This window comes from Dendrobates tinctorius, unplaced genomic scaffold (assembly GCF_039654945.1).
Source record: "Dendrobates tinctorius isolate UK_male_01 unplaced genomic scaffold, ASM3965494v1 ptg000342l, whole genome shotgun sequence".
Lineage (NCBI taxonomy): Eukaryota > Metazoa > Chordata > Amphibia > Anura > Dendrobatidae > Dendrobates > Dendrobates tinctorius.
This window is the reverse complement of record NW_027362008.1, coordinates 1,409,498-1,553,676: the sequence shown is the minus strand read 5'-3', so window position 1 is coordinate 1,553,676 and position 144,179 is coordinate 1,409,498. Positions and strand designations below refer to the sequence as shown.

Sequence of the window (144,179 nt, the reverse complement as noted above, 5' to 3'; positions counted from 1 at the left end):
TAGTATCTTTTACAGTTTCTGACAAACCCTTCTGAAAGAGGGCTGCCAAGGCACCATCATTCCAGGTAGTAAGGACCGCCCACTTTCGGAATTTTTGACAGTACAACTCTGCCAAATCCCGACCCTGGCTTAATGCCAACAGGGTCTTTTCAGCCTGATCAATAGCATTAGGTTCGTCATACAACAACCCCAAGGCTTGAAAAAATGCGTTATCATTATTCAGAATAGGATCATCAGGTTTCAAAGAAAACGCCCAATCCTGGGGATCGCCGCGCAGCAAAGAGATGACAATTTTAACCTGCTGCGCGGAGTTCCCCGACGAGTTAGGCTTCAAGGCAAAAATTAATTTACAATTATTCTTGAAATTCAAAAATTTAGACCGATCCCCCAAAAATACATCGGGAGAAGGAATCTTTGGTTCAGCAACATGTGAATGAGCAAGATAGGCGGAAATTCCCCGCACTTCAGCAGCGAGCTGCTCCACACGATCAGACAATTGCTTCATCTCCATTGAGAGAAAAATTCTCCCTACGGCCTCAGAGATATAGAGGAAAAAATATGCACACAAAAAAAAAAAAAATCTGACATTTTTTTTTTTTATTACAATTCTCTCCTGCTATTGAGTACCCTAGGATCTGCTGTATGGCTGGTGATTCTGTTATGATGAGTCACCGAAGGAGGAAAAAACAAAATACCAGCTAAGTCCAGAAAAACCAGAGAGGTTGGCAGCTATCGGATTGCAGACCTCTGAACCTATCCACAACAACTAGCAGTAGCTGTGGGGGGTTCCTACGGTGCCCTAGACCCCTCGATCACAGCCGGAGAACTATATAGCCTAAAGACAGAAAGGGGAAAAATTAACTGCCCCAGAGCAGACCCCAAAGCAATAGGCAGCCCCCAACATATAATGATGGTGAAGCAAGATGAAAACACTAACACAGATAGAAAGATAGGTTGAGCAAATGATGGGGCCCAAGCTAACTACATAGGACAGGATAGGAAAGCTGCTGTCTGCCATCCGCAAAAACCCTATCAAAATGAGCCAACCGACTGATAGGAAAAACAGGCCCTGAAGTCGCTAGGCTTCAAAAAGAATATATCAGCACTCAGGTATATTCTGAAGACAGAGCAAAATATCAACAGATCAGAGACAAAAATGGAATTCAGCTCACCCCCGGCCGGGGTTGGCAGAACTCCCAAGAAACAAGGCAAAACTGAAGAGTACAAAGTAGAGCAGAAAAACTTAGCTTTGAGATGCAGGAATCAGACTGGTCTCCAAGAATTAAATACAAATACCCCAAACACTAGGAAATGTAATAAAGGGCTCAACTCACTGAACAATACAAAATCAATGAAATCTCATGCAAGAGCTATTAAGCACAACAGGAGATCAAAATAGAGTTTTTCCAAGCTCAAATATAATTTATTGAAATAATGATAAACAGAGCATACATGCTAGTATAGGTTGTAGCAGACATAAACACAAAGTGATTGTACAGCACCTTAAAGAAATTATTGAAAAATATAGATATTTTTGTGCAACATAAGCAGTTATTTCACAAATATAGAACACAATAAACAGCAACCACCCTATTGAAGTAATATATATTCCCAGAAAAAAGGGTGTTACATACAATCAATACCCAGGGTAGGATACCATCTATAAAGTGCATGAATGCTCTGTGCTAATAAACCCAAAGGGCGTTAAATGTAAACTAAATGAAATGAAAACTGCCTATGCACAATACAAAACTGAATATAAGGGCTGCGTTATAGGGTAACACTTACATGTAATGTGAATGCTGCTGTCAAACCTGCCGCCCCTACGCGCGTTACGCCGCAGCTTCCTCAGAATCCAGCAGGAAAATCACCAGCCAGGAAGAAGGGCGTCGGCAGCCTTATATCCAGTCCTCAATTCCAGCCACCCAGTCATCATCTAGCTGCCCAGGTGTTTGGTAATCAGTCTCACTACCTTCCTTCACTAGAGGAGGGAGTTCATCAGACCTCAATGATGAAGGGAAAAATGAACTCACAACAGGACACATACGGCAGCAGAGGCTCAGCATTGGGGTATCAGTTGCAGTAATAGGGACACATGCGGCAGCAGAGGCTCAGTATTGGGGTATCAGGTGCAGTAATAGAGACACATACGGCAGCAGCGGCTCAGCATTGGGGTGACAGGTGCAGTAATAGGTACACATACAGCAGCAAAGGCTCAGTATTGGCGTATCAGGTGCAGTAATAGGGACACATACCACATACGGCAGCTGCGGCTCAGTATTGGGGTATCAGGTGCAGTAATATGGACACATACGGCAGCAGCGGCTCAGCATTGGGGTATCAGGTGCAGTAATAGGAACACATACGGCAGCAGCAGAGGCTCAGTATTGGAGTATCAGGTGCAGAAATAGGGGCACATATGGCAGCAGCGGCTGTGTATTGGTGTATCAGGTGCAGTAATAGCGGCACATATGGCAGCATCGGCTCAGGATTGGGGTATCAGGTGCAGTAATAGGGGCACATAAGGCAGCAGCGGCTCAGCATTGGGGTATCAGGTGCAGTAATAGGGACACATACGGCAGCACGGGCTTAGTATTTGTCACGCCGTGCTCACCTGGGGGCGGGACCTCGGTCCCGACGTCATCTCTTCCGGAGCCGCGGTCACACCGGGGGTCCCGTCGGGTGCGCACGCGCAGCTCTCGTCCCCGGGTCTCCTCCTACATGTCACGTTTGCGCTTGCGCACTCCTGTCAGTGCTGTATAGGGCTCGGTCCTCTCTATGGTAATGGAGGACCTGACCCGGAACCTGTAGTGGTCATGTGCTTTCTGGCTAGGTCCTGACCCGGAACCAGTAGTAGTCATGTGCTATATCAGACGACCTCCCCCTAGGGGAGGTGCCTGATTATTGTTGTGCTTCCTGGCTTGGTCTGCCGTGTCCCTGCCAGGCTGTGCGCTGTATTCAGGTCCCCTGCCTTGCACTCTGTTGTGCCTCTTGGCACACGCTCTGAATCTGCACTCTGCTTTGTACTTGGTTGTGCCTCCTGGCACACGTACCAATCCTGCGCTCTGTCTTATGCTCAGTTGTGCTCTCTGGCACACACCCTGCTCCTGTACTCTGTTACACCTCCTGGCACACCTGCTGCCTGACTCAGTGCTCTGACGTGCTCCTTGCACGCATCCTGCTTCACTCACACCCGGACAAACAAAGTCTCTGTATACCACGTGTTCCCGTGTCCACGCTTTACACGTTCCTGCAGACACACTCATCCACTCGTGTCTCCTGTGAGCCGGCCGCCTGGTGCCAGCAGTCGTGGTGCCTCACCCCCTGGGGCTTGCCCCTGACACTCCCTGTATAGGGGGTGGTCTTCACTAGGTCAGCTCGCCCTGGGAGGGTTGGTGTCACGACCCGGAGGGTCCACTCCAGGAGTCGTCACAGTATAATCAGGCCATGGACCCCGCTGGTACCACCACCTCCATCCAAAAGGAAATGGTGTTCCTACGGGAGAGTCGGACCAGGATTATGGCCTTTTTGAAATCCATGGAGTCCCGTTTGTCGGCCATACAATCCGTTTCTGCCCAGTCCTCGGCCCCACACCCGATGCCGCACCTCGGCAAGCCACCTCGATATAGCGGGGACCCTAAGTTTTGTCGAGGATTTCTGAACCAATGCCGGTTACATTTTGAGCTTTTGCCGCAGCACTATCCCACTGAGCGCGCCCAAATTGCCTTTATTGTTTCACACTTAGAGGGAGAGGCGTTAGCATGGGTGAACCCCCTCTGGGAGCGCAACGACCCACTCGTCTCTCAGCTTTCCACCTTCCGCAAGGTGTTCGACGAGCCGGGTCGGCTGGCCTCTATCACCGAGTCCCTCTTTAACCTCCATCAGGGTACGCTACCGGTGGGACAGTATGCCATCCGTTTTCGTACCTTGGCCTCCGAACTCGGTTGGAACAACGAGGCTCTCGTAGGGATCTTTTGGCGTGGCCTGTCCGGTCGGATCAAAGACGTACTGGCAGGTCGGGATACCCCCACCTCTTTAGAGGATCTGATCTCTCTGGCGACACGCATTGACCTGCGGTTTCAGGAACGTGCCCGTGAATTAGCCAGAGAGAGGAGCTCCTCTCACCTCCTCCGTTCCTGCTCCAAGAAGCCGGGAAACTTCTCCGCCTAGGGTTGATAGGAAAGGCCTCCCTAGGTGTACGTGATTCCTCTCCTCCCCTGCTCGTGTCCGTATTATTGAATCTCGGTGCCAAGCGTTATTCTGAGGAGGCTTTTCTGGATTCTGGCACGGAGGGGAATTTTATCACACTCGAGGCGGTTAAAAAATACAGGATTCCTGTCAGATCCCTGGAGACTCCTCGGTCGATTGTTTCGGTCAATGGTACGTCCGTGCAGGAAACCGTTACCCAGGCCACCGAAGAGATCGAGCTGCAGATCGGAGCCCTGCACCTGGAGAAGATCTCCTTCCTCGTCTTGTCTACCATGTCTTACACACTTCTTCTAGGCCTCCCTTGGCTACGGACTCATGAGCCAACCCTGGACCGGCGGTCGGGCGAGATACTCCGGTGGGGACCGTTCTGTCAGGAGAAGTGCCTGTTGCCCGTCCGTCCGATGAACTCTGCCGGTCCATCCCCAGCACCTACAGGTCTGCCGTCGGCTTACTGGTCCTTTGCAGATGTCTTCGACAAGGAGGCCGAGACTCTGCCCCTCCATCGGCCATATGACTGTCCGATTGACCTCATTCCTGGTTCTATGCCACCCAGGGGTAGGATATACCCGCTATCCCCTGCTGAGACCCAAGCTATGTCTGACTATATCCAGGAGAACCTTGCGAGAGGTTTTATCCGTAAGTCCTCCTCGCCCGCGGGAGCGAGATTTTTCTTTGTAAAACAGAGGGACGGCTCCCTCCGTCCTTGCATAGACTACCGAGGCCTGAACGATATCACGGTCAAGAACAAGTACCCATTGCCATTGATCCCGGAGCTCTTTGACCGACTTAGAGGAGCTCGAATTTTCACCAAACTGGATCTTCGTGGGGCCTACAACTTGATCCGCATTCGTTCCGGGGATGAGTGGAAGACCGCCTTTAACACCAGAGACGGTCACTACGAGTACTTGGTCATGCCCTTCGGCCTCTGCAATGCCCCAGTGGTGTTCCAGGAGTTCGTAAACGACGTCTTCTGGGATATGCTGTACTCCTGCGTGGTAGTCTATCTGGATGACATCCTCGTTTTTTCTCCAGACCTCTCCGCCCACAGAAAGAACGTGCGTCAAATCCTCCAGCGCTTGAGGGAGAACCGCCTTTATGCCAAGCTCGAGAAATGTGCCTTCGAGCAAACGTCCCTGCCATTCTTGGGGTACATTATCTCAGAATCAGGTCTATGCATGGATCCGGCAAAGGTGTCCGCTGTCCTCGATTGGCCACAATCCCATGGGGTGAAGGCAATCCAACGCTTCCTTGGTTTTGCGAACTACTACCGACAGTTCGTTCCTCATTTCTCCTCGTTGGTTCGCCCCATCTCGTCCCTTATCTGCAAGGGAGCTAACCCAAAGGCTTGGCCCTCTGAGGCTGAAGAGGCCTTCCAGTCATTGAAACAAGCCTTCGCCGCTGCTCCGGCGCTTCACCGACCTGAGGTTAGTAGACCTTTCACTCTCGAGGTGGATGCATCCTCTGCTGGGGCTGGCACAGTCCTTCTGTAGAAATCGTCTTCTGGACGTTTTGTCACCTGTGGCTTCTTTTCTAAAGTATTTTCCTCCACTGAGCAGAACTACTCCATTGGCGACAAAGAGCTATTGGCCATTAAGTTGGCCTTGGAGGAGTGGAGGTACTTACTGGAAGGTGCCATACATCCATTCAAGATCTTCACGGACCATAAGAACCTGGCATACATCCAGTCCGCACAGAGGCTCAATCCTCGGCAAGCCAGGTGGTCCCTATTCTTCGCCCGCTTTGACTTTGAGCTACATTTTCGGCCTGGCAATAAGAACGTTAGAGCGGATGCGTTGTCAAGATCATTCCTGTCGTCTGATGCAGAGGAAGAACCCTCTCATATCATTGATATAGCCAAAGTAATTACTGTTGCTCCTGTCAAGTTAACCACGTTACCTCCGGGAAGAACCTTTGTGGCTGAGAATAACCGAAAACGAGTGCTAAATTGGGGACATTCGTCCAAGATTGCCGGCCACATTGGTGTCAAAAAGACTTTGGACTTAATCTCTCGCCATTATTGGTGGCCTTCACTCTCCCAGGATGTTAAAGGCTTTGTAGCATCTTGCCCGTCCTGTGCCCAGAACAAGATACCCAGACAACCACCCTCCGGTCTTCTGTTCCCGCTTCCCGCTTCCTGTTCTGTCGGCTCCATGGCAGCACATAGCCATGGATTTCAATACTGATCTGCCTTGTTCTTCCGGTTGTACTGTGGTCTTGGTGGTTGTAGACCGATTTTCAAAGATGGCCCACTTCATTCCTCTTCCCGGACTACCCTCTGCTGCTGACTTGGCGAAGATCTTCATTTCCCATATCTTCAGGATTCACGGCTTCCCCCAGCACATCGTGTCAGACAGAGGGGTCCAATTCGCCTCCCGATTCTGGAGAGCTCTATGCGGACTCATGAAAGTGTCATTGGATTTCTCTTCCGCCTATCACCCCCAAACCAATGGGCAGGTGGAACGTACCAACCAGATCCTTACATCCTACCTCCGGCATTTTTCTAATGCTCATCAGAATGACTGGGTCGGTCTACTTCCTTGGGCTGAGTTCGCCTACAATAATCACTCCAGTGAATCGTCTACCAAGTCTCCTTTCATCGTCTTTGGACAGCATCCCAATGTGCCTCTACCGGTACTTCCTGTCTCGGGGGTACCTGCTGCCGATTCTCTGTCTGTGGAGTTCTCCAGGGTATGGCAGGAGACCAAAACCGCTCTCGAGAAAGCACGGGACAGAATGAAATTAGACGCTGACAAGAGGCGCCTGGACGTTCCTCCATTTCTCCCTGGTGACAAGGTGTGGATCTCCACCAAATACGTCCACCTTAAGGTACCATCTTACAAACTGGGTCCCCGTTACCTTGGTCCTTTTGAGGTCCTCAGGCGGATTAATGATGTTGCTTACAAATTGAAGCTGCCTCCTTCACTCCGTATTCCCAATTCCTTCCATGTGTCTCTCCTAAAACCTGTGGTTCTTAACCGATTTCATCCTTCTCCAGGCCACACACCCCAGCCTGTTGGCTTGGGGGATGAGTTTGAGGTGAATGACATTTTGGCCATGAAGAAGGTAAAAGGGAGAACCATGTTCTTGATCGATTGGAAGGGTTTTGGCCCCGAGGAGAGGTCATGGGAACCCAGGGAGAATATCCACGTACCCCAGATTTTGTCTAAGTTCCTCTCCAGTTTTAGAAAGAGGGGGTGTAAAGGGGGGAGGGTACTGTCACGCCGTGCTCACCTGGGGGCGGGCTCTTCCGGAGCCGCGGTCACTCCGGGGGTCCCGTCGGGTGCGCACGCGCAGCTCTCGTCCCCGGGTCTCCTCCTACATGTCACGTTTGCGCTTGCGCACTCCTGTCAGTGCTGTATAGGGCTCGGTCCTCTCTATGGTAATGGAGGACCTGACCCGGAACCTGTAGTGGTCATGTGCTTTCTGGCTAGGTCCTGACCCGGAACCAGTAGTAGTCATGTGCTATATCAGACGACCTCCCCCAAGAGGAGGTGCCTGATTATTGTTGTGTTTCCTGGCTTGGTCTGCCGTGTCCCTGCCTGGCTGTGCGCTGTATTCAGGTCCCCTGCCTTGCACTCTGTTGTGCCTCTTGGCACACGCTCTGAATCTGCACTCTGCTTTGTACTTGGTTGTGCCTCCTGGCACAAGCTCTGACCCTGTGCTCTGTCTCTTACTCGGTTGTGCCTCCTGGCACATGCACTGACCCTGTACTCTGTCTCATACTCGTTGTGTCTCCTGGCACACGCTCTTATCCTGTACTCTGTCTCATCCTCAGTTGTGCCTCCTGGCACACAATCTGATTCCGTGCTCTGTCTTATACTCAGTTGTGCCTCCTGGCACACACTCTGATTCCATGCTCTGTCTTATACTCAGTTGTACATCCTGGCACATGCTCTGATCCTGTACTCAGTCTCTTACTCTGTTGTGCCTCCTGGCACACGTACCAATCCTGCGCTCTGTCTTATGCTCAGTTGTGCTCTCTGGCACACACCCTGCTCCTGTACTCTGTTACACCTCCTGGCACACCTGCTGCCTGACTCAGTGCTCTGATGTGCTCCTTGCACGCATCCTGCTTCACTCACACCCGGACGAACGAAGTCTCTGTATACCACGTGTTCCCGTGTCCACGCTTTACACGTTCCTGCAGACACACTCACCCACTCGTGTCTCCTGTGAGCCGGCCGCCTGGTGCCAGCAGTCATGGTGCCTCACCCCCTGGGGCTTGCCCCTGACACTCCCTGTATAGGGGGTGGTCTTCACTAGGTCAGCTCGCCCTGGGAGGGTTGGTGTCACGACCCAGAGGGTCCACTCCAGGAGTCGTCACAGTATTGGGGTATCAGGTGCAGTAATAGGGACACATATGGCAGCAGCGGCTCAGTATTGGGGTATCAGGTGCAGTAATAGGGGCACATACAGCAGCAGCGGCTCAGTATTGGGGTATCAGGTGCAGTAATAGGGGAACATACGGCAGCAGAGGCTCAGTATTGGGGTATCAGGTGCAGTAATAGGGACACATACGGAAGCAGCGGCTCAGTATTGGGGTATCAGGTGCAGTAATAGGGACACATACGGCAGCAGCGGCTCAGTATTGGGGTATCAGGTGCAGTAATAGGGGCACATACGGCAGCAGCGGCTCAGTATTGGGGTATCAGGTGCAGTAATAGGGTCACATATGGCAGAGGAGGCTCAGTATTGGGGTATCAGGTGCAGTAATAGGGACACATACGGCAGCAGCGGCTCAGCATTGGGGTGTCAGGTGCGTTAATAGGGACACATACAGCAGCAAAGGCTCAGTATTGGGGTATCGAGTGCAGTAATAGGGACACATAAGGCAGCAGAGGCTCAGTATTGGGGTATCAGGTGTAGTAATAGGGACACATACGGCAGCAGCGGCTCAGTATTGGGTATCAGGTGTAGTAATAGGGACACATACGGCTGCAGCGGCTCAGTATTGGTGTATCAGGTGCAGTAAAATGGACACATACGGCAGAGGCTCAGTATTGGGGTATCAGGTGCAGTAATATGGACACATTCGGCAGAGGCTCAGTATTGGGGTATCAGGTGCAGTAATATGGACACAATCGGGAGCAGTGGCTCAGTGTTGGGGTATCAAGTGCAGTAATAGGGGCACATATGGCAGCAGCGGCTCAGAATTGGGGTATCAGTAGGATGAGGGGTTTGTGCAGGTTGGGGATAGATGGCGATGGGGCTTGAATATGAGAAGTGAAACGTGTTGTTGTTGTATTCTCTGTAGCTGAGTCCTGGCTGTAGAATTGTCATTATCGGTCTGGGCCGGATGGAAAAGACGTGAAAAGTGAACGATTCCATCAGAAAGATCGTCAGCGGTAAGACACTATCTGTAACTGTGCAGTAATCACTTGTATGTTCTGCAGGACTGGTATCTACCACTGACCATATTGGCGGTAATATCAATATTGGTCTTTATATAGAGATTATTTTCAGTAACATGGCAGTCATCTGCTGAGGTTCTCCTACATCCACTGTTAGGGGGCGTCACTTAGTTTTAATCAAGGTTACCTGGTTAGGGGTCCACTCAGAAGTTTCACCCCCCCTGAACCAAAACCCTAGCTACGCCTCTGCTTCTACGGACTGGAGACACATAGAACCCTGTTACAAAGAAAAAGCCCAGGATTGAGGATCTCCTTACTACAGTGAAATCACAATTCCCACTCGTTGCTCCTCATCCCCTGAGGAGTAAGGACGAGGCTTAAAATACAATTTTCATGCATCTTTAAATACAAAAAAACCTGTCCGGGAGGGCAATTTTGGGTTGACGCTGGACCGGCCTATCCGCAGAGTACCCCACACAGAGTACCCCACAGGAGGAGCCTGCAGCTTGTTCAGTTGCTGCTGAACCTCAGAATGAAGGTCAGTCACCTCCAGTACCAACGTCTGCAGCTGCTCTGCCAGCACAGAGAAGGGATCTATGAACCCGGAAAAAGGAAAAAAAAAAAAACACTCTGAAAAAACACACACACAAAAAAGTTTTTTTCTTTTAAAAAGTGTATGCCTGGGTTAATGTCATGCTGGGTGAAAGATAAGTAAGTGCACAACAACGGGAAGAAGGAAGGGAAATGAGCCCACATCCTAGGGAAAAGGGGAGTGGAACCCCCTAGGCAGATCTAAATTCACCCTGTGTCCTAAATGTCCCTATATAGGTTCTGCACCTATAGCTGAGCAGGAACCTAATCCCTGCTTGACCATAGCGATAAGCCCTACATAGGGAGGGGATGGGGTAACCACTAATCAGTCCCCACTAAAACTAAAGACAGAGAGGGAAGACGGATGGGGGAAAACACTTAGCTTGAGAAGACAACTGAGATGTCATGCCAGCAATACTCCAAGGGTCCTCAAGGAAGACACTAACCGCCTGCTAGAACTTCCAACAAGACTGACGCAAGTATGAGTAAACCCCCGCACCATGTTGCAGCAATTGAATGTATTTAAACCTTCTGCCCAGGCGTGTGATTAGCAGCAGAAGGTGGCGGTAACTGTTGGGTCCTAGAGGGAGAAGGATATCGCTCCATAACAGATGCAAAAATCAAGAAGGTGCTTGAGCTAATCGCAGGTCAGGTGTGACAACCAGATCCAGGATGACTGATACACCCGTGATAGGTACACGTGTAGACATTTGGTTGTTTAAAAATTTAACTATTATCACATTTACGCTAAAACTTGGTTGGGGTGAAATTTCATTGGTTTGAAAAAAAAAAACTGGGCTGGTATAGGTGTAGAAATTTGGTTGCTAAAAAATTGACTAGTACCATAAAGTTTTATTTTCTTTTTCTTTTTTTTAAACAACAAAGATATTTTGTCCCACAGTTTGCTTTTAGAACAATCTTTTCATTAAAAGATGTTTGATTTCTTGCAAACTGTGTAATATTGAACCCATACGTGTGGGAGTAATGTGCCTTAAATCGGCTGTGTGTACTGTGCAACCCTGCCTGTGGGCCAGTGTCAGTTGAGGGGTTAATTTGCCTGACTGCTGCCTTTCTTGGATTTGGTACTCGTTTATCAGGTGGCATCTCCAGAATAGAAACCCGATTCTCCGTTAACCAGGTGTACTCGGCACCCCACCTGTGGGTGGTCTGGGATTGGATGGCTGAGAGTGCCTCCAGTTTCTACACTTTGTGTTCCACCGGGTCCCCTCATAATCATGGCCACAGTTGGAACAAACAAGAAACAGATTACAATTCCATTATCACTAGCTGAAATATTCAGGCGTGGTTGTGTGCTTTGAACATTAATTGTTTCAAGGGAAACACTTTGGGCTCCCAGGACCCTAAGGCTAGAGTATTGGGAAGCATCCCAAGGCAAAGGGGCTAGGACTGGCAGTACCAAGCGATGGACCACTAGCTGTATCCAGAATCAAATGACAAGCTTTTTATCTGAGGCTGTTTGTACGCTACTGGAGGTGAAATTCTGGAACTGTGGAGTAAATGTGTCAACACCATGCTATGTGGGAGAAATTTTTAATTTGACTGCCAGTAGCAAGCCTCGCCATGGACAGCCAGCTCGATCCAAGATCAAACTACCAGCTTTACACCAGCGACATTTATATATATATACTACTGGAGCAGACATTTTTGAGCTGTGGGGCTCCAGAAGGTCAAAAGCCGTGCTGTGGGGTAAAAGGTCATGCAAAGGACGACTCAACTACAGCTAAAGACAATCACGTGGCCGACCAAATCTGCTGCTTACCAATCAAGAGACATACCTGTTGGGAAGGGAGCTGCACAAGAGGCCTTCGCCGTGGACCCACCTGTGACCTGCGACCTTCTCCAGAAGCTACAACAGGCTGGCATCTGACAACTGAGACAGCTGTAAAGCTCAAGGGAAAACTCAACTGGAGCCATGCCTTACACTGCAGGAAGACAGCTGACCCAAGAAAGCCACCGAATGATGTGAATGAAAACCCTGTGCCTTATCCTTTTTGCTTTGAAGAATGTGGAGACAGTTACCACTTTCTAGCTTAATATCTCAGACATTGTAGCCAGTTATAAATTTGACCTGTGTAACATGGTCTCCTGGCCTAGGGTGGAGTTGACGCTTATAGACGCGCCCAAAAGTATATGAGTCACCACCGCCAATACTGACTATGAGTCTGATTGTGAGTCCTGGAATATGGTGGGGTGGAACAAAGGGGAAGACTGGGCCTACAACCCTTCCGTAGCCTGAGAAAAGACAGACAGTAAGCCCCCTTACTAGACTGACTGCTGTTACAACCAGAATATGTGACCAAACACTGTACAGTAGGGTCCTGTCTTACTTGTACTTGACGATAGAGAACCCCTCTGTTACGGACATAGGACTATATGTGATGGACATAAATATCCCGGGGGACAATGACCTATTACTACTTATCTTAAAGATATCAGCAAACGACCTATTCTAAATGAGACTGAGACCCCGCAACCTAGTACTTCCAAAGACTCATTCCTGGTACCATTCCTCATAAACCCTTAAAATGAAAAGACCAATGGAGTTAACATGCATCCTGAAAATGACACGTATTTCCAGATTTTAAAATGTACCATTAACCTAAAGAACTTAGGTTCCTCCTACTGTAGTCCCACCACCACCACTAACTTGGTACGAGGCCATGCCCTCCTAAATCAGATGGTAGCTAGGACTGACTTGTGGTGGATGTGTGGAAATGGTGACTTATCCAGGACTGCCAGTGGGATGGGATGGTGCATGTGTTATTGTTAAATTCCTGATACCACTCCAGATTGTGATTCCAAATACAGACAAGATCCACGAATATGCAACGGAAAACCAGAGACACCAGTATTCCTACCCATTTCAACCCTTATATGTACATTGACGCTATTGGAGTCCCAAGAGGAGTACCAGATGAGTTCAAAGCCAGAGATCGAATAGCAACGGGATTAGAATCGCTAATCCCCAACAATATGGCAAATAAAAATATGGACTAGATAAATGATATCTACTATGACCAACTGGCAAAACTAACAGGTCAAGGAAATTCTTATCCTCTCTTGCTGACAACTTTATCTTCCAAAAGGTAAGGGAGAAAACAAGGGGAACTGCTACCTTGGATCTAATCCTTATAAACAGGGAGGAAATGGTTGAGGAGGTAAAAGTGGCTGGGACCCTAGGAGGTAGCGACCATGCTATTTTAGAATTTTGGATAACTAGAGGAGGAAGACCTGTGAAGACTCAGACGTCAAGGTTAGATTTCAGAAAGGCAGATTTTAAGGGATTCAGAAAGAGAATAGGAGGGATCCAATGGCTGGATATTCTTAAAGACAAAAATGTCCAGGAAGGATGGGAAATCTTGAAAAATGAAATTCTCAAAGCCCAATTGTTAACAATTCCGAAAAGAGGGAAGAATAGGAAGCATTTAAGGAAACCAGGATGGATGAACACAGAACTTAAGCACATGCTAAAAAGGAAGAAAAAAATGTTTATAAAATGGAAAGAGGGAGGCATATCTAAAGAAGAATATAATGCTGTCTACAGAACCTGCAGGGCACAAATCAGATTATCTAAAGCTGACAATGAATTGAGGCTTGCAAGAGATGTCAAAAGCAATAATAAAGGATTTTGGGGATATGTCAAAAGTAAAAGAAAAGTCAAAGATGCTATAGGATTTTTACAGGATGAAAACGATGAAATGGTAAGACAGGATGTTGAGAAGGCCAAACTTTTAAATTCCTTTTTTGCATCTGTTTTCTCTCAGAAAGGAAATGTAACATCAACTGTTCTTCACTGTCCTATTAAGGGAATAGAAGAATCCAGGATATCTATAAACAGAAAGATAGTGAGGAAACACTTAGCTAACCTAAATGAATTCAAGTCTCCAGGTCCAGATGAATTACACCCCAGAGTACTGAAGGAGATAGCAGAAGAAATTTTTGAACCCCTCTCCATAATCTTTGAAAATTCTTGGAGAACAGGAGAGATCCCAGAAGACTGGAGAAGAGCAAATGTTGTTTCTATCTTCAAAAAGGGGAAGAAGGTGGACCCAGGCAACTATAGGCCGGTGAGTCTATACCAGGAAAGATCTTTGAACAAATTAAACAACATGTATGTCAGTACCTGGATAAGAATGAACTGATTAAACAGAGTCAGCATGGGTTTGTAACTAATAATTCATTAATAATTAATTTCCTTCTGTGACGGAATCACTGATTGGGTGGATCAAGGAAATGCTGTAGATATAGTATATCTTGACTTCAGCAAAGCATTTGACAAAGTCTCTCATACAATCCTTATTGAAAAAATGACTAAGTATGGAATGGACAAGGAAACTGTTAGGTGGATTCATAACTGGCTTAGTGATCGGACCCAAAGAGTGGTCGTAAATGGCTGCACATCCAGTTGGAAGAATGTCTCAAGTGGGGTACCACAGGGCTCTGTCCTGGGCCCTGTATTGTTCAACATCTTTATCAACGATTTAGATGAAGGAATTGAGGGTAAACTGATTAAATTTGCTGATGACACAAAGCTAGGAGGGATAGCTAATACTAGAGAAGAGAGAGGATTCAAAAAGATATAAATAAACTGGAGAAGTGGGCAGCAACTAACAGAATGGTTTTTAACAGGGAAAAATGCAAAGTATTACATCTGGGCAATAAAAATGAGAAAAGCATATACAGAATGGGAGGAATAGGGCTAAGCAACAGCACATGTGAAAAAGACTTGGGTATACTAATAGATCATAGACTGAATATGAGTCAACAGTGTGATGCAGCAGCAAAAAAGGCAAATGCAATTCTAGGATGTATTAACAGAAGCATACAGTCTAGATCACGTGAAGTCATTATTTCCCTCTACTCCTCTTTGGTCAGACCTCATCTGGAATATTGTGTCCAGTTTTGGGCACCACATTTCAAAAAAGACATCAACAAACTGGAGCAAGTTCAGAAAAGAGCGACCAGAATGGTGACCGGTCTGCAAACCCTGTCTTATGAGGAAAGGTTGCAGGATTTGGGAATGTTTAGTTTGCAAAAGAGAAGACTGAGAGGAGACTTAATAGCTGTCTACAAATATCTAAAGGGCTGTCACATTGTAGAAGGATCAACTTTATTCTCATTTGCACAAGGAAAGACTAGAAGCAATGGGATGAAACTGAATGGGAGGAGACAGATTAGATATTAGAAAAAACTTTTTGACAGTTAGAGTGATCAATAAGTGGAACAGGCTGCCACGAGAAGTGGTGAGTTCTCCTTCAATGGAAGTCTTCAAACAGAGGCTGGACAGACATCTGTCTGGGATGATTTGGCGAATCCTGCTTTGAGCAGGACGCTGGACCAGATGGCCCAGGAGGTCCCTTCCAACTCTACCATTCTATGATTCTATGATGGATGCCATCTCTAACCAGCACATGAATGTGGCATACATACAGTTTCCTTATTTGTTGTGGCTTGTATGTGTGTCCATCCGTTGGTCTGACAGGCAGACCAATCCGGAAAATCCGGTGAAGCAGTGTAGGAAGACCGGCTTCTTCTATTAGGGGAGGAGAATGTATCTAGAGGGGTCTGTACACGGGCACTTTGGCTGGAACAGCCACCCAAAGCCACAAGAGCAGGGTGTTGTGAGAGCCAGATTTAGACTTTATCTATCTTGACTTCATTTTACTTTCTTTATGCATGTATTTCTCTCCCTCCAAGATGGAGTCCATGATCAGATAAGGGGTCTCTGGAATGTCTTTGTGTAAAAGTGAAAGAAACAAAACTTAAGAGGCTACTAGACCCCTACATCACAAATTGGGTGTCAATAGTGTTAACTTTGCCAATTAGAAGTATAGTTAGAGATAAGATGAGACAATTATATTGTTACAATGCATGAATACTGATAAGCTATAAAACCATTAGCAAGGTATAGAATAAAGAGAGATCTGCTTTGATTCATAATGTATTAGGCTGTGTGCACATGCTGCGGATTTTGCTGCGGTGTACAGTACCATGATTCCCTATGGGAATCAAAAACCGCAATGCAGACGGTGCGGAATTTTCCGCGCGGATTATCTGCGGTTTTCAATCCGCAGAAAGAATTGACATGTCAATTCTTTCTGCGGATTCTCCTGCGGTTTGCCATCTCCTCCATTGAGGAGATGAAAAACCGCAGGGCAAAACCGCAGAGCAATCCACAGGTAAAACCGCAGGTCTTTTGACCTACGGATTTTACAAAATCCGCGCGGATGAATCCGCACCTAATCCGCAGCGTGTGCACACAGCCTTAGAGGGGCTCTTCCATGCATGTATTTGAAATTTACAATTTAATTTGGAACAGGCACAACATCTCAGAACGTCCCACATTATGTGGCGACGACAGTGGAATAGGTGTTTGGTGACTATAACTGTGTTTGTTATTTTTAAATAAAAATGGAAAACTGTGTTTTGTTTTATTTCTAATAAAGGACTTTATTCTGGTTGTGTGCTTATTTACAATAAAACTATAGGATTAGTAATGGATAGGTGTCTTACAGATGCCTCTCCATTACTAATCCATGGGCTTGAAGTAACCTGTCAAATACAAAGGTGACATCAACTCCACTTGCCACCGCTACAGGGCAAGTGGGAAGAGTTGGGCATAGCGCCAGAATTGGCGCATCTAATAGATGTGCCTTTTCGGGGCAGCTGCAGGCTGCTATTTTTAGGCTGGGGGGGCTAATTTCCATGGCCCCTTACCAGCCTGAGAATACCAGCCCCCAGCTGTCTGCTTTAGCAAGGCTGGTTGTCAAAATTATTTATCTAAATAATTTTAAAAAAAGCAGCGTGGGGACCCCTCCATTCTTGATAGCCAGCCTTGTCAAAGCTGACAGCTGAGGGTTGCAGCCCCTAGCTGTGAGTTTTGCCTGGCTGGTTATCAAAAATACAGGAGGACCCACGCGGGGTTTTTTAAAAAAAATTATTTTACAGCGTAGGAGCGGCTGATGAATACTCCCATCCGCTGCTCCTGCTCTCACTGTTATTAGCGGCTGCAGGTGTCGGATGATGTGAGCGGTAATCCCATCAGCTGACACCAGTGACTGGAGGTTAACTTTAAACCTCCGATCACAGCTGAGCTCTCACGCTGTCATTTGACAGCATGGGAACCGTGGCTCTCTGACTGGCGGGGATGATTTCACCACCAATCAGGAGCAGTGTTTGCCACGCTGTCATGGACATGACAGCGTGACAAACACCTGGTGTTCGGGCAGCCGAACCCGAACAGTAACACAGACTTCCTGGTGAAGTCCGTGTTTGGTGTCCGTGCCCAAACAGTAAGTGTTCAGTACGGATGCCGAAATTTACTGTTCGGGTCCGCCCATCTCTAGTCACGTGTTTACCGCCACAGAGAGGAGCCAGAAGACCGCAGTGTCTGATTTTTCCTACTCCTGCACTGATTAGAACCACTTCACCTTCATATTAAACGGTGTAAATTTCTTTTAGCAGTGCAGGGGTTAATCTGCTGAGTTGAGAGCTCCTGGAAGCTTTCCTGAATTAAGCCCCTCAGCTGTTCACTGTTAGCCACTCTAATCTCATATATAATCTGGGCCCTGGCTAGCACTCATTGTCAGAGTAGCTTATGCTGCATGGCTGGAGGTTGGTGGTGGGTATTATTGGAGAAGGTGTTTGGTGGATTTATCTGTGACTGTTGCTAGGTTTTAAGTGTGTGATAATTCCCTTTCTTCTCCCACTTTGTTTTTGCCCATTCTCCACTCCCCTAGGCATTTCTCTGTTATATGTGTGAGTATATTTGGTATTTTTCATTACTCCTGTTCGTACTACCTTGTTAGTCTTTTTTGGTGTACTCTTGTACACTACTACTCCCCTCTTCCCTGGGTAGGGGAAGGGTACAGAGGGCAAAATAGAGTAAGCACCCAAGAGCAACCATAGACTAACATAGGACAACTTGTCTCTAATATAGAATTGGTGAAAGAATTCTACCTGAATTTTTAAATAAGTTTGTACAGGCTGTACATTTTGTTTTTTTAACAATCTGATTGCTGCAGAGTAACTAAAGGTGTAGAATCTAATAGACTCCTGAACTTTTGCTCTTTAACCGTTATACAATAATCAGATTTTCACTGTACTTGTGACCCTGGTTGTGGTCACGGGGATAGTCTCAGATTAGCAGTAAGTGCAGGAAGAAGAACTGTACATAGATCAATAGAACAGAGGATCGGTCAGATGAGGAAGAACCAAATTCACAGCTGGGCTGAAGTCTGAATCCAGAGAAGAGATCAATAACTGAGTGACAAAGCTAAGGATGAGAAAAAGGCGGGCACAGATGTGAAGTTCGAGATGTTTGTACCTGACACTGTGTATATTTGGGGAATGCTACTCGGGTGCATCGGGAGGCAAAACCGGAATCAATTTCATTTGAAATGTCCATGCTGGTTTATTCGTGCTTCATAAACCAGCAATAAGCAAAGGAAGAAATAAACAGCCTTCAGTACAGGCAAAACAAATAAACAGTTTTTTGACAGTCTCTTGAGAGCCAGTCCTGGTCACACAAGCTGGATAGCATCCAATATACCGGCTCAGTATGGATATAACACAAAGGAGGGCCTTCTTCCTCCACACACAGAACATGTGTCAAACAACGGACTCCATCTTAACATGCTAACCACACCCAGAGGTATGTGGGCAGCTCAGATTGCCCATAAACTTAACCCAGATGCATCAAACAATCTTTATAGTGCTATGTGTACTAGAGAAATACTCCAGGATTACATCACAGATGACAACTATCTCTGTGATACATACCTCCCATCAACTATGTGTAGCTGCCTTACAAACCTCCACTTTGCCTAAAGCTGTGGGGCTTAGCACCTTATACTACTGGACATGGGATTCTCAAGAGGGCATCGGCATTACCATGTAGTTTCACGGCTCTATGTCCACATGGAAGGTGAAATCCTGTAGGGCTAGAAATCAGAGGGTGACGCTAGCATTGTTCCCCTTTTTCTCCCTAATCCACCTGAGTGTGGCATGATTTAATAAATACTAATTTAAATTTTCGCCCTAACAGATAGTACTGTAATGTGTCAACCACTCACTTTATGGCCAAGCATTCCTTTTCTACGATGGAATAATTATTTTGACATGCGTATAGCTTCCTATTCAGGTAGAGAAAGGGGTGCTCCTACTCGTGTATCTCCTGAAGAACGACTGCTCCTAAACCAATATCTGAGGTGTCTGGAGTACAAACTCCATCTTGAAGTCGAGGGCAACCAGGTCAGGTTGCTTACTAAGAGCTACTTTCAGTTGTTGAAAGGCTGTCGCCACCTCCGTAGTACATTTGGACTTAGCTGATTTTGTGCCCTTAAGTAAGCCAGTCATGGCTGTGGCCATCATGGCAAAGTTTGGGACAAATCTCCTGTAGTATCTCACGATACCTAGAAAGACTCTAACTTGCTTATTTCAGAGTGGTCTCAGGCAGTTTTGGATTGCAATTTAATCTGTAAAGCGCTGCGGAATATGTTGGCGCTATATAAATAAAGATTATTATTATTATCCATTTTACCAATTTGGGCTTTGATCTCGCCTCTACCTACTACATATCCCAGGTATTTGGCTGCTTCTTTACCCATAGCACCTTTTTGGATTTTTAGAAAACCATGCCTTCCTAAGAGCATCAAACACCATATGGACCTTTTGCAGATGACTTCCTCAATCCGGGCTGAATATTACATCGCCGAGGAATGCAGCGGCATAATTCTTATGATGTGCAATGATCCAGTCCTTGCCCTCTGGAAGATGGCCTGGGATCTCTACTGTCCAAAATGACATTCGGACGTATTGTAAGCATATGTCGGGAGTAGGAAAAGCTGTCTTCTCTTTGGCTTCCTGTGACATGGGGATTTGCCAATATCCCTTTGTTAAATCCAAGGTGGTTTTGTATCTTGCCGGCCCAAACCTCTCAATCAGCTCATCAACATGCAGCAACGGATATGCATCAAACATGGAGACTTAATTCATCTTCCTATAATCATTTCAGAATCTCATCATCGGGTTTTGGAACCAGGACAATTGGGCTAGACCATCCGCTCTTGGATTCCTCAATGATTTAGAGTTTCAACATACAACTTACTTGCCTGGAGATCAGCTCTCGTAGGGCCTTGGGAATTTGATAGGACTTCAAGTTCACCAGCACATGGAGTTCCGTCAGAAGGGAGATGTCCTTTTATGATGGGAATCACCTTATCAATCCTTTCCTGCATCTAAGCGACATGCTCGATGACGCTTTGGTGGGGTGTGACTGACTTCCCAGGTTTCTTTTGCTATATCAAGGAAACCCCGAAGATGTAGGCCAGACAAAAGTTTGAATGGAGAGAGCTCAGTAGAGGCCTGTGGAGCCTCCTGCCGGATAGAAAACTAGAGATACTGTAGGACACAGTCCCAGTCTTTACAGTCCTTTTCTATGGCCTTCCTAAGCATACTCTTCAATGTTTTATTGAATCTTTCCAGATTTCTGGAAGTTGTGTAATTTGCAGTGCCTTACACAGTTCCCTCATCGCCTTACTCATAAAGGATGGTGTTTGGTCGGTCAGGATTTCCCTCGGTAATCTTGTCCGAGAAAAAACGTGGACCAACTCACGGGCTGTTGTGAACTCTCTTAATCTGACTTTTGAGGCAGGGCTCCCTCTGGTGGATACTGCAGGTAGTGGAGCTGGTCAACATGATGTTAATCCAACAGCTGCAGAGGACGATTCGAGGAGTGGGGGTAGTGACTGGGCGTACATAAGCGCGCAGGCTTCTCTCAGTGGCTGCCGGTGATACTCCTTTCTTTGCTTATTGAGGATTTCTGTCTCCTGCCTGATCCTGCATTTTTTCAGCAAAGTGTCATTTGCCAAACCCTTTGCATCTGATTTTGCCTTGCTGTCAGGGGTCAGCTTGCTCCCCCTGGGGCTGCTGGCTCCTGCCCTGTATTTTGCATCTTGTGTTTGTTTGCTCAGTCCCCTGCTATATTAGCCTGTTGCTAGCCACCAGTTCACACCTGAGTGCTGATATGGTGGGGGCGAGGTTGTGCAAACCTCAGTATTTTTGTACATCAGTTGTGTTGGAATTGTTAGGTTTTTTGCGTGATTGCAGACAGTGCCTTTTCTGTCCTATCTAGTCAGTGTGGGCCCAATCATTTGCTCAGTCTATTTTCTGTCTGTGTCTGTGCTTCATCTTGTCTCACCGACAATATATGTTTGGGGGCTGTCTATTCCTTTGGGGATCTGCTCCGGGGCAGTTTAGATTTCACCTGTCTTTAGGCTTAGTTAGTCCTCCGGCTGTGACGAAGTGTCTAGGGCAGCGTAGGAACGCTCCACGGCTACTGCTAGTTGTGTTGTTAAGATCAGGGGTCTGCAATCCGCTGAGTGACCAACCTCTCTGGTGTTCTGGTGGCATAGCCTATTGCGCTCTCCTCCTCGGTGACCCATTCATAACGGGCTATATTTTATGTTGAGAGGAGTTTCTTAGGGGAACCGCTTCAGGGTACTGTGTAGCACAGTCCATGATGACTAATATATATTTATGCCCACGAGCAGATTTAACCAGGGCACTAACTAAGTCCATGGCAATTCTCTCAAACAGCACTTCTACTGTATGAAGGATAATGGCACAAGGGGATTTCGAAAGTGAGAGGTGGGGGGGTTAGCTGTCACGTGGGACAGGACCTGCAATACTTTAAGATTTCCTAATTATATCTGGGCCAACAGAACCCCTGCATGACCCGTTCTTCAGTTTTTTTCACCACCAGATGGGCACCCCACACATCTGAATGCGCCATGTCCAACACCCTTCATCTATAGGGTCCTGGTTCCAATAATTGAATAATTGTTCCACTATCTCCTCCCTCACTTTAGTAACCAGGTACAATAAGTACCCACTCAACATAAAATATGGAAACCTGGTGTCAGCCCCCGACTCCTAAAATACACCATTTATGATGGTTACATTGTTGAATGCTTCCCTTAGAGTTAGGTCCCTATATTGGGTGGATCCAAAATGTTCTCTGGTCACCTCTGCCTTAGGCATGTAGGCCTCAGGAGACACTATATTCTCATATCCCACAAGGATACAAAAGGAAAACCTGTCAGACTGGGTGTGGTGTTACTTTTTTTTTTTTTAGGGACAACCCATTTCTTATTCGAGCAACCGAGCGCTGTCCTCTTCTCCCACAGGTCCCAAAATAAACAAAAGTCCAGGCCTATGCTAATGGAAAGCATTAACTCCTGGATGCCGCCGATCTCGTGGAACTCAGTACCTTTGGCTGTTTCAATGTCCACTCTGGCCACAGGATAGTCTTTAGCATCCCCATGAATGCAGCATGCACCAACTTTCTTCCCAGGGATCAGCTGGAGGACGTGTGACCCTTCTGAGGGTCCTCAAACTCCCTGAATCTAGCAGTCCAGTTACTTGCCAATTATTTACCTTTACGGTACAAGCTTGTGACCCCTCACTGGGTGGACAGTTCACACTGCCAGATGCACAGTATGAACAGCAGTGTCCCATGCTACAGTCCATTTTCTCGGAGGTCAGGGGACAACATGCGGCTCTATGGCCTGTGATATTTCCAGAATATAATATTGTCAGCAGGGACCTTCGGCATTACCTCCCCTGCCCCTTTGGATGCCCCACCGACTTTTGGGTCTCTGCCCACTGTTGTGACCCACACTATGGAGTGGGCTCCTTTCCCAAGGAACCCTCGACCCCCTGATACCTCACGACCAGCTCATCAGCGATCTGGGGATCACACTGTGAAACCCAAGTCTGTATTGGCCTCGGAAGGGAATGTATGAAAATGTCCATCACCCCTCACTCTACCATCTTCAAAGGGGTAGAGGACTCTGGCTGCAATCATTTTTGGACCAGGTACAGTAGGCCACACATTTGAGAGCGAGGGGGTTTGTAATGCGCCCTGACAGTAATTGTCACCACCAAGATCACCATAATTTCAGTTTTTAGCTTGCCATATTCCTTGCAAGACCAAGTCATAATAGACATTCTGGGACTTCACTGTTAAGTATGGAGTCAGCAACTCTGCCCATTACTCTGGTGGAAGTTTCTTCCTCTCAGCAACCCTTAAAAAATGGTCAAAAAGGCCTCTATGTTGTCGCTCGGGGTTATTTTTTGCAGGGTGGAAAAATCGTCCACTGAACTTGGAGTCGGAGCTGTTGTCGTGCCAAGAACTGCTGCTGTGAGCAAATCGATCTGCTGCTGCAGTTGTCGGTGCTGGCATTGTTGCTGCTGCACCTGCTGCTGTAGTTGGATTTGTTGCATAAGCAGCATGTCTACTGATGTGCCATCTGTTGCTGCTGCTGGGCTTGTACCAGAATCAGGTCCTCCATTTCGTCGGACGTCGCTTACTGGCTTATGGCTGCCTTCACCAAAAACATGCAGAACCTCAGTAGCAGTCACACAGACTAATCTGATCAGTTTCTATGAAGAGGTAAGTTCCGGACTCGACCAAGGGAATGCAGTGGACGTGGTGTATATGGACTTTTCAAAAGCTTTTGATACGGTGCCACACAAAAGGTTGATACATAAAATGAGAACAATGGGGATAGGGGAAAATATGTGTAAGTGGGTTAAGAGCTGGCTCAGGGATAGGAAACAAAGGGTGGTTATTAATGGAGCACACACGGACTGGGTCACGGTTAGCAGTGGGGTACCACAGGGGTCAGTATTGGGCCCGCTTCTTTTTAACATATTTATTAATGACCTTGTAGGGGGCATAGAGAGTAGAATTTCAATATTTGCAGATGACACTAAACTCTGCAGGGTAATCAATACAGAGGAGGACAATTTTATATTACAGGAGGATTTATGTAAACTAGAAGCTTGGGCTGATAAATGGCAAATGAGCTTTAATGGGGATAAATGTAAGGTCATGCACTTAGGTAGAAAAAACAAGATGTTATATACACTAGTCTCCTTGATATTGTGTTGATCCAGGGAGCTAGTCTGATTGCCGTAAGTGGAGTCGGGAAGGAATTTTTTTCCCCAATGTGAAGCTTACTGTTTGCCACATGGTTTTTTTTTGCCTTCTTCTGGATCAACATGTTAGGGCAGGTTAGGGTAGGATATGGGTTAAACTAGATGGACTTAAAGTCTTCCTTCAACCTTAATTACTATGTTACTAATCCTCCACATCCAATGTGGGACACTTAATGTTTAGGTTTTTAAAGTGGTACCAAATCTAGTTATGGCATTTCTTTTCATAAATAAGAAAGTTTTGGATTTTTCCTTTAATAAATTACTGCAATGTTGATTTCTAAGTGAATTTATTCAGTTTCATCATCTTATTTATTTTTAGATTTTAATAATGTTTGAATAAAGATAAAAAACGGATATCTCCACATATCAAGAAAAACATATCACAAGGGTTTTTCATACAATTTTACAGATGATCACAAGCAATTTAAAAACATTTAAAAAAGTAAAACAAAAAAAAAAATCTTATTGGAGGATATTGCATCTAGATAAAATGATGCTTTAAAAAGCTTAGTCTGCTCTTACAAGGGGTATTCCTCCCATATGATTGGAGGTATTTGCTAGTATTATTATCATCACACCGTCTATATTTTTAGATAGGATCTAGATGGAATATCCATTTAAAGCATTTCTCACATTCCAAACAACAATGTGGTTTTCTTGTAAAAACATTATATACATATAGAACATCAAAGTGGCATCTCTCCTGTATGACTTCTTTGATGTTTGTAAAGACTCGATTTTTGAGCAAAATGTTTCCCACATTCTGAGCACGAATACGGCTTCTCACCTGTGTGAATTCTCTGATGTTTAACAAGACTTGATTTTTGGGCAAAACATTTCCCACATTCTGGACATGAATATGGCTTCTCTCCCGTGTGAATTCTCTGATGTGTAAGAAGGTTTGATTTCTTCAAAAAGCGTTTTGAACATAGTGAACATGAAAATGGCTTCTCTCCTGTGTGACTTCGATGATGATGCCTAAGACTGGCCTTTGTAATGAAAGATTTCCCACATTCTGTGCATGAATGCGGCTTCTCTCCTGTATGAATTTTCTGATGTTTTGCAAGATCTGATGGATGTGTAAAACATTTCCCACATTCTGAACATGAAAACGGCCTCTCTCCTGTGTGAATTTTCTGATGTTTAGCAACATCTGATTTACCTTTAAAACACTTTCCACATTCTGAACATGAATATGGTTTCTCTTCTGTATGAATTTTCTGATGTTTAACTAGATCGGATTTACCTGTAAAGCATTTCCCACACAGTGAACATAAATACGGCTTCTCCCCTGTGTGAATTCTTTCATGCCTAACAAGACTTGACTTATCTGTAAAAGACTTCTTGCATAGCAAACATGAAAATGGCTTCTCTCCTGTGTGAAATCTTTCATGTATAACAAGACTTGATTTATCTGTAAAGCTTTTAGCACATACTGAACAGGAGTATGGCTTCTCCCCAGTGTGAATTCTTCTGTGTGCATAAAGACTTGAGTTTTTTGTGAAGTGTTTTCCACACTGATCACATTGAAACCTTCTCTGACCTTCGCTTGTGGTAGGATTTTCATGGTTAGAATGATTAGGTGTTAGATCAACACTGTGAAGTCCTGAATTTACTTTAATGGTAATGATGTTTTCATCTGAAGAGTGCTGCTTTAGGTCTTCATCTTCATAATTTAACAATGCCATGAAGTTTCCCACAGAATTCTGAATGTGATTTCCTGTTAAGATTTAAAATGGATTTTATAAGTTTTCCTTTCAAGCCAAAGTAGATATTCAGAACATTACAATTCTGCTGAAGCAATCAAGGTAATTTTTTATTGTGCGCTAAAAACAATTGGTAACTATTGGAAGCCTACCTGTGCTTCTGTGTGTATGTAGTTCCAAATGTACTGATCTATGCTGAAGGATGTTTTTTTATCGAGAAATTTCAGGATACAGTATATCCGATATCTTGAGTACGTGCTGAACCCTCCACAAACAGTGCAGGCAGCATTCCAGCTAGACACATCTGCTCTGACACTCGTTTGAAAAAACCTGACACCCTATGCTTGTGTGACGTCACCAAAAACGGACAATGTTATTTGTAAGGATTCCTAAGCGATGGTCCAGAATTTGTTATGAGAACAGACCAATAGCAATGAGCCAGAGAGCCTCACTGATGCCGGTTCTCCAGAGATCTCTGACATTTTGTGGAGATCTCACATGGTCACAATTCTTTTAGTCATTTAGGCATTCTTTCACGGATTTTTTTTTTTTCATAAAATTCACTTTTTTGGAAGTTTAAGGTGAAACGCCTAAACTGACCTTGCACATTGTTATTACATACCTGTGGTAGCTTCGACTTCAGCTTCCTCCTTCCCGTCACTCACACATGGTTGATCCCCCCTCATCATCTCTTCTTCTGTCTCATCCTCTACTTTAATAATAATCAGATCTTCTGCCTGATGTAGCAGATATAACATTTAGTATAATATAAGAGACAAGTGGAAAAATAAGAAACCACCAAAATCTATGACCGTGGGACTAGAAGTGTCCTCCACAACTCATAGAGACCTGACACAGAGCTCAGCTCCACCTACATGAAGACTCTCCGGGACATTGTGACCTTCCTCTGGACAGTCCTTGGGATTCGGAAGACGGGGACATCTCTCTGGTGGATTTCCTTCCATGAGTCCATCTGTAGGAAACACACAGTGACGGAATAGATTGTGTCATGTGATGAGTGTCAAGAATATAATCACACAAAGTCAAAATATCACAGGCCGGGAAGGCCACGAGCATCACCCGCTGTGATCTTTGGAGTGAACAGCTCTCTACTGCCCGGACAATTACACGATTGGATGACGATCAACGGAGAAGGCCGCAGCCTGTTCCCACCACTAGACCAGTTATCTGAAGACTTAACGGTGAGCGTACTGCATATACACCTCCGGATTCCAACATATGGGATATGTGTATAAACCCCCGTATGGTCACCGCTAGCTCCACGATAGCCCCAAACTACTCGCTTCCACCAACAGATATATGGGCTGATTGGACTCCAGTTACAGGTAGCGTATGGCTTAAAGGCGCAGTTTACAGAACAGAAGGAACAGAACTATTACATTTTATATTTAATCCAAAGGGAGACAGTGTTTATGAAAAATACACGAAATATTTTACAAGGGGGACAAAACAATACAGCATAAACAGTACATAAAGTAAAAAGGATTAACAGGAGAACTAACTACACTGATCGCAGAGGCGACTCAGTTTAGCCGAAGGAGAGTGCTTTGATTGGCCGTTGCGTGAACAGGATTCATGCACACACGATATGTATCTCTCTACAGGAACCCAGATCATAATTCAGCTAGATCTTTTATAACACAATAAGTGCCACCCACACACCCCCCGTGATGACCTCACGTCAGCAGGGCTGTGGGCTGCTCTCAGCCCTTCAGGATTCTATGAAATCCCTACTTATGTGATAACTCCTCACTGGGCGATCGCAGAAGTTCAAGAGTGATGCCACATTTTTTATCGAGATTTTAAATTAGAGACCAAACATGGCCAAGCTGTTGGCAGTAATCTGGCCCCTGTGGCATTGGAGCCTTTTAGAGGGGGGTCATAGTTACGAGAAACTATTTATCTTTTTTTCCTGGATAGCCCCGATGCCGAAAATATATGTCTCAATAACATTGAATTTATACAAATTACCATATTCTACATTTTCTTTCAGAGACATACTGTGTGTCACAGGCGCAAGACTTCTCTGGGGGGGGACAAAGGTGTCTAGTGTACAAGTAAAATATTTCCCTTGAGTGGACAATAGGTTTCCTTCACTTTGCTATTTATGTGTAAATACAGGTACCCTTTTGCTATCTAACTCTCTGAAAAAGACTGCTCCTGCCTCAATTACCTGTCTATTGTATAGCTCTTTGTCTGTGCACAATATACATACAGTCTTTGTCTTACAAGAGGCTCTTACGTGTCAATTAAGCTGGTTCACTATTCAATTTCCTACTTGTATTAGTCTATTGTCAAAAGGCCCCTTTACATTTAGTGATGCACCAGCGATCCCAACAACGATACGACCCGGTCAGGATCGCTGGTGCATTGCTAAATGGTCGCTAGTGAGCTGCCACACAGGCAGATCTCACTAGCGATGCAGAAGCGGTCATTACTTACCTGTCAGACGCAGCGATGATGACGTCTTCCGCCTGCGTCCATGGTTCGCTCGTCGGCGCCAGCAGGAAGCTGACGACGAGAAATGGACCAGGCCGATCTCGCGCGATCAGCGATAGCCAGCAGGGGAGCCGGTCGGAGGTAAGTATCACATGTAGCGATATCGCTGCTGCCTCACAAAATCGGTGACGCTTTAGCGATATTGCTAGCGATATCGCTATGTGTAAAGGGCCCTTAAGTCTAGGAGATTGCTAGCTCCTATTCCCTTACTACAAATAGGAGAAGGAAAAAAGAGAGTGAGGCGGGATATCGGGGACCTCAGAGATTTTTAATGTTTTCAATGACAATGAGATGATGGGAGTAGTAGTAAGTGACATGACAGTCTCCCCTCCTCACCCTGCTGATCGTCCCATACATCCATTGACTCTTCTGCTTCATCGATAACCTCAACCTTAATATCAATCAGATCTTCACCCTAAAAAGTAAAATGTAAGATGAGCTCAGGTCCCATCACTTCATGGTCAGATGTTGTGGGGGCTTCAGTGTCATCTACCTGATGATCCTCCAGGATGGTGTGATTCTCCTCTGGACAGTCCTGGGGACACAGAGGACGGGGACATCTCTCTGGTGGATTTCTCCTCCTGGATCCATCTGTGGAGACACAGACTGAATACATGACCTGCCGTGTATCTGTCTATATATGAGACACGTCTCTCAACATTATTAATGCTGTGTTTCTATGATGGGCGCTCTGCACTGGCACAGGCTGCAGGACGGTAATGGCCAATGGCTAAGAAGAGAAAACAAATGGACAGGTGTCACTGTTCCTAGAGTGGACCCACTGGATCGCAGAAACGACCGACCCTGGGCGAGCTGGCCAGATGGAACCGACCCCTATACAGGGAGCGTAAGGGACAGGCCCAGGGGAGGGTATACCGCAACAGCTAGCACCAGAGAGCCGGCTCGTAGGAGACAGGAAGGATCACAGTAGCACACCAGGATCAAGACAGGACAGAGCGCACACTGGAAAGCGTACGGAGACCAGGAAAGAGCAGAGCGGGTACTGAGTAATGCACCGAGACCAGGACAGAGCAGAGCGTGCACTGAGTAATGCACAGAGACCAGGACAGAGCAGAGTGCGCACTGAGTAATGCACAGAGACCAGGACAGAGCAGAGCATGCACTGAGGAGTGCACAGAGACCAGGACAGTGCAGAGCGTGCACTGAGTAATGCACAAAGACCAGGACAGAGCAGAGCGTGCACTGAGGAGTGCACAGAGACCAGGACAGAGCAGAGCGTGCACTGAGTAATGCACAGAGACCAGGACAGAGCAGAGCGTGCACTGAGGAGTGCATAGAGACCAGGACAGAGCAGAGCGTGCACTGAGTAATGCACAGAGACCAGGACAGAGCAGAGTGCGCACTGAGTAATGCACAGAGACCAGGACAGAGCAGAGCGTGCACTGAGTAATGCACAGAGACCAGGACAGAGCAGAGCGTGCAGTGAGTAATGCACAGATACCAGGACAGAGCAGAGCGTGCACTGAGTAATGCACAGAGACCAGGACAGAGCAGAGCGTGCACTGAGTAATGCACAGAGACCAGGACAGAGCAGAGCGTGCACTGAGTAATGCACAGAGACCAGGACAGAGCAGAACGGGCACTGAGTAATGCACAGAGACAAGGACAGAGCAGAGCGGGCACTGAGTAATGCACAGAGACCAGGACAGAGCAGAGCACGCACTGAGTAGTACTAGTCTAAGACCAGGACAGAGCAGAGCGTGCACCGAGTAATGCACAGAGACCAGGACAGAGCAGAGCGTGCACTGAGTAATGCACAGAGACCAGGACAGAGCAGAGCGTGCACTGAGTAATGCACAGAGACCAGGACAGAGCAGAGCGTGCACTGAGTAATGCACAGAGACCAGGACAGAGCAGAGCGGGCACTGAGTAATGCACAGAGACCAGGACAGAGCAGAGCGTGCACTGAGTAATGCACAGAGACCAGGACAGAGCAGAGCAGGCACTGAGTAATGCCCAGAGACCAGGACAGAGCAGAGCGGGCACTGAGGAGTGCACAAAGACCAGGACAGAGCAGAGCGGGCACTGAGTAATGCACAGAGACCAGGAGAGAGAAGGGCGGGCACTGAGTAATGCACAGAGACCAGGACAGAGCAGAGCGGGCACTGAGTAATGCACAGAGACCAGGACAGAGCAGAGCGTGCACTGAGTAATGCACAGAGACCAGGACAGAGCAGAGCGGGCACTGAGTAATGCACAGAGACCAGGACAGAGCAGAGCGGGCACTGAGTAATGCACAGAGACCAGGACAGAGCAGAGCAGGCACTGAGTAATGCACAGAGACCAGGACAGAGCAGAGCGGGCACGGAGGAGTGCACGAAGACCAGGACAGAGCAGAGCGGGCACTGAGTAATGCACAGAGACCAGGACAGAGCAGAGCAGGCACGGAGTAATGCACAGAGACCAGGACAGAGCAGAGCGTGCACGGAGGAGTGCACAGAGACCAGGACAGAGCAGAGCGTGCACTGAGTAATGCACAGAGACCAGGACAGAGCAGAGCGTGCACTGAGTAATGCACAGAGACCAGGACAGAGCAGAGCGCGCACTGAGTAATGCACAGAGACCAGGACAGAGCAGAGCGCGCACTGAGTAATGCACAGAGACCAGGACAGAGCAGAGCGGGCACTGAGGAGTGCACAAAGACCAGGACAGAGCAGAGCGGGCACTGAGTAATGCACAGAGACCAGGACAGAGCAGAGCAGGCACTGAGTAATGCACAGAGACCAGGACAGAGCAGAGCGTGCACGGAGGAGTGCACAGAGACCAGGACAGAGCAGAGCGTGCACGGAGGAGTGCACAGAGACCAGGACAGAGCAGAGCGTGCACTGAGTAATGCACAGAGACCAGGACAGAGCAGAGCGTGCACTGAGTAATGCACAGAGACCAGGACAGAGCAGAACGGGCACTGAGTAATGCACAGAGACCAGGACAGAGCAGAGCATGCACTGAGTAATGCACAGAGACCAGGACAGAGCAGAACGGGCACTGAGTAATGCACAGAGACCAGGACAGAGCAGAGCGGGCACTGAGTAATGCACAGAGACCAGGACAGAGCAGAGCGGGCCTGAGAAGAGTACAGAGACCAGGACAGAGCAGAGCGGGCACTGAGTAATGCACAGAGACCAGGACATAGCAGAGCGGGCACTGAGAAGAGTACAGAGACCAAAAAAGAGCAACGTGTGCACTGAGTAATGCACAGAGACCAGGACAGAGCAGAGCGCGCACTGAGTAATATACAGAGACCAGGACAGAGCAGAGCGCGCACTGAGTAATGCACAGAGACCAGGACAGAGCAGAGCGCGCAGAGTAGTGCTCTAAGACCAGGACAGAGCAGAGCGGGCACTGAGTAATGCACAGAGACCAGGACAGAGCAGAGCGGGCACTGAGTAATGCACAGAGACCAGGACAGAGCAGAGCATGCACTGAGTAGTGCTCTAAGACCAGGACAGAGCAGAGCATGCACCGAGTAATGCACAGAGACCAGGACAGAGCAGAGTGCGCACGGAGTAATGCACAGAGACCAGGACAGAGCAGAGCGGGCACTGAGAAGTGCACAAAGATCAAGACAGAGCAGAGCGGGCACTGAGTAATGCACAGAGACCAGGACAGAGCAGAGCGGGCACTGAGTAATGGACAGAGTCCAGGACAGAGCAGAGCAGGCACTGAGTAATGCACAGAGACCAGGACAGAGCAGAGCACGCACTGAGTAATGCACAAAGATCAAGACAGAGCAGAGCGGGCACTGAGTAATGCACAGAGACCAGGACAGAGCAGAGCGGGCACTGAGTAATGCAGAGAGACCAGGACAGAGCAGAGCGGGCACTGAGTAATGCACAGAGTCCAGGACAGAGCAGAGCAGGCACTGAGTAATGCACAGAGACCAGGACAGAGCAGAGCGTGCACTGAGTAATGCACAGAGACCAGGACAGAGCAGAGCGGGCACTGAGTAATGCACAGAGACCAGGACAGAGCAGAGCGGGCACTGAGTAATGCACAGAGACCAGGACAGAGCAGAGCGGGAACTGAGGAGTGCACAAAGACCAGGACAGAGCAGAGCGTGCACTGAGTAATGCACAGAGACCAGGACAGAGCAGAGCGGGCACTGAGGAGTGCACAAAGACCAGGACAGAGCAGAGCGGGCACTGAGTAATGCACAGAGACCAGGACAGAGCAGAGCAGGCACTGAGTAATGCACAGAGACCAGGACAGAGCAGAGCGTGCACGGAGGAGTGCACAGAGACCAGCACAGAGCAGAGCGTGCACTGAGTAATGCACAGAGACTAGGACAGAGCAGAGCGTGCACTGAGTAATGCACAGACACCAGGACAGAGCAGAGCATGCACTGAGTAATGCACAGAGACCAGGACAGAGCAGAACGGGCACTGAGTAATGCACAGAGACCAGGACAGAGCAGAGCGGGCACTGAGTAATGCACAGAGACCAGGACAGAGCAGAGCGGGCACTGAGAAGAGTACAGAGACCAGGACAGAGCAGAGCGGGCACTGAGTAATGCACAGAGACCAGGACAGAGCAGAGCGCGCACTGAGTAATGCACAGAGACCAGGACATAGCAGAGCGCGCACTGAGAAGAGTACAGAGACCAGAAAAGAGCAACGTGTGCACTGAGTAATGCACAGAGACTAGGACAGAGCAGAGCGTGCACTGAGTAATGCACAGAGACCAGGACAGAGCAGAGCAGGCACTGAGTAATGCACAGAGACCAGGACAGAGCAGAGCGTGCACGGAGGAGTGCACAGAGACCAGGACAGAGCAGAGCGGGCACTGAGTAATGCACAGAGACCAGGACAGAGCAGAGCAGGCACTGAGTAATGCACAGAGACCAGGACAGAGCAGAGCGTGCACGGAGGAGTGCACAGAGACCAGCACAGAGCAGAGCGTGCACTGAGTAATGCACAGAGACTAGGACAGAGCAGAGCGTGCACTGAGTAATGCACAGAGACCAGGACAGAGCAGAGCATGCACTGAGTAATGCACAGAGACCAGGACAGAGCAGAACGGGCACTGAGTAATGCACAGAGACCAGGACAGAGCAGAGCGGGCACTGAGTAATGCACAGAGACCAGGACAGAGCAGAGCGGGCACTGAGAAGAGTACAGAGACCAGGACAGAGCAGAGCGGGCACTGAGTAATGCACAGAGACCAGGACAGAGCAGAGCGCGCACTGAGTAATGCACAGAGACCAGGACAGAGCAGAGCGCGCACTGAGTAATGCACAGAGACCAGGAAATAGCAGAGCGGGCACTGAGAAGAGTACAGAGACCAGAAAAGAGCAACGTGTGCACTGAGTAATGCACAGAGACCAGGACAGAGCAGAGCGCGCACTGAGTAATGCACAGAGACCAGGACAGAGCAGAGCGCGCACTGAGTAATGCACAGAGACCAGGACAGAGCAGAGCGCGCAGAGTAGTGCTCTAAGACCAGGGCAGAGCAGAGCGGGCACTGAGTAATGCACAGAGACCAGGACAGAGCAGAGCATGCACTGAGTAGTGCTCTAAGACCAGGACAGAGCAGAGCGTGCACCGAGTAATGCACAGAGACCAGGACAGAGCAGAGCGTGCACTGAGTAATGCACAGAGACCAGGACAGAGCAGAGCATGCACTGAGTAATGCACAGAGACCAGGACAGAGCAGAACGGGCACTGAGTAATGCACAGAGACCAGGACAGAGCAGAGCGGGCACTGAGTAATGCACAGAGACCAGGACAGAGCAGAGCGGGCACTGAGAAGAGTACAGAGACCAGGACAGAGCAGAGCGGGCACTGAGTAATGCACAGAGACCAGGACAGAGCAGAGCGCGCACTGAGTAATGCACAGAGACCAGGACAGAGCAGAGCGCGCACTGAGTAATGCACAGAGACCAGGACATAGCAGAGCGGGCACTGAGAAGAGTACAGAGACCAGAAAAGAGCAACGTGTGCACTGAGTAATGCACAGAGACCAGGACAGAGCAGAGCGCGCACTGAGTAATGCACAGAGACCAGGACAGAGCAGAGCGCGCACTGAGTAATGCACAGAGACCAGGACAGAGCAGAGCGCGCAGAGTAGTGCTCTAAGACCAGGGCAGAGCAGAGCGGGCACTGAGTAATGCACAGAGACCAGGACAGAGCAGAGCATGCACTGAGTAGTGCTCTAAGACCAGGACAGAGCAGAGCGTGCACCGAGTAATGCACAGAGACCAGGACAGAGCAGAGTGCGCACTGAGTAATGCACAGAGACCAGGACAGAGCAGAGCGTGCACTGAGTAATGCACAGAGACCAGGACAGAGCAGAGCAGGCACTGAGTAATGCACAGAGACCAGGACAGAGCAGAGCGGACACTGAGGAGTGCACGAAGACCAGGACAGAGCAGAGCGGGCACTGAGTAATGCACAGAGACCAGGACAGAGCAGAGCAGGCACTGAGTAATGCACAGAGACCAGGACAGAGCAGAGCGTGCACGGAGGAGTGCACAGAGACCAGGACAGAGCAGAGCGTGCACTGAGTAATGCACAGAGACCAGGACAGAGCAGAGCGTGCACTGAGTAATGCACAGAGACCAGGACAGAGCAGAGCGCGCACTGAGTAATGCACAGAGACCAGGACAGAGCAGAGCGCGCACTGAGTAATGCACAGAGACCAGGACAGAGCAGAGCGGGCACTGAGGAGTGCACAAAGACCAGGACAGAGCAGAGCGGGCACTGAGTAATGCACAGAGACCAGGACAGAGCAGAGTGGGCACTGAGTAATGCACAGAGACCAGGACAGAGCAGAGCGTGCACGGAGGAGTGCACAGAGACCAGGACAGAGCAGAGCGTGCACGGAGGAGTGCACAGAGACCAGGACAGAGCAGAGCGTGCACTGAGTAATGCACAGAGACCAGGACAGAGCAGAGCGTGCACTGAGTAATGCACAGAGACCAGGACAGAGCAGAACGGGCACTGAGTAATGCACAGAGACCAGGACAGAGCAGAGCATGCACTGAGTAATGCACAGAGACCAGGACAGAGCAGAACGGGCACTGAGTAATGCACAGAGACTAGGACAGAGCAGAGCGGGCACTGAGTAATGCACAGAGACCAGGACAGAGCAGAGCGGGCACTGAGTAATGCACAGAGACCAGGACAGAGCAGAGCGGGCACTGAGAAGAGTACAGAGACCAGGACAGAGCAGAGCGGGCACTGAGTAATGCACAGAGACCAGGACAGAGCAGAGCGTGCACTGAGTAATGCACAGAGACCAGGACATAGCAGAGCGGGCACTGAGAAGAGTACAGAGACCAGAAAAGAGCAACGTGTGCACTGAGTAATGCACAGAGACCAGGACAGAGCAGAGCGCGCACTGAGTAATACACAGAGACCAGGACAGAGCAGAGCGCGCACTGAGTAATGCACAGAGACCAGGACAGAGCAGAGCGCGCAGAGTAGTGCTCTAAGACCAGGACAGAGCAGAGCGGGCACTGAGTAATGCACAGAGACCAGGACAGAGCAGAGCGGGCACTGAGTAATGCACAGAGACCAGGACAGAGCAGAGCATGCACTGAGTAGTGCTCTAAGACCAGGACAGAGCAGAGCATGCACCGAGTAATGCACAGAGACCAGGACAGAGCAGAGTGCGCACTGAGTAATGCACAGAGACCAGGACAGAGCAGAGCGTGCACTGAGTAATGCACAGAGACCAGGACAGAGCAGAGCGGGCACTGAGAAGTGCACAAAGATCAAGACAGAGCAGAGCGGGCACTGAGTAATGCACAGAGACCAGGACAGAGCAGAGCGGGCACTGAGTAATGGACAGAGTCCAGGACAGAGCAGAGCAGGCACTGAGTAATGCACAGAGACCAGGACAGAGCAGAGCATGCACTGAGTAATGCACAAAGATCAAGACAGAGCAGAGCGGGCACTGAGTAATGCACAGAGACCAGGACAGAGCAGAGCGGGCAATGAGTAATGCACAGAGTCCAGGACAGAGCAGAGCGGGCACTGAGTAATGCACAGAGACCAGGACAGAGCAGAGCGGGCACTGAGTAATGCACAGAGACCAGGACAGAGCAGAGCGTGCACTGAGTAATGCACAGAGACCAGGACAGAGCAGAGCGTGCACTGAGTAATGCACAGAGACCAGGACAGAGCAGAGCGGGCACTGAGTAATGCACAGAGACCAGGACAGAGCAGAGCGGGCACTGAGGAGTGCACAAAGACCAGGACAGAGCAGAGCGTGCACTGAGTAATGCACAGAGACCAGGACAGAGCAGAGCGGGCACTGAGGAGTGCACAAAGACCAGGACAGAGCAGAGCGGGCACTGAGTAATGCACAGAGACCAGGACAGAGCAGAGCAGGCACTGAGTAATGCACAGAGACCAGGACAGAGCAGAGCGTGCACGGAGGAGTGCACAGAGACCAGCACAGAGCAGAGCGTGCACTGAGTAATGCACAGAGACTAGGACAGAGCAGAGCGTGCACTGAGTAATGCACAGAGACCAGGACAGAGCAGAGCATGCACTGAGTAATGCACAGAGACCAGGACAGAGCAGAACGGGCACTGAGTAATGCACAGAGACCAGGACAGAGCAGAGCGGGCACTGAGTAATGCACAGAGACCAGGACAGAGCAGAGCGGGCACTGAGAAGAGTACAGAGACCAGGACAGAGCAGAGCGGGCACTGAGTAATGCACAGAGACCAGGACAGAGCAGAGCGCGCACTGAGTAATGCACAGAGACCAGGACATAGCAGAGCGGGCACTGAGAAGAGTACAGAGACCAGAAAAGAGCAACGTGTGCACTGAGTAATGCACAGAGACTAGGACAGAGCAGAGCGTGCACTGAGTAATGCACAGAGACCAGGACAGAGCAGAGCAGGCACTGAGTAATGCACAGAGACCAGGACAGAGCAGAGCGTGCACGGAGGAGTGCACAGAGACCAGGACAGAGCAGAGCGGGCACTGAGTAATGCACAGAGACCAGGACAGAGCAGAGCAGGCACTGAGTAATGCACAGAGACCAGGACAGAGCAGAGCGTGCACGGAGGAGTGCACAGAGACCAGCACAGAGCAGAGCGTGCACTGAGTAATGCACAGAGACTAGGACAGAGCAGAGCGTGCACTGAGTAATGCACAGAGACCAGGACAGAGCAGAGCATGCACTGAGTAATGCACAGAGACCAGGACAGAGCAGAACGGGCACTGAGTAATGCACAGAGACCAGGACAGAGCAGAGCGGGCACTGAGTAATGCACAGAGACCAGGACAGAGCAGAGCGGGCACTGAGAAGAGTACAGAGACCAGGACAGAGCAGAGCGGGCACTGAGTAATGCACAGAGACCAGGACAGAGCAGAGCGCGCACTGAATAATGCACAGAGACCAGGACATAGCAGAGCGGGCACTGAGAAGAGTACAGAGACCAGAAAAGAGCAACGTGTGCACTGAGTAATGCACAGAGACCAGGACAGAGCAGAGCGCGCACTGAGTAATGCACAGAGACCAGGACAGAGCAGAGCGCGCAGAGTAGTGCTCTAAGACCAGGGCAGAGCAGAGCGGGCACTGAGTAATGCACAGAGACCAGGACAGAGCAGAGCGGGCACTGAGTAATGCACAGAGACCAGGACAGAGCAGAGCATGCACTGAGTAATGCACAGAGACCAGGACAGAGCAGAGCGCGCACTGAGTAATGCACAGAGACCAGGACAGAGCAGAGCGCGCAGAGTAGTGCTCTAAGACCAGGACAGAGCAGAGCGTGCACCGAGTAATGCACAGAGACCAGGACAGAGCAGAGTGCGCACTGAGTAATGCACAGAGACCAGGACAGAGCAGAGCGTGCACTGAGTAATGCACAGAGACCAGGACAGAGCAGAGCGGACACAGAGAAGTGCACAAAGATCAAGACAGAGCAGAGCGGGCACTGAGTAATGCACAGAGTCCAGGACAGAGCAGAGCAGGCACTGAGTAATGCACAGAGACCAGGACAGAGCAGAGCGCGCACTGAGTAATGCCGAGACCAGGACAAAGCAGAGCGCGCAGAGTAGTGCTCTAAGACCAGGACAGATCAGAGCGGGCACTGAGTAATGCACAGAGACCAGGACAGAGCAGAGCGGGCACTGTGTAATGCACAGAGACCAGGACAGAGCAGAGCGGGCACTGAGTAATGCACAGAGACCAGGACAGAGCAGAGCATGCACTGAGTAATGCACAAAGATCAAGACAGAGCAGAGCGGGCACTGAGAAGTGCACAAAGATCAAGACAGAGCAGAGCGGGCACTGAGTAATGCACAGAGACCAGGACAGAGCAGAGCGGGCACTGAGTAATGCACAGAGTCCAGGACAGAGCAGAGCAGGCACTGAGTAATGCACAGAGACCAGGACAGAGCAGAGCGGGCACTGAGTAATGCACAGAGACCAGGACAGAGCAGAGCGGGCACTGAGTAATGCACAGAGACCAGGACAGAGCAGAGCATGCACTGAGTAGTGCTCTAAGACCAGGACAGAGCAGAGCGTGCACCGAGTAATGCACAGAGACCAGGACAGAGCAGAGTGCACACTGAGTAATGCACAGAGACCAGGACAGAGCAGAGCGTGCACTGAGTAATGCACAGAGTCCAGGACAGAGCAGAGCGTGCACTGAGTAATGCACAGAGACCAGGACAGAGCAGAGCATGCACTGAGTAATGCACAAAGATCAAGACAGAGCAGAGCAGGCACTGAGTAATGCACAGAGACCAGGACAGAGCAGAGCGGGCACTGAGTAATGCACAGAGACCAGGACAGAGCAGAGCGGGCACTGAGTAATGCACAGAGTCCAGGACAGAGCAGAGCGGGCACTGAGTAATGCACAGAGACCAGGACAGAGCAGAGCGGGCACTGAGTAATGTACAGAGACCAGGACAGAGCAGAGCGGGCACTGAGTAATGCACAGAGTCCAGGACAGAGCAGAGCGGGCACTGAGTAATGCACAGAGACCAGGACAGAGCAGAGCGGGCACTGAGTAATGCACAGAGACCAGGACAGAGCAGAGCGTGCACTGAGTAATGCACAGAGACCAGGACAGAGCAGAGCGGGCACTGAGAAGAGTACAGAGACCAGGACAGAGCAAAGCGGGCACTGAGAAGAGTACAGAGACCAGGACAGAGCAGAGCATGCACTGAGTAATGCACAGAGACCAGGACAGAGCAGAGCAGGCACTGAGTAATGCACAGAGACCAGGACAGAGCAGAGCAGGCACTGAGTAATGCACAAAGATCAAGACAGAGCAGAGCATGCACTGAGTAATGCACAGAGACCAGGACAGAGCAGAGCGGGCACTGAATAATGCACAAAGATCAAGACAGAGCAGAGCGGGCACTGAGTAATGCACAGAGTCCAGGACAGAGCAGAGCGGGCACTGAGTAATGCACAGAGACCAGGACAGAGCAGAGCGGGCACTGAGTAATGCACAGAGACCAGGACAGAGCAGAGCGGGCACTGAGTAATGCACAGAGAACAGGACAGAGCAGAGCGGGCACTGAGTAATGCACAGAGAACAGGACAGAGCAGAGCGGGCACTGAGTAATGCACAGAGACCAGGACAGAGCAGAGCGGGCACTGAGTAATGCACAGAGTCCAGGACAGAGCAGAGCGGGCACTGAGTAATGCACAGAGACCAGGACAGAGCAGAGCGGGCACTGAGTAATGCACAGAGACCAGGACAGAGCAGAGCGTGCACTGAGTAATGCACAGAGACCAGGACAGAGCAGAGCGGGCACTGAGTAATGCACAGAGACCAGGACAGAGCAGAGCGGGCACTGAGTAATGCACAGAGTCCAGGACAGAGCAGAGCGGGCACTGAGTAATGCACAGAGACCAGGACAGAGCAGAGCGGGCACTGAGTAATGCACAGAGACCAGGACAGAGCAGAGCGGGCACTGAGTAATGCACAGAGAACAGGACAGAGCAGAGCGGGCACTGAGTAATGCACAGAGACCAGGACAGAGCAGAGCGGGCACTGAGTAATGCACAGAGTCCAGGACAGAGCAGAGCGGGCACTGAGTAATGCACAGAGACCAGGACAGAGCAGAGCAGGCACTGAGTAATGCACAGAGACCAGGACAGAGCAGAGCGTGCACTGAGTAATGCACAGAGTCCAGGACAGAGCAGAGCGGGCACTGAGTAATGCACAGAGACCAGGACAGAGCAGAGCGGGCACTGAGTAATGCACAGAGACCAGGACAGAGCAGAGCGGGCACTGAGTAATGCACAGAGAACAGGACAGAGCAGAGCGGGCACTGAGTAATGCACAGAGAACAGGACAGAGCAGAGCGGGCACTGAGTAATGCACAGAGACCAGGACAGAGCAGAGCGGGCACTGAGTAATGCACAGAGACCAGGACAGAGCAGAGCGCGCACTGAGTAATGCACAGAGACCAGGACAGAGCAGAGCGGGCACTGAGTAATGCACAGAGACCAGGACAGAGCAGAGCGGGCACTGAGTAATGCACAGAGACCAGGACAGAGCAGAGCGGGCACTGAGTAATGCACAGAGACCAGGACAGAGCAGAGCGGGCACTGAGTAATGCACAGAGACCAGGACAGAGCAGAGCGGGCACTGAGTAATGCACAGAGACCAGGACAGAGCAGAGCGGGCACTGAGTAATGCACAGAGACCAGGACAGAGCAGAGCGGGCACTGAGTAATGCACAGAGACCAGGACAGAGCAGAGCGGGCACTGAGTAATGCACAGAGACCAGGACAGAGCAGAGCGGGCACTGAGTAATGCACAGAGACCAGGACAGAGCAGAGCGGGCACTGAGTAATGCACAGAGACCAGGACAGAGCAGAGCGGGCACTGAGTAATGCACAGAGACCAGGACAGAGCAGAGCGCGCACTGAGTAATGCACAGAGACCAGGACAGAGCAGAGCAGGCACTGAGTAATGCACAGAGACCAGGACAGAGCAGAGCATGCACTGAGTAATGCACAAAGATCAAGACAGAGCAGAGCAGGCACTGAGTAATGCACAGAGACCAGGACAGAGCAGAGCGGGCACTGAGTAATGCACAGAGACCAGGACAGAGCAGAGCGGGCACTGAGTAATGCACAGAGTCCAGGACAGAGCAGAGCGGGCACTGAGTAATGCACAGAGACCAGGACAGAGCAGAGCGGGCACTGAGTAATGTACAGAGACCAGGACAGAGCAGAGCGGGCACTGAGTAATGCACAGAGTCCAGGACAGAGCAGAGCGGGCACTGAGTAATGCACAGAGACCAGGACAGAGCAGAGCGGGCACTGAGTAATGCACAGAGACCAGGACAGAGCAGAGCGTGCACTGAGTAATGCACAGAGACCAGGACAGAGCAGAGCAGGCACTGAGTAATGCACAGAGACCAGGACAGAGCAGAGCAGGCACTGAGTAATGCACAAAGATCAAGACAGAGCAGAGCATGCACTGAGTAATGCACAGAGACCAGGACAGAGCAGAGCGGGCACTGAATAATGCACAAAGATCAAGACAGAGCAGAGCGGGCACTGAGTAATGCACAGAGTCCAGGACAGAGCAGAGCGGGCACTGAGTAATGCACAGAGACCAGGACAGAGCAGAGCGGGCACTGAGTAATGCACAGAGACCAGGACAGAGCAGAGCGGGCACTGAGTAATGCACAGAGAACAGGACAGAGCAGAGCGGGCACTGAGTAATGCACAGAGAACAGGACAGAGCAGAGCGGGCACTGAGTAATGCACAGAGAACAGGACAGAGCAGAGCGGGCACTGAGTAATGCACAGAGAACAGGACAGAGCAGAGCGGGCACTGAGTAATGCACAGAGAACAGGACAGAGCAGAGCGGGCACTGAGTAATGCACAGAGAACAGGACAGAGCAGAGCGGGCACTGAGTAATGCACAGAGAACAGGACAGAGCAGAGCGGGCACTGAGTAATGCACAGAGACCAGGACAGAGCAGAGCGGGCACTGAGTAATGCACAGAGAACAGGACAGAGCAGAGCGGGCACTGAGTAATGCACAGAGAACAGGACAGAGCAGAGCGGGCACTGAGTAATGCACAGAGACCAGGACAGAGCAGAGCAGGCACTGAGTAATGCACAGAGACCAGGACAGAGCAGAGCGGGCACTGAGTAATGCACAGAGACCAGGACAGAGCAGAGCGGGCACTGAGTAATGCACAGAGACCAGGACAGAGCAGAGCAGGCACTGAGTAATGCACAGAGACCAGGACAGAGCAGAGCGGGCACTGAGTAATGCACAGAGAACAGGACAGAGCAGAGCGGGCACTGAGTAATGCACAGAGAACAGGACAGAGCAGAGCGGGCACTGAGTAATGCACAGAGACCAGGACAGAGCAGAGCAGGCACTGAGTAATGCACAGAGACCAGGACAGAGCAGAGCGGCACTGAGTAATGCACAGAGACCAGGACAGAGCAGAGCGCGCACTGAGTAATGCACAGAGACCAGGACAGAGCAGAGCGGGCACTGAGTAATGCACAGAGACCAGGACAGAGCAGAGCGGGCACTGAGTAATGCACAGAGACCAGGACAGAGCAGAGCGGGCACTGAGTAATGCACAGAGACCAGGACAGAGCCGAGCGGGCACTGAGTAATGCACAGAGACCAGGACAGAGCAGAGCGTGCACTGAGTAATGCACAGAGACCAGGACAGAGCAGAGCACACACTGAGGTGAGCACTGGGATCTGAGAAACCATCAGCACAGAGCAAGTACTAGAGTAATAATCAGGCGCCATCGCAAGGGGGAAGCCACCTGAAATACCTGGCACCGGACACAGAGGACGCAAACACTTCCAATTCAGGACACAGGCTGCAGCATAACGCATCCAGAGCAGTACCACCAGCACCACACACTCACACACTCTCTCACACACACACACACACACTCACTCAACCTCTTGCGCGGTACCACCAGCGGAACAACATCGCACTCCGCCTGCGCGAATTGATGCAGAAGAAGCCGGTCACACTACAGGGGTTTTCCCACAAACTAAAGTTCATTTTAAAAACTGTCTGTGTCTGACCATGTACGGAGCACACCACAGCTCCTGGGCAGGGGAGGAAGCAAGAGACAATGCTGACATCACAGCAGGGGATCACAGAGGATTCATTCTGTGAGGTAAAATATTTCACTGACTGTTTTTACACAATTCTTTACCTCACAAAATGAATCCTCTGCGATCTCCTGCTGTAATGTCAGTATTGTGTTTGGCTTCCTCCCCTGCCCAGGAGCTGTGGTATGTTCTGTACACGATCAGACACAGGGGTGAGAGAGACAGAGCACAGGGGGGACACAGCACAGGAAGGAGAGAGACAGCAGACAAGGCTGACAGCACATGGGGTAGACAGGTCAAAGAAGAGAGCGCAGACGGGAGAAGTCAGCACATGGGGCAAGAGAGAGAGTGGATAGGTGGGTGAGCACATGGGGGGAGAGATTCTCAGTGCTGTAAAGCCTGCCCCCATCGTGACATTACCGCCCTCCCGATGTGATAGCATCCGGCCTCCATCTAGCAATAATGAATGAGCCATTTAACCCTTTTAAAAGGCAAGCCTAATTAAAGACCAATCAAATTGTGTTCGGTTACATCTAAATATGTCACATTTTACTCTTCAGTCCAGTACTCTTGTTGCCATTTTTCTGCACCCCAGTTCCTATGTTTTGGGGCATAGTTGAGCCACTTGCTCTTGTTTGCGTGTAAAATGTATGGTTTTAGCAGCAATTCTTCACTGAACACCATTTCTGCGCAGACTTCTCCGAACAGTGGATGGGTGTAGCTGGCACTGGCAGGGCGGTGGAGTCGGTAAGCCGAACCACCGACTCAGACTTCTCAATTTCTCTGACTTCCGACTCCATGACTCCGACTCCACAGCCCCGGTCACTACTGATCATATACAAAAAGTGCAGCACAGATTCATCTCAATTAACAGCCGAGATCCTTACATCAGGAATAGAACATTTCATAACTTTCCCAAATACTTATGGAAACATTAACAGTACATCCTGCACTGAACTACTGAGCCCAATCTATTATATATTTTAGGAGTCGGAATGGCTCCATTTTATACCGACTCCAACTCCACAGCCCTGGTAGCTGGGTCCCACCGACTGCTGCCAATTCTGAGCTGATGGCACAGCTGGACATCTTTCATCGTAGAAAAGAAGTATGAGGCCTTAAATCTGATGCACTATGCTGCGACTACTGCATTTATGGTCATTGCCCATTTCTTGGTGTTTCTTCAAAAGATCTAGAACAGCAGATCATGAAACCCCAGTCTGCCGTGAAATCTTTGCCTGACAGAGACCTCGCTGATGCAGTATAACTGCCTGGGGTCTTGTTGCTGTGCTCAGTCTGGCTTTTAGTTATGACTAGAGATGAGCGAATTTGATCAGGTCCCTGCTTATTTAGCAAGCTATAGAGCTTAACAAATAAACTACAGCAGGGAACCCGAATACATGGAACACGCCGGCTGAACAGCCCAACAAACAGGCTCTCCATGCATCTATAGTGTAGTGATTCAGCCATGACACATGCAGCTGCGGCGCCGGACAGCTGATCAGCCAGAGCGCTCCATGTATCCGGCTTCCCGCTGTAGCTTATTCGGTAAGCGCTATAGCTTGCTAAATAAATGAGAAACTGGGTCTGAGCAGAAAAAGTAAATTAATGTGCATGCAAAATGTAATTGCATATGAACACATGACCTTTACACAGAGAAAACCAAAAACAAAACACAAAACAAATATCCTGGAATAAAAAAGTAAAAAAAATATATTGCAAAAATTGCATGAAGGTAGTAATAATAGTAATAATAAGGGTATTTAGTTAACATAATTTTGATCAAAATAATGTAGAAGCCATCCCGCCACGTCACGGCAACCCTTGTGGGACAGTCCTAACTCTTGTATTTAAAACCTTTCCACTTGTCAAGTGACGTAAATGTGTTTTGTTTTTGGTTTTCTCTGTGTAAAGGTCATGTGTTCATATGCAATTACATTTTGCATGCACATTAATTTACTTTTTCTGCTCAGACCCAGTTTCTCATTTGTTTCATTGTGCATTCTGTGCATATAAGGGTGTGACCGCCCTGTTTCTGAGTTGGAAAATCCATCCTGTCTGGCCTATACTATTACTGGTGGTTCAGTCCCTCTGTCCTTGTTCACATTTACGTCACGCCTCCTGAGGAAGCTGCGGCGTAACGCGCGTAGGGGTGGCAGGTTTGACAGCAGCATTCACATCACATGTAAGTCTTACTCTTTAATGCAGCCCTTATATTCAGTTTTTGTGCACAGGCATTTTTTACTTCATTTAGTTTACATTCAACGCCCTTTAGGCTTATTAGCACAGAGCACTCTTGCACTTTATGGATAGTATCCTACCCTGGGTATTGACTGTATGTAACACCCTTTCTAGGGAATATATATTACTTCAATTGGTGGGTTGCTTTCTATTGTGTTCTACATCTGTGAAATAACTGCTGATGTTGTACAAAAATATCTATATATTCTTCAATAATTTTTTCAAGGTGCTGCACAATCATTTTGTGTTTATGTCTGCTGCAACCTATACTAGCACTCATGCTCTGTTTATCATTATTTCAATAAATTATATTTGAGCTTTGAAAAACTCTATTTTGATCTCTTGTTATGCTTAATAGTTCTTGCATGAGATTCTATTTATTTTGTATTGTTTAGTGAGTTGAGCCCTTTATTATTTCCAGTGTTTGGGGTATTTGTATTTAGTTTTTACACATTTGCCTAAATCATTTGCACAGTTCTGTATATAAAATAATTTCTTCTCACCTTGTGGAGTAAGAGGCCGGCGCTCCTCCATCATCACGTCCTGGTACCGATCCTGGTGTCCTTCTAGATACTCCCACTCCTCCATGGAGAGATAGACAGCGACGTCCTGACACCTTATAGGAACCTGACAACAACGACACCGTCACCACCCAGAATCCTCCAGTGCTGTATAATGTCCCAGCAGTCACCTCTCCTCTCATCACCCAGAATCCTCCAGTGCCGTCCTGTATAATATCCCAGCAGTCACCTCTCCGCTCATCACCCAGAATCCTCCAGTTACGTCCTGTATAATGTCCCAGCAGTCACCTCTCCGCTCATCACCCAGAATCCTCTAGTGCTGTATAATGTCCCAACAGTCACCTCTCCGCTCATCACCCAGAATCCTCCAGTGCCGTCCTGTATAATGTCCCAGCAGTCACCTCTCCGCTCATCACCCAGAATCCTCCAGTGCCCTCCTGTATAATGTCCCAGCAGTCACCTCTCCGCTCATCACCCAGAATCCTCCAGTGCCGTCCTGTATAATGTCCTAGCAGTCACGTCTCCGCTCATCACCCAGAATCCTCCAGTGCCGTCCTGTATAATGTCCCAGCAGTCACCTCTCCTCTCATCACCCAGAATCCTCCAGTGCCGTCCTGTATAATGTCCCAGCAGTCACCTCTCCGCTCATCACCCAGAATCCTCCAGTCCTATATAATATCCCAGCACTCACCTCTCCGCTCGTCACCCAGAATCCTCCAGTGCCGTCCTGTATAATGTCCCAGCAGTCACCTCTCCGCTCATCACCCAGAATCCTCCAGTCCTGTATAATGTCCCAGCAGTCACCTCTCCGCTCGTCACCCAGAATCCTCCAGTGCCGTCCTGTATAATGTCCCAGCAGTCACCTCTCCGCTCATCACCCAGAATCCTCCAGTCCTGTATAATGTCCCAGCAGTCACCTCTCCGCTCGTCACCCAGAATCCTCCAGTGCCGTCCTGTATAATGTCCCAGCAGTCACCTCTCCGCTCATCACCCAGAATCCTCCAGTCCTGTATAATGTCCCAGCAGTCACCTCTCCGCTCATCACCCAGAATCCTCCAGTCCTGTATAATGTCCAAGCAGTCACCTCTCCGCTCGTCACCCAGAATCCTCCAGTGCCGTCCTGTATAATGTCCCAGCAGTCACCTCTCCGCTCATCACCCAGAATCCTCCAGTCCTGTATAATTTCCCAGCAGTCACCTCTCCGCTCATCACCCAGAATTCTCCAGTGCCGTCCTGTATAATGTCCCAGCAGTCACCTCTCCGCTCATCACCCAGAATCCTCCAGTCCTGTATAATGTCCCAGCAGTCACCTCTCCGCTCATCACCCAGAATCCTCCAGTCCTGTATAATGTCCCAGCAGTCACCTCTCCGCTCATCACCCAGAATCCTCCAGTGCCGTCCTGTATAATGTCCCAGCAGTCACCTCTCCGCTCATCACCCAGAATCCTCCAGTCCTGTATAATGTCCCAGCAGTCACCTCTCCGCTCATCACCCAGAATCCTCCAGTCCTGTATAATGTCCCAGCAGTCACCTCTCCGCTCATCACCCAGAATCCTCCAGTCCTGTATAATGTCCCAGCAGTCACCTCTCCGCTCATCACCCAGAATCCTCCAGTCCTGTATAATGTCCCAGCAGTCACCTCTCCGCTCGTCACCCAGAATCCTCCAGTGCCGTCCTGTATAATGTCCCAGCAGTCACCTCTCCGCTCATCACCCAGAATCCTCCAGTCCTGTATAATGTCCCAGCAGTCACCTCTCCGCTCATCACCCAGAATCCTCCAGTCCTGTATAATGTCCCAGCAGTCACCTCTCCGCTCATCACCCAGAATCCTCCAGTCCTGTATAATGTCCCAGCAATCACCTCTCCGCTCATCACCCAGAATCCTCCAGTCCTGTATAATGTCCCAGCAGTCACCTCTCCGCTCATCACCCAGAATCCTCCAGTCCAGTATAATGTCCCAGCAGCCACCTCTCCGCTCATCACCCAGAATCCTCCAGTGCCGTCCTGTATAATGTCCCAGCAGTCACCTCTCCGCTCATCACCCAGAATCCTCCAGTCCTGCATAATATCCCAGCAGTCACCTCTCCGCTCATCACCCAGAATCCTCCAGTGCCGTCCTGTATAATGTCCCAGCAGTCACCTCTCCGCTCATCACCCAGAATCCTCCAGTCCTGCATAATATCCCAGCAGTCACCTCTCCGCTCATCACCCAGAATCCTCCAGTGCCGTCCTGTATAATGTCCCAGCAGTCACCTCTCCGCTCATCACCCAGAATCCTCCAGTCCTGCATAATGTCCCAGCAGTCACCTCTCCGCTCATCACCCAGAATCCTCCAGTGCAGTCCTGTATAATGTCCCAGCAGTTACCTCTCCGCTCATCACCCAGAATCCTCCAGTCCTGCATAATATCCCAGCAGTCACCTCTCCGCTCATCACCCAGAATCCTCCAGTGCCGTCCTGTATAATGTCCCAGCAGTCACCTCTCCGCTCATCACCCAGAATCCTCCAGTCCTGCATAATATCCCAGCAGTCACCTCTCCGCTCATCACCCAGAATCCTCCAGTGCAGTCCTGTATAATGTCCCAGCAGTCACCTCTCCGCTCATCACCCAGAATCCTCCAGTGCCGTCCTGTATAATGTCCCAGCAGTCACCTCTCCGCTCATCACCCAGAATCCTCCAGTGCCGTCCTGTATAATGTCCCAGCAGTCTCCTCTCCGCTCATCACCCAGAATCCTCCAGTGCCGTCCTGTATAATGTCCCAGCAGTCACCTCTCCGCTCATCACCCAGAATCCTCCAGTGCCGTCCTGTATAATGTCCCAGCAGTCACCTCTCCGCTCATCACCCAGAATCCTCCAGTCCTGTATAATGTCCCAGCAGTCACCTCTCCGCTCATCACCCAGAATCCTCCAGTCCTGCATAATATCCCAGCAGTCACCTCTCCGCTCATCACCCAGAATCCTCCAGTGCCGTCCTGTATAATGTCCCAGCAGTCACCTCTCCGCTCATCACCCAGAATCCTCCAGTCCTGTATAATGTCCCAGCAGTCACCTCTCCGCTCATCACCCAGAATCCTCCAGTGCCGTCCTGTATAATGTCCCAGCAGTCACCTCTCCGCTCATCACCCAGAATCCTCCAGTCCTGTATAATGTCCCAGCAGTCACCTCTCCGCTCATCACCCAGAATCCTCCAGTCCTGTATAATGTCCCAGCAGTCACCTCTCCGCTCATCACCCAGAATCCTCCAGTGCCGTCCTGTATAATGTCCCAGCAGTCACCTCTCCGCTCATCACCCAGAATCCTCCAGTGCCGTCCTGTATAATGTCCCAGCAGTCACCTCTCCGCTCATCACCCAGAATCCTCCAGTCCTGTATAATGTCCCAGCAGTCACCTCTCCGCTCATCACCCAGAATCCTCCAGTGCCCTCCTGTATAATGTCCCAGCAGTCTCCTCTCCGCTCATCACCCAGAATCCTCCAGTCCTGTATAATGTCCCAGCAATCACCTCTCCGCTCATCACCCAGAATCCTCCAGTCCTGTATAATGTCCCAGCAGTCACCTCTCCGCTAATCACCCAGAATCCTCCAGTCCTGTATAATGTCCCAGCAGTCACCTCTCCGCTCATCACCCAGAATCCTCCAGTCCTGTATAATGTCCCAGCAGTCACCTCTCCGCACATCACCCAGAATCCTCCAGTCCTGTATAATATCCCAGCAGTCACCTCTCCCCTCATCACCCAGAATCCTCCAGTGCCGTCCAGTATAATGTCCCAGCAGTCACCTCTCCTCTCATCACCCAGAATCCTACAGTTCAATCCTGTATAATGTCCCAGCAGTCACCTCTCCCCTCATCACCCAGAATCCTCCAGTGCCGTCCAGTATAATGTCCCAGCAGTCACCTCTCCGCTCATCACCCAGAATCCTACAGTTCAATCCTGTATAATGTCCCAGCAGTCACCTCTCCGCTCATCACCCAGAATCCTCCAGTCCTGTATAATGTCCCAGCAGTCACCTCTCCGCTCATCACCCAGAATCCTCCAGTCCTGTATAATGTCCCAGCAGTCACCTCTCCGCTCATCACCCAGAATCCTCCAGTGCCGTCCTGTATAATGTCCCAGCAGTCACCTCTCCTCTCATCACCCAGAATCCTCCAGTGCCCTCCTGTATAATGTCCCAGGAGTCACCTCTCCGCTCATCACCCAGAATCCTCCAGTCCTGTATAATGTCCGAGCAGTCACCTCTCCGCTCATCACCCAGAATCCTCCAGTGCCGTCCTGTATAATGTCCCAGCAGTCACCTCTCCGCTCATCACCCAGAATCCTCCAGTGCCGTCCTGTATAATATCCCAGCAGTCACCTCTCCGCTCATCACCCAGAATCCTCCAGTCCTGTATAATGTCCCAGCAGTCACCTCTCCGCTCATCACCCAGAATCCTCCAGTCCTGTATAATGTCCCAGCAGTCACCTCTCCGCTAATCGCCCAGAATCCTCCAGTCCTGTATAATGTCCCAGCAGTCACCTCTCCGCTCATCACCCAGAATCCTCCAGTCCTGTATAATATCCCAGCAGTCACCTCTCCGCTCATCACCCAGAATCCTCCAGTCCTGTATAATGTCCCAGCAGTCACCTCTCCGCTAATCGCCCAGAATCCTCCAGTCCTGTATAATGTCCCAGCAGTCACCTCTCCGCTCATCACCCAGAATCCTCCAGTCCTGTATAATGTCCCAGCAGTCACCTCTCCGCTCATCACCCAGAATCCTCCAGTCCTGTATAATATCCCAGCAGTCACCTCTCCGCTCATCACCCAGAATCCTCCAGTGCCGTCCTGTATAATGTCCCAGCAGTCACCTCTCCCCTCATCACCCAGAATCCTCCAGTGCCGTCCTGTATAATGTCCCAGCAGTCACCTCTCCCCTCATCACCCAGAATCCTCCAGTGCCGTCCTGTATAATGTCCCAGCAGTCACCTCTCCGCTAATCACCCAGAATCCTCCAGTGCCGTCCTGTATAATATCCCAGCAGTCACCTCTCCGCTCATCACCCAGAATCCTCCAGTCCTGTATAATGTCCCAGCAGTCACCTCTCCGCTCATCACCCAGAATCCTCCAGTCCTGTATAATATCCCAGCAGTCACCTCTCCGCTCATCACCCAGAATCCTCCAGTCCTGTATAATGTCCCAGCAGTCACCTCTCCGCTAATCGCCCAGAATCCTCCAGTCCTGTATAATGTCCCAGCAGTCACCTCTCCGCTCATCACCCAGAATCCTCCAGTCCTGTATAATGTCCCAGCAGTCACCTCTCCGCTCATCACCCAGAATCCTCCAGTCCTGTATAATGTCCCAGCAGTCACCTCTCCGCTCATCACCCAGAATCCTCCAGTCCTGTATAATATCCCAGCAGTCACCTCTCCGCTCATCACCCAGAATCCTCCAGTGCCGTCCTGTATAATGTCCCAGCAGTCACCTCTCCCCTCATCACCCAGAATCCTCCAGTGCCGTCCAGTATAATGTCCCAGCAGTCACCTCTCCGCTCATCACCCAGAATCCTCCAGTGCCGTCCAGTATAATGTCCCAGCAGTCACCTCTCCGCTCATCACCCAGAATCCTCCAGTGCCGTCCAGTATAATGACCCAGCAGTCACCTCTCCGCTCATCACCCAGAATCCTCCAGTGCCGTCCTGTATAATGTCCCAGCAGTCACCTCTCCTCTCATCACCCAGAATCCTCCAGTGCCGTCCTGTATAATGTCCCAGCAGTCACCTCTCCGCTCATCACCCAGAATCCTCCAGTGCCCTCCTGTATAATGTCCCAGTAGTCACCTCTCTTCTCATCACCCAGAATCCTCCAGTGCCGTCCTGTATAATGTCCCAGCAGTCACCTCTCCTCTCATCACCCAGAATCCTCCAGTGCCGTCCTGTATAATGTCCCAGCAGTCCCCTCTCCGCTCATCACCCAGAATCCTCCAGTGCCGTCCTGTATAATGTCCCAGCAGTCACCTCTCCGCTCATCACCCAGAATCCTCCAGTGCCCTCCTGTATAATGTCCCAGTAGTCACCTCTCTTCTCATCACCCAGAATCCTCCAGTGCCGTCCTGTATAATGTCCCAGCAGTCACCTCTCCTCTCATCACCCAGAATCCTCCAGTGCCGTCCTGTATAATGTCCCAGCAGTCCCCTCTCCGCTCATCACCCAGAATCCTCCAGTGCCGTCCTGTATAATGTCCCAGCAGTCCCCTCTCCGCTCATCACCCAGAATCCTCCAGTGCCCTCCTGTATAATGTCCCAGTAGTCACCTCTCTTCTCATCACCCAGAATCCTCCAGTGCCGTCCTGTATAATGTCCCAGCAGTCACCTCTCCTCTCATCACCCAAAATCCTCCAGTGCCGTCCTGTATAATGTCCCAGCAGTCCCCTCTCCGCTCATCACCCAGAATCCTCCAGTGCCCTCCTGTATAATGTCCCAGCAGTCACCTCTCCGCTCATCACCCAGAATCCTCCAGTGCCCTCCTGTATAATGTCCCAGCAGTCACCTCTCCTCTCATCACCCAGAATCCTCCAGTGCCGTCCTGTATAATGTCCCAGCAGTCCCCTCTCCGCTCATCACCCAGAATCCTCCAGTGCCCTCCTGTATAATGTCCCAGCAGTCCCCTCTCCGCTCATCACCCAGAATCCTCCAGTGCCGTCCTGTATAATGTCCCAGCAGTCACCTCTCCGCTCATCACCCAGAATCCTCCAGTGCCCTCCTGTATAATGTCCCAGTAGTCACCTCTCTTCTCATCACCCAGAATCCTCCAGTGCCGTCCTGTCTAATGTCCCAGCAGTCACCTCTCCTCTCATCACCCAGAATCCTCCAGTGCCGTCCTGTATAATGTCCCAGCAGTCCCCTCTCCGCTCATCACCCAGAATCCTCCAGTGCCGTCCTGTATAATGTCCCAGCAGTCACCTCTCCGCTCATCACCCAGAATCCTCCAGTGCCGTACTGTATAATGTCCCAGCAGTCACCTCTCCGCTCATCACCCAGAATCCTCCAGTGCCGTCCTGTATAATGTCCCAGCAGTCACCTCTCCGCTCATCACCCAGAATCCTCCAGTGCCGTACTGTATAATGTCCCAGCAGTCACCTCTCCGCTCATCACCCAGAATCCTCCAGTGCCGTCCTGTGTTATGTCCCAGCAGTCACCTCTCCGCTCATCACCCAGAATCCTCCAGTGCCGTCCTGTATAATGTCCCAGCAGTCACCTCTCCGCTCATCACCCAGAATCCTCCAGTGCCGTCCTGTATAATGTCCCAGCTGTCACCTCTCCGCTCATCACCCAGAATCCTCCAGTGCCGTCCTGTATAATGTCCCAGCAGTCACCTCTCCTCTCATCACCCAGAATCCTCCAGTGCCGTCCTGTATAATGTCCCAGCAGTCGCCTCTCCGCTCATCACCCAGAATCCTCCAGTGCCGTCCTGTATAATGTCCCAGCAGTCACCTCTCCGCTCATCACCCAGAATCCTCGAGTGCCGTCCTGTATAATGTCCCAGCAGTCACCTCTCCCCTCATCACCCAGAATCCTCCAGTGCCGTCCTGTATAATGTCCCAGCAGTCACCTCTCCTCTCATCACCCAGAATCCTCCAGTGCCGTCCTGTATAATGTCCCAGCAGTCACCTCTCCTCTCATCACCCAGAATCCTCCAGTGCCGTCCTGTATAATGTCCCAGCAGTCACCTCTCCGCTCATCACCCAGAATCCTCCAGTACCGTCCTGTATAATGTCCCAGCAGTCACCTCTTCGCTCATCACCCAGAATCCTCCAGTGCCGTCCTGTATAATGTCCCAGCAGTCACCTCTCCGCTCATCACCCAGAATCCTCCAGTGCCGTCCTGTATAATGTCCCAGCAGTCTCCTCTCCGCTCATCACCCAGAATCCTCCAGTGCCGTCCTGTATAATGTCCCAGCAGTCACCTCTCCGCTCATCACCCAGAATCCTCCAGTGCCGTCCTGTATAATGTCCCAGCAGTCTCCTCTCCGCTCATCACCCAGAATCCTCCAGTGCCGTCCTGTATAATGTCCCAGCAGTCACCTCTCCGCTCATCACCCAGAATCCTCCAGTGCCGTCCTGTGTTATGTCCCAGTAGTCACCTCTCCGCTCATCACCCAGAATCCTCCAGTGCCGTCCTGTATAATGTCCCAGCTGTCACCTCTCCTCTCATCACCCAGAATCCTCCAGTGCCGTCCTGTATAATGTCCCAGCAGTCACCTCTCCGCTCATCACCCAGAATCCTCCAGTGCCGTCCTGTATAATGTCCCAGCAGTCACCTCTCCGCTCATCACCCAGAATCCTCCAGTGCCGTCCTGTATAATGTCCCAGCAGTCACCTCTCCGCTCATCACCCAGAATCCTCCAGTGCCGTCCTGTATAATGTCCCAGCAGTCTCCTCTCCGCTCATCACCCAGAATCCTCCAGTGCCGTCCTGTATAATGTCCCAGCAGTCACCTCTCCGCTCATCACCCAGAATCCTCCAGTGCCGTCCTGTGTTATGTCCCAGTAGTCACCTCTCCGCTCATCACCCAGAATCCTCCAGTGCCGTCCTGTATAATGTCCCAGCTGTCACCTCTCCTCTCATCACCCAGAATCCTCCAGTGCCGTCCTGTATAATGTCCCAGCAGTCACCTCTCCTCTCATCACCCAGAATCCTCCAGTGCCGTCCTGTATAATGTCCCAGCAGTCTCCTCTCCTCTCATCACCCAGAATCCTCCAGTGCCCTCCTGTATAATGTCCCAGCAGTCTCCTCTCCACTCATCACCCAGAATCCTCCAGTGCCGTCCTGTATAATGTCCCAGCAGTCACCTCTCCTCTCATCACCCAGAATCCTCCAGTGCCGTCCTGTATAATGTCCCAGCAGTCACCTCTCCGCTCATCACCCAGAATCCTCCAGTGCTGTATAATGTCCCAGCAGTCACCTCTCCTCTCATCACCCAGAATCCTCCAGTAACGTCCTGTATAATGTCCCAGCAGTCTCCTCTCCTCTCATCACCCAGAAACCTCCAGTGCCCTCCTGTATAATGTCCCAGCAGTCACCTCTCCGCTCATCACCCAGAATCCTCCAGTGCCGTCCTGTATAATGTCCCAGCAGTCACCTCTCCTCTCATCACCCAGAATCCTCCAGTGCCGTCCTGTATAATGTCCCAGCAGTCACCTCTCCGCTCATCACCCAGAATCCTCCAGTGCTGTATAATGTCCCAGCAGTCACCTCTCCGCTCATCACCCAGAATCCTCCAGTGCCGTCCTGTATAATGTCCCAGCAGTCTCCTCTCCGCTCATCACCCAGAATCCTCCAGTGCCGTCCTGTATAATGTCCCAGCAGTCACCTCTCCGCTCATCACCCAGAATCCTCCAGTGCTGTATAATGTCCCAGCAGTCACCTCTCCGCTCATCACCCAGAATCCTCCAGTGCCGTCCTGTATAATGTCCCAGCAGTCACCTCTCCGCTCATCACCCAGAATCCTCCAGTGCCGTCCTGTATAATGTCCCAGCAGTCACCTCTCCGCTCATCACCCAGAATCCTCCAGTGCTGTATAATGTCCCAGCAGTCACCTCTCCGCTCATCACCCAGAATCCTCCAGTGCCGTCCTGTATAATGTCCCAGCAGTCACCTCTCCTCTCATCACCCAGAATCCTCCAGTGCCGTCCTGTATAATGTCCCAGCAGTCACCTCTCCGCTCATCACCCAGAATCCTCCAGTGCTGTATAATGTCCCAGCAGTCACCTCTCCGCTCATCACCCAGAATCCTCCAGTGCCGTCCTGTATAATGTCCCAGCAGTCACCTCTCCGCTCATCACCCAGAATCCTCCAGTGCCGTCCTGTATAATGTCCCAGCAGTCACCTCTCCGCTCATCACCCAGAATCCTCCAGTGCCGTCCTGTATAATGTCCCAGCAGTCACCTCTCCGCTCATCACCCAGAATCCTCCAGTGCCGTCCTGTATAATGTCCCAGCAGTCACCTCTCCGCTCATCACCCAGAATCCTCCAGTGCCGTCCTGTATAATGTCCCAGCAGTCACCTCTCCGCTCATCACCCAGAATCCTCCAGTGCTGTATAATGTCCCAGCAGTCACCTCTCTGCTCATCACCCAGAATCCTCCAGTGCCGTCCTGTATAATGTCCCAGCAGTCACCTCTCCGCTCATCACCCAGAATCCTCCAGTGCCGTCCTGTATAATGTCCCAGCAGTCACCTCTCCTCTCATCACCCAGAATCCTCCAGTGCCGTCCTGTATAATGTCCCAGCAGTCACCTCTCCGCTCATCACCCAGAATCCTCCAGTGCTGTATAATGTCCCAGCAGTCACCTCTCTGCTCATCACCCAGAATCCTCCAGTGCCGTCCTGTATAATGTCCCAGCAGTCACCTCTCCGCTCATCACCCAGAATCCTCCAGTGCCGTCCTGTATAATGTCCCAGCAGTCACCTCTCCGCTCATCACCCAGAATCCTCCAGTGCCGTCCTGTATAATGTCCCAGCAGTCACCTCTCCTCTCATCACCCAGAATCCTCCAGTGCCGTCCTGTATAATGTCCCAGCAGTCACCTCTCCGCTCATCACCCAGAATCCTCCAGTGCTGTATAATGTCCCAGCAGTCACCTCTCCGCTCATCACCCAGAATCCTCCAGTGCCGTCCTGTATAATGTCCCAGCAGTCACCTCTCCGCTCATCACCCAGAATCCTCCAGTGCCGTCCTGTATAATGTCCCAGCAGTCACCTCTCCGCTCATCACCCAGAATCCTCCAGTGCCGTCCTGTATAATGTCCCAGCAGTCACCTCTCCGCTCATCACCCAGAATCCTCCAGTGCTGTATAATGTCCCAGCAGTCACCTCTCCGCTCATCACCCAGAATCCTCCAGTGCCGTCCTGTATAATGTCCCAGGAGTCACCTCTCCGCTCATCACCCAGAATCCTCCAGTGCCGTCCTGTATAATGTCCCAGCAGTCTCCTCTCCCCTCATCACCCAGAATCCTCCAGTGCAGTCCTGTATAATGTCCCAGCAGTCATCTCTCCGCTCATCACCCAGAATCCTCCAGTGCCCTCCTGTATAATGTCCCAGCAGTCACCTCTCCCCTCATCACCCAGAATCCTCCAGTGCCGTCCTGTATAATGTCCCAGCAGTCACCTCTCCGCTCATCACCCAGAATCCTCCAGTGCCGTCCAGTATAATGTCCTAGCAGTCACCTCTCCGTTCATCACCCAGAATCCTTTAGTCCTGTATAATATCCCAGCAGTCACCTCTCCGCTCGTCACCCAGAATCCTCCAGTGCCCTCCTGTATAATGTCCCAGCAGTCACCTCTCCGCTCATCACCCAGAATCCTCCAGTGCCCTCCTGTATAATGTCCCAGCAGTCACCTCTCCGCTCATCACCCAGAATCCTCCAGTGCCGTCCTGTATAATGTCCCAGCAGTCACCTCTCCTCTCATCACCCAGAATCCTCCAGTCCTGTATAATATCCCAGCAGTCACCTCTCCGCTCATCACTCAGAATCCTCCAGTGCCGTCCTGTATAATGTCCCAGCAGTCTCCTCTCCGCTCATCACCCAGAATCCTCCAGTACCGTCCTGTATAATGTCCTAGCAGTCTCCTCTCCGCTCATCACACAGAATCCTCCAGTGCCGTCCTGTATAATGTCCCAGCAGTCTCCTCTCCGCTCATCACACAGAATCCTCCAGTACCGTCCTGTATAATGTCCCAGCAGTCACATCTCCGCTCATCACACAGAATCCTCCAGTGCCGTCCTGTATAATGTCCCAGCAGTCTCCTCTCCGCTCATCACCCAGAATCCTCCAGTACCGTCCTGTATAATGTCCTAGCAGTCTCCTCTCCGCTCATCACACAGAATCCTCCAGTGCCGTCCTGTATAATGTCCCAGCAGTCTCCTCTCCGCTCATCACACAGAATCCTCCAGTGCCGTCCTGTATAATGTCCTAGCAGTCTCCTCTCCGCTCATCACCCAGAATCCTCCAGTACCGTCCTGTATAATGTCCTAGCAGTCTCCTCTCCGCTCATCACCCAGAATCCTCCAGTACCGTCCTGTATAATGTCCCAGCAGTCACCTCTCCGCTCATCACTCAGAATCCTCCAGTGCCGTCCTGTATAATATCCCAGCAGTCACCTCTCCGCTCATCACCCAGAATCCTCCAGTACCGTCCTGTATAATGTCCCAGCAGTCTCCTCTCCGCTCATCACTCAGAATCCTCCAGTACCGTCCTGTATAATGTCCCAGCAGTCTCCTCTCCGCTCATCACCCAGAATCCTCAAGTGCCCTCCTGTATAATGTCCCAGCAGTCTCCTCTCCGCTCATCACCCAGAATCCTCCAGTACCGTCCTGTATAATGTCCCAGCAGTCTCCTCTCCGCTCATCACTCAGAATCCTCCAGTACCGTCCTGTATAATGTCCCAGCAGTCACCTCTCCGCTCATCACACAGAATCCTCCAGTGCCGTCCTGTATAATGCCCCAGCAGTCACCTCTCCGCTCATCACACAGAATCCTCCAGTGCCGTCCTGTATAATGTCCCAGCAGTCACCTCTCCGCTCATCACACAGAATCCTCCAGTGCCGTCCTGTATAATGTCCCAGCAGTCTCCTCTCCGCTCATCACACAGAATCCTCCAGTACCGTCCTGTATAATGTCCCAGCAGTCACCTCTCCGCTCATCACCCAGAATCCTCCAGTACCGTCCTGTATAATGTCCTAGCAGTCTCCTCTCCGCTCATCACCCAGAATCCTCCAGTACCGTCCTGTATAATATCCCAGCAGTCACCTCTCCGCTCATCACTCAGAATCCTCCAGTGCCGTCCTGTATAATGTCCCAGCAGTCACCTCTCCGCTCATCACCCAGAATCCTCCAGTACCGTCCTGTATAATGTCCTAGCAGTCTCCTCTCCGCTCATCACCCAGAATCCTCCAGTACCGTCCTGTATAATATCCCAGCAGTCACCTCTCCGCTCATCACCCAGAATCCTCCAGTGCCGTCCTGTATAATGTCCCAGCAGTCACCTCTCCGCTCATCACCCAGAATCCTCCAGTACCGTCCTGTATAATGTCCTAGCAGTCTCCTCTCCGCTCATCACCCAGAATCCTCCAGTACCGTCCTGTATAATGTCCCAGCAGTCTCCTCTCCGCTCATCACCCAGAATCCTCCAGTACCGTCCTGTATAATGTCCTAGCAGTCTCCTCTCCGCTCATCACCCAGAATCCTCCAGTACCGTCCTGTATAATATCCCAGCAGTCACCTCTCCGCTCATCACCCAGAATCCTCAAGTGCCCTCCTGTATAATGTCCCAGCAGTCTCCTCTCCGCTCATCACCCAGAATCCTCCAGTACCGTCCTGTATAATGTCCTAGCAGTCTCCTCTCCGCTCATCACCCAGAATCCTCCAGTACCGTCCTGTATAATGTCCTAGCAGTCACCTCTCCGCTCATCACTCAGAATCCTCCAGTGCCGTCCTGTATAATATCCCAGCAGTCACCTCTCCGCTCATCACCCAGAATCCTCAAGTGCCCTCCTGTATAATGTCCCAGCAGTCTCCTCTCCGCTCATCACCCAGAATCCTCCAGTACCGTCCTGTATAATGTCCCAGCAGTCTCCTCTCCGCTCATCACTCAGAATCCTCCAGTGCCGTCCTGTATAATGTCCCAGCAGTCACCTCTCCGCTCATCACTCAGAATCCTCCAGTGCCGTCCTGTATAATGTCCCAGCAGTCATCTCTCCGCTCATCACCCAGAATCCTCCAGTGCCGTCCTGTATAATATCCCAGCAGTCACCTCTCCGCTCATCACCCAGAATCCTCAAGTGCCCTCCTGTATAATGTCCCAGCAGTCTCCTCTCCGCTCATCACCCAGAATCCTCCAGTACCGTCCTGTATAATGTCCCAGCAGTCTCCTCTCCGCTCATCACTCAGAATCCTCCAGTGCCGTCCTGTATAATGTCCCAGCAGTCACCTCTCCGCTCATCACCCAGAATCCTCCAGTGCCGTCCTGTATAATATCCCAGCAGTCACCTCTCCGCTCATCACCCAGAATCCTCAAGTGCCCTCCTGTATAATGTCCCAGCAGTCTCCTCTCCGCTCATCACCCAGAATCCTCCAGTACCGTCCTGTATAATGTCCCAGCAGTCTCCTCTCCGCTCATCACTCAGAATCCTCCAGTGCCGTCCTGTATAATGTCCCAGCAGTCACCTCTCCGCTCATCACTCAGAATCCTCCAGTGCCGTCCTGTATAATGTCCCAGCAGTCACCTCTCCGCTCATCACTCAGAATCCTCCAGTGCCGTCCTGTATAATATCCCAGCAGTCACCTCTCCGCTCATCACCCAGAATCCTCAAGTGCCCTCCTGTATAATGTCCCAGCAGTCTCCTCTCCGCTCATCACCCAGAATCCTCCAGTACCGTCCTGTATAATGTCCCAGCAGTCTCCTCTCCGCTCATCACTCAGAATCCTCCAGTGCCGTCCTGTATAATGTCCCAGCAGTCACCTCTCCGCTCATCACTCAGAATCCTCCAGTGCCGTCCTGTATAATGTCCCAGCAGTCTCCTCTCCGCTCATCACCCAGAATCCTCCAGTGCCCTCCTGTATAATGTCCCAGCAGTCATCTCTCCGCTCATCACCCAGAATCCTCCAGTGCCGTCCTGTATAATGTCCCAGCAGTCTCCTCTCCGCTCATCACCCAGAATCCTCCAGTGCCCTCCTGTATAATGTCCCAGCAGTCTCCTCTCCGCTCATCACCCAGAATCCTCCAGTGCCCTCCTGTATAATGTCCCAGCAGTCACCTCTCCGCTCATCACCCAGAATCCTCCAGTGCCCTCCTGTATAATGTCCCAGCAGTCTCCTCTCCGCTCATCACCCAGAATCCTCCAGTGCCCTCCTGTATAATGTCCCAGCAGTCTCCTCTCCGCTCATCACCCAGAATCCTCCAGTGCCCTCCTGTATAATGTCCCAGCAGTCACCTCTCCGCTCATCACCCAGAATCCTCCAGAGCCGTCCTGTATAATGTCCCAGCAGTCTCCTCTCCGCTCATCACACAGAATCCTCCAGTACCGTCCTGTATAATGTCCCAGCAGTCTCCTCTCCGCTCATCACACAGAATCCTCAAGTGCCCTCCTGTATAATGTCCTAGCAGTCTCCTCTCCGCTCATCACCCAGAATCCTCCAGTGCCGTCCTGTATAATGTCCCAGCAGTCACCTCTCCGCTCATCACCCAGAATCCTCCAGTGCCGTCCTGTATAATGTCCCAGCAGTCTCCTCTCCGCTCATCACCCAGAATCCTCCAGTACCGTCCTGTATAATGTCCCAGCAGTCTCCTCTCCGCTCATCACCCAGAATCCTCCAGTGCCCTCCTGTATAATGTCCTAGCAGTCACCTCTCCGCTCATCACCCAGAATCCTCCAGTACCGTCCTGTATAATGTCCTAGCAGTCTCCTCTCCGCTCATCACCCAGAATCCTCCAGTACCGTCCTGTATAATGTCCTAGCAGTCTCCTCTCCGCTCATCACCCAGAATCCTCCAGTGCCCTCCTGTATAATGTCCTAGCAGTCTCCTCTCCGCTCATCACCCAGAATCCTCCAGTACCGTCCTGTATAATGTCCTAGCAGTCTCCTCTCCGCTCATCACCCAGAATCCTCCAGTGCCGTCCTGTATAATGTCCCAGCAGTCTCCTCTCCGCTCATCACCCAGAATCCTCCAGTGCCCTCCTGTATAATGTCCCAGCAGTCTCCTCTCCGCTCATCACCCAGAATCCTCCAGTGCCCTCCTGTATAATGTCCCAGCAGTCTCCTCTCCGCTCATCACCCAGAATCCTCCAGTGCCCTCCTGTATAATGTCCTAGCAGTCTCCTCTCCGCTCATCACCCAGAATCCTCCAGTACCGTCCTGTATAATGTCCTAGCAGTCTCCTCTCCGCTCATCACCCAGAATCCTCCAGTACCGTCCTGTATAATGTCCCAGCAGTCTCCTCTCCGCTCATCACCCAGAATCCTCCAGTGCCCTCCTGTATAATGTCCTAGCAGTCTCCTCTCCGCTCATCACCCAGAATCCTCCAGTACCGTCCTGTATAATGTCCCAGCAGTCACCTCTCCGCTCATCACCCAGAATCCTCCAGTCCTGTATAATGTCCCAGCAGTCTCCTCTCCGCTCATCACCCAGAATCCTCCAGTCCTGTATAATGTCCCAGCAATCACCTCTCCGCTAATCACCCAGAATCCTCCAGTCCTGTATAATGTCCCAGCAGTCACCTCTCCGCTCATCACCCAGAATCCTCCAGTCCTGTATAATGTCCCAGCAGTCACCTGTCCGCACATCACCCAGAATCCTCCAGTCCTGTATAATATCCCAGCAGTCACCTCTCCGCTCATCACCCAGAATCCTCCAGTACCGTCCTGTATAATGTCCCAGCAGTCTCCTCTCCGCTCATCACCCAGAATCCTCCAGTCCTGTATAATATCCCAGCAGTCACCTCTCCCCTCATCACCCAGAATCCTCCAGTGCCCTCCTGTATAATGTCCCAGCAGTCACCTCTCCGCTCATCACCCAGAATCCTCCAGTCCTGTATAATGTCCCAGCAGTCTCCTCTCCGCTCATCACCCAGAATCCTCCAGTCCTGTATAATGTCCCAGCAGTCACCTCTCCGCTAATCACCCAGAATCCTCCAGTCCTGTATAATGTCCCAGCAGTCACCTCTCCGCTCATCACCCAGAATCCTCCAGTCCTGTATAATGTCCCAGCAGTCACCTGTCCGCACATCACCCAGAATCCTCCAGTCCTGTATAATATCCCAGCAGTCACCTCTCCGCTCATCACCCAGAATCCTCCAGTGCCGTCCTGTATAATGTCCCAGCAGTCACCTCTCCCCTCATCACCCAGAATCCTCCAGTGCCGTCCAGTATAATGTCCCAGCAGTCACCTCTCCGCTCATCACCCAGAATCCTCCAGTCCTGTATAATGTCCCAGCAGTCACCTCTCCGCTCATCACCCAGAATCCTCCAGTCCTGTATAATGTCCCAGCAGTCACCTCTCCGCTCATCACCTAGAATCCTCCAGTGCCGTCCTGTATATTGTCCCAGCAGTCACCTCTCCCCTCATCACCCAGAATCCTCCAGTGCCGTCCTGTATAATGTCCCAGCAGTCACCTCTCCTCTCATCACCCAGAATCCTCCAGTGCCCTCCTGTATAATGTCCCAGCAGTCACCTCTCCGCTCATCACCCAGAATCCTCCAGTCCTGTATAATGTCCCAGCAGTCACCTCTCCGCTCATCACCCAGAATCCTCCAGTCCTGTATAATGTCCCAGCAGTCACCTCTCCGCTCATCACCCAGAATCCTCCAGTGCCGTCCTGTATAATGTCCCAGCAGTCACCTCTCCGCTCATCACCCAGAATCCTCCAGTGCCGTCCTGTATAATATCCCAGCAGTCACCTCTCCGCTCATCACCCAGAATCCTCCAGTCCTGTATAATGTCCCAGCAGTCACCTCTCCGCTCATCACCCAGAATCCTCCAGTCCTGTATAATGTCCCAGCAGTCACCTCTCCGCTAATCGCCCAGAATCCTCCAGTCCTGTATAATGTCCCAGCAGTCACCTCTACGCTCATCACCCAGAATCCTCCAGTCATGTATAATGTCCGAGCAGTCACCTCTCCGCTCATCACCCAGAATCCTCCAGTGCCGTCCTGTATAATGTCCCAGCAGTCACCTCTCCGCTCATCACCCAGAATCCTCCAGTGCCGTCCTGTATAATATCCCAGCAGTCACCTCTCCGCTCATCACCCAGAATCCTCCAGTCCTGTATTATGTCCCAGCAGTCACCTCTCCGCTCATGACCCAGAATCCTCCAGTCCTGTATAATATCCCAGCAGTCACCTCTCCGCTCATCACCCAGAATCCTCCAGTCCTGTATAATGTCCCAGCAGTCACCTCTCCGCTAATCGCCCAGAATCCTCCAGTCCTGTATAATGTCCCAGCAGTCACCTCTCCGCTCATCACCCAGAATCCTCCAGTCCTGTATAATGTCCCAGCAGTCACCTCTCCGCTCATCACCCAGAATCCTCCAGTCCTGTATAATATCCCAGCAGTCACCTCTCCGCTCATCACCCAGAATCCTCCAGTGCCGTCCTGTATAATGTCCCAGCAGTCACCTCTCCCCTCATCACCCAGAATCCTCCAGTGCCGTCCTGTATAATGTCCCAGCAGTCACCTCTCCGCTCATCACCCAGAATCCTCCAGTGCCGTCCTGTATAATATCCCAGCAGTCACCTCTCCGCTCATCACCCAGAATCCTCCAGTCCTGTATAATGTCCCAGCAGTCACCTCTCCGCTCATCACCCAGAATCCTCCAGTGCCGTCCTGTATAATATCCCAGCAGTCACCTCTCCGCTCATCACCCAGAATCCTCCAGTCCTGTATAATATCCCAGCAGTCACCTCTCCGCTCATCACCCAGAATCCTCCAGTCCTGTATAATGTCCCAGCAGTCACCTCTCCGCTAATCGCCCAGAATCCTCCAGTCCTGTATAATGTCCCAGCAGTCACCTCTCCGCTCATCACCCAGAATCCTCCAGTCCTGTATAATGTCCCAGCAGTCACCTCTCCGCTCATCACCCAGAATCCTCCAGTCCTGTATAATGTCCCAGCAGTCACCTCTCCGCTCATCACCCAGAATCCTCCAGTCCTGTATAATATCCCAGCAGTCACCTCTCCGCTCATCACCCAGAATCCTCCAGTGCCGTCCTGTATAATGTCCCAGCAGTCACCTCTCCCCTCATCACCCAGAATCCTCCAGTGCCGTCCAGTATAATGTCCCAGCAGTCACCTCTCCGCTCATCACCCAGAATCCTCCAGTGCCGTCCAGTATAATGTCCCAGCAGTCACCTCTCCGCTCATCACCCAGAATCCTCCAGTGCCGTCCAGTATAATGACCCAGCAGTCACCTCTCCGCTCATCACCCAGAATCCTCCTGTGCCGTCCTGTATAATGTCCCAGCAGTCACCTCTCCTCTCATCACCCAGAATCCTCCAGTGCCGTCCTGTATAATGTCCCAGCAGTCACCTCTCCGCTCATCACCCAGAATCCTCCAGTGCCCTCCTGTATAATGTCCCAGTAGTCACCTCTCTTCTCATCACCCAGAATCCTCCAGTGCCGTCCTGTATAATGTCCCAGCAGTCACCTCTCCTCTCATCACCCAGAATCCTCCAGTGCCGTCCTGTATAATGTCCCAGCAGTCCCCTCTCCGCTCATCACCCAGAATCCTCCAGTGCCGTCCTGTATAATGTCCCAGCAGTCACCTCTCCGCTCATCACCCAGAATCCTCCAGTGCCGTACTGTATAATGTCCCAGCAGTCACCTCTCCGCTCATCACCCAGAATCCTCCAGTGCCGTCCTGTATAATGTCCCAGCAGTCACCTCTCCGCTCATCACCCAGAATCCTCCAGTGCCGTACTGTATAATGTCCCAGCAGTCACCTCTCCGCTCATCACCCAGAATCCTCCAGTGCCGTCCTGTGTTATGTCCCAGCAGTCACCTCTCCGCTCATCACCCAGAATCCTCCAGTGCCGTCCTGTATAATGTCCCAGCAGTCACCTCTCCGCTCATCACCCAGAATCCTCCAGTGCCGTCCTGTATAATGTCCCAGCTGTCACCTCTCCGCTCATCACCCAGAATCCTCCAGTGCCGTCCTGTATAATGTCCCAGCAGTCACCTCTCCTCTCATCACCCAGAATCCTCCAGTGCCGTCCTGTATAATGTCCCAGCAGTCGCCTCTCCGCTCATCACCCAGAATCCTCCAGTGCCGTCCTGTATAATGTCCCAGCAGTCACCTCTCCGCTCATCACCCAGAATCCTCGAGTGCCGTCCTGTATAATGTCCCAGCAGTCACCTCTCCCCTCATCACCCAGAATCCTCCAGTGCCGTCCTGTATAATGTCCCAGCAGTCACCTATCCTCTCATCACCCAGAATCCTCCAGTGCCGTCCTGTATAATGTCCCAGCAGTCACCTCTCCTCTCATCACCCAGAATCCTCCAGTGCCGTCCTGTATAATGTCCCAGCAGTCACCTCTCCGCTCATCACCCAGAATCCTCCAGTACCGTCCTGTATAATGTCCCAGCAGTCACCTCTCCGCTCATCACCCAGAATCCTCCAGTGCCGTCCTGTATAATGTCCCAGCAGTCACCTCTCCGCTCATCACCCAGAATCCTCCAGTGCCGTCCTGTATAATGTCCCAGCAGTCTCCTCTCCGCTCATCACCCAGAATCCTCCAGTGCCGTCCTGTATAATGTCCCAGCAGTCACCTCTCCGCTCATCACCCAGAATCCTCCAGTGCCGTCCTGTATAATGTCCCAGCAGTCACCTCTCCGCTCATCACCCAGAATCCTCCAGTGCCGTCCTGTATAATGTCCCAGCAGTCACCTCTCCGCTCATCACCCAGAATCCTCCAGTGCCGTCCTGTATAATGTCCCAGCAGTCACCTCTCCGCTCATCACCCAGAATCCTCCAGTGCCGTCCTGTGTTATGTCCCAGTAGTCACCTCTCCGCTCATCACCCAGAATCCTCCAGTGCCGTCCTGTATAATGTCTCAGCAGTCACCTCTCCGCTCATCACCCAGAATCCTCCAGTGCCGTCCTGTATAATGTCCCAGCAGTCTCCTCTCCGCTCATCACCCAGAATCCTCCAGTGCCGTCCTGTATAATGTCCCAGCAGTCACCTCTCCGCTCATTACCCAGAATCCTCCAGTGCCGTCCTGTGTTATGTCCCAGTAGTCACCTCTCCGCTCATCACCCAGAATCCTCCAGTGCCGTCCTGTATAATGTCCCAGCTGTCACCTCTCCTCTCATCACCCAGAATCCTCCAGTGCCGTCCTGTATAATGTCCCAGCAGTCACCTCTCCGCTCATCACCCAGAATCCTCCAGTGCCGTCCTGTATAATGTCCCAGCAGTCACCTCTCCGCTCATCACCCAGAATCCTCCAGTGCCGTCCTGTATAATGTCCCAGCAGTCACCTCTCCGCTCATCACCCAGAATCCTCCAGTGCCGTCCTGTATAATGTCCCAGCAGTCTCCTCTCCGCTCATCACCCAGAATCCTCCAGTGCCGTCCTGTATAATGTCCCAGCAGTCACCTCTCCGCTCATCACCCAGAATCCTCCAGTGCCGTCCTGTGTTATGTCCCAGTAGTCACCTCTCCGCTCATCACCCAGAATCCTCCAGTGCCGTCCTGTATAATGTCCCAGCTGTCACCTCTCCTCTCATCACCCAGAATCCTCCAGTGCCGTCCTGTATAATGTCCCAGCAGTCACCTCTCCTCTCATCACCCAGAATCCTCCAGTGCCGTCCTGTATAATGTCCCAGCAGTCTCCTCTCCTCTCATCACCCAGAATCCTCCAGTGCCCTCCTGTATAATGTCCCAGCAGTCACCTCTCCGCTCATCACCCAGAATCCTCCAGTGCCGTCCTGTATAATGTCCCAGCAGTCACCTCTCCTCTCATCACCCAGAATCCTCCAGTGCCGTCCTGTATAATGTCCCAGCAGTCACCTCTCCGCTCATCACCCAGAATCCTCCAGTGCTGTATAATGTCCCAGCAGTCACCTCTCCTCTCATCACCCAGAATCCTCCAGTAACGTCCTGTATAATGTCCCAGCAGTCACCTCTCCTCTCATCACCCAGAAACCTCCAGTGCCCTCCTGTATAATGTCCCAGCAGTCACCTCTCCGCTCATCACCCAGAATCCTCCAGTGCCGTCCTGTATAATGTCCCAGCAGTCACCTCTCCTCTCATCACCCAGAAACCTCCAGTGCCCTCCTGTATAATGTCCCAGCAGTCACCTCTCCGCTCATCACCCAGAATCCTCCAGTGCCGTCCTGTATAATGTCCCAGCAGTCACCTCTCCGCTCATCACCCAGAATCCTCCAGTGCTGTATAATGTCCCAGCAGTCACCTCTCCGCTCATCACCCAGAATCCTCCAGTGCCGTCCTGTATAATGTCCCAGCAGTCACCTCTCCGCTCATCACCCAGAATCCTCCAGTAACGTCCTGTATAATGTCCCAGCAGTCACCTCTCCTCTCATCACCCAGAAACCTCCAGTGCCCTCCTGTATAATGTCCCAGCAGTCACCTCTCCTCTCATCACCCAGAATCCTCCAGTAACGTCCTGTATAATGTCCCAGCAGTCACCTCTCCTCTCATCACCCAGAAACCTCCAGTGCCCTCCTGTATAATGTCCCAGCAGTCACCTCTCCGCTCATCACCCAGAATCCTCCAGTGCCGTCCTGTATAATGTCCCAGCAGTCACCTCTCCGCTCATCACCCAGAATCCTCCAGTGCTGTATAATGTCCCAGCAGTCACCTCTCCGCTCATCACCCAGAATCCTCCAGTGCCGTCCTGTATAATGTCCCAGCAGTCACCTCTCCGCTCATCACCCAGAATCCTCCAGTGCCGTCCTGTATAATGTCCCAGCAGTCACCTCTCCGCTCATCACCCAGAATCCTCCAGTGCCGTCCTGTATAAAGTCCCAGCAGTCACCTCTCCGCTCATCACCCAGAATCCTCCAGTGCCGTCCTGTATAATGTCCCAGCAGTCACCTCTCCTCTCATCACCCAGAATCCTCCAGTGCCGTCCTGTATAATGTCCCAGCAGTCACCTCTCCGCTCATCACCCAGAATCCTCCAGTGCTGTATAATGTCCCAGCAGTCACCTCTCCGCTCATCACCCAGAATCCTCCAGTGCCGTCCTGTATAATGTCCCAGCAGTCACCTCTCCGCTCATCACCCAGAATCCTCCAGTGCCGTCCTGTATAATGTCCCAGCAGTCACCTCTCCGCTCATCACCCAGAATCCTCCAGTGCCGTCCTGTATAATGTCCCAGCAGTCACCTCTCCGCTCATCACCCAGAATCCTCCAGTGCCGTCCTGTATAATGTCCCAGCAGTCACCTCTCCGCTCATCACCCAGAATCCTCCAGTGCTGTATAATGTCCCAGCAGTCACCTCTCTGCTCATCACCCAGAATCCTCCAGTGCCGTCCTGTATAATGTCCCAGCAGTCACCTCTCCGCTCATCACCCAGAATCCTCCAGTGCCGTCCTGTATAATGTCCCAGCAGTCACCTCTCCTCTCATCACCCAGAATCCTCCAGTGCCGTCCTGTATAATGTCCCAGCAGTCACCTCTCCGCTCATCACCCAGAATCCTCCAGTGCTGTATAATGTCCCAGCAGTCACCTCTCTGCCCATCACCCAGAATCCTCCAGTGCCGTCCTGTATAATGTCCCAGCAGTCACCTCTCCGCTCATCACCCAGAATCCTCCAGTGCCGTCTGTATAATGTCCCAGCAGTCACCTCTCCGCTCATCACCCAGAATCCTCCAGTGCCGTCCTGTATAATGTCCCAGCAGTCACGTCTCCTCTCATCACCCAGAATCCTCCAGTGCCGTCCTGTATAATGTCCCAGCAGTCACCTCTCCGCTCATCACCCAGAATCCTCCAGTGCTGTATAATGTCCCAGCAGTCACCTCTCCGCTCATCACCCAGAATCCTCCAGTGCCGTCCTGTATAATGTCCCAGCAGTCACCTCTCCGCTCATCACCCAGAATCCTCCAGTGCCGTCCTGTATAATGTCCCAGCAGTCACCTCTCCGCTCATCACCCAGAATCCTCCAGTGCCGTCCTGTATAATGTCCCAGCAGTCACCTCTCCGCTCATCACCCAGAATCCTCCAGTGCTGTATAATGTCCCAGCAGTCACCTCTCCGCTCATCACCCAGAATCCTCCAGTGCCGTCCTGTATAATGTCCCAGCAGTCACCTCTCCGCTCATCACCCAGAATCCTCCAGTGCCGTCCTGTATAATGTCCCAGCAGTCACCTCTCCTCTCATCACCCAGAATCCTCCAGTGCCGTCCTGTATAATGTCCCAGCAGTCACCTCTCCGCTCATCACCCAGAATCCTCCAGTGCTGTATAATGTCCCAGCAGTCACCTCTCCGCTCATCACCCAGAATCCTCCAGTGCCGTCCTGTATAATGTCCCAGCAGTCACCTCTCCGCTCATCACCCAGAATCCTCCAGTGCCGTCCTGTATAATGTCCCAGCAGTCACCTCTCCGCTCATCACCCAGAATCCTCCAGTGCCGTCCTGTATAATGTCCCAGCAGTCACCTCTCCGCACATCACCCAGAATCCTCCAGTGCCGTCCTGTATAATGTCCCAGCAGTCTCCTCTCCCCTCATCACCCAGAATCCTCCAGTGCAGTCCTGTATAATGTCCCAGCAGTCACCTCTCCGCTCATCACCCAGAATCCTCCAGTGCAGTCCTGTATAATGTCCCAGCAGTCACCTCTCCGCTCATCACCCAGAATCCTCCAGTGCAGTCCTGTATAATGTCCCAGCAGTCACCTCTCCGCTCATCACCCAGAATCCTCCAGTGCAGTCCTGTATAATGTCCCAGCAGTCACCTCTCCCCTCATCACCCAGAATCCTCCAGTGCCGTCCTGTATAATGTCCCAGCAGTCACCTCTCCGCTCATCACCCAGAATCCTCCAGTGCCGTCCAGTATAATGTCCTAGCAGTCACCTCTCCTCTCATCACCCAGAATCCTTTAGTCCTGTATAATATCCCAGCAGTCACCTCTCCGCTCGTCACCCAGAATCCTCCAGTGCCCTCCTGTATAATGTCGCAGCAGTCACCTCTCCGCTCATCACCCAGAATCCTCCAGTGCCGTCCTGTATAATGTCCCAGCAGTCACCTCTCCTCTCATCACCCAGAATCCTCCAGTCCTGTATAATATCCCAGCAGTCACCTCTCCGCTCATCACTCAGAATCCTCCAGTGCCGTCCTGTATAATGTCCCAGCAGTCACCTCTCCGCTCATCACTCAGAATCCTCCAGTGCCGTCCTGTATAATGTCCCAGCAGTCACCTCTCCGCTCATCACCCAGAATCCTCAAGTGCCCTCCTGTATAATGTCCCAGCAGTCACCTCTCCGCTCATCACCCAGAATCCTCCAGTACCGTCCTGTATAATGTCCCAGCAGTCACCTCTCCGCTCATCACTCAGAATCCTCCAGTGCCGTCCTGTATAATGTCCCAGCAGTCTCCTCTCCGCTCATCACCCAGAATCCTCCAGTGCCGTCCTGTATAATGTCCCAGCAGTCTCCTCTCCGCTCATCACTCAGAATCCTCCAGTGCCGTCCTGTATAATGTCCCAGCAGTCACCTCTCCGCTCATCACCCAGAATCCTCCAGTACCGTCCTGTATAATGTCCCAGCAGTCTCCTCTCCGCTCATCACTCAGAATCCTCCAGTGCCGTCCTGTATAATGTCCCAGCAGTCTCCTCTCCGCTCATCACTCAGAATCCTCCAGTGCCGTCCTGTATAATGTCCCAGCAGTCTCCTCTCCGCTCATCACCCAGAATCCTCCAGTACCGTCCTGTATAATGTCCCAGCAGTCACCTCTCCGCTCATCACTCAGAATCCTCCAGTGCCGTCCTGTATAATGTCCCAGCAGTCACCTCTCCGCTCATCACCCAGAATCCTCCAGTACCGTCCTGTATAATGTCCCAGCAGTCTCCTCTCCGCTCATCACCCAGAATCCTCCAGTACCGTCCTGTATAATGTCCCAGCAGTCACCTCTCCGCTCATCACTCAGAATCCTCCAGTGCCGTCCTGTATAATGTCCCAGCAGTCACCTCTCCGCTCATCACCCAGAATCCTCCAGTACCGTCCTGTATAATGTCCCAGCAGTCACCTCTCCGCTCATCACTCAGAATCCTCCAGTGCCGTCCTGTATAATTTCCCAGCAGTCACCTCTCCGCTCATCACCCAGAATCCTCCAGTACCGTCCTGTATAATGTCCCAGCAGTCACCTCTCCGCTCATCACTCAGAATCCTCCAGTGCCGTCCTGTATAATGTCCCAGCAGTCTCCTCTCCGCTCATCACCCAGAATCCTCCAGTACCGTCCTGTATAATGTCCCAGCAGTCACCTCTCCGCTCATCACTCAGAATCCTCCAGTGCCGTCCTGTATAATGTCCCAGCAGTCACCTCTCCGCTCATCACTCAGAATCCTCCAGTACCGTCCTGTATAATGTCCCAGCAGTCACCTCTCCGCTCATCACCCAGAATCCTCCAGTGCCGTCCTGTATAATGTCCCAGCAGTCTCCTCTCCGCTCATCACTCAGAATCCTCCAGTGCCGTCCTGTATAATGTCCCAGCAGTCACCTCTCCGCTCATCACTCAGAATCCTCCAGTGCCGTCCTGTATAATGTCCCAGCAGTCACCTCTCCGCTCATCACTCAGAATCCTCCAGTACCGTCCTGTATAATGTCCCAGCAGTCACCTCTCCGCTCATCACCCAGAATCCTCCAGTGCCGTCCTGTATAATGTCCCAGCAGTCACCTCTCCGCTCATCACCCAGAATCCTCCAGTGCCGTCCTGTATAATGTCCCAGCAGTCACCTCTCCGCTCATCACCCAGAATCCTCCAGTACCGTCCTGTATAATGTCCCAGCAGTCACCTCTCCGCTCATCACTCAGAATCCTCCAGTGCCGTCCTGTATAATGTCCCAGCAGTCACCTCTCCGCTCATCACTCAGAATCCTCCAGTGCCGTCCTGTATAATGTCCCAGCAGTCACCTCTCCGCTCATCACCCAGAATCCTCCAGTACCGTCCTGTATAATGTCCCAGCAGTCACCTCTCCGCTCATCACCCAGAATCCTCCAGTACCGTCCTGTATAATGTCCCAGCAGTCACCTCTCCGCTCATCACTCAGAATCCTCCAGTACCGTCCTGTATAATGTCCCAGCAGTCACCTCTCCGCTCATCACTCAGAATCCTCCAGTGCCGTCCTGTATAATGTCCCAGCAGTCACCTCTCCGCTCATCACTCAGAATCCTCCAGTGCAGTCCTGTATAATGTCCCAGCAGTCACCTCTCCGCTCATCACTCAGAATCCTCCAGTGCCGTCCTGTATAATGTCCCAGCAGTCTCCTCTCCGCTCATCACCCAGAATCCTCCAGTACCGTCCTGTATAATGTCCCAGCAGTCTCCTCTCCGCTCATCACTCAGAATCCTCCAGTGCCGTCCTGTATAATGTCCCAGCAGTCACCTCTCCGCTCATCACTCAGAATCCTCCAGTGCCGTCCTGTATAATGTCCCAGCAGTCTCCTCTCCGCTCATCACCCAGAATCCTCCAGTGCCGTCCTGTATAATGTCCCAGCAGTCTCCTCTCCGCTCATCACCCAGAATCCTCCAGTGCCCTCCTGTATAATGTCCCAGCAGTCACCTCTCCGCTCATCACCCAGAATCCTCCAGTGCCGTCCTGTATAATGTCCCAGCAGTCACCTCTCCGCTCATCACTCAGAATCCTCCAGTGCCGTCCTGTATAATGTCCCAGCAGTCACCTCTCCGCTCATCACCCAGAATCCTCCAGTGCCGTCCTGTATAATGTCCCAGCAGTCACCTCTCCGCTCATCACCCAGAATCCTCCAGTGCCGTCCTGTATAATGTCCCAGCAGTCACCTCTCCGCTCATCACCCAGAATCCTCCAGTGCCGTCCTGTATAATGTCCCAGCAGTCACCTCTCCGCTCATCACCCAGAATCCTCCAGTGCCGTCCTGTATAATGTCCCACCAGTCACCTCTCCGCTCATCACTCAGAATCCTCCAGTGTCTTCCTGTGTAATGTCCCAGCAGTCTCCTCTCCTCTCATCACCCAGAATCCTCCAGTGCCGTCCTGTATAATGTCCCAGCAGTCACCTCTCCGCTCATCACCCAGAATCCTCAAGTGCCGTCCTGTATAATGTCCCAGCAGTCACCTCTCCGCTCATCACCCAGAATCCTCCAGTGCCGTCCTGTATAATGTCCCAGCAGTCACCTCTCCGCTCATCACCCAGAATCCTCAAGTGCCGTCCTGTATAATGTCCCAGCAGTCACCTCTCCGCTCATCACCCAGAATCCTCCAGTGCCCTCCTGTATAATGTCCCAGCAGTCACCTCTCCGCTCATCACCCAGAATCCTCCAGTGCCGTCCTGTATAATGTCCCAGCAGTCACCTCTCCGCTCATCACCCAGAATCCTCCAGTGCCGTCCTGTATAATGTCCCAGCAGTCACCTCTCCGCACATCACCCAGAATCCTCCAGTGCCGTCCTGTATAATGTCCCAGCAGTCACCTCTCCGCTCATCACCCAGAATCCTCCAGTGCCGTCCTGTATAATGTCCAAGCAGTCACCTCTCCGCTCATCACTCAGAATCCTCCAGTGCCGTCCTGTATAATGTCCCAGCAGTCACCTCTCCGCTCATCACCCAGAATCCTCCAGTGCCGTCCAGTATAATGTCCCAGCAGTCACCTCTCCGCTCATCACCCAGAATCCTCCAGTGCCGTCCTGTATAATGTCCAAGCAGTCACCTCTCCGCTCATCACTCAGAATCCTCCAGTGCCGTCCTGTATAATGTCCCAGCAGTCACCTCTCCGCTCATCACCCAGAATCCTCCAGTGCCGTCCTGTATAATGTCCCAGCAGTCACCTCTCCTCTCATCACTCAGAATCCTCCAGTGCCGTACAGTATAATGTCCCAGCAGTCACCTCTCCGCTCATCACCCAGAATCCTCCAGTGCCGTCCTGTATAATGTCCCAGCAGTCACCTCTCCGCTCATCACCCAGAATCCTCCAGTGCCGTCCTGTATAATGTCCCAGCAGTCACCTCTCCGCTCATCACCCAGAATCCCCCAGTGCCGTCCTGTATAATGTCCCAGCAGTCACCTCTCCGCTCATCACCCAGAATCCTCCAGTGCCGTCCTGTATAATGTCCCAGCAGTCTCCTCTCCGCTCATCACCCAGAATCCTCCAGTGCCGTCCTGTATAATGTCCCAGCAGTCACCTCTCCGCTCATCACCCAGAATCCCCCAGTGCCGTCCTGTATAATGTCCCAGCAGTCACCTCTCCGCTCATCACCCAGAATCCCCCAGTGCCGTCCTGTATAATGTCCCAGCAGTCTCCTCTCCGCTCATCACCCAGAATCCTCCAGTGCCGTCCTGTATAATGTCCCAGCAGTCACCTCTCCTCTCATCACCCAGAATCCTCCAGTGCCGTCCTGTATAATGTCCCAGCAGTCACCTCTCCTCTCATCACCCAGAATCCTCCAGTGCAGTCCTGTATAATGTCCCAGCAGTCACCTCTCCTCTCATCACCAAGAATCCTCCAGTGCCGTCCTGTATAATGTCCCAGCAGTCACCTCTCCGCTCATCACCCAGAATCCTCCAGTGCCGTCCTGTATAATGTCCCAGCAGTCACCTCTCCGCTCATCACCCAGAATCCTCCAGTGCCGTCCTGTATAATGTCCCAGCAGTCACCTCTCCGCTCATCACCCAGAATCCTCCAGTGCCGTCCTGTATAATGTCCCAGCAGTCACCTCTCCGCTCATCACCCAGAATCCTCCAGTGCCGTCCTGTATAATGTCCCAGCAGTCACCTCTCCGCTCATCACCCAGAATCCTCCAGTGCCGTCCTGTATAATGTCCCAGCAGTCACCTCTCCTCTCATCACCCAGAATCCTCCAGTGCCGTCCTGTATAATGTCCCAGCAGTCACCTCTCCGCTCATCACCCAGAATCCTCCAGTGCCGTCCTGTATAATGTCCCAGCAGTCACCTCTCCGCTCATCACCCAGAATCATCCAGTGCCGTCCTGTATAATGTCCCAGCAGTCACCTCTCCGCTCATCACCCAGAATCCTCCAGTGCCGTCCTGTATAATGTCCCAGCAGTCACCTCTCCGCTCATCACTCAGAATCCTCCAGTGCCGTCCTGTATAATGTCCCAGCAGTCTCCTCTCCGCTCATCACTCAGAATCCTCCAGTGCCCTCCTGTATAATGTCCCAGCAGTCACCTCTCCTCTCATCACCCAGAATCCTCCAGTGCCCTCCTGTATAATGTCCCAGCAGTCACCTCTCCGCTCATCACCCAGAATCCTCCATTGCCGTCCTGTATAATGTCCCAGCAGTCACCTCTCCCCTCATCACCCAGAATCCTCCAGTGCCGTCCTGTATAATGTCCCAGCAGTCTCCTCTCCGCTCATCACCCAGAATCCTCCAGTGCCCTCCTGTATAATGTCCCAGCAGTCACCTCTCCGCTCATCACTCAGAATCCTCCATTGCCGTCCTGTATAATGTCCCATCAGTCACCTCTCCGCTCATCACCCAGAATCCTCCATTGCCGTCCTGTATAATGTCCCAGCAGTCACCTCTCCGCTCATCACCCAGAATCCTCCAGAGCCGTCCTGTATAATGTCCCAGCAGTCACCTCTCCGCTCATCACCCAGAATCCTCCAGAGCCGTCCTGTATAATGTCCCAGCAGTCACCTCTCCGCTCATCACCCAGAATCCTCCAGTGCTGTCCTGTATAATGTCCCAGCAGTCACCTCTCCGCTCATCACCCAGAATCCTCCAGTGCCGTCCTGTATAATGTCCCAGCAGTCACCTCTCCTCTCATCACCCAGAATCCTCCAGTGCCGTCCTGTATAATGTCCCAGCAGTCACCTCTCCGCTCATCACCCAGAATCCTCCAGTGCCGTCCTGTATAATGTCCCAGCAGTCACCTCTCCGCTCATCACCCAGAATCCTCCAGTCCTGTATAATGTCCCAGCAGTCACCTCTCCGCTCATCACCCAGAATCCTCCAGTGCCGTCCTGTATAATGTCCCAGCAGTCACCTCTCCGCTCATCACCCAGAGTCCTCCAGTGCCGTCCTGTATAATGTCCCAGCAGTCACCTCTCCGCTCATCACCCAGAATCCTCCAGTGCCGTCCTGTATAATGTCCCAGCAGTCACCTCTCCCCTCATCACCCAGAATCCTCCAGTGCCGTCCTGTATAATGTCCCAGCAGTCACCTCTCCCCTCATCACCCAGAATCCTCCAGTGCCGTCCTGTATAATGTCCCAGCAGTCTCCTCTCCGCTGATCACCCAGAATCCTCCAGTGCCCTCCTGTATAATGTCCCAGCAGTCTCCTCTCCGCTCATCACCCAGAATCCTCCAGTGCCGTCCTGTATAATGTCCCAGCAGTCACCTCTCCGCTCATCACCCAGAATCCTCCAGTGCTGTATAATGTCCCAGCAGTCACCTCTCCTCTCATCACCCAGAATCCTCCAGTGCCGTCCTGTATAATGTCCCAGCAGTCACCTCTCCGCTCATCACCCAGAATCCTCCAGTGCCGTCCTGTATAATGTCCCAGCAGTCTCCTCTCCGCTCATCACCCAGAATCCTCCAGTGCCGTCCTGTATAATGTCCCAGCAGTCACCTCTCCTCTCATCACCCAGAATCCTCCAGTGCCGTCCTGTATAATGTCCCAGCAGTCACCTCTCCGCTCATCACCCAGAATCCTCCAGTCCAATAATGTCCCAGCAGTCACCTCTCCACTCATCACCCAGAATCCTCCAGTGCCGTCCTGTATAATGTCCCAGCAGTCACCTCTCCGCTCATCACCCAGAATCCTCTAGTGCCGCCCTGTATAATGTCCCAGCAGTCACCTCTCCTCTCATCACCCAGAATCCTCCAGTCCTGTATAATGTCCCAGCAGTCACCTCTCCGCTCATCACTCAGAATCCTCCAGTGCCGTCCTGTATAATGTCCCAGCAGTCACCTCTCCGCTCATCACCCAGAATCCTCCAGTGCCGTCCTGTATAATGTCCCAGCAGTCACCTCTCCTCTCATCACCCAGAATCCTCCAGTCCTGTATAATGTCCCAGCAGTCACCTCTCCTCTCATCACCCAGAATCCTCCAGTGCCGTCCTGTATAATGTCCCAGCAGTCACCTCTCCGCTCATCACCCAGAATCCTCCAGTGCCGTCCTGTATAATGTCCCAGCAGTCACCTCTCCGCTCATCACCCAGAATCCTCCAGTGCCGTCCTGTATAATGTCCCAGCAGTCACCTCTCCGCTCACCACCCAGAATCCTTCAGTGGCCTCCTGTATAATGTCCCAGCAGTCACCTCTCCTCTCATCATCCAGAATCCTCCAGTGCCGTCCTGTATAATGTCCCAGCAGTCACCTCTCCGCTCATCACCCAGAATCCTCCAGTGCCGTCCTGTATAATGTCCCAGCAGTCACCTCTCCGCTCATCACCCAGAATCCTCCAGTGCCGTCCTGTATAATGTCCCAGCAGTCACCTCTCCGCTCATCACCCAGAATCCTCCAGTGCCGTCCTGAATAATGCCCCAGCAGTCACCTCTCCGCTCATCACCCAGAATCCTCCAGTGCCGTCCTGTATAATGTCCCAGCAGTCACCTCTCCGCTCATCACCCAGAATCCTCCAGTGCAGTCCTGTATAATGTCCCAGCAGTCACCTCTCCGCTCATCACCCAGAATCCTCCAGTGCCGTCCTTTATAATGTCCCAGCAGTCACCTCTCCGCTCATCACACAGAATCCCCCAGTCCTGTATAATGTCCCAGCAGTCACCTCTCCGCTCATCACCCAGAATCCTCCAGTGCTCTCCTGTATAATGTCCCAGCAGTCACCTCTCCGCTCATCACCCAGAATCCTCCAGTCCTGTATAATGTCCCAGCAGTCACCTCTCCGCTCATCACCCAGAATCCTCCAGTGCCGTCCTGTATAATGTCCCAGCAGTCACCTCTCCGCTCATCACCCAGAATCCTCCAGTGCCGTCCTGTATAATGTCCCAGCAGTCACCTCTCCGCTCATCACCCAGAATCCTCAAGTGCCGTCCTGTATAATGTCCCAGCAGTCACCTCTCCGCTCATCACCCAGAATCCTCCAGTGCCGTCCTGTATAATGTCCCAGCAGTCACCTCTCCGCTCATCACACAGAATCCCCCAGTCCTGTATAATGTCCCAGCAGTCACCTCTCCGCTCATCACCCAGAATCCTCCAGTCCTGTATAATGTCCCAGCAGTCACCTCTCCGCTCAGCAGCTCGATCATCTTGTTGCTGAGCTCCAGGATCTTCTTGTTCCTCTCATGTATCGGGGAGTGCGGGGGAGGCTCTGTGATGGGGCCCGGGCTCCGCCCTCCTGACTCCTGAAGATGGATGATGGGAGTCACACAGCCCCCCGGTGTCTTCCTCACTATTGTGTAATCCTGTGTATGGAGAGAGACACTTAGGGAGAAGAATTCCTTCCCGACTCCAGATCTGACAATCAGTAGAAATCCCGGGATCAATAACCGTCTCCAGTAATCTGGGGCCATAACCGGGAACATTACTACACTCCGGACAGACATCCCGGCCCCTCTACAGCTCTTATAGGGAATCCCCATGACAACTCCTCCGGGCAGAGAGCTCCACAGAATCCCTGCTCTTACAGTAAAGAATCCTTCTCTCCTATTCTGGATTTCCTCTTCCTGGTGTCGGACTCGTCACATCACACAATAAAGCTGATAGAAATGTAGAGGAGTTACCTCTCCGCTCAGCAGGGAGATGATCTCCAGGGCGCAGTGGAATAATCTCCTGGTGGTCTCATTCCTGTCCTCGTCCATCCTCGGGGGTCATTCAGGAGGAGGAGGGATGAGCACTGGATCAGCTGGAGGGATCTTGTCCAGCCGGCGTCTTCATGATTAAGAAGATTGAAAATATAGAAAGCAACATAAAGAGAGATACAGAATACATATCCATCTTTTTCCATGGCTTGATAAAAACCCTGCAAGGCCAAAACTTCATGATTTTCCTGTAGTAATAAAGTCACCAAAAGGAGAACGTTTCAAGACCTGGTTCATGGATTTCCCATGCTTGAGATTCCTCACTTCTGAACTGAGTATGTCAATGTAACTAAGGCTCCGATCACATCTACAAGACGACACCGACCACGACCGATGGATCCTGTAACTAAGGCTCCGATCACATCTACAAGACGTCACCGACCATGACCGATGGATCCTGTAACTAAGGCTCCGATCACATCTACAAGACGTCACAGACCACGACCGATGGATCCTGTAACTAAGTCTCCGATCACATCTACAAGACGTCACCGACCACGACCGATGGATCCTGTAACTAAGGCTCCGATCACATCTACAAGACGACAACGACCACGACCGATGGATCCTGTAACTAAGGCTCCGATCACATCTACAAGACGACAACGACCACGACCGATGGATCCTGTAACTAAGGCTCCGATCACATCTACAAGACGACACCGACCACGACCGATGGATCCTGTAACTAAGGCTCCGATCACATCTACAAGACGTCACCGACCACGACCGATGGATCCTGTAACTAAGGCTCCGATCACATCTACAAGACGTCACCGACCACGACCGATGGATCCTGTAACTAAGGCTCCGATCACATCTACAAGACGTCACCGACCACGACCGATGGATCCTGTAACTAAGGCTCCGATCATATCTACAAGACGTCACCGACCACGACCGATGGATCCTGTAACTAAGGCTCCGATCACATCTACAAGACGTCACCGACCACGACCGATGGATCCTGTAACTAAGGCTCCGATCACATCTACAAGACGTCACCGACCACGACCGATGGATCCTGTAACTAAGGCTCCGATCACATCTACAAGACGACACCGACCACGACCGATGGATCCTGTAACTAAGGCACCGATCACATCTACAAGACGTCACCGACCACGACCGATGGATCCTGTAACTAAGGCTCCGATCACATCTACAAGACGACACCGACCACGACCGATGGATCCTGTAACTAAGGCACCGATCACATCTACAAGACGTCACCGACCACGACCGATGGATCCTGTAACTGAGGCTCCGATCACATCTACAAGACGACACCGACCACGACCGATGGATCCTGTAACTAAGGCACCGATCACATCTACAAGACGTCACCGACCACGACCGATGGATCCTGTAACTGAGGCTCCGATCACATCTACAAGACGTCACCGACCACGACCGATGGATCCTGTAACTAAGGCTCCGATCACATCTACAAGACGTCACCGACCACGACCGATGGATCCTGTAACTAAGGCTCCGATCACATCTACAAGACGACACCGACCACGACCGATGGATCCTGTAACTAAGGCACCGATCACATCTACAAGACGTCACCGACCACGACCGATGGATCCTGTAACTGAGGCTCCGATCACATCTACAAGACGTCACCGACCACGACCGATGGATCCTGTAACTAAGGCACCGATCACATCTACAAGACGTCACCGACCACGACCGATGGATCCTGTAACTAAGGCTCCGATCACATCTACAAGACGACACCGACCACGACCGATAGATCCTGTAACTAAGGCTCCGATCACATCTACAAGACGACAACGACCACAACCGATGGATCCTGTAACTAAGGCTCCGATCACATCTACAAGACGTCACCGACCACGACCGATGGATCCTGTAACTAAGGCTCCGATCACATCTACAAGACGACACCGACCACGACCGATGGATCCTGTAACTAAGGCTCCGATCACATCTACAAGACGACAACGACCACGACCGATGGATCCTGTAACTAAGGCTCCGATCACATCTACAAGACGTCACCGACCACGACCGATGGATCCTGTAACTAAGGCTCCGATCACATCTACAAGACGTCACCGACCACGACCGATGGATCCTGTAACTAAGGCTCCGATCACATCTACAAGACGTCACCGACCACGACCGATGGATCCTGTAACTAAGGCTCCGATCACATCTACAAGACGTCACCGACCACGACCGATGGATCCTGTAACTAAGGCTCCGATCACATCTGCAAGACGTCACCGACCACGACCGATGGATCCTGTAACTAAGGCTCCGATCACATCTACAAGACGTCACCGACCACGACCGATGGATCCTGTAACTGAGGCTCCGATCACATCTACAAGACGTCACCGACCACGACCGATAGATCCTGTAACTAAGGCTCCGATCACATCTACAAGACGTCACCGACCACGACCGATGAATCCTGTAACTAAGGCTCCGATCACATCTACAAGACGTCACCGACCACGACCGATGGATCCTGTAACTAAGGCTCCGATCACATCTACAAGACGTCACCCACCACGACAGATGGATCCTGTAACTGAGGCTCCGATCACATCTACAAGACGTCACCGACCACGACCGATGGATCCTGTAACTAAGGCTCCGATCACATCTACAAGACGACAACGACCACGACCGATGGATCCTGTAACTAAGGCTCCGATCACATCTACAAGACGTCACCGACCACGACCGATGGATCCTGTAACTAAGGCTCCGATCACATCTACAAGACGTCACCGACCACGACCGATGGATCCTGTAACTAAGGCTCCGATCACATCTACAAGACGTCACCGACCACGACCGATGGATCCTGTAACTAAGGCTCCGATCACATCTACAAGACGTCACCGACCACGACCGATGGATCCTGTAACTAAGGCTCCGATCACATCTACAAGACGTCACCGACCACGACCGATGGATCCTGTAACTAAGGCTCCGATCACATCTGCAAGACGTCACCGACCACGACCGATGGATCCTGTAACTAAGGCTCCGATCACATCTACAAGACGTCACCCACCACGACAGATGGATCCTGTAACTGAGGCTCCGATCACATCTACAAGACGTCACCGACCACGACCGATGGATCCTGTAACTAAGGCTCCGATCACATCTACAAGACGTCACCGACCACGACCGATGGATCCTGTAACTAAGGCTCCGATCACATCTACAAGACGTCACCGACCACGACCGATGGATCCTGTAACTGAGGCTCCGATCACATCTACAAGACGTCACCGACCACGACCGATGGATCCTGTAACTAAGGCTCCGATCACATCTACAAGACGTCACCGACCACGACCGATGGATCCTGTAACTAAGGCTCCGATCACATCTACAAGACGACACCGACCACGACCGATGGATCCTGTAACTAAGGCACCGATCACATCTACAAGACGTCACCGACCACGACCGATGGATCCTGTAACTGAGGCTCCGATCACATCTACAAGACGTCACCGACCACGACCGATGGATCCTGTAACTAAGGCACCGATCACATCTACAAGACGTCACCGACCACGACCGATGGATCCTGTAACTAAGGCTCCGATCACATCTACAAGACGACACCGACCACGACCGATAGATCCTGTAACTAAGGCTCCGATCACATCTACAAGACGACAACGACCACAACCGATGGATCCTGTAACTAAGGCTCCGATCACATCTACAAGACGTCACCGACCACGACCGATGGATCCTGTAACTAAGGCTCCGATCACATCTACAAGACGACACCGACCACGACCGATGGATCCTGTAACTAAGGCTCCGATCACATCTACAAGACGACAACGACCACGACCGATGGATCCTGTAACTAAGGCTCCGATCACATCTACAAGACGTCACCGACCACGACCGATGGATCCTGTAACTAAGGCTCCGATCACATCTACAAGACGTCACCGACCACGACCGATGGATCCTGTAACTAAGGCTCCGATCACATCTACAAGACGTCACCGACCACGACCGATGGATCCTGTAACTAAGGCTCCGATCACATCTACAAGACGTCACCGACCACGACCGATGGATCCTGTAACTAAGGCTCCGATCACATCTGCAAGACGTCACCGACCACGACCGATGGATCCTGTAACTAAGGCTCCGATCACATCTACAAGACGTCACCGACCACGACCGATGGATCCTGTAACTGAGGCTCCGATCACATCTACAAGACGTCACCGACCACGACCGATAGATCCTGTAACTAAGGCTCCGATCACATCTACAAGACGTCACCGACCACGACCGATGAATCCTGTAACTAAGGCTCCGATCACATCTACAAGACGACAACGACCACGACCGATGGATCCTGTAACTAAGGCTCCGATCACATCTACAAGACGTCACCCACCACGACAGATGGATCCTGTAACTGAGGCTCCGATCACATCTACAAGACGTCACCGACCACGACCGATGGATCCTGTAACTAAGGCTCCGATCACATCTACAAGACGACAACGACCACGACCGATGGATCCTGTAACTAAGGCTCCGATCACATCTACAAGACGTCACCCACCACGACAGATGGATCCTGTAACTGAGGCTCCGATCACATCTACAAGACGTCACCGACCACGACCGATGGATCCTGTAACTAAGGCTCCGATCACATCTACAAGACGTCACCGACCACGACCGATGGATCCTGTAACTAAGGCTCCGATCACATCTACAAGACGTCACCGACCACGACAGATGGATCCTGTAACTGAGGCTCCGATCACATCTACAAGACGTCACCGACCACGACCGATAGATCCTGTAACTAAGGCTCCGATCACATCTACAAGACGTCACCGACCACGACCGATGGATCCTGTAACTAAGGCTCCGATCACATCTACAAGACGTCACCGACCACGACCGATGGATCCTGTAACTAAGGCTCCGATCACATCTACAAGACGTCACCGACCACGACCGATGGATCCTGTAACTAAGGCTCCGATCACATCTACAAGACGACAACGACCACGACCGATGGATCCTGTAACTAAGGCTCCGATCACATCTACAAGACGTCACCGACCACGACCGATGGATCCTGTAACTAAGGCTCCGATCACATCTACAAGACGTCACCGACCACGACCGATGGATCCTGTAACTAAGGCTCCGATCACATCTACAAGACGTCACCGACCACGACCGATGGATCCTGTAACTAAGGCTCCGATCACATCTACAAGACGTCACCGACCACGACCGATAGATCCTGTAACTAAGGCTCCGATCACATCTACAAGACGTCACCGACCACGACCGATGAATCCTGTAACTAAGGCTCCGATCACATCTACAAGACGTCACCGACCACGACCGATGGATCCTGTAACTAAGGCTCCGATCACATCTACAAGACGTCACCCACCACGACAGATGGATCCTGTAACTGAGGCTCCGATCACATCTACAAGACGTCACCGACCACGACCGATGGATCCTGTAACTAAGGCTCCGATCACATCTACAAGACGACAACGACCACGACCGATGGATCCTGTAACTAAGGCTCCGATCACATCTACAAGACGTCACCGACCACGACCGATGGATCCTGTAACTAAGGCTCCGATCACATCTACAAGACGTCACCGACCACGACCGATGGATCCTGTAACTAAGGCTCCGATCACATCTACAAGACGTCACCGACCACGACCGATGGATCCTGTAACTAAGGCTCCGATCACATCTACAAGACGTCACCGACCACGACCGATGGATCCTGTAACTGAGGCTCCGATCACATCTACAAGACGTCACCCACCACGACAGATGGATCCTGTAACTAAGGCTCCGATCACATCTACAAGACGACACCGACCACGACCGATGGATCCTGTAACTGAGGCTCCGATCACATCTACAAGACGTCACCGATCACGACCGATGGATCCTGTAACTAAGGCTCCAATCACATCTACAAGACGTCACCGACCACGACCGATGGACCCTGTAACTAAGGCTCCAATCACATCTACAAGACGTCACCGATCACGACCGATGGATCCTGTAACTAAGGCTCCGATCACATCTACAAGACGTCACCGACCACGACCGATGGATCCTGTAACTAAGGCTCCGATCACATCTACAAGACGTCACCGACCACGACCGATGGATCCTGTAACTGAGGCTCCAATCACATCTACAAGACGTCACCGATCACGACCGATGGACCCTGTAACTAAGGCTCCAATCACATCTACAAGACGTCACCGACCACGACCGATGGACCCTGTAACTGAGGCTCCAATCACATCTACAAGACGTCACCGATCACGACCGATGGATCCTGTAACTGAGGCTCCAATCACATCTACAAGACGTCACCGACCACGACCGATGGACCCTGTAACTAAGGCTCCAATCACATCTACAAGACGTCACCGACCACGACCGATGGATCCTGTAACTAAGGCTCCAATCACATCTACAAGACGACACCGACCACGACCGATGGATCCTGTAACTAAGGCTCCAATCACATCTACAAGACGTCACCGACCACGACCGATGGATCCTGTAACTAAGGCTCCAATCACATCTACAAGACGTCACCGACCACGACCGATGGATCCTGTAACTAAGGCTCCAATCACATCTACAAGACGTCACCGACCACGACCGATGGATCCTGTAACTAAGGCTCCGATCACATCTACAAGACGACACCGACCACGACCGATGGATCCTGTAACTAAGGCTCCAATCACATCTACAAGACGTCACCGACCACGACCGATGGATCCTGTAACTAAGGCTCCGATCACATCTACAAGACGTCACCGACCACGACCGATGGACCCTGTAACTAAGGCTCCAATCACATCTACAAGACGTCACCGACCACGACCGATGGATCCTGTAACTAAGGCTCCAATCACATCTACAAGACGACACCGACCACGACCGATGGATCCTGTAACTAAGGCTCCAATCACATCTACAAGACGTCACCGACCACGACCGATGGATCCTGTAACTAAGGCTCCAATCACATCTACAAGACGTCACCGACCACGACCGATGGATCCTGTAACTAAGGCTCCGATCACATCTACAAGACGTCACCGACCACGACCGATGGATCCTGTAACTAAGGCTCCGATCACATCTACAAGACGTCATCGACCACGACCGATGGATCCTGTAACTAAGGCTCCGATCACATCTACAAGACGTCACCGACCACGACCGATGGATCCTGTAACTAAGGCTCCGATCACATCTACAAGACGTCACCGACCACGACCGATGGATCCTGTAACTAAGGCTCCGATAACATCTACAAGACGTCACCGACCACGATCGATGGATCCTGTAACTAAGGCTCCAATCACATCTACAAGACGTCACCGACCACGACCGATGGATCCTGAGACTAAGGCCCCAATCACATCTACAAGACGTCACCGACCACGACCGATGGATCCTGTAACTAAGGCTCCAATCACATCTACAAGACGTCACCGACCACGATCGATGGATCCTGTAACTAAGGCTCCGATCACATCTACAAGACGTCACCGACCACGACCGATGGATCCTGTAACTAAGGCTCCAATCACATCTACAAGACGTCACCGACCACGACCGATGGATCCTGTAACTGAGGCTCCGATCACATCTACAAGGAGTCACCGACCACGACCGATGGATGCTGTAACTAAGGCTCCGATCACATCTACAAGACGTCACCGACCACGATCGATGGATCCTGTAACTAAGGCTCCAATCACATCTACAAGACGTCACCGACCACGACCGATGGATCCTGTAACTAAGGCTCCAATCACATCTACAAGACGTCACCGACCACGATCGATGGATCCTGTAACTAAGGCTCCGATCACATCTACAAGACGACACCGACCACGACCGATGGATCCTGTAACTAAGGCTCCGATCACATCTACAAGACGTCGCCGACCACGACCGATGGATCCTGTAACTAAGGCTCCGATCACATCTACAAGACGTCACCGACCACGACCGATGGATCCTGTAACTAAGGCTCCGATCACATCTACAAGACGTCACCGACCACGACCGATGGATCCTGTAACTAAGGCTCCGATCACATCTACAAGACGTCACCGACCACGACCGATGGATCCTGTAACTAAGGCTCCGATCACATCTACAAGACGACACCGACCACGACCGATGGATCCTGTAACTAAGGCTCCGATCACATCTACAAGACGTCACCGACCACGACCGATGGATCCTGTAACTAAGGCTCCGATCACATCTACAAGACGTCACCGACCACGACCGATGGATCCTGTAACTAAGGCTCCGATCACATCTACAAGACGTCACCGACCACGACCGATGGATCCTGTAACTAAGGCTCCGATCACATCTGCAAGACGTCACCGACCACGACCGATGGATCCTGTAACTAAGGCTCCGATCACATCTACAAGACGTCACCGACCACGACCGATGGATCCTGTAACTGAGGCTCCGATCACATCTACAAGACGTCACCGACCACGACCGATGGATCCTGTAACTAAGGCACCGATCACATCTACAAGACGTCACCGACCACGACAGATGGATCCTGTAACTAAGGCTCCGATCACATCTACAAGACGCCACCGACCACGACCGATGGATCCTGTAACTAAGGCTCCGATCACATCTACAAGACGTCACCGACCACGACCGATGGATCCTGTAACTAAGGCACCGATCACATCTACAAGACGTCACCGACCACGACAGATGGATCCTGTAACTAAGGCTCCGATCACATCTACAAGACGTCACCAACCACGACAGATGGATCCTGTAACTAAGGCTCCGATCACATCTACAAAATGTCACCGACCACGACCGATGGATCCTGTAACTAAGGCTCCGATCACATCTACAAGACGTCACCGACCACGACCGATGGATCCTGTAACTAAGGCTCCGATCACATCTACAAGACGTCACCGACCACGACCGATGGATCCTGTAACTAAGGCTCCGATCACATCTACAAGACGCCACCGACCACGACCGATGGATCCTGTAACTAAGGCTCCGATCACATCTACAAGACGTCACCGACCACGACCGATGGATCCTGTAACTAAGGCCCCGATCACATCTACAAGACGTCACCGACCACGACCGATGGATCCTGTAACTAAGGCTCCGATCACATCTACAAGACGTCACCGACCATGACCAATGGATCCTGTAACTAAGGCTCCGATCACATCTACAAGACGTCACCGACCACGACCGATGGATCCTGTAACTAAGGCTCCGATCACATCTACAAGACGTCACCGACCACGACCGATGGATCCTGTAACTAAGGCTCCGATCACATCTACAAGACGTCACCGACCACGACCGATGGATCCTGTAACTAAGGCTCCGATCACATCTACAAGACGACACCGACCACGACCGATGGATCCTGTAACTAAGGCTCCGATCACATCTACAAGACGTCACCGACCACGACCGATGAATCCTGTAACTACGGCTCCGATCACATCTACAAGACGTCACCGACCACGACCGATGGATCCTGTAACTAAGGCTCCGATCACATCTACAAGACGTCACCGACCACGACCGATGGATCCTGTAACTAAGGCTCCGATCACATCTACAAGACGTCACCGACCACGACCGATGGATTCTGTAACTAAGGCTCCGATCACATCTACAAGACGTCAGTGATGACGGATCCTGTCCCGCGGTCTCTGGCTCCTCACCTCGGTGCTGCCGTCACTCAGCTGCTCAGTACTGAGCCTCCTCCCGCTCTCTGTGCTCTCCTCCTCCGCTGGGGGGCAGTGCTGAGGTTAGTGGTTGATATCTGGGAGATTAGTGTTTTGCTCTTCCATGTCGAGTGTGTTGTGGTTGATGACCTGAAGGACCTACGGTGACGTCACTATCACGTGATCAGGGGGTGGAGCTTCTTAATGTATTGTTTGTGTTGAAGGACCTGTGGTGACGTCACTGTCATGTGACCAGCTCTCTTCCTCGCAGTGCGGCACGTCGTGCTGTCTCTTGTTCTCTCTGTTGTCAGCCGTTACACAGGTGATATATATATACAGTGTAGGAGCCTCTCCCGGTTCTTTTCCCTTTTCTCTGCTGTCTCTGAGGTGTTTTCTGTTTTTCTCCTGGTGTTGAGCAGACTGTGTCCTCTAGTGACGCGCTGAGGAGCCGCACCGTGTGTACGGGGCAGTGGGGGCGGTGGGATCCTCGCCTCCCTGCTGTGTGCTGCGCCCTCAGAGGCCAGAATAGTGATTCACCCCGTTACACACAGCAGTCCCATAGTGGGCCGGGGCCGGGGCAGCCATTAACCCTTGTGTGACCCCCTGCGGTGCCGTCTGTGCCCCTGTGCACACTGTGTGGCTGACGGCGAGGGCCTTATATAGAGGGTCAGTGGGAAGTGACGGGGGCGCCCAGCGATGTGTGGTGTGTGCAGCGCCAGGACTCCGATCACTGCAGCAGGGGGCGACCGCTGCAGTCAGTCACACAGATCAGCCAGGACTCCGATCACTCCAGCAGGTGACGACCGCTGCAGTCAGTCACACAGATCAGCCAGGACTCCGATCACTCCAGCAGGTGGCTACCGCTGCAGTCAGTCACACATCAGCCAGGACTCCGATCACTGCAGCAGGGGACGACCGCTGCAGTCAGTCACACAGATCAGCCAGGACTCCGATCACTCCAGCAGGCGACGACCGCTGCAGTCAGTCACACAGATCAGCCAGGACTCCGATCACTGCAGCAGGCGACGACCGCTGCAGTCAGTCACACAGATCAGCCAGGACTCCGATCACTCCAGCAGGCGACGACCGCTGCAGTCAGTCACACAGATCAGCCAGGACTCCGATCACTCCAGCAGGTGACGACCGCTGCAGTCAGTCACACAGATCAGCCAGGACTCCGATCACTCCAGCAGGTGACGACCGCTGCAGTCAGTCACACAGATCAGCCAGGACTCCGATCACTCCAGCAGGTGACGACCGCTGCAGTCAGTCACACAGATCAGCCAGGACTCCGATCACTCCAGCAGGTGACGACCGCTGCAGTCAGTCACACAGATCAGCCAGGACTCCGATCACTCCAGCAGGTGACGACCGCTGCAGTCAGTCACACAGATCAGCCAGGACTCTGATCACTGCAGCAGGAGACGACCGCTGCAGTCAGTCACACAGATCAGCCAGGACTCCGATCACTCCAGCAGGTGACGACCGCTGCAGTCAGTCACACAGATCAGCCAGGACTCTGATCACTGCAGCAGGAGACGACCGCTGCAGTCAGTCACACAGATCAGCCAGGACTCTGATCACTGTAGCAGGGGACGACTGCTGCAGTCAGTCACACAGATCAGCCTCTCACGTTCCTGGAGACACCGAGGTAATTTACTGCGGTGATATAAGCCTTCTCTTTCTACAGGTTCCAGTGTCGGGGCCCCTGTCTCCGGCTACAGGGGGTTGTGTAACCTTTTCTTTCTGCTCTCTCCTTGGGTCCAGCACTGAATCTGCAGACATTACTTCACATCTAGGGGGATTGGATCCAGAACTGAGGCATCAAAATATAAGAAATGATAGTAAAATGCCAGAGAGAGAATGGACCTAAATAGGGTTCAGTACAATATAAGAAGATCAGAAAAAAAAAATGTGCACAAGAACCAATCGTATTAAAAAATACAACATTTTATTGACAAGAAATAAAAAAAACAGACAAAGTTATAAAAAAAAGTGGGAAACCATCTCCTAAAGAATTGTGGAGGAAAAGATCAAGATGGTACCAAGGTCACCTCTGGTGGGTGCCGGTGCCTGCCCCTACGCACATTTCGGCTATTTCCTTCTTGCCTGCCTTCATCTTCTCAAGAGGAAGATGAGAGACCCCAGACCCAACAATGCAGACGACCTGAAGGCTGCTATCAAAGCGACCTGGGCTTCCATAACCCCTCAGCAGTGCCACAGGCTGATCGCCTCCATGCCACGCCGCATTGATGCAGTAATTGATGCAGAGGAGCCCGGCCAAGTACTGAGGGCATTTACTGATCATACATATCAGTAGGACGACATTTCAGATTTTACAATCATTTCTCAAGCCGGTGTTATAAAGTATTCTAATTTCCTGAGATAATGACTTTTGGGTTTTCATTGGCTGTAAGCCATAATCATCGACACTAACAGAAATAAACCCGTGACATAGATCACTCTGTAATGACTCTAGAATATAGGAGAGTCACTGTCTGTAGTGAAGAACTGAAATATATAAACTGATATTCTCATTTTGTGAGAAGCCCCTGTACATAAGAGTAAAGTCAGCTGACAGTGTAATCCGTGTGAACTCCAGACTCTCCTGGATGGAGGATGTGGAAGGAGAGAAGGATCCGACCTGTTGGATTTGCGGCAGTTGATCTTGTTTCCTTCCTGGCTGAAGCCGGTTGATGGTCCTGGCAGTAGCTGTGCCGTAGAGGAGATCTCAGCCGTAACGACATGAGCTCTCCACTATGTAACGACACCGACTTGTACGGGTGATTTCTCATTTTTCGATTTTTCATTTTCACAAGGGGAAATAGGAGATAATGGACTCTAGAATGCATTACACAATTTCTACCAAATGTGGCCATGTCCCATATGTAGTCAAAAACTGCTGTTAAGGAGCAGGGAGGGCTCAGAAGAGAAGAAATGCTACTTTGTGTTTGGATTGTAAACTTGGCTGGAATAGATTGCAGACACCACGTCTCAGTTTTGGATCCCCTGAAGGTCCTTAAAAAGCAGCAGCCGCGACAAGTGACCCTATTTTAGAAACTAAACCCCTCAATGAATTTATCTTGGGTTTTTTTGAGAATTTTGAACTCCCTGCTGCTTCATAGAAACTTATATCAAAGTTGAGATAATTAAAAAATTTGTGTTTTTACAGTAAAAAATTGTTTTTTGCTCCAAGTTTTTCATTTTCACAAAGGGTAACAGAAGAAAACGGACCCATAATTTGTTATGGAATTTTTCCCAAATGCAATGATACCCCATATGTTATAAAAAAAAACAAAAAACATATGTTTTGGCACATAGCCGGGCTCAGAAGCCTATGAAAGAGAGAGAGCGCTATGTGATTTTTGTACACCGTGTGTGATATTCAGCCATCATCTGCCTCTAACAGCCACTCATGGTGCGGAGCTGCAACCGGCCGCTGTTAACCTGGTAAATGTCCGACAACGGCATTTACAGCGCTGGCGGGTCTGCATGTCATTCCATGGCCTCAGTTTCTAATTTGTGGCCTTCTACTGAGAAGACATGCATTGTCCGGCTCACATAGACAAGGTGTGAGACCCCCATGGCAGTAGGTCCACCATGCTTGGAATGTCGCCGATAACACGATAGAAATGAATATTCACCTACGCACAGGATTGAATCATCACCAATCGGTAGTGAGATGTTACTACAAATCAATGAGATGTTTCCATTTTTGTATTTTATTTCTTTCTTACGCCCAAAAAGATACCGTATAAATATGTATTAGCATCTCTAATAACCGGGGAATCTCGTCATACAGGAGACTGGTCTGTAACGTCATTCCCTCCATCTATGGCATTGGTCTGTGACAAGGCCGATCCCTGCCGACTGGTCTCCATAGTTGCTGAGACATTTCTTTGGTGGAGAATGCGGGCACTACAATAGCGTCCCTGAACTGCAGACCAAGATTCATAACAGCTGCAGTAAGTAACCCATTGCGTTACTGCCTGCCTCCTGTAGTTCTGCCCATCACTGTAGTCTGGTCATGTAATGTGGTGCCTGCACCAGTCACAGTGAATGCAAAATTGTTTTTCTTTTTGCTGCTATTATTATTATTATTATAGTGCATTTCTTCCATGGTACTTTACATGTGAAAAAGGGCATACATAGACAAGTACAATAAACGAGCAATACAAGGCACACACAAGCACAGAAGGAGAGAGGACCCTGCCCGCGAGGGCTCACAGTCTACAGGGGATGGGTGAGGATACACAAGAAGAGGGTAGAGCTGGTTGTGCGGTGGTTCAGTAGACTGAGGATCACTGCAGGTTGTAGGCTTGTCGGAACAGGTGGGTCTTCAGGTTCCTTTTGAAGGTTTCCATGGTAGGCGAAAGTCTGATGTGTTGGGGTAGAGAGTTCCAGAGTATGGGGGAAGCACGGGAGAAGTCTTTTATGCGGTTGTGGGAAGAAGAGATAAGGGGAGAGTAGAGAAGGAGATCTTGAGATAATCGAAGGTTGCGTGCGGGTAGGTACCTGGAGACCATGTCACAGATGTATGGAGGAGACAGGTTGTGGATGGCTTTGTATGTCATGGTTAGAGTTTTGAATTGGAGACTCTGGGCAATAGGAAGCCAGTGAAGGGCCTGGCATAGGGGGGAGGCTGGGGAATAGCGGGGAGACAGGTGGATTAGTCGGGCAGCAGCGTTTAGGATGGACTGGAGTGGTGCCAGAGTGCTACAGGGGAGGCCAGAGAGTAGGAGGTTGCAGTAGTCAAGGCGGGAGATAAGAGCATTCACTAGTGTTTTTGTGGTTTCGTGGTTGAGGAATGAGCGGATCCTGGAAATATTTTTGAGTTTGAGGTGGCAGGAGGAGGCGAGGGCTTGGATATGTGGTATGAAAGAGTGCGCAGAGTCGAGGATCACCCCAAGGCACCGAGCGTGCGGGACTGGAGAAAGAGAGCAGCCATTGACATTGATGGATAGGTCTGATGGAGGGGTAGAGTGAGATGGGGGAAAGATGATAAATTCTGTTTTGTCCATGTTCATTTTGAGAAAGCGAGAAGAAAAGAAGGCTGAGATAGCAGACAGACATTGTGGGATTTCAGTCAGTAAGGAGGCGAGGTTGGGTCCAGATAGGTAGATCTGCGTGTCATCGGCGTAGAGGTGATACTGCAAACCGTGGGATTCTATGAGCTGTCCCAAGCCGAAGGTGTAGATGGAGAATAGTAGGGGTCCTAGGACAGAGCCTTGAGGAACACCGACAGACAGGGGGCGAGGTGAGGAGGTGCTGTGTGAGAGGAAGACACTAAATGTTCGGTCTGTTAGGTATAATGAATCATAGATCATAGAATCGTAGAGTTGGAAGGGACCTCCTGGGCCATCTGGTCCAACCCCCTGCTCAAAGCAGGATTCGCTAAATCATCCCAGTCAGATGTCTGTCCAGCCTCTGTTTGAAGACTTCCATTGAAGGAGAACTCACCACTTCTCGTGGCAGCTTGTTCCACTCATTGATCACTCTAACTGTCAAAAAGTTTTTTCTAATATCTAATCTGTGTCTCCTCCCCTTCAGTTTCATCCCATTGCTTCTAGTCTTTCCTTGTGCAAATGAGAATAAAGTTGATCCTTCTACAATGTGACAGCCCTTTAGATATTTGTAGACAGCTATTAAGTCTCCTCTCAGTCTTCTCTTTTGCAAACTAAACATTCCCAAATCCTGCAACCTTTCCTCATAAGACAGGGTTTGCAGACCGGTCACCATTCTGGTCGCTCTTTTCTGAACTTGCTCCAGTTTGTTGATGTCTTTTTTAAAATGTGGTGCCCAAAACTGGACACAATATTCCAGATGAGGTCTCACCAAAGAGGAGTAGAGGGAAATAACGACTTCACGTGATCTAGACTGTATGCTTCTGTTAATACATCCTAGAATTGCATTTGCCTTTTTTGCTGCTGCATCACACTGTTGACTCATATTCAGTCTGTGATCTATTAGTATACCCAAGTCTTTTTCACATGTGCTGTCACTTAGCCCTATTCCTCCCATTCTGTATATGCTTTTTTCATTTTTATTGCCCAGATGGAGTACTTTGCATTTCTCCCTGTTAAAAACCATTCTGTTAGTTGCTGCCCACTTCTCCAGTTTATTTAAATATTTTGAATCCTTTCTCTCTCTTCTCTAGTATTAGCTATCCCTCCTAGCTTTGTGTCATCAGCAAATTTAATCAGTTTACCCTCAATTCCTTCATCTAAATCGTTGATAAAGATGTTGAACAATACAGGGCCCAGGACAGAGCCCTGTGGTACCCCACTTGAGACATTCTTCCAACTGGATGTGCAGCCATTTACGACCACTCTTTGGGTCCGATCACTAAGCCAGTTATGAATCCACCTAACAGTTGCCTTGTCCATTCCATACTTAGTCATTTTTTCAATAAGGATTGTATGAGAGACTTTGTCAAATGCTTTGCTGAAGTCAAGATATACTATATCTACAGCATTTCCTTGATCCACCCAATCAGTGATACCGTCATAGAAGGAAATTAAGTTAGTCTGACATGACTTATTAGTTACAAACCCATGCTGACTCTGTTTAATCACTTCATTCTTATCCAGGTATTGACATACATGTTGTTTAATAATTTGTTCAAAGATCTTTCCTGGTATAGAAGTCAGACTCACCGGCCTATAGTTGCCTGGGTCCACCTTCTTCCCCTTTTTGAAGATAGGAACAACATTTGCTCTTCTCCAGTCTTCTGGCACTTCTCCTGTTCTCCAAGAATTTTCAAAGATTATGGAGAGGGGTTCAAAAATTTCTTCTGCTATCTCCTTCAGTACTCTGGGGTGTAATTCATCTGGACCTGGAGACTTGAATTCATTTAGGTTAGCTAAGTGTTTCCTCACTATCTTTCTGTTTATAGATATCCTGGATTCTTCTATTCCCTTAATAGGACAGTGAATAACAGTTGATGTTACATTTCCTTTCTGAGAGAAAACAGATGCAAAATAGGAATTTAAAAGTTCAGCCTTCTCAACATCCTGTCTTACCATTTCATCATTTTCATCCTGTAAAAATCCTATAGCATCTTTGACTTTTCTTTTACTTTTGACATATCCCCAAAATCCTTTATTATTGCTTTTGACATCTCTTGCAAGCCTCAATTCATTTTCAGCTTTAGCTAATCTGATTTGTGCCCTGCAGGTTCTGCAGACAGCATTATATTCTCCTTTAGATATGCCTCCCTCTTTCCATTTTATAAACATTTTTTTTCTTCCTTTTTAGCATGTGCTTAAGTTCTGTGTTCATCCATCCTGGCTTCCTTAAATGCTTCCTATTCTTCCCTCTTTTCGGAATTGTTAACAATTGTGCTTTGAGAATTTCATTTTTCAAGATTTCCCATCCTTCCTGGACATTTTTGTCTTTAAGGATATCCAGGATAGGGCCAAGTCTGTGATGCCAAGAGATGAGAGAGTCTGTAGTAGGAGGGAATGGTCTACGGTGTCGAAGGCAGAGGATAGGTCCAGGAGAAGGAGGGCAGAGTAGTGTCGCTTGCTCTTGGCGGTTAGTAAGTCGTTAGTGACTTTAGTTAGAGCAGTTTCAGTTGAGTGATGCGGTAGGAAGCCAGATTGTAACCGGTCAAACGGAACAGGAGGAGAGGTGGGAGGACAGTTCAAGATATACAATAGACATCTCAGCAATCCTCAGCCAAACTCAGCGAAAACATCTCTCCACCGCCACGCATTTTCACCTCCAGTGCTCTCTGCTCTTGCCTGACAATGTGACCATCTCTAGATGCACTGTGCTCAACCTGGCCACTCTACTCCCCCTCCCTAGGGGGATACAGATATGGACTCTTCAGATCAAGAAACCTTTCGCTAGGATCTGGATTTGTTCCGGACTGACGACCAAGATTGTTTCAGCATCATGCAACAGCAGGATTACCCAATGTGGCGGATAAGCCACTGACCAACCCAGAGTTGATCCTTTACTTACCTTATATACTCGAGTATAAGCCGAGATTTTCAGCCCATTTTTTGGGGCTGAAAGTCCCCCCCCCCCCTCTCGGCTTTTACTCGGGTCATATACGCAGGGGGTTGGTCGGGGAGGGGGCCGGGGGTGTCAGGTCATACTTACCCCCTCCTGATGCGTCTCTGCAGCCCCCCCCCCTGCTTCTCCAAGGTCTCCCTTCCTTCCTTCAGCGGTCACATGGTACTGCATTTCTATCTTTTTTGTACACCTCATAGTGATCAGCATCTTGGGTTTACATTATCCCTAGTACTGTTTTTTGTAATTATTGGGTTGGAATTGCATCATTTTTTCATTGTATTTGTATATTATTGGTGTTTCTGACTCATATGCTCTATATTACCTATGTGTGGGCTTACTAATTCTCCTATTGAGAATCCTGGTTACATGGACCTAGGGATATAGGCATCATTCTCGGTGAGAGTGATAGTTGGTAGCAGGTGGGTTGCTCTATTATGAGCATTGTATTACAATATTTGTGTATGTGTCACATTTGTGACCATTTTTAATGTTTTTAAGAATGTTTGCTGTGTTTAATAAAATTTGTATTATATATGCTATGTCCTATTCAGGGTGATCCCCTGCTCATGGCCTATTTCTTTCTCTCCTTTTTGTCAAACATATGTACTATTTAGGTCTAGGTTGGATCCCCTTAATTATCCTTTTGGTGCCCCCATTTCTTTGTTTCTTGTCCTGAGCCAGCAGTGACACCGGCACCTAGCCGCCAGCGACGAAGAGGTGAGTGTGTCATTTTTTTTATTTTTATTTGCAATAGCAGCGGCAGCATATGGGGGCATAATCTATGGAGCAGCATATGGGGGCATGATATTTGGGGGATAATCTATGGAGCAGCATATGGGGGCATAATCTGTGGAGCATCTTATGGGGGCATAATCCATGGAACAGCATATGGGGGCATAATCTATGGAGCATTTTATGGGGCCATAACCATTATGGAGCAGCATATGGGGCATATTATTCTATAGAGCATCTTATATGGGGCCATCATGAACTGTATGGAGCATTATATGGGGCTCCTGATTCAATATGGATATTCAAAAACATTTAACCTACTGATGTCTCAATTAATTTTACTTTTATTGGTATCTATTTTTATTTTTGAAATTTACCAGTAGCTGCTGCATTTTCCACCCTAGGCTTATACTTGAGTCAATACGTTTTCCCAGTTTTTTGTGCCAAAATTAGGGGGGTCGGCTTATACTCAAGTATATACGGTAGATGGCTCCAGGTTTGCAGATGATGAACGAAGATTCCTCACGGGATGTGCAGTGACCACCAAGCAAGAAATCCTATGGTCCAGAAGTCTGCCGCCTAGCCTGTCAGCCCAGGGAGCAGAACTGATAGTGCTGACTAAAGCCTGCCATATTGCAAAAAGCAAAACTGCAAACATTTATACCGATTCCAGGTACTCGCATGGTATAGCACACGACTTTGTACCCATCTGGACTGCAAGCGTCTTCATCACGACAAGCGGGACAACCGTGAAGCATCATGGAGCTATTAGAGACTTGCTGGATGCACTGCAACTTCCAAAGGTGGTGGCAATATTAAAACTCAAAACACATGGAAAACTGAACACAGTAGAGACATGGGGCAATAACATGGCAGCCAAAGGAGCAGTCAAAGAAAGACAATATGGAGAGGTGGGAGAGGTCGTAGAGCCGGATGGGTACTACATGAGGACAAAAAACTTGATGAAATGACAACCTGGGATCTGTTCAAGAAATTGCAAGATCAGGCTCCAAAGGAGGAGAAGGAAAACTGGATGTGGAAGGGAGCAACACATGAAGAAGGAAGGGTATACGCAATGGATTCCAAACCCTGTCTACCTTGAAGCATGTACCCTATGGTGGTTCAATGGGCACATGGGCCCACACACAGATCGAAAACACAGATGAATAATCTGAATAGTACTTACTGATTCACTCCGGGGATTTCCACTCTAACAGCCAAATTCACTAGCAGCTGTTTGACCTGCGGCAAATGGAGCCCTGGATGAGTGGAGTAAGTTCCCCCACACCATCTGGCAAGACCACTGTACCCCTTCCAGAGAGCATCCAGATGCCGCCAAGTGGAGGATTTGAATATGCCCTTGTGGTCATAGATGTGTTCTTAGGATGGCCAGAAGCTTTCCCAGTGAGGAGCCAGTTGGCGAAGACTACTGCAAAGAAACTGCTTTTGTGCTTTTGCAAATAATGTTTAGATACGGGGTTCCAGAAGTGATAGTAATCAGGAAACAGCAGGATTCCCCAATGTGGCAGATGAGCCACTGACCAACCCAGAGTTGATCCTTTACGTAGATGGCTCCTGGTTTGCAGATGATGAAGGACGATTCCACACGGGATGTGCAGTGACCATCAATCAAGAAAGAAGTCTGCCGCCTAGCCTGTCAGCCCAGGAAGCAGAACTGATAACGCTGGCATAGCACACGACTTTGGACCCATATGGGCTGCAAGAGACTTCATCACAGCAAATGTAACCCTGGACGAGTGGAGAAGGTTCCCCCACATTGTACCCCTTCCAGAGGATCCAGATAGGCCACTTCCAGATGCCGCCAAGTGGAGGATTTGAATATGCCCTTGTGGTCGTAGATGTTTTCTCAGGATGGCCAAAAGCTTTCTCAGTGAGGAACCAGTCGGCGAAGACTACTGCAAAGAAACTGCTTTCAGAAATAATATGTAGATATGGGGTTCCAGAAGTGATAGAAAGTGATCAGGGACCCGCATTCACAGCAAACCTAACACGAGAGATCTGGTCAGCAGTAGGGTCAGATTAAGGCCTACATACTCCCTACAAACCCCAAAGTAGCGGGAAAGTAGAACGACTAAACCGGACACTTAAGAACAGGATGTTGAAAGTTGCCCAAGAGACAAACAAACCATGGCATGAGACACTCCCAATCGCACTGTTTAGTGTAAGGCACACTCCCAGAGGCCCAGAAAAGCTGCCACCATATGAAATTCCAGTCCCAGGTTAGGAATATTCTTCCCTCAGCAGCTGACTGTGCAATATGAAACTTTGCTTATGTAATTGAACTGACCAAAAAACTCGCCAATGTCCATTCTCAAGTTTTCTCTTTATTGCCAGATCCAGACTCAGTATCCGGTACACACTCCTTGAAGCCAGGAGACTGGGGGATGGTGAAATAGTTTGTAAGGAGAACACTTGATCCCAGATTTGATGGTCCTTTCCAAGTGCTGGTGACTACACCAACCTCTGTGAAACTGGAGGGAACACCCACTTGGATCCACACATCGCATTGCAAGAAAGCACCCATACCAGAAGATACACCTAAGCCAGAATGATGCTGTGGATGCCCTACCTGACCGGATAGAGATCCTACCTGGCCTGCCTGACCTGCCTAATGAAGAATACACACCTCTGAGTATGCATGCTGTTGAATACGAGACTACAATTGCAATGCCATGAACCCCTGTTGGGTTCAGATCTCCTGACTTCCCTCTTGCGAAAGTCTGTACGAGGGGGGGGGGTGCACTAGGCATGCGTTGTCTCACCAGCAGCACAAAAAAGTTCCAGCGCATTGGGACAGGAGGTTAGGATTACGGCAAGTGATATGTAAGGGGGGATTGTAATGGAAATATATATAAAATAAATAGATCTCGCAGATTATATCAGCTAACATATACACTATAATCAATTACTTAAAATGGCCTCCACGAACCAGACACTTCTTGGGACTTTCCAGACATAAAGAGGAACTTGACACCAGATATCCTGAGCTGATGGCTCGTTTTTTAGCCTAATTGCAGAAAAAGCGACAGTTGCACATTAGTTGCTTAATCAGCCTGTTGCCAGGCCTTAACCACAATATTCCATATATTTAGAGAACCAATAACAGAGAAGCTTGATCATATGGTAATTAACTAACCACTATGTGCAACTATAAAAACATGTATGTACTAAATAAAGCAGAAGTATTGATGGAATGTTGTTCTGTCCCCTCGGTGTACAGGCTCATTCTTGAGCGCTCAAATACTCCGCCTTAGGCATATTCTGCTTAGCAATTTTCTGCGCAGAATTCACTAATTCCGCAGGTCAAATGACCTGCATTTTTCCTGCAGATTAAGGCTGAGTTCACACGTAGCGTTTTTTTTGCGTTTCCGCGGCGGTTTTTAACGCGCGATTTTGCCGCAAAAACGCGAAAAATAAGCATCCCATACAATCCTATGGGATTCCGCATTGCTGTGCTAATGCTGCGTTTTTTTCCACTGCGGAATCGCTTTGCGGAAAAAATCGCAGCATGCTCATTAATTTTGTGGAATCGCGGCGATTCCGCCCACATAGGGTTATATAGGATCGCTTGAAATCCGCAATTTATATTAATTTTAGCGGCTTTCAAGCGGTAAAAACCGCAGCGGACAGGAAGTGACATCATGGCCCATCATGCCATGCAAGGACCATCCCATAATCCTTTCCATCTTACTGGATCATGGCTGGCGCTGCAGACATGGAGTGGTATGAGCGGATGGAACTGGATGTCCCCCTGATGATCAGTGTGGTAAGTGTGTCTGTGTGTGTGTGTCCGTTTGTGTGCGGTGTATATGGCGTGCATGGGGTGTATGGGGGTCTGTGTCTGCTGCTATCTGGCATAGCCCGATAGGACGACTACTCCCATCAGGTTATGTCTGTTGCCATACTATAGTGCCAGCAGGCTCAACGCGATGGGAGCAGTATTTCCCATCGAGCTGTTCATGCTGTGAAAAAAACCTTTTTTTTTTTTTTTTTTTTATTAATGCCCCAAATTTTTTTTCATTGGTGGCCAGTGGTTACCTGTGAAAAAAAATTATAAATACCTCTCCCCGAGTTCGGCACCTAAAAAAAACCCTACTCACCTAATTTTCTAATTCCCCGAAGACCATGTTCCACCTAAATAAAAATATAAAAAAACAAACCACAAAAATACCTACTCTCCGCAGCATCCCATAAGAACGATTGTCCCACGAAGATCCAGTTTAGAGTGGCCACATAACATGCGCGGACTCCCGGGCTGACCTGAGGTGAACTCAGGAGCGTGGGAAAATTTCTCACTCTCCTGTGTTGATCTCTGGTCAGCCCGGGAGGCTGTGCAGAGTGCAGTTAACTTTCTGCACTGAATTTTTTTTCTTTTTGGAAAAGGTCATGCTTTGGATTGGCAGCGTAATAAAATTTGGTCAAAAACTTTGTGTCTTTCAATAAAAAAATTTTTTAATATCACGTGTCTTTCTTTTAACCCTTTAAAAATATATGGTTAATAATGGATAGGCGTCTGATTGATGCCTATCTGTTATTAACCCGGCTTAATGTCACATTCCAATTGCAACGTGATATTATCCCCTTATTACCCCATATGCCACTGCACGACGGCTGTGGGATGAGAGAGGGTAAGTGCCATAAAAGGCGCATCTTACAGATGTGCCTTTTATGGGGTGTCTGGGGGCAGATTTGTTTAGCCCGGGGGGGGAGGGGGGCAAAAACAATGGTCCCTCTTTAGGCTATTAAAATCTGCCCTCACCTGCTTTCCCTTTCTTGCGGTTAAAACTGCGCGGGAGCCCACACAATTGTTTTCAAGATTATATACTTAAATTGACCCCCAAAATGTAAAAAATATACATACCCAAAAAATACATTAAATAAACCCATAAAATGTAAAACCGGTTTTCATATAACATGGTTTACTTTATGTAAACTTTATGTTTTAGCATTCCATGTCCTGTATAATTTTTTTCACAAAGGTTAGGGTCAGGCCTAGGGTTAGGCTGTTTTCACACTATCTTTTTCTAGTGCTGCGCTTCGTGCGCATTCATGCATCCTGCGGCCCTATCTTTAAAATGGGGGTGCATGGTCTAGTGTATGCACGCGTTCGTATGCGTTTTTGTGCGCATGCGTTTTTTGTAGTGTGCGCCGTATGCAACCTGTTGAATTTTTTGTCCGTGTGACCTGTCTCAGAAAAAACATGCGCACAGAATGCACAGAAAACACACATTACAGTCTGTGGGAATGCAGGCCTATGGACATGCACACACCTGCATTTAAAATCGCATGTGTTTTGATAGTTACGTTGGCTTGAAAATGGTTAAAACTCATGCGTCTAAAAAAATCCAACGCATACAAAATACATGGTGCGTTTTTTGCATGCTAAAAGGTGCTAGTGTGAAAGTAGCCTTTTTGCCTAGAGTTAAGTCTAGTGGTAGGGCTAGGGTTAGTACCATTATAATGCTGAGGGTTATGCTTAGGCCTAGGATTAGGTATAGTGTGAGGGTTAGGCCACGTTTTATCCTTAGGCCTAGGGTTATGCAAGGGCATTGTGATAGGTATATTGTTAGGCCAGGGGTTAGTTAGAGGGTTTGGGATTGGCATTGGGTTAGGCATAGGGTCATGTCGAGGGTTAGGCTTTGACCTAGGGGTATGCATCAGGTATAGTGACATCAGTGGCTCTACAACTGCAACATGGTGCCAGATCTCATGAATATGCGCATATTCAGGAGTTTACTGTGCGTTAACATGTGACCGCTGAAGGCAGGAAGGGAGACAGTGTTGAAGCGGTGGTGCCGCTGCAGAGACCGCACCAGGGGAGGTAAGTATGGTCACTGTATATCTATATATCTCCTCTGGACACCAGGCCTTCTTCTGCGATGTCATCATTAGCATCCGAAGCTGCTTCGTCATCATCATCTTCCGTTTTGGATACCAGTCTGTCCTCTGTCATGGGATTGGCGTCTGGCTGCAGTTCTGCTGCTCCTGTATCTGCCGCTGCCTGTAGCTCTGCTGGTGGCGTGTCAAGGCGCACTGGGATGCGGGCTGATTCTGGCCGTTCCGTGGCGTCGACAAGAGCGGCACAAAAAAAAGGGACAAGGACTGAGACTTCGACTAGTGCAATTGAAAACCTCACTAGTTGAACCCTGAGTCTTATTAATAATACCAGACGTCAGGATGAACTCGACACTTTCGGGTCAAGCATAGCCCTCCGCCTGAGGTCCATTCCACGGGACCGTCAGAATGTAATTATGTCAGCAGTAAATGTTATTATAATGTCTGTTGACATCCCATCCAATATTCCACCAAATGAAATAATAACGGGGATTATGAACATTTTTAATCCCCGAAGTGTGCCTCCACCACCACCAGCAGCTGCATCGCAGCGGTTGGGGCAGGTGGCGTCATTACGTCACGACCATGCTGATGCCTTGCTTTATGGCCGCCAAAATTCAGCGCAAACTGGTTTTTAACATGGAAGCTCCCAAATGAGCCAGGTTTTGTCCCAAAACCTATTTCCTTCTTATAACTATGATCCCGAGTACCATGATTTTTGAGTGTTTTCTCACCTACCACCAACTCGGCTGTCCACAAACCCCCCTGACCCACCCCACACCTTCCCTGTCCTGTTGACAGGGTGCAATTTATTCCGACAATGTTTGTTGTTCAGTTTAAAGTATTTTGCATACTTTAGTGTTAGGCCGGTTTCACATTAGCGCTTTTTAAGCGCACGCACGGCCGGGGGTAGCTCCGCCCCCGAGCCGGCTCTCTGCCCGGCGTGCCCGCCCCTTGCTTGTAGCGCCGCCTCCTAGCGGACAGCGGCGCCTGCGATCGGCGCACCCTATCTTTAGCATAGGGTGCGCAGATCGTGCGCAGGCCGTGCGCTAGTTGCGCTTTGACCTGCGCTGCGCACTTCTGACGGTGCGCCGTGCGCGCCAAAATCCGAAAAGTTCGATTTTGGCGCGCACGGCGCACCGTCAAAAGTGCGCAGCGCAACTAGCGCACGGCCTGCGCATGATCTGCGCACCCTATGCTAAAGATAGGGTGCGCCGATCGCAGGCGCCGCTGTCCGCTAGGAGGCGGCGCTACAAGCAAGGGGCGGGCACGCCGGGCAGAGAGCCGGCTCGGGGGCGGAGCTACCCCCGGCCGTGCGTGCGCTTAAAAAGCGCTAATGTGAAACCGGCCTTATGTGGTTTTACCATTTACTGTTTATATAAAAAATAAGCTTTTCAAGAAACAGTGTGTGTGTGAATATCTTTCAAAACTAATATTTTTACAATTGATAAATGTAGTCCCAAGACTACCACACTGCACTCAACCGACCAACACTTGCATTGAAATCTGCCCTCTCCTCTGCTAAACAGCCCTACTTTACATACCTTGTATCTTCCTTATCCCACAACCACAAACAGGTTCAATACTTTTTACTCCCTCCTACACCCACCATGACCAATGCCAACTTCCCTAATCTCTGCAGAGGACTTCGCCGTGCAATTTCAAAAACACATAGACCAAACACAGCATGTCTTTATTATTCAGCCACCACAAGGCCTTGGTATACCATAACAATGGCCAAACCCACTAACCTCCTTATCCAATATCCAGGCCCAACTCAAAGTCCCACGGATTACAGTATCACCGTTATGCCGATTATACTCAGATGTACGTCTCTAGCCCAGACGTCAACTCTCTGCTATCCTTAATCCAGGAGCGTCTATCAGCCATATCCTCCTTATCCTCTCGCTTAATCAAACTGAATGTAGTGAAATATGAACTAATCATCTTTGGCCCATCTGACAGATCTTCCTTCCATGACTTACGTAATTGCCGACTTCACGTTTTCCCCCGTACAAGGTATCCACGATCTTTGAGTAACCATTGACTCTGCCTTGTCCTTCGCAACGCACATCCAAGATTTCGCCACCTCCTGTATCCTCCAGCTCAAAAATATTTGCAGAATCTGTCACTTCCTCTAACCATTTTCATCAAAAATGCTTGTGAAAGCCCTCTTCATCTACCGCCTACACTATTGCAACATCTTTTTCTGTGGACTCCCTGCTTAAACCCTTACACCTCTCCACTCCATCCTTAAAAACTGTGCCGCCAGAGTATTCATCTCTCTCCAAGCTACTGCTCCGCTTCTCCCCTCTGCAAATCTTTTCACTGGCTCCCATTCCATCAACATATCAAACTCAATTTACTAATACTGACCTACAAGGCCATTTACAATCTGTCTCCCCCCTATGTGTCGGGAAAAAACTCACGATACCTTCGCCCACACGTAATTTCTGGTCCTCTCAAGACCTCCTCTCCTACACACCGCCTCCAATACTTATCCTGAATATCCCACATCCTCTTGAATTCTGTGCACCATCACGTTCGACTATCAACCACAATCGGATCCTTCAGACAGAACCTGAAATACAATTTCTTCGGGAAAGCTTACAGCCTGCAATGATTCCCGCTGCCTCATCAACACTCTTGGAGCTACCACCTCAACCAACACCAGAGCTGCTGCGACACCCCAACCTACTGTCTCATTTGTTAAGTGATATCTGTAATTTGTATGTTACCCCTTCTCATGTACAGCACCATGTAATCTATGGTTCAATTTAAAAAAATATTAGTAATAATACAAATGTATTAAAAATGTCTTCCATTGTGTAGATCATAATAATCGATGTTCAACAAATAACTAAGACTGGAGACTGCCCTTCCCGTGGTTGTTCCTTCCCGGGGAAAGACCTGGCTAGTCATTGCTTGCGTTGAGAAACGTGATGGTGTCTCCGCGGCTGTTGATTTACATGCTTTTGCATATTTCCCATAAGGGATGGGGGCATTGCTCTAGATCACTGCGTTGAGAAACATGTGATGGTGTCTCCGCAGTGTTGGATGTTGATCTCCATGAGGTCACTCATCCTTATGTTCATAGCCTTTCACTAGGCATTGCTCCTACTAGCCAGTTTCCTACTCCACACTGATGAGGGGCAATACCCCGAAACAGCTGTCTGTGGAGGGATACCATGTTTTGGCATAGGTGGTTTCCTTCATTGGAGACTGCCCTTCCCGTGGTTGTTCCTTCCCGGGGAAAGACCTGGCTAGTCATTGCTTGCGTTGAGAAACATGTGATGGTGTCTCCGCGGCTGTTGATTTACATGCTTTTGCATATTTCCCATAAGGGATGGGGGCATTGCTCTAGATCACTGCGTTGAGAAACATGTGATGGTGTCTCCGCAGTGTTGGATGTTGATCTCCATGAGGTCACTCATCCTTATGTTCACAACAAATAACTGAGACCAGATTTTTTATTTTGAACAACGACAAATTTTATTAATAAGTTTTTTATCGGTCGTCCATGACAGCACCACCTGAGAGAGGGGATCCGCCCTTCAGGAACAGGAAACCTACAGATACAAAAGGGCGGCACCTCTCCCACGCATCAGTTGGTTTCCTGTTCCTAGAGGACGGGACTTCCTTCAGATCGTCCATCATGGAGTCGCCGAGGGATTCCCAGGCCGGCTGACCGACCCAGGTAGCGAGGGGGTCTCCTACCTCGGTCAAGCTTGGGTCCCTGGAAGCGCCACGGTGGGGCCGGGTAGGTCACCACGACGGTGGTGAGAGCAGGTGGAGCCAGGAGTCCAGTGGACAGCCGCCTCCATATTGCCGCACCAGGAGGTATGTATGTCCTGGGCCCCTCCTGGTGCGCTCTCCCCGTGGTCCGCTCTCTCTCTTCCGGCCGGGCCGGCGGTGGCGCCTGGTCGGCGGGTGCAGGACGGCGCGCATGGGGGCTGTGGCCTGGCCTGACCGGGGGGCCGTGCCGGCTCCTTCTGCGCGTCCCCTGCAGGCCTCAGACGGGCGGCGGAAGTGACGCGGTGGAGGGGGCGGGGCCGAGGACGCCGAAACCGGAAGTCGGGTGCCGGCCGGCTTCCGGCGCGCGCCGCGTGTGCACGCCGGTACTGGGCGGCGCGCGGTGGCCGGGGCGGGGGGGAGGTTGGACCGGAGCTTGCGGGGGGAGGGTCGCGGGGGGGTCCCGGGTGGGAAGTGCGCGCCAGAACCCTGCTGACCCGGACAAGGAGGCCTTAAAAGGCAGGAGGTGACGCTGCTGGGGTGCTTCTGAAGGCCAGCGATGGATACGACAGAAGCCCCCATAGAGCAGCTGGACGAGGTGCAGGAGCACCCACAGAAACAGGCCACAGTGAAACCACATGCAAGTGGCCAGCAGAAGAAGAAACGGACGGGCGAACAAAGCCACAGAAGTTCCTCCAGGCTAAAGGACCCTCCTGCCTCCCTCCGTGATCCGGTACCTGCCTCATCTGCACGGGTAAGAGATCTCCGTGAATGTACCCTGATGCAGTGTTCCCTTATGTTTTGTTCGCAGGGGAGGAAAGCTACGGGAAAACAGAAGCACATGGAATGTGCCCTCTGTAGTTGCCCCTTGCCGGACGGCCACCCTAAAAAGTTGTGTCAGCCATGCGTGAGACAAACGGTAGGGGTGGAAGGGGACGTTGGCCCTGGGGTAGATTGACAGGCCCTTACACTCTCCCCCGTCCATACAGGTAGCGGAAGAAACGCCAGACTTCACCACAAGCCTGAGGGACATAATCAGGACAGAGATAAAGGCCCTATCTAAAAAGGATTCCTCTAGGGGAAGAGAATGTAGTTTCTCAGGTTCAGAGTCCTCGACCGCCCTAAGGATTGATGACTCTTCAGATTCCCCGGCCTCCACTTCGTCTTCTTCGGAGGAAGACTCGAGTCGATTCTGCTTCCCCTTAGACCAGATGGATAAGCTAGCAGAGCAGCATTTTCAATCTTTAACAGCTCTACATATAAAAGGGAAGGAAAATATCACAGCAGATTTCTTAAGCCGCAATCCACTAAAACAAGGAGAATGGTCCCTAAGCACCTCCATCTTCGACCTGATTGTACAAAAATGGGGACAACCAGAGGTAGACCTCTTCGCTACCAGGGAAAACAGAAAATTAAAACAATTTTGCTCCCTAAATCCCAGAGAGAACCCCCTGGTGGTAGATGCCTTTCTGATAAAGTGGGACTTCGGGCTAGCATACGCCTTCCCTCCCCTATCGCTACTACCCCTGGTGATGAAGAAAATCAGGAGAGACAGAGCAAGGGTGATAGTTATCGCTCCATTTTGGCCCAGGAGGGCTTGGTTTTCTTGCCTCAGGACCATGTCGGTGTCCGACCCTTGGGTCCTTCCGGACATCCTGGATCTCCTATCCCAGGGCCCAGTGTTCCATCCTCAGGTGGCTGGCCTACATCTGACGGCGTGGAGTTTGAACGGACACTGCTGAGAGAAAAAGGCTTCTCCCCAAACCTGATTAACACCCTACTTAAAAGTAGAAAAGTCATCACTACCAAAATCTATGTCAGAATTTGGAAAAAATTCCTGCAGAACTCTGGAGTGGTCGCTGGCGCTTCAGCACCTATAAACCAAATCTTAGAGTTTCTTCAGAAAGGTGTGGATATGGGCATCTCCACTAGTACCCTTAAAGTACAGGTATCAGCCTTGGGGGCCCTCTTTAGCTGCAACATTGCGGGTAATTACTGGATCAGTAGATTCATTAAGGCAGCAGGTAGATCCAGGCCAATAGTGAAAGATAGATTCATGCCGTGGGACTTGAACCTAGTCCTCACGGCTATGACAGAAGCCCCATTCGAACCTATCTCATCAGCTTCCATAAAGAACCTGTCCCTCAAAGTAGCCTTCCTGGTAGCTCTAACCTCAGCTCGTAGGGTAAGCGACATCCAGGCATTATCTAGACGTCCTCCTTATATACAGTTCAAGGACGATAGGGTAATACTCAGACCTGATCCGGCGTGTTTACCGAAGGTAGTTTCCAGCTTTCATAGGACACAGGAGATAGTCCTTCCATCTTTTCTCCCTAATCCAGCTAATGAGAAGGAAAAGAAGCTTCACACCTTGGATGTTAGGAAATGCCTCATAGAATATCTGGCAGTTACCGATCCCTGGAAAAAAGATAATGCTCTGTTTGTCTCTCATCAAGGCCCTAGGAAAGGTTGTAGAGCTTCAAAAAGTACACTAGCCAGGTGGGATAGAGAAGCGATCTCAATAGCATACACCTCAAAAGGCAGGTCGCCACCCCGGAAGCTGAGGGCGCATTCCACCAGAGCCATGGCGACCTCGTGGGCCGAGAGATCAGAAGTCTCCATCGACCAGATATGTAAGGCGGCTACTTGGTCCTCTCCGAGCACCTTTTATAGTCATTATAGGTTAGACTTGGGTGCTTCCACAGACCTCTCTTTTGGTATAAGGGAACTGCAGGCTGTAGTCCCTCCCTAAATAGTTTTACTCTCTGTAATTCTCTCAGGTGGTGCTGTCATGGACGACCGATAAAGTCTTAGTTACTCACCGGTTAACGGTATTTTTCGGAGTCCATGACAGCACCCGTATATTCCCTCCCTTTAGTTTAAATTTGGGTGTGCACTTCTTCCTCTTGTATGTACACTGGTAAGGAATAGTTGTGTAAAAGTACTGTATATAAATTTGCCATTAACCATTGTGGTCCTCTTGTGCTCTGTAATCCAACTGATGCGTGGGAGAGGTGCCGCCCTTTTGTATCTGTAGGTTTCCTGTTCCTGAAGGGCGGATCCCCTCTCTCAGGTGGTGCTGTCATGGACTCCGAAAAACACCGTTAACCGGTGAGTAACTAAGACTTTACGGTTGTCAAAATGGTTATATCAACACGGAACTTGGGTGCTTGGGATTATTCATAATTTCTTCTCTGCTGTCCAGGCTGCTCAACACCGGCACAGGAGTATTGCCAGTGCACGGCACATTCAGGACACATGAAGTAGTCAGTGAAGGTTTCTCTCACACGCAGAGGTGTATCTAGGCTTTCTGGCACCCGGGGCAAGAATTTGTTACGGCGCCCCCCCCCCCCCAGTACATATGCGACTCGCACAGTTAGTCATGTACCCACGCGCTGCTCTCCCTAATGCTCTCAATGTTCAGTAAAAAACTGAGAGAAGCAGGAAGAGAAGCTCGTTGTCACAAGACCATAACTATGAAAATCGCATATGAGTGAAGTGTCTGTGTGATGACTACTGGAACCTGCAGAGCTGAATCCTGACATTGCAGCTTCTGAATTCTCACAACTAATGCCCTGCACTTTTAGGATTCTCCCGTACCGGTGGTAAGAGTACACGGTCATGTCAGCACAAGCATGTGCTTTATATACTTCTGGCCACATTCCGACTAGACGTGCCCGGCCTCGCTCTGTTCATTGTCATTGAGTGAGGCCACACATGTCTAGTCAGCATGTGACCGCATGCATGTAAATTACCGGCACAAGAGAATCCTGACAGCGTTCAGTGAGCACTGTGAGAATTCAGAAGTCTGCAGTCACATAGAATGACTGCAGACTCATCACCGACCTGGACAACCCCTTTATTGTTCCTAACAAATAAAAACACGAGAATAAGTCAGTGTCACAAATATTATTTACATCCAGGTACCTTATAGATGACGTCGTCTCTGGAGTCGTTCTCCTTTTCTTCTTCTTGTCCAGACCCCATGATGCATTTTCTCATCCACATCTCGTCTCTGCAGACTTCCATCTTCTCCGGTCTTCTGCAGCAAATCTCCACACGATGTCTTAAAGATAGAAGTGTCATTATAATGCTCCTAAATACAAATATCTGCAATATACTGTCTCCTCTAACATCCCTCTGTTCACCATACCGTCTCCTCATATATTTACCCCCTCACTCACACATACCCCTGACTCCCCATACTGTGTCTGCACACATCCCATCACCCTCACTCCCCACATTAACCCCCATCTCCACTCATTAACCCCCATCCCCACATTAACCCCCATCCTCACATTGACCCCCATCTCCACTCATTAACCCCTCCACTCATTAACCCCCATCCCCACATTAACCCCCACACATTAACCCCTATCTCCACTCATTAACCCCCCACACATTAACCCCCATCCCCACTCATTTACCCCATCCCCACATTAACCCCCATCTCCACTCATTAACCCCCATCTTCACATTAACCCCCATCTCCACTCATTAACCGCCATCCCCACTCATTAACCTCCATCCCCACATTAACCCCCATCTCCACTCATTAACCCTCTACTCATTAATCCCCCCCACTCATTAACCCCCATCCCCACATTAACCCCCATCTCCACTCATTAACCCCCATATCCACTCATTAACCCTCTACTCATTAATCCCCCCACTCATTAACCCCCATCCCCACATTAAGCCCCCCATCTCCACTCATTAACCCCCCACTCATGAACACCCCCCATCTCCCATCTTCGGTGGTTCTTCAGCTCCACAGAGGAGCACACTTACCACCAGCATTCGCTCTGGGCACCGGGGAGTGACGTCAGCAGCGTGATCACATGACCTGATCACGCGGCTGACGTCGTTCTGACCCGGCTCTCAGGTCAGAACTTCAATTGTACTGCCCCGGCGGCACCCCCCTGGATACGCCCCTGCTCACACGCAGACCGGAGTTTGAAAGCCTTCCTTGACCCAAGTTTTCCACTGCAATTAAGTCAGACACCTATGACTCCTCATCTACCTCATCTACCTCTGGCCCGTATTCTCGAGCATAGTTGTGGAGTACACAGCATGCCTTAATTACAGTGTCAACTGTCTCCATCTCTAAAGGTACTGTCACACTTAGCGATGCACCAGCGATATGACGCGGTCAGGATCGCTGGTGCATCGCTAAGTGGTCGCTAGTGAGCTGCCACACAGGCAGATCTCACCAGCGACATCGCAGGGGTCGTTACTTACCTGTCAGATGAGGCGATCCTGACGTCTGCCCGTCCGCGTCCACGCGTCGCTTGTCGGCGCCACAGGAAGCTGACGACGAGAAACAGTCCAGGACGTTCTCACGCGATCAGTGATAATCAGTGGGGGAGCCGGTCGGAGGTAAGTATCACACATGGCGATATCGCTAGCAATATTACTGCTACGTCACAAAAACCAGTGACGTTATAGCGATATTGCTAGCGATATCGCTTAGTGTGACAGACCCTTAACTGGATTGGAGTGTGAAAGATCCTCCACTGACTACACAGGATCCCAAAGGTGCATTCCACATATCTTCGTGCACAGCTCAGCCGATAATTAAAAACCCTCCGCCGGTCATCCAGTCCCCTTCGTGGGTATGGGCGCAGCAGGTCGGTCTTTAAGGGAAATGCCTCATCCGATACCATCACAAAGGGCACTGGAAGTGTGGAACCCGGCAAAGGTCTTGGGGCTGGGAGCGATCTGCCATCTCGAAGAATTTGCAGTCCGATCTGAGATGATAGCAACACCGAGAATCCCCAGAACTGCCATAAGCACCAACGTCGATGGCAACAAATTTGTAATGTGCATCAGCCACTGTCATCAGGACCACCGAAAAATACTTCTTAGGCTAGTTTCACACTAGCGTTTATTCCACGCAGCGCACGGTGCCGCTAAGCCCCGCCCCCTGCCGGCTCCCTGCCTGCCCCATCCGGTCATCGCTGCCTACTATCGCACATGGACGCTTGTGATCTGCGCACCTTATCTTTAGCATAGGGTGTGCAGATCGTGCGCTGGCCATGCGCTAGTAGGATTTTGGCGTGCGCTGCGCATTTTTGAAGGTGCGCCGAGCGCATCGAAATGCAACATGCTGCGTTCGGCGCACACGGGCGCACTTTCAAAGTGCACAGTGCATGCCAAAATCCTACTAGCGCACGATCTGCGCACCCTATGCCAAAGATAGGGTGTGCAGATTGCAAGCTTCCATGTGCGATAGTAGGCGGCGATAACCGGATGGGGCGGGCAGGGAGCCGGCAGGGGGCGGGGCTTAGTGGCGCCATGCGCTGCGTGGAATATACGCTAGTGTGAAACTAGCCTTATAATTAAAGAAGCGTGATCCCGATCGCCGTGGCTTCTGCACTCTTACATGTTTACCATCAACTGCACCTATGCAGTTTGGGAAATTGGCCACTGACTGAAAGCCTGCTGCAACCTGCAGCCAAGTCTCCTCGGTTGGCGATGGCATCACGATGGGCTGCAACTTCTGCCAGATGACGGCACATGTGCACCTCACAATTTGAGAGATGGTGGATTTACCAACCCTAAATTGGAGGTGTAGGGATGTGTAGCTCTCTCCTTTGGCCAAAAACCTGAAAAAAAAAAAAAAAGAATAGCAAAAGAATTAATAATGAAGGCAATGCTAGGCAACCATTCACTAAAAAACGCACCAGCGATCATGACAAAGATATGACCTGGTAAGGATCGATGTTGAGTCGCTACATGATCGATACTAAGCTGTGGAACAAGAAAATCTGCTCAAAGACAAAGCTACGATGCGGCAATACGTATAATGACATTGCCGGTCTTTGGAACATTGTCACACAGCATCTATTCTGCCGACTCAAACATGGATAATCGTGATTTCAGAGTTGCTAACGAGGTAGCTCGTTGGTTAAAAACAAAGCGATGCACGCTGGCCAGCGGGACACAACCAATCAAAAAATGGACAAGGACATTGTAGTACGATCAGAAAAATCGCATGGGTGGGACGTTCAGCGGTGTGTATCACGCATAGCGAGATTGTTGGCGAGTTCGCTTCGGCGTCAGTCGGTGACGTTTCAGCGATGTCGCTTCCTATCTGGTTATGTGAGACAGAGGGATTTAGAACGGGACATTTCACAATTCAAAATAAAATAAAGGTATTTTTGCTTAGAAATACAACTAAATTTAATCATTTTTTTTGGGCTGTGTTTGAAATCTATTTATGGGCCACTTGAGGACAGTATTGGGGCACAGTGGCATCATTATGGGGGTAATTCAATGTGAAATGAAAAAAGAAGAAATATGCAGGCAGGCCGTTAAAGGAGCAGCCGTTTCGAGATTACTCGCTTGTACAGGTCCTGGACCCGTAGAAGCAAGTAGCATCGAGTAATCACGAAACGGCCGTTGTCCGGCAGGTAACATTCCTCTAACGTCCTGCATGTCCACACATCTATTCATGGACTACATGTCAACTAAAGACGCACAGTTTTTCAGCTATATTGGTGAGTGCTGCATATTTCTTCTTTATGCATTTCACATTGAAATATTCATGTTTTGTCATGCCAGCACCTCCGTTTTTTTAATCAACCACAAGTCTTCAGATAAATAGCTCCGTCTCTAATGTGGTGATTTGTGGGCCCTAGTTTGCCGTTCAACTATTTGCTCTCTGCTGGGATCATTATGGGGGTCAAATGTAAAAAATAAAAAAAAAAATAAAAAAACTTACCGCAAGGTGATGAGCAGCCTACCTTCAGCAGAGATGGCTCTTTGCATGACTGTGTTGTGATCATTTAAATCTGGTGACAGAATGTCGAGTAGCCGATCAAATGCTTCTCTTGTGAGCCAGCAGAACTGTGGAAGTTTCTCTGGATAGCTGTTAAAAAAATTAAAAAAAATAGTATTAACACACAGATAAGTATTGCACATGCTAACAACAAAACAACTAAAAAATCTTTTTGGTGCACACGTAGGAAAAAAAATCACTTTTTTGCCCAACTATATCTTACTTCCTTAAATCCTGGTAAAGAAGACTGAAGTGGCCCTTGTCCATGCGCTCTTCAACAATTGGGTGCACCCACAATCTTTTGGCAGCTGTCATCCTCCTCCTCCTCGTACGAGAGCGCTCCTATGGGAGAATGGAATATCAGTCCCAAATACATTGAAAGATTCAACCGATAACAAATCTACGGACAGTATGTAACGGTAACTTCACATTAGCATTTTTTTACAAGGCGTATCGTGTGCCAAAAAAACGCATTTTACCAAAAAAAGTGTTGTTGCATGCGATTGTGTTTTTTCAGCGCCTTAGTTCCCTAGTGGTTAAATAAAGTATCTACTAATCTACACCAACACCGCATGCAAACAACGGCATGTCCATGCGCACGCTGCATTAACAGAGACCATTGTACTTTATTTTATCGCATTCCATAAAGCGTGCGCATGGGGTTTTTAAAGCCTTTTGTCGGACATAAAAATGAAAATGGATGTGCATTGCACGCCTAAGGCTAGGTTACATTGCGCTACAACAACCATTTTACGGATACATTAAATGGATGCAGTAAAGCAGATGTCATTATTGACAACTTTAGTGCCCTAGCGCTAGCGTTTTGCGATAACACATGGTAGCGCACAGGGAACACGCGCCACCTAGCGTTAGACCATACAGTTCTATGCACAGCAAACGGGTGTGTTCGCTGCGTGTTTACTGCCAACGCACCAAAAAAAGCTGCAAGCAGCGTTCAAGGGTGCATCGTTACTTAACGCCTACTTGATAACACATTGCGATTTGGACATGCGTTATGCTGCATTATTTTAATTGCCGGCAATGGCGGACTTAACGCATCCATTACATATTGCCACTACGTAACGTATCCGTCAGCAAATTGTCCCCTAACGCAATGTGAACCCTGTCAATGCACACGACTAAAATACGCCTGTGCATCAATCCACATCTAAACACAGGAAAAGCCAAGACAATGTGCACGCCATGCATGCGCAGAGACGCGCACGATGCTACAAAAATCGATAGATGCGGTCTGTGGAAAAAGGCTACTGTGAACTACCTGCTCATTAATGTGGTGGTGCAGCAAAATCAGTGTGGTAAGCTGCAAAACAAGCATCATTTCTGGGCTCAAACACAGGCTCTGCACTGGCGGCATCTTTCACTGTAGTGCAATTCACAAAAAGCATGGAGAATAGCGGTTGGAACAGGAAATGACCTGATAAAAAAAAAAATTTTCATTCAACTTTGTGAGATGTACAAAACGCTTCCAAAACGCATAAAAAAAGCATTTAAAAACCACAAGAAAAAAGCTAGAAAAACGCATGAAAAACCGCAAAAAAAAAACCGCATGCAGATTCTGGGAGCAGGGGAAGCAGATTGTATCCGGGAAAATCTGCTTGCAATCTGCAATGTGTGCACTTAGCCTAATAGTACTATACATCACATGCAGTTCTGCTGCATATACGCAGGGCCAAATCCGCTGCGTATATGCAGCAGAATCCGCACCGTGTGTGGAGCGCCCCCGTGCCAGGGCCGGTGGGTACTCTGTACCAGGCCCGGTGGGTTTCAATGGGAGATGTCACAGTGGCAATGACCCGGTCCGTGGCCCCAGGCGTCCATTGTAAAAGGGGAAAGTTAAGCGTGTGGTTGATGATGATTTAAGTTTATTAGTGAATGGTTCGTGACGCCATATGTGGTGTTCGGCAATGAAGATGTTAAACAGACGCTGCAGACAGATCCTCTGGGACAGATGGTGTGGTGCAGAAATGATGTTGTGGCCCTCCACAGGTAGGGCTGTAGTCCCAGGGCAGAGCAGATGAAGAGGATAGGTGTTGAGGGAGAGGATGTAGTGTCGGGCACGGAGATGTAGCAGTGCTGAGTGGATTGTTGGCGCAGGAATAAGCGGAGGACACCAGGGCATGTAGTTCCAAAGCTTTACTCACAGTCTGTTGTGGCACAAGAGCCCGCATCCGTGCCGTGTCCTCCGGGTCAGGAGCTCAGCCAACCTCCAGGCAAGATGAAATACTCCTTTCCAACACTCCGCCAACATATGTGCCTTTTCTGAATGTCTCCCTCTTAGCACCTTTAGTGAAGTACTCACAGTACTGAGTTACACTGGAGTTCCTCCTGTCAGATGTTCCTATGAACTCTACTTGTACGGCAGACAGGTGTATCCTGCTTCGGGGACTCCTTGCTACCTAGTCCTGGCTCACTCTTGATGCTGTTGTGCCCCCAAGTCTTATGTGGGAATAAAGTGACAAATTCTATTCCTCCGGTGTCTGCTGCAGGACCATTAGTATCCATACAACCTCGCTATATATATGGCGCTATATATAAAGAGAGGGCACTGTGTAATAAGGGATGGCGCTATATGTAAAGAGAGGGCACTGTGTAATAGGGGGTGGCGATGTATATATAATGAGAGGAGACAGTAAAAATAAATATATACATATATCTGTAACTTGGTCACCATAAAAGGAAGGGGGCCCAAACACATTTATTGCACGGGGGCCCCAAACTGTCTGTGTCCGCCTCTGAGGGTTATATACCAAGGAAATGTCCTCCAGACCATGGAATAGTCTATGGGTGATCAATATAATATCGATAAGTGGATGTGAACACGGTGATTAAAATTTCTGCACCATTTCTGCATCTCTTGGCAGGAAGAACTCAGCTGAAAAATGAATGTTGCTATGCGTTTTTGATGCATTTTTACTCTGATTTTGGTTGATTTGAGTGAAGTCAGTGGTGAAAAATGCAGGGCAAAACCGCACAGAGAATTGACACGCAGCAGATTATTTTCTGAACCAAATCGTCAAGTCAAAAATACTTAATGTGTGTATAGGTAGGGGCCAGGAGTGCAGTCATGGCCGAGGACACCCTTGGCTTTTTCCCACAGATATGTATTCGGCACCTGTCTGCATATCTTGTGCTTCAACTGGGATGCCATCAGGGAATACCACAGTGGTTCCAGGAGCTCGGTTTTGCATACGGTCGCTGAATAATGGCGGCAGAAACGGTGGTCAATGGAGAACTTTCAACTTTACTGTTTCTTTCAGTCAAGGCAGACACATTACAAGACATGCAGCATTCTTCCTGTACTTTCCCTACTTCTACTTCCTGCCCGACCTCACATACATTCCGGGGTAGTAATGCCTTAGGCGGTACCGCAGTATCACGTCTGTACATTCTCACCACATAGGGTAGACAGCCTGTCTGTTTCGCCCCAGATCTTGCCTCAGCCCCTGTGATGAACTGCCATATCGTAAACTCCTGCGCCCTTCATGTCTCTTGGTCTGGCTGTTCCAGCTGTAATCTGCTATTCAGTTGCAGCACCTTCGGTCTTTCTTGCTGCCCTGTACCCGGCTGCCTTTCCTGAGTTTCTCTTACTTCTTTTCAACGTTTCGTAGCTGCTGTGCAGTCCTGGGCTTAGAGCCCTTGTTGACACTTCGGGCGTGCTCGCCCTTCTGCCCCACTTCCTATATTCATCACTCTCTTATTCCACAGCAGCTCCTCCTATGTGATTAACCCTAAGCTAAATCTATCCACTAACTGTAACTTGTGTGTGCTAGGATGCCCCCATCTAGTGACCATCCTAAACACTGCACTCTCCCTATCTAACACAGAAATATATATACAGGGGTTGGACAAAATAATGGAAACACCTAACGTTTTAACATCATAATCTTCGAACATGTTATAAACATGCAAACCGTGACACATGGTAATGTTTTGTAGTTGATTATTTGTGTTATGTGATATGTGTATGTAAATTAACTGTTCTTCAGAATTGTAAGAACATTGATGAGAACCTGATACCAATGGCAGACCTCTCGGATTTTCAAAGAGGCCAAATTGTTGGTGCTCGTATGGCAGGCGCTAGTGTAACAGAAAGTGCCTGAATGCTTGGCGTGTCTAGAGGTACTGTCTCCAAAGTAATGACTGCGTTTGAAAGAGAAGGAAAAACGACCGCAGCACAGGTCCGGCCGAAAGTCGAAGTTGACTGAGAGAGACCGTCGGACTCTAAAGCGAATTGTGAGAGGATCGCATGACCACGGCTCCGAAAATCACTGCTGAGCTCAATGAACACCTACAGAACACAGTTTCCATGAAAACTTCGTCGGGAGCTGCACAAATCTGGATTCCACGGAAAAGCTGCAATTCGAAAACCGCTGCTCTCAATGACAAATGTTTCCAAGAGTTTAGAGTGGTGTAGAAACCTCCAGAATTGGTCCCTCGAGCAGTGGAAACATGTGATATTCTCAGATGAATCATCGTTTACCCTATTTCCAACCTCCGGCCGAGTGTACATTTGGAGACAGACGAAAGAAGCATTCCATCCAGACTGCCTTCTCCCAACCGTAAAACATGGCGGAGGTTCTGTGATGATCCGGGGTGCTATTTCGTGGAGATCCGCCGGGCCAATGATATCCCTTCATGGAAGAATTAACAGCCGCGGTTATTTAGGCATTTTGGGCGACCAAGTGCATCCTATGGTTCAAGCACTGTTCCCGGAGGGGAACGCCATCTTTCAGGATGATAATGCACCAATTCATACAGCTAGAATCGTTAAAGCATGGTACGAGGAACATTGTAATGAAGTTGAGCATCTCATCTGGCCCCCACAGTCCCCAGACCTCAACATTATTGAGCATTTATGGCCGATTTTAGAGATTCAAGTTAGACGTCGATTTCCACCGCCATCATCGCTCAAAGAACTGGAGGGTGTTTTACCTGAAGAATGGGCTACAATTCCTTTGGAAACAATTCACACCTTGTATGAATCCATACCTCGGAGAATTGAGGCTGTAATCGCCGTAAATGGTGGCCCTACACCATATTAAACTAACCTTTGTTGATGTTTCCAGGTGTTTCCATTATTTTGTCCAACCCCTGTATGTATGTATATATATATATATACACACACACACATCACACTGTACATATTGGTAATACACTCTCTTGTGTAGCAGTACCAAGGTGTTAAGGCGGTAGTACACATATACGTGTAGCAATACCGACAGTCGCATAAGCAATTTACAATGCAAGGGAAACACAGACGAAGATGTACAGTGCAGGAGGTATCGGAACGACGGGCACACGCAACACAGCCCATCCCCCTATATGTGCATGACACGTCAGGTTTCTCAATTCACTTTGCTGGCATCAGGTTTTGATCCAGGTTTTGTCACAAATTCACGCCGAAAAAAAAACATGACAAAAATGTACCCAATCTGCAACATGTGCACACAGTCTAAAGATTTGAACGAGTCTTTGGAGGCTTCTATGGAAATTAACTGCACCCAAGAAGATGTAATACCCTATGCGTGAGAATATAATGGCGATATAAAATCCCTGCCCGCATAACTGCATGGCTTCCCATCCACCACCTGATAAACTAACTTACTCGCCACTCCTGGTCATGCAGTGAGTTCTGTCCTTTGCTTGCTGTTTGCTGTGTGCTCCATGCCCTCTGCTTGCGGTGTGCATACTTCCTGGCTATATGCTCAGGGTGCCTGCCCTTCCTGATTCTTAAAGAGACAGTGAGCACATTTCTAATGTGTACCCAGCCTAATGCTAAGAAGCACTTGGTACTTAAGGCACCTCCATCAATACGAAGGTGCCTGAGCAGCATTCTCTTTCAGTCTGTGTACAACTACTGAGTTGCAAGATCCTGTCTCTGATCTTGCTTGTTCCTGTTTCCGCCATCCTGGGGGCTGAGTACCCAAAACTGAATCCTGTACCTTCTCTGACCCTGTCTGTATCCTAGTCTGGATCTGTCCCTAACCTGCTGTCTGTTCCTGTCCCTATTCCTTATACTTGCAGTGTCAGAACAGAACCTGCTTCTATCTCTAAAGACTTGCACTGTCTGTACTGACACTAAACCAGCACCTATCTCTATTCTGTTGCCTCTGCAGTGTTAGTGATCTTTTTGTACACTTGCTACTTAATTGTAAGTATCTTTGTGAATCAGGTCCTGTCTGTCCTGCTCCTACCTGTCCTGGTATTGGGCTAGTGTGAATTCTATCCTGTTTGTCCTTTTTAAACTTGTCCTTGTTGTCTTGCTTGACCGTGTCTGTATGGTTTTCTGCTTGACCGCATCTGCGGTGTCCTGATTGACCGCATCTGCGGTGTCCTGATTGACCGCATCTGCGGTGTCATGCTTAACTGCATCTGTGGTTTCTTTGCTTATCTGCGTCTGCTATTTCCTTGCTTGTCCGCACCTGCGGCTCTGCATCTGTACCGCACTTGTGACTCTGCACCTGGATCGCACCTGCGGCTCCGTGTCTGTCCAGTCTGAACTGGGTCGTATTTGTCTGTGTCCCAGTCCTTCTTGTAATTTTTCCTAGTCTGGGTCCTACCCATCCCTGTATCCTATTTATACCTGCCTGTGTCTGAGTCCTTCCCGAAACTATTCCTGTTCCTCCAGTTTGAACTGGTGCCCGCCTGCCGACCTGCCAGAGTATCAGCCGTGCCCGCCTGCCAGAACATCAGCCGTGCCCGCCTGCACCAATCTGCCTGTATACCAGCTGTGTCAGCCTGTACATTGCCAGTACTTGCCTGTCTATGCATCACCTCAACCAGACAGTATACCTACAGTACTTGCCTGCACCTGTCTTTACAGTGTCCTTTCCCCTTTGGGGCTTAGCTGCTACTGCCTGAAGCCACCCTGTAATGTTACCTGGCAGCTACCTGCCACACAAGCCTGACCTCACCTCTAGAGGCTCCAGCAAACACCAAGGTAGCTGCTTAGTCACCCCCCTCTGGGGTAAGTCCAAAAGCCTGCCCAGAGAAGACGCTAGCGGCAGGGTAGCACAACACCACCAAAGCAAAGAGGGACAGCTCATGCCAGGTATCCAGCCTTGAGACCCAATAGTTGAAAGCGACAGCGGAATTAGGGAGTACGCTGGTTTGGTCGGCCAGGTATTGCTTGAACATCTTTAAAAACATTTCCCTCCTTGGGGCGACGGGGACACCTTGTGACTAGTACATATCATGTAAGTGCCCTTCAAAGCTCTCTTTTTGTATTGGATCATGCCCACTTAGCTAGTTGCATGTTATTGCAATTGCCTACATGGGTAGTCGGCACTATAATGGTGGCTTGTTCCTATATATAGTTTTCCATGGATTTCTATACAGGCTGGGCCTGTTTTAATTAAAGCTATACAATATATAGTGTTTTTCATGGATTAGGCTACTTTCACATTAGCGTTTTTTAGTGCTGCGCTTCGTTCACAATAGAAACGCATTCAAAAACGCATCATGCATTTTGCATGCGATTGCGTTTTTTAGGTGCATGCATTTTAACCAGTTTCTAGCCATGTTAACTCTTAAAACACATGTGATTTTAAACGCAGGCGTGCGTATGTCCATGCGCATGCCTGCGCTCCCATAGACTGTAATGTGTTATTTTGTCACATTCCGTGCACAAGTGTGCGCATGCGTTTTTTTGACACAGTTGGACGGACCAAAAAATTCAACAGGTAGCGTCTGGCACGCCTAGGCGCACCCTACAAAAAACGCATGCGCACAAAAACGCATATGAACGCGTGCAAACGCTAGACCATGCGCTCGCCATGTTAAACATAGGGGCGCATGCGCATGGATGCGCTGCGCTAAAAAACGCTCATGTGAAACCAGCCTTAGAAACAACATTAATTTATTTTGGGCAATGTGTAATATGGCTCCCTGATTGGACAGCAATATCCTTGTTACCATGTTTTCTTGATGTTATCAATTTTTCTGCATTTATGGGTGCACAATAAAATTTGTATTAATTGGCAATTTAAACTGCGCTTTGTTGTGGTGTATTCATATTGCTGATAGTTTTTGCCGTATTATTTGGGGTTCTTTTATGTTGCTATCAGAAGCAGGATAGTTGTGCTGACTAAGACATCATAGCCGCTCACCATCTTTGTGGAGTCCTCAAAGTTTTGGAGAACCAAACAAATGTCAGACATCCATGTCCAGTCTTCATTTGTTATGCGTGAAGGCTGGCCAGAATACCGATGGGCATGTTGAAGCTGGTACTCAACCACTGGCCTCTTCACAAAGCCCTGACAGCATGTGCGGTGTAGAGTTCTAGCGCGTGGTGACATCGCACACCAGTTGGTGAGCTGGTATTTGCATGCGCTACTGCAGCACTGCCAGAGTGACAGCAGCTGTAGCCGACTTTTGGAAATGAGTGCTGAAGCAGCGTACCTTGACCAGAAGCTCTGGCAAATCTGGGCATGTTTTCATAAAACACTGAACTATCAACATTAGCACCTGTGCTAAGCATGGTAAGTGTGTGAGCTTGCCAAGATTCACAGACACCAGGTTACTCCAATTATCACACACGACCATGCCTGGTTGGAGTTTCAGTAGAAAAATCCACAGATCTGTCTGGTCTGTAAGTCTGCCGCAGTGTGCATTTTCTCTCCTAAACAAATTGTCTTCAGCAGAGCCTGTTGCCGCTTCGCTGAGGCAGTGCTGCAGAGCTTACAGCTTCCGGCTGATGTGAATGATGTGCTCTGAGATATCACATCGGAGATAGAGGCTGAAGAGGAGCAGGAGGAGGTTCAGGAACTGCTGTAGGAGGTGGAGTAAACCCTGATAAAAGTAGAGCCAGTAATTCTCGACTCGTGCCAGGGTGTGACTAGGCCCCAGCTTCCACAATGTTCTCCCAGTGTGTCGTCAGGGAAATATAGCGCCCCTGGCCACAAGAACTTGCTCACATGTAAGTGGACAGTGCCAGTAAGGACACGGGTGATGTTCCTGTACACGTGCTGGTACAAGGCAAGGATGTAACACTGTAAGTCTGTAAAATGGAAGCTTACAACATTTTTAAAAGCTTTTGTTGACTTTTCGAGATCACAGAAATATTCACAAAGTAAAATAGTATGTCTGAAAATTGGAGGCATGCAAAAATTTTTAAAGCTTTTTCTCAGATTTAGAGATCCCAGAAATTTACTCCACAGTACGGAATAGTGTATGGTTGAGAAATGTAGTCCAGGAAAATGTTTCAACAATTTTGGGGTGTGTTATAAAACACAAAAATGGACTTCAAAGTGCGTAATACTTGATGGATTAAAATAAATAAAAAAAATTTTAACTCCCCCCCAAAAAAACAAAAACAAAACTGCAGCTATATATTTTTCAACGGACTTCTCATGCCTAATCCCTGTCTACAGACTTTATTCAGCCACTCTCCCTCCCTAGACTAAATGCAGATTGCATGTAATACAGACGATTTAGAAGGGCTGTTAGGATGATGGCTCAGCTCCAGTATCTACACTACAGGGCTCTGATTCTTTATATTGTGCACACAGCCTGGACAAGCACTCTCTCCCTCCAATATGAAGTGTCACAGAGCTGAGCAATGGCATCAGTGTAACAGGAGCCAAAGATCGGGGGCCGGGAATTCGAGTTTGAACTTGAGCACCAGCCATTAATCGCCAAGTAACAAGCACGTCCGAGCACTGATACTTGAGTGATAAGAGTATCACCAAACATGTTCGCTCATCCCTAATGTTAATACAAACCAATGAGATGCTTGAATTTTTGTTTCTTCTTTGTTACTCCCGAAAAGATACACTATAAATAGGTATTAACTTCTGAAATAAATAAAGCTGATCCCTGCACGACTCGTCCCCATAGCTGCCATGACAGTGGCATGTACAATGCCAGTCTTAACGAATTGCCCCCTTAGTTCCTGGTAAGTTTTTTATACAGTGTTTTCTCTGAAAGCCATAATGTTTCAGAGTAAGGCTATGTTCACATGGAGCAACATCTATTAAATTGTCAGTAAATACATTGCGTTAAAAACATCACTTTTTCAGCAATTTTTGTGGCGCTCTATACATTTTTTGCAGCATTTTTATGGCGTGCAGATTTATGTTTTGTCTACAGCAGGGGTGCCCAAAAAGTTTTCATTGTCATACTGAACCAATCCAAAAGACTGCAACAATTTTTTAAGGGGTATTTACATTAACACATCAACAGATCTACAGTCAATGCGTCAATACATCGTCAGAACGAAGTGTTGAGTATTTGAGAAGTATTGAGGTAAAGATTTGGAGAGTTTCTGCTGCAAAAAAATATTGTGAACACACTTGGATAGATCGACTCACTTGGCTGCACATAGAGGAAGACACAGGATCACTGTCTCTTTAAATCTTCCACTGGTTTATTTAAAGTACTGCATAAACCAGTACAACGTTGGCAAAAACAAACCCAGCCTTCGTCGCCTAACTGGAAAACAAAAGCTTGCCGTATAGTACAGTCCTTGCTGCTACAGGAATCTGCAGGCTTCAGAACCAAACCCAAGGCACAGCTTTCCTTACGAGAACACATCTTCAGAGCTTGCATCTCCAGGCCCACCCCACACTGAATGCGCTTTAAGGGCTCATACCCATATGTGTGGGAAAAAAAAAGTTCTGATATCAGGACCAAAACAAAAAAATCCAACAAATGTCATGCGTTTTTCATGCGAGTACAAACCGATTTTTCACACCTAGCATTCGACTTACATCTGAATGGAGTACAATTGCTTTCCGATTGCAATACGATTTTAACATGAGCTTTTACAGCAATTCTCTGTCATATACATATTGTTTTCAAAGAAAATATTCTTCAAAACACACATGTATACAGTTGTGCTCAAACATTTACAGTACATTCCCCGGCAGAATTTTTGCTTTTTTGGCCTTTTTTCAGAGAATATGAATGATAACACCAAAACTTTTTCTCCACTCATGGTCAGTGGTTGGGTGAAGCCATTTATTGTCAGACTACGGTGTTTTCTCTTTTTAAATCATAATAACAATAATAATAATCTTTATTTATATAGCACCAACATATTCCGCAGCGCTTCACAGTTTAACAGTTTCAAATACAACAGTCATAAGTAACAACTGTGAGGTAGCGCTGTCATTCAAGGTTGGGGGACTGTTGTGAGTTCATTTTCCCCTTCACCTTTGATGTCTGATGAACTCCCTCTGCTGGTGAAGAGAGGTAGTGAAATTGATTGGGTTGGGAAGAACCTGTCATCTGAACAGGTGGAGCCTGATTGGACACCTGGAATCACTGAGTGGATATAAGGCAGCCGACGCCCTACAGGGGTGCTGGTGATCCTTTCTGCTCTGAGCTCTTGCAAACCAGTTCAGTACCTGTCTTCTGAAAGCTAAGTATTTGCTCTCTTATTTTTCCATGAGATATTGTCTGTTTACTTAGTGTTTGTGTTCTGCCTGCCCTTGTTGGTACAGGCTGAGCTCCATTTTTGTCTCTGGTCAAGTTGATCTTTTGCTCAGTCTTCAGAATATACCAGAGTGCTGATATAGTGTTTTTGAAGTCTAGTGACTTCAGGGCCTTTTTTCTATCAGACGTGTTGGACATTATTTTGGCAGTATTTTTGCGGATTGCAGCCAGCATCTTTTCTGTCCTTTCCTATTTAGTTAGTTGGGCCCCATCGTTTGCTCAACCTGTCTTTCTGTCTGTGTTTGTGTTTTCATCTGCTTTTCACCGACAATACATGTTGGGGGCTGTCTATTTCTTTGGGGTCTGCTCTGGGGCAGTTTAGATTTCCCCTTTCTTTCTTTAGGCTTATTTAGTTCTCCGGCTGTGAGCGAGGGAGGGGTCTAGGGCACCGTAGGAACCCCCCACGGCTACTGTTAGTTGTGTGAATAGGATCAGGGGTCTTCAATCCGATAGCTACCAATCTCTCTAGTTTTCTGGACTTAGCTTGTATTTTTGTTTTTTCCTCCTTCTGTGACTCATTCATAACAGGGGACACTCGCTTGGCAGCAAATAAATCACATCCGGTACGGGATTTCCATAAAACCATATCAGTCCATGAGGTTTATTATTCAGCATAAACCAAAGGAAGCACCACAAAGTTCATATCAGCATAGCGTCCATTCTATAGGCTATTCAGCCTCATCATTATCTCACCCATCAGGGTTCCTTATGGGGCTTCACCATCGCATACGTTAGTTCCCTCCAGGGAGCTCTCAGGCACACATCGCCAATGCTCACACAGCCGCTCCACATGCTGTTAGCCAGGAGATCCTTCTCCTCGCAGGACCTTCCAAACTGGACCAATGAGGTCCCAGCATTCACCCCTTGTGACCTACCCTGGCCACCTTATATGGTCCATAGCCACGCCCACTGTGTCACATGGCTATGACCTCATCACAGGTCCTTCACACACTTACAAAGCCTTTTACTATAGGCGTTTTCAGACACACCCGAGTGGATTTGTAGGTAACCAGAACCCGCCCTTCTCTCTAGTTACCTGAAGACTTCTCCCTTACACTTAGAAACACCTCAGCAATGATACTGCTGATCACACATACACAAGTCTCCATCTCAAAGCCACCCACTTTGCGATACATAACTATCCCTCAGGATTCTGCCACTCATCCGCTATCTTGGGACATCCACACAGCGCCCCCTAGTGGACACAGTGGTCATTACACCACATACCCCGCCCCTCTGTTCAAACTTGTGGGGTTGAACACACAATCTTACACCAGGATCTCGAGACCGGGCACTCATTAGACCTTGCCCCCCAAGTCGAGAGAACCGTCTCCATCTGTCATACGGCCTCATCTCTGCGTTGGGTCTCCCCGCCCCCAGCGGTCAAAATATCGGTCATTGTCTTTGACCCTCCAGTTGCAGTCTGTCTGCATCATCAGACACTGTTTAGTCACCACCCTCCTAGAGTGCGCTTCGTCACCTGACCGTTCTCCCACTGACCGGCTCTCCCGATTGGTACGGTCATCAGTCTTAATCGATCCTACTGTCTGGCCTGAGTCTGACTCATTCAGCATCTCACAGGAACTGCGGTCTCTCAGCCTCGCACGTTCCGTCGAACTGCCACTTGCTGACATTCTTCGGCCACCTGCCATGTCACTACTTGGAGGAACCCTTCGGGTCCTTACATCTTGGGTTGGAGGCGGCCGCCACCTGGTATTCCGTATTTCTTTATTAATTGGCCGACGGTCCTGCCTCAACTGCTCAATCTCTTGCAGGTACCCCACTCAATACTCTAGGAGCATCCAAAAGTCTCTCAGGCTCTCCGCGGAGTCAACCACCATGATGGGAATTCTACCCACTCCACTGGATACCTGGTCTTCATCATCAGGAGGGATCCTCACCCTCACCACACTGGAGATATTCACAAGGTCTTGCATTACCTTCCCGGATCTTCCAATGATTCTCCCAATCAGAGCTTTGGGTACCGGAACCACGTCTTTCCGCAAACCCAGCCGATCCATAGCCTCCCAGGCTAACTCCAGGTGTCGAGCAGCTTTCACATTACTCTGCCTGACCAACTGTTTGATGTGGAGACACTGCAAATGCATCTCTTTCAGGACAGCTACCCGGTTTGCTGTATCTTCTCTGGCGGATATTATCACTAACTGCCGAGTCTCAGGTGCCCAGTGCACCTCACACGCCTTGACCGCCTCTTTGAAAGCCTCATGTACACCTTCCTCCGCACAGGCGTCTTGCATGTCTTCTGGAACGTCAATCACAGTCTTCAAGGACGTGGTCTTGCTCTCTTCCAGGCCAGGAGGCTCTGGCCTTACCATGGACACTTCCCTCACTACAGTTGACCTGACCGGGTGACTGTCTTCTTCAGTTCTTAACTCATCAACTTCACACGATTGGACCACTTCATGACCCTTGGCCACTATGGCTACTGGCAGTTCTGTCTTATTATCACTCACGCTCACCCACGGTAAGTCTTCGTCCAATTTCCTCCGCAGAAGACTGTTAACTAGAGTTGAGCGAAACGGGTCGAAAAATTTCAAAAGTCGCCGACTTTTGGTAAAGTCGGGTTTCATGAAACGAAACCTGACCCTAGGGTGAGGTCGGCCACGAGCTCGACGACTTTAACGCCAAAGTCGCGTTTCAAAAGTTTGTTTTCCACCCTTTTTCAGCCAATCAGGATCCACGGACACTGTGGGCAATGTGATGACATAGGCAGGGGTCACCACCATCTTTGAGAAGGGCATGCGAGTGATTGGCTTGCTTTGGGGGGCGTCACAGGGGGTATAAAAGGGCATGTACGCCGACCGCCATGTTACTCATGCTGATCTCAGAATAGGGAGAGCTGCTGCTGATTCTGTAGGGAGAGCGTTAGGCAGGGAAGAAGACACCAAAAACTACTTCTGCTGCTAGCGATTTTGCCTGTACAACACACCAGTCACTGTGTGTGCAGTGCAAGGGGAGGCTATATTTTGCTGGATCAGTTGTATTGGTTGTTAGGCTGCCTTGTAAGGCTTCCTGATAGCTGCATTGCTATTTTCCCACTGCTCTGCAAACTGCTTTTTTAAAAGCAATCCAATTTTTTTTTTCTTGTCCTGGTGAGGTACTGAGCGTGTATTTTTTCACACCATACAGCGTTGTACGCTCCTCACACAGTACCGTGTAACGGCTGATATCACGGCCACAGTGAAGCTATCTGTGTGTGACTCTGTAAGAATAAGTCGAGGACATGTTCCGTTCTTACAGACCTCCACCTTCTAGTTTTGTCTGTTTTTCAAACAGTTAAGTATATTTGCTGTTTGATCACATTCAAAACTATAGAGAGACAGCGTGTGTCAGTCCGTATACTTAAAAAACACAGAGCTTGACAATTTTACGGACACCGGACAGCGGTGTACGTGCACGCTCCTCTCTCAGTACCGTGTAATGGCTGTTATCACGGCCACAGTGAAGCTGTGTGTGACTCTGTAAGAATAAGTCGAGGACATGTTCCGTTCTTACAGACCTACACTCTAGGGAGATTCCTATTCTGCCCAATTCTATATACACCTTGTAGTTTGTCATACACTAGCCAATTTCTGCCTGTGACATAGCGGTGTGATATTCACTGGACCTCACACAATGCAACAGTGTCCACAAGTGTGTTCAGAAATTCTACATCTCCCCTGTCCTATAGTGACATTTTTCACACCTGCGACATTGAGACTGTGACATAGCGGTGTGATATTCACTGGGCCTCACACAATCCAACAGTGTCCACAAGTGTGTTCAGAAATTCTACATCTCCCCTGTCCTATAGTGACATTTTTCACACCTACGACATTGAGCCTGTGACATAGCGGTGTGATATTCACTTGGCCTCACACAATCCAAGTGTTCACAAGTGTGTTCAGAAATGCTACATCTCCCCTGTCCTATAGTGACATTTTTCACACCTACGACATTGAGCCTGTGACATAGCGGTGTGATATTCACTGGGCCTCACACAATCCAACAGTGTCCACAAGTGTGTTCAGAAATTCTACATCTCCCCTGTCCTATATACACCTTGTACCTTGTTTTACATTACTATATAGTTTGTAGGATTTTGTGTACATTTTTACCAAAAATGAGGAAGGCTGGTGGAAGAGGCCATGGAATTGGGCGGGGGTTGCCAGCTGGTAATGATGGTGTTGGTGGTGGATCTGATGGTAGTGGCAAAAGTAAAATAGGACCGAATGCAGGAGGTGTTGAGCCTGCATCATCGTCTGGCTACACAAGGCCTCGAAGGCTTAGTTTTCTAGGAGTTGGCAAACTGCTTTTAGAGCCAGAGCTTCAGGAAAAAGTTTTGGCTTACATTGCTGACTCATCCTCCAGCTCTATCGCCTCCTCTTCTGAAGTTGTAAAAAATAAAAGCACTGAGTCGTCATTGGAGGCTCATGTTCATGAACCACACCTTTCGTTGTGTCCTTCACCCCAACCAAGATTGAAGGATGACGCAGGCCATACAACTGATTACTCCATGGAGCTGTTTTCACATACCATGCCTGGGTTATCAAGTGAAATGGTGAATTACCCAGGCCAAGATGAATCTGACATGGAGTGCACTGATGCACAGCCACTGATAGATGATTCTGCTGGTACATTCACTCAGAGCACTACATTGTCCTCGCAGTGTAATGAGCCAGATTCTGACCCTGATGAGACTCAGGTGCCCCTTCCCGCATACTATACCACCATACACGGTGACACAGAGGAAGGTGCACATGACATTGAAGAGGAGGTGATGGATGACCCAGTTGTTGACCCAGATTGGCATCCATTGGGGGAAGAGGGTGCTGCTTCGAATAGCTCAGATGAGGAGGAGGAGCATCCACAGCAGACATCGACATCGCAACAACTGTTATCTGGCAGGCCCGGAGCACTCCAAAGACAGGTTCCAAAAATCAAAAGAGTTGCTGGACAGCTTGTCCAGACGGTCAAAATAGCACAGCGTGCTAGACCGCAAAATGTCTTCCAAAGTAGGAAGAGTGCAGTGTGGCACTTTTTTGAACAAAATCCTCATGATCAGGCCAAGGTTATCTGTAAGAAGTGCGCAAAGACCTTTAGCCGAGGGAAAAATCTGAAAAATTTGAATACCAGTTGCATGCTTAGACATTTAATCAGCATGCACTTGCAAGCGTGGACACAACACCAAACCTCAAGTGCCACATGTGCAACTGATCACAACGAAGGTAGTCAGCAACGCTACATTGTTTCCCCCACTGTAAGCCCACCGGTTAGCACAGCAGCAAATGTTGAGGTGTCGTTGCAAGGTGTCATGCCCTCAGCCGCAGGCATCTCCTGGCCATGAAGAGAAGAGGGGGCAGGTCGCTCTTTCTGGTTGACTGGAAGGGATATGGTCCTGAGGAGAGATCCTGGGAGCCTGAGAACATTAATGCCCCGATGCTTCTTAGAAAGTTCCTGGCGGGTTTGAAGAAGGGGGGGCATAAGGGGGAGGGTACTGTCATGCCCTCAGCCGCAGGCACGGTCTCTGCCGCGCAGGGAGACCGGCGCCTATCTCGCAGCTCCACTGCTACTACTCACCCTGTCCGTGGCTCCAGACAATCAGCGGCTCCTTTCTCTGCTAAGAACTTGCATCCTCTTGGCAGGTCTCCTGGTTATGCTCTTAGGAGGCGCGCCCCGCTTCCTGCACATACTTAAAACAGCAGGGCACCTGTTGTGTATTAGGGCTGTCTGTGCTGTGATGCTCTGTGCATAAAAGGCATCCTCCCTCAAGAGGGCGTTGCCTGAACAATGTGTTCATTCTGTGGGATCGCTGTCTCCCACTCAGGCCACACTCTGCTTTGCTCTGCGTCCTGAATGCCATTACAATATTCTAATATCTCTGTCTCCTCAGAATCCTCTGCTGGTAGTTCCCGCTCCTGGATCCCTCTGGACACTCCGGTTCCTACCCCAGACTGACCAAGGCTTTCCTCTGGGAATCATCCAGTGACCATCGCAGGCTAGATCAGCCTTTCTGTGATTACTCAGACCTTCCAGGTCTCTCATCACCTCCTCTATATGGTCTGTATGGGTCGTCCCTCTGGTCCGGGCATCGCGGCATTAAGGTCATCTGGTGTTGCGACGGGGGAGCCCCTGTATAGGGGTACACCTTGCCCGGTGCTCCACTACGTGGTTCTGTGTCGTGGTCCAGAGGGTTCTTCCCTCAGGCACCTTGTCCATTTGTTTGCTTTATTTAATAAACATCTTTAGTTTATTTGATGCTCTTCTCCTGTCTCTTGTGTATCGGGTATACAGCTACGACTGCACCATCAGTGGTCTAATGGGTCCACTATACATCTTCACGCCCTGTGGGTGTAACAGTTTGTTCAGGCCATGGACTCCGCTGATACCCGATACTCAGCCCAGGTTGAGCTGGCTGTGCTTCGACAGAGTCAGGATCAGCTAGTGGCCTTTATGCAAACTTTGGATACCCATCTGTCTACTCTACAGGCTGCCGAGCCCACAAACGCCACCCAGCTAGCAGAGCTCCATATGGAACTCACTCACCAACTAGAGATGCAGACCCGCTTGTTGGACTACATGACCTCTGTGGAGGACCAGTTAACTAAAGTACTGCCGGTTGCTGCATCCCCAGTCCTTCAGCCCCCAGTGCTGCATCCTATGGTTGTGACCTCTACAGGACCCAGTCCTCGTCTCTGCAAACCTCCTCGTTACAATGGTGACCCCAAGTTGTGCAGAGGATTTCTCAACCAATGCTTGTTGCATTTTTGTTTTTCGCCTCAGCATTATCCGACTGACATGGTCAAGGTGGCTTTCCTTGCCTCACACCTGGAGGGAGAGGCTTTAGCCTGGTTCAACCCCCTAATGGAGCATAATGATCCCATCGTGTCTGATCTGCAGGTATTCCTGGACACCTTCCGCAAGATATTCGATGAGCCTGGTCGTGCCACATCTGCTATGGAGTCTCTCTTCAATTTGCAACAGGGCTCTCTCTCTGTCGGTCAGTATGCCATCCGTTTCCGTACCCTGGCTTCGGAACTCCAGTGGACCAATGAGCCTTTGGTCGGAGCCTTTCGGCGAGGATTATCCGGAAGAATCAAGGATGAATTGGCGGTCAGGGACCTACCTGAGACCCTGGATGATCTCATATCCCTCGCCATTCGAATTGACCTGCGTCTCCAGGAGCGCTCCAGGGAGAGGATTGTCGAGAAGCGATTTCATCGTCCTGCATCTTCACCGAAACCTCGGTTTCCGCCTTGTCCTGCTCCGGTTTCTAAGAATGAACTCATGGAGCTTGATCGCGTTAAGGTGAAGAGGAGTAGGCAGGAGAAAATGTCCGCTAGGAATCCGTATCGTTATGGTGGATGCCCTGCTCGAAGTCCATGCAGTGGAATGGAGAGGCCGGAGAAACTCTTCCGCCTGGGGCAGGTAAGAGAGGCCTTCCTAGGTGAGAATGATTCCTCACCTCCACTAACTATATCCATACAGGTGATCTTCGGAAAGGTGCGGTTCTCCGAGACGGCCTATCTGGACTCTGGATCGGGTGGAAACTTCATCCAGCAAGCAGTGGCCATGGAGTTCGGGATCCCTATCACTCCATTGCAGCCGTCCCGGCACATCATCTCCGTAGATGGAAGACCCCTGAAAGATCCCATTCTTGGTATCACCGAAGAGGTGGAGCTTCAAATCGGAGCACTCCACAAGGAGAGAATTGCCTTCTTTGTGTTACCGAATCTTTCTCCACCGTTTCTACTAGGTCTTCCGTGGCTGCGCCTTCATGAACCTGTCCTGGATTGGCAGTCAGGAGATGTCCTTTGATGGGGTCAGTCTTGTCACAATCACTGCCTCGTACCCGTACGGCCTGGTTCAAGCCCGCGTCCTCCTGCAGCCTTACCCGGGTTACCCGCTGCCTACTGGTCCTTCGCAGATGTATTTGACAAGAAGGAGGCCGAAACTCTTCCCCCGCACAGGCCTTATGATTGTCCCATCGACCTAATCCCCGGATCCACTCCGCCTCGAGGTAGGATCTACCCTCTTTCTCCCACTGAGACTCAAGCCATGTCTGATTACATCAAGGAGAATTTGGCTCGAGGGTTTATCCAGAAGTCCTCTTCTCCGGCTGGAGCTGGATTCTTCTTCGTCAAGAAGAAAGATGGATCTCTTCGTCCGTGTATAGACTACCGTGGTCTCAATTTAATAATGGTAAAGAACAGGTACCCTCTTCCCTTAATTCCAGAGCTCTTTGATTGTCTTCGAGGTTCCAGGATTTTTACCAAGTTGGATCTCCGTGGGGCTTACAACCTCATCAGGATACGATCTGGGGATGAGTGGAAAACCGCCTTCAACACGCGAGACGGTCACTACGAATATCTGGTGATGCCTTTCGGACTAAGCAATGCGCCCTCTTTCTTCCAGGAGTTTGTCAATGACATATTCCGTGACCTGCTCTATGTTTGCGTGGTGGTCTATCTGGACGACATCCTGGTATTTTCTCCCGACTTACCATCTCACAGGAGGAATGTTCGTCTCGTTCTTCAACGTTTGAGAGAGAATCGCCTCTACGCGAAGTTTGAAAAATGTCTGTTTGAACAGAGATCTTTACCCTTTCTTGGCTTTATCATTTCTGATACAGGTCTCGAGATGGATCCAGAGAAGGTCTCCGCCGTGCTTAAGTGGCCCCGACCTGAGGGAATCAAGGCCATACAGCGGTTTCTGGGATTCGCCAATTACTATCGGCAATTTATCCCTCACTTCTCCTCCCTGGTAAGACCACTCACCGCTTTGACTTGTAAAGGTGCCAAACCAAGGGATTGGACTCCTGAGGCCGAGTCGGCTTTCACTTCCCTTAAACAAGCCTTCTCTACTGCCCCGGCTCTTCACAGACCAATGATCAACAAGCAGTTTTTCCTGGAGGTGGACGCCTCGTCATCTGGAGCCGGAGCGGTCCTCACGCAGAAACTGTCTACCGGTAAGATGGTGACCTGTGGATTCTTTTCCAAGGCATTCTCGCCCTGCGAACATAACTACTCAATTGGGGATAGAGAGTTACTGGCAATTAAGTTAGCCTTAGAAGAGTGGCGATATCTGCTTGAAGGCGCAGTTCATCCAGTCATCATTTACACAGATCATAAAAACCTGTCCTACCTCCAGTCAGCTCAAAGACTCAACCCTCGCCAGGCTCGATGGTCTTTATTTTTTGCTCGTTTCAATTTCTCTCTCCATTTCCGCCCTGCAGAGAAGAATATCAAAGCCGATGCGCTTTCCAGGTCATTCCTGTCAGACGACCTTGAAGAGGAGCCTCAGCATATCATTGAACCATCCAAGATGATCACGGTGGCTCCAGTCAGTCTGTCGCAGATCCCGCCCGGTAAGACTCTTGTAATTGAAAGAGACAAGAGGAGAGTTCTACGCTGGGGTCATTCTTCTAAGCTGGCCGGACACGCCGGTCAAAAGAAGACATTACAGCTAATATCTCGATACTACTGGTGGTCCACCTTGCGCCAAGATGTTCTGGACTTCGTCGCAGGCTGTCCCACCTGTGCTCGTAATAAAACACCCAAGAAACTGCCAGCCGGTCTCCTCCTTCCGCTCCCGGTTCCGTCTGCTCCCTGGCAACACATTGCCATGGACTTCATCACGGATCTGCCAGCATCATCCGGTTGTAGAGTAATCTGGGTTGTTGTTGACCGGTTCTCCAAGATGGGACATTTCACTCCGCTATCCGGTCTTCCTTCCGCCCCTAAACTCGCAGAGCTCTTCATTCAGCATGTCCTTCGGCTTCACGGACTTCCACTCCATATTGTCTCTGACAGGGGAGTTCAGTTCATTTCCCGCTTCTGGCGGTCCCTCTGTAAGTTGTTGGATGTCACCCTGGACTTCTCCTCGGCCTATCACCCACAATCTAATGGCCAAGTGGAGAGAGTGAATCAAGTCCTCACAAACTATCTGCGACACTTTGTGAATGGTCACCACAGCGACTGGGCCAACCTGCTACCATGGGCGGAGTTTTCATACAACAATCATGTCGGGGAGTCCTCCTCTAACTCCCCGTTTTTCATTGTTTATGGACAGCATCCTAGGATCCCGACTCCACTGCCTCTTGCTTCTGGCAATCCTGCAGCTGAGTCCCTGGCAAAGGACTTCTCAAAGGTCTGGACAGAGACCAGGACCTCTTTGGAGCAGGCATCGGTTCGGACCAAGGAGCATGCGGATAAAAGACGTCTGGATCCGCCACCTTACCAACCCGGAGATAAGGTATGGCTGTCTTCCAGGCACATCCGTCTTAAGGTCCCTTCTTATAAACTGGCTCCTCGTTTCATCGGTCCCTTTGAAGTGCTCCACCGGATCAACGATGTGTGCTATCGTTTGAAGTTGCCAACCTCCTTACGGATCCATAACTCCTTCCATGTCTCCCTGCTGAAGCCAGTTGTTCTCAGTCGCTTCACCCAGGATCCAGGTAAATTTCCTTCTCCTGTCAGTTCCGAGGATGTCTATGAAGTGAAGGACATCCTGGCCATGAAGAGAAGAGGGGGCAGGTCGCTCTTTCTGGTTGACTGGAAGGGATATGGTCCTGAGGAGAGATCCTGGGAGCCTGAGAACATTAATGCCCCGATGCTTCTTAGAAAGTTCCTGGTGGGTTTGAAGAAGGGGGGGCATAAGGGGGAGGGTACTGTCATGCCCTCAGCCGCAGGCACGGTCTCTGCCGCGCAGGGAGACCGGCGCCTATCTCGCAGCTCCACTGCTACTACTCACCCTGTCCGTGGCTCCAGACAATCAGCGGCTCCTTTCTCTGCTAAGAACTTGCATCCTCTTGGCAGGTCTCCTGGTTATGCTCTTAGGAGGCGCACCCCGCTTCCTGCACATACTTAAAACAGCAGGGCACCTGTTGTCTATTAGGGCTGTCTGTGCTGTGATGCTCTGTGCATAAAAGGCATCCTCCCTCAAGAGGGCGTTGCCTGAACAATGTGTTCATTCTGTGGGATCGCTGTCTCCCACTCAGGCCACACTCTGCTTTGCTCTGCGTTCTGAATGCCATTACAATATTCTAATATCTCTGTCTCCTCAGAATCCTCTGCTGGCAGTTCCCGCTCCTGGATCCCTCTGGACACTCCGGTTCCTACCCCAGACTGACCAAGGCTTTCCTCTGGGAATCATCCAGTGACCATCGCAGGCTAGATCAGTCTTTCTGTGATTACTCAGACCTTCCAGGTCTCTCATCACCTCCTCTATACGGTCTGTATGGGTCGTCCCTCTGGTCCGGGCATCGCGGCATTAAGGACATCTGGTGTTGCGACGGGGGAGCCCCTGTATAGGGGTACACCTTGCCCGGTGCTCCACTACGTGGTTCTGTGTCGTGGTCCAGAGGGTTCTTCCCTCAGGCACCTTGTCCATTTGTTTGCTTTATTTAATAAACATCTTTAGTTTATTTGATGCTCTTCTCCTGTCTCTTGTGTATCGGGTATACAGCTACCACTGCACCATCAGTGGTCTAGTGGGTCCACTATACATCTTCACGCCCTGTGGGTGTAACACAAGGCCAAAGCAGTCAGGGAATCCCACTGTTATATCAACGAAAGACTGAATCTAGGCCATCAGAAAGAACACCAACTCCATCACCATCATCAACCCTCTCTGTCCGCCCTGTCCACCGCTAGTTCCACCATATGCAGCTCTCAAGTCCAGCTCACCCTCGCAGAGACTATGAGTCGGTCAAGAAAGTACTCAGTCTCTCATCCGCGTACACTGGGTTTGAACGCCCACATTGCCAAACTAATCTCGTTAGAGATGATGCCCTATCAGTTGGTGGAAAGCGCAGCTTTCCGCAAACTCATGGCCTATGCAGTACCATGCTATGACCTACCCAGTCGCCACTTCTCTCGCAAAGCCATCCCAGCTCTCCACCATCATGTGAAAGACCGCATTGTCCATGCACTCAAGCAGTCAGTGGAAAGGTGCACCTCACAACAGATGCATGGTCCAGTCGGCATGGCCAGTGCCGTTACGTGTCCATCACTGCGCACTGGGTTAATGTGGTGGATGCAGGGTCCACAGGGGACAGCGGTGGTGGGACAGTGCTGCCTAGCCCACGGTATAGGAAACAGTTGGCTGTAGGCGTTCGACCCTCCTCCTCCTCCTCCAGAAGCGAAAGCTCGTCCACAGAGCGCAGTCGTACGAGCACTCCATCTGCAGCTGCCACTGTTGCACACGAGGTGTCCCCCTATCGAGCAGCTAGTGGAAAGCGTCAGCAGGCTGTGCTGCCGATGATGTGTTTGGGCGACAGACACACCGCGGAGGTGCTGGCCGAGTACTTTCAGCGACAAACTGAGTATTGGCTGGGCAGTATACATCTTGAGGCAGGCAAGGTAGTTAGTGATAACGGCCGTAATTTTATGGCAGCCATAGCCCTTTCAAAACTCAGCCACATACCTTGCTTGGCTCACACCTTGAACCTGGTGGTGCAGTGCTTCCTCAACAATTATCTGGAGTTAACAGCCCTGCTCCAGAAGGTGCGAAGACTGTGCGCGCACATCCGCCGGTTGCCTGTACACTCCATTCGTATGCAGAAGCTGCAGCGATTGCTCCACCTTCCCAACCACCGCATTATCGACACTGCAACAAGGTAGAACTCCACCCTGCACATGGTTGAGCGGCTGTGCGAACAGAGGCAGGCCATAATGCATTTCTGGGAGGATACACGGCCAGGCACTTTGAGAGCAGACATGGAGTTGACAGGTGTGCAGTGGTCGAAGCTGAAAGACCTCTGTAAAGTCCTTCAGTGTTTTGAGGAATGCACACGGCTGGTAAGCGCAGACGACGCCATCCTAAGCATGAGCATCCCAATTATGCGTCTGCTCATGCAAACTTTGACGCACCTTAAGGAGCAGGTGTCTGCAGCCAATGTTGATGAAGAGGAGGAGGGAATCCTTGATGACATTCAGCCATTGTCTGCTCAGGGACCTCTCCTGGACGAGGTGGAGGAAGAAGAGGAGGAGGATGATGATGGGGATGATTACTTAGGGGAGGAGGATGCATCTCGTGGGGCAAGTGAAAATGTTGGCGTGGCAAGGTCTGGTACAGGGTTTGTGCGTGACTGGAGGGATGTGGATTTGCCAGAAAGTGCTCCTCCAACCAGCACTCGGAGTGCATCATTGACACCGGGAACCTTGGCCCACATGTCAGATTATGCCTTGCAGATCCTAAAAAGGGACCCCAGCATTGCCAAAATGATGAACGATGACGACTACTGGTTGGCCAGCATCCTGGATCCACGCTATAAAGGCAAATTACAAAACATCATGCCACACGAGAACCTTGACCTAATATTGGATAATAAACAAGCAACTCTGGTAAACCGGTTGGTTGAGGCATTCCCAGCACACAGCAGCGGTGATGGTTCTCTCACGAGCCGTACGGGCCAGGGGCAGCTTGGCAGAGGTGTTCGTGGTGCACACAGCAGAAGTGGTGTTGGAGACAGGGGTTTCATGACAATGTTGTGGACTGATTTTTCAAGTACCGCTCACACAACTGGTAATACTGCATCGATGGAAAGTGACAGGAGACAGCAGTTGTCAACTATGGTTACAAACTACTTACAATTCAGGCCGCTAAACTGGACACCTGGCCAGAATTGGCACAATATGCCTTACAGGAGCTCGCTTGCCCAGCTGCAAGTGTGCTATCGGAAAGAGTCTTCAGTGCAGCTGGATCAATCCTGACAGAAAAAAGAACCCGTCTGTCAACCCAAAATGTGGATGATCTAACCTTCATTAAAATGAACCATACATGGGTTTCCAAGGATTTTGTCCCACCTTCCCTTGATGACACATAGGTTGCCTGAAAAATGGCTTGCTTTGGTCCTCCTCCTATTCCGCGAACTTGACCTATTTCGCCTTTTGCAGCAGCTGAATGTCCCACATCAACATATGCCACTTTGTAAACCATCCTAACTGGGCTGCCCCCCCCATGGCCGGGGTCACTACCTAGCGCATGAAACCGTGCGAGTGCCGTTGCCCTGGACAGGTGGGTAGGCCGACTCTTGGGCGCGGGCACTGGCACAGGGTCCCTCATAGTGCAATCAAGTGTCTCTGACGGTGGTGCATACCCGCCGTCAGACACACCACCGTACTATGAGGGGCCCAGTGCCAGTACCGACGCCCACGAGTGTGCCCCCCTTGCTTGGGCAGGGCCCCAGCATTTGCAATGTTTACCTCTCCCTGCTCCTCCGCTGTGTAGTCTGGCCTGTCAAATCCTTCACTGGGACTGCCACTACAAATTGATTGAACTGAAAGATGATGGTTAAGATGTAGCTATGCCCTGTCCTGCTGGCCGGGCTCTAGCTCCAGATGATCAATGGCTTCCATTTCTTATGGACGTCGACTCACAATGACATGCAGTGGTGGTTTATCATCAGCTTTCACAGTTTTCCTACTCACAAACGTGTGACATTCCGGTGCATATTTTAAAATGTGCCCTCTCATGCCAATCAAATAGAATCGCCTACGGCCTGTGGCTTCTGTCTTTTGCACTCCAAAGTTACGTGACAGATCATGATAGCCAGTGAGCACCATGTTTACATCGCTCCCTGTGATAAAAATTTGATTGAGATGAATAACAGTGATGGAATCAACGGAAGTGCGATACAGCAAGACTTTATTCACAAAAAAATGTTTTCACTGTCTCAACACACAAATTAATTGAGGGTCAGCATCGCCTATGAGAATTGTGACGGAAGTTTTTCCCGTGAATAGTAATTCCTAGATTTCTGCAATCACTAGCCTTTATGTCAGTAATTGTATGCATCTCTTTCCTATTGCGGAGAGGCTGGACTGTATTACTGACACAGAAATATATATGAAGATTTAAAAATAACACCAAAAGTATATAGTTGTGTACGCCTCAAATGCATTTCCTTTTTTCCACTTTTTAGATTGCTGTGTAATCCATACTGAGAACACGGAGATTTTACATGTTTAAACTATGCTATATATACCTGCTATCCAGTGATAAAGTACCCTTTCTCAACTTTGTACAATCTGGTCAAATCCATACTGGGCCTGAGAACATCTGAGTCTGCCTCCTGATCTTTAGACATATATTTTCAATGTGTAAACTAGGCTACATATATACGTGTTATCCGGTGAAACTGTACCCTTTATCAACTTTCTACAATGTTGTTGAATCCATACTGGGCCTGAGAACGGCTGCCGAGCTGTTAAGCAAGCTACAGCACCTGTGGTTTGGACACGTAATTTTTTCAGGAATGACGGTTAGGCCTAACTCCGGAATTGCGGTTGACCTGAACTTACTGGGAAATCATCGTTCGTTCGCGGGGAATAATCTGAATCCCAGATCCCCATCACTAACAGAGTTCAGCAGGTTATCTGCACCTGTAAGCGACAAAAGTTGGTCCTTTCAGTGTAGCGTGCATGCAGCCCCGGACATGTACGGGAATGCTAGACCTGTTATTGCTCGATCTCACGTGCCAGAGCCTCGCTTATCCCTCTAGTAAGCTTGACGCGTACTGCAGGGGCATGCCGGAGTCTCGGTTGTTAACGGAATAAAGCAGAGAAATCGCTAGCACAACTACAAACACACATACCACACCACACACAGAATCGACAAAGCTTTCAAAGTGTGCATCTTTTCTTTAGGTGGCATGGTTGTGGTTTCCCGGGTGGAGTCCAATTAAGCCACAGGCTCCACTCCTGGTGGTGCCCTTTTGGACATTCCTTTAAGGTTCAGCTTTGCAATCATACTGCCCCCGGAAACCAAAAACTTTGCCTTCATGGACGCTGTTTGGAGGTTCGTGGGAATAACGCCGCCCGATCAGCAGTCGGCATATGGGTCGCCCTCCCAGGGCTGTGGGGTACTCGGTACCGGGCCGGTGTCAGTGGGATGTGTCACAGCAGCGGTGACACGGATGGTGGCCCTGGGCGCCCATGTAAATGGCGTGGTATAATGGTAAAGAGTTTATATAGATAGTTTGACGCCACCTGTGGTGTTCGGCAACATAGATGTTAGGCCGATGCTGCATGCAGATCCTCTGGGACTGATGGTGTTGTGCAGCAAAGATGGTGAAGCTCCCCACAGGTGGAGCTGGAGTCCCAGGGAAGTGTAGATGTAGTGATGGGGGAAAGGCACAGGCGGTGTAGGTGCTGGTACCCAGATGTAGCGGTGCTGGAATAACTATAGGACACCAGAGCGTGCAGTTCCAAAGCTTTACTCACAGTCTGCAGGTTACACAGATGCCTGCCTCCGTGCAGTGTCCTCCGGGTCAGGACCTCAGCCAACCTCCGGGACCAAAATGGAAAGTTCCCTTCCAACACTCCGCCAACATGTACCTTCCTGAACGTCTCCTTTCTAGCGCTTGTGGGGGAAGCACTCACAGGACCATGGTTCACTGAAGCGCCTCCTGTCTAACAGATGTTCCTCAGACTTTACTTGTATGGCAGACAGCTGTAGCCTTTTCCTTCTGGCTCCCACACGTCGATGCTGGGGCCTCCGAGCCTTAGTTGGGTACAGAGCATTTATAGCTGCTACTTCCCCCGGTTTCTGCTGCAGGAACATCAGTGTACCTACAAACTCGGAGACCGGAATCGGGACCATGCGCTCCTGCTAGGAGTGAGCCTTAACTCTGCTTATCCTCCAGCTCCCCTTCTCACGTCCACACACTTCCCCTTCCCTGCACAGAGTGCCCTAACTTACCTCCTCCTGACCACAGAGAGCAGCTCCTCAGCAGTCAGGTTCAGAGGTCTCCCTGCTAGCCTGGAGTGGGAAATGTGTTGTGTGTTGATTTCACTGCTAGAGAGATCCTTCGTTGCTCCCAAGCTTGACAACACACTCCCTAGGAGGAAGGTAATGCCACAGTGGCGACCGAGGAAGGTAATGCCACAAGTGCACTGAGGCCCAGCCACTGCTGGATGATGCTGCTGGTACATTGACCCAGACCACTACATTCCCCTCGCACTCTACACTGCCAGAATCTGACCCAGAGGAAACTCAGGTTCCCCTTCCCACATACTATACCACCTTACACGGTGACAAAGAGGAAGGTGCAGATGAAAGTGCAGGTTCCTTGAGCAGGTGGGGGGGGCATACTCATGGGCGATG

General features: G+C 50.0%; 2 protein-coding genes across 2 annotated transcripts; one reads left to right on the top strand and one right to left on the bottom strand.

The window, feature by feature from the left end:
- Positions 1-24,446: 24,446 nt before the first annotated feature.
- LOC141074936 (uncharacterized) lies at positions 24,447-89,782 on the bottom strand. Its single transcript, XM_073562262.1, has 9 exons — positions 89,486-89,782; positions 79,587-79,734; positions 79,089-79,268; positions 46,203-46,326; positions 28,896-28,993; positions 28,739-28,817; positions 26,758-26,855; positions 26,505-26,619; positions 24,447-25,896 (listed from the first exon to the last, which is right to left on the bottom strand). The coding sequence occupies exons 2-9, from the start codon at positions 79,662-79,664 to the stop codon at positions 24,863-24,865; spliced, it is 1,806 nt and encodes a 601-aa protein (XP_073418363.1). The 5' UTR covers positions 79,665-79,734; positions 89,486-89,782; the 3' UTR covers positions 24,447-24,862.
- LOC141074894 (uncharacterized) lies at positions 89,232-101,480 on the top strand. The gene is made up of 4 exons (XM_073562203.1): positions 89,232-89,240; positions 90,051-91,139; positions 98,125-98,227; positions 100,598-101,480. The coding sequence occupies exons 1-3, from the start codon at positions 89,232-89,234 to the stop codon at positions 98,128-98,130; spliced, it is 1,104 nt and encodes a 367-aa protein (XP_073418304.1). The 3' UTR covers positions 98,131-98,227; positions 100,598-101,480.
- The last annotated feature ends 42,699 nt before the right edge of the window (positions 101,481-144,179 follow it).

What these genes read in the sequence shown, in the direction of transcription:
- LOC141074936 (XM_073562262.1), bottom strand. Translation starts at nt 79,664, where the DNA reads ATGGACGAGGACAGGAATGAGACCACCAGGAGATTATTCCACTGCGCC. An exon ending in TCGAGCTGCTGAGCGGAGAG is followed by an intron (nt 46,327 to 79,088) that starts GTGACTGCTGGG and finishes CGTTGTTGTCAG; the next exon opens with GTTCCTATAAGGTGTCAGGA. An exon ending in CCGGCCTCTTACTCCACAAG is followed by an intron (nt 28,994 to 46,202) that starts GTGAGAAGAAAT and finishes GTGTCTCCACAG; the next exon opens with ATGGATCCAGGAGGAGAAAT.